This window comes from Pogona vitticeps, chromosome 3 (assembly GCF_051106095.1).
Source record: "Pogona vitticeps strain Pit_001003342236 chromosome 3, PviZW2.1, whole genome shotgun sequence".
Lineage (NCBI taxonomy): Eukaryota > Metazoa > Chordata > Lepidosauria > Squamata > Agamidae > Pogona > Pogona vitticeps.
The window spans coordinates 8,862,573-9,006,751 of NC_135785.1; the positions used below are offsets into that span (position 1 = coordinate 8,862,573).

General features: G+C 44.3%; 1 long non-coding RNA gene across 1 annotated transcript; it reads right to left on the reverse strand.

Annotated features, from left to right (window-relative positions):
• Positions 1 to 53,771: 53,771 nt before the first annotated feature.
• On the reverse strand, positions 53,772 to 117,171 carry LOC140705535 (uncharacterized). Its single transcript, XR_013543252.1, has 5 exons — positions 116,820 to 117,171; positions 90,007 to 90,218; positions 72,973 to 74,228; positions 72,610 to 72,701; positions 53,772 to 54,040 (listed from the first exon to the last, which is right to left on the reverse strand). It is a non-coding gene; the product is annotated as an uncharacterized LOC140705535 (long non-coding RNA).
• Positions 117,172 to 144,179: the final 27,008 nt, after the last annotated feature.

The window sequence follows — 144,179 nt, forward strand, 5'->3', positions numbered from 1 at the left end:
GCCCTGATGTTTGGAAAGTGTGAAGGGAAGAAGGGAACAACAGAGGACGAGATAGATGGACAGTGTCTGTGAAGCAACCAACATGAATTTGACCCAACTCCGGGAGGCGGTGGAAGACAGGAGGGCCTGGCGTGCTCTGGTCCATGGGGTTACAAAGAGTTGGACACGACTAAATGACTAAACAACTACAACACATCTTTAGCTTACTAAGCCACAGCCTCAAGATACAGGCCACACAAAAGGGGGAAAAAATCTAGGAAGGCAAACTGCTTTGGGTTTTGCTCCCAGAATTGAGCTGCAAAAAAAGGGGGACCTGGAAACAGAACAAAGGCTGTGGGTGTTGGAGAAAGAGGCAAAGGAAGGAATCAACAGTGTCCATTTTCTCACCAAGCATAATTAGCTGGAATAGTGCTGCCCATAATTGCTGGAACAACAAAGCTATTTAAAAAAAAAAAGAAAAGAAAAGAGGTCTCACAAATATTTATATGGAAAGGAAGAGAAGCAAATAATGTGCTCACTGCTTCTTGGTAAGGAAGCGGAAGAGTCACGAACCAATGGAACTACTCTTGTTTGATGTCGGCTGGATCTCTCCTTGATCCGGAAACGCTTTTGCTAAAATGGCTTTTTCCTTTTACAAGAGAAACGCAGTGTTCCTGACTTGGTAATTGGGTTGGAACACAAACATGGGAGGGAGCCGCAAAGGCAGAGAGAGTTCTTAATCCATTTTTGGATTGCCAGTTCTCATCTGCAGTCCATTTTACATCCAAACAGTTTTCCCAATTCTGCAGCTGAATCTGAGATTACAAATACACTCAGAGGGTGAGGATGGCATGGGAAGAAGCTTGTGGAAGAGAAATATTAAACGGATTGCAGAAGGGCTGGACACCGTTCCCATTCTGCCATTTTCCTCATGACAGTATTCATCCAAACAGTTATGCTAGAGGGGCCATGACATTTCCAATCAGCTGTGATGGCTGAGGTGAGGCCCAGCTAGAATTCTGACTCCCGGTTTAGTTGCCAGTGTTCTGCTGTTTTAAATGCTAAAGGTTTGGGTGGGTGGCCAGAATGTGGGTAGCAAGCAACATTTTCACTGGAATGCTCACAGAAGACAATTAAGCTCAGTCTCAAAAGCATTTTTTCCAGGTGGGAGAGGTGACAGACAACAGGTGAGAATTTCAGTCTAGGTCATGGTGCGTGTGTGTGTGTGTGTGTGTGTGTGTGTGTGTGTGTGTGTGTGTGTGTGTGTGTGTGTGTGTGTGTGTGTGTGTGTGTGTGTGTGTGTGTGTGTGTGTGTGAAACTTGCAAAAGGAATGTGAGAAAAAGCAAAATGTACAGATTGACATGATAAAGATGGACATGATAAAAGACAAAAATGGAAGGGACCTCACAGAAGCAGAAGACATCAAGAAGAGGTGGCAAGAATACACAGAGGAATTATATCAGAATGTTTTGGATATCCCGGACAACCCAGACAATATAGTTGCTGACCTAGAGCCAGACATCCTGGAGAGTGAGGTCAAGTGGGCCTTAGAAAGCCTGGCTAACAACAAGGCCAGTGGAGGTGATGGCATTCCAGTCGAACTATTTAAAATCCTAAAGGATGATGCTGTTACGGTGCTACATTCAATATGCCAACAAGTTTGGAAAATTCAACAGTGGCCAGAGGACTGGAAAAGATCAGTCTACATCCCAATACCAAAGAAGGGCAGTGCCAAAGAAGGCTCCAACTACCGGACAATTGCACTCATTTCGCACGCTAGCAAGGTTATGCTCAAAATCATACAAGGTAGGCTTCAGCAGTATGTGGACTGAGAACTCCCAGAAGTACAAGCGGGATTCCGAAGGGGCAGAGGAACTCGAGACCAAATTGCCAACATGCGCTGGATTATGGAGAAAGCCAGAGAGTTCCAGAAAAACATCTACTTCTGCTTCATTGACTATGCAAAAGCCTTTGACTGTGTGGACCACAGCAAACTATGGCAAGTCCTAAAAGAAATGGGCGTGCCTGACCACCTTACCCATCTCCTGAGAAACCTATATGTGGGACAGGAAGCAACAGTTAGAACTGGATATGGAACAACGGATTGGTTCAAAATTGGGAAAGGAGTACGACAAGGCTGTATATTGTCACCCTGCTTATTTAACTTATATGCAGAATACATCATGCGGAAGGCTGGACTGGAGAATTCCCAAGCTGGAATTAAGATTGCAGGAAGAAATATCAACAACCTCCGATATGCAGATGATACCACTCTGATGGCGGGAAGTGAGGAGGAACTAAAGAACCTTGTAATGAGGGTGAAAGATGAGAGTGCAAAAAACGGTCTGAAACTCAACATCAAAAAAACTAAGATCATGGCCACTGGTCCCATCACCTCCTGGGAAATAGAAGGGGAAGATATGGAGGCTGTGACTGATTTTACTTTCTTGGGCTCCATGATCACTGCAGATGGAGACAGCAGCCCTGAAATTAAAAGACGCCTTCTTCTTGGGAGGAAAGCAATGACAAACCTTGACAGCATCTTAAAAAGCAGAGACATCACCTTGCCAACAAAAGTCCGAATTGTCAAAGCTATGGTTTTTCCTGTCGTGATGTGAGAGCTGGACCATAAAGAAGGCTGACCACCGAAGAATTGATGCCTTTGAATTGTGGTGCTGGAGGAGACTCTTGAGAGTTCCCTGAACTGCAAAGAGAACAAACCTATCAATTTTGAAGGAAATCAACCCTGAGTGCTCACTGGAAGGACAGATCCTGAAGCTGAGGCTCCAGTACTTTGGCCATCTAATGGGAAGAGAAGACTCCTTGGAAAAGACTTTGATGTTGGGAAAGTGTGAAGGCAAGAGGAGAAGGGGACGACCGAGGATGAGATGGTTGGACAGTGTCATCGAAGCAACCAACATGAATTTGACACAACTCCGGGAGGCTGTGGAAGATAGGAGGGCCTGGCGTGCTCTGGTCCATGGGGTCACGAGGAGTCGGACACGACTAAACCACTGAACACACACACACAGATTTGCTCATCCGCTAAGAGAAAATAATTTCACATCAGTAGATCTTTGCATCAGGATTCAACAAAGTTCGTGAAATCTGAATGTGAGGGAAAAATGAAACTGGCAGGTGTGACTTGAGGGTGGATAAAACATTCACTCCAGCTCTGTTGTTGTTGTTGTTGTTGTTGTTGTTGTTGTTGTTGTTGTTGTTGTTGTTGTTGTTGTTGTTGTTGTTGTTGTTGTTGTTGTTGTTGTATTGGGCTATCAAGTGCCTTCCAATTTAAGGAAACTCTATGAATGTGTGACCTCCAGAAAATCCTGTCGTTAACAGGTTTGCTCAGGTCTTGCAGGATCAAGGCTGTGAACTCCTTTATTGAGTCAATCCATCTAATATTTGGCTTTCCTCTTTTCCTGCTGCCTTCTCTTTTTCTTCAGCTATATTTCCCAGTGGGTCTTGTCTACGCACAAAATGCCCAAAGTATGAGCCATGTCTTCCCACAAGGTGCAAAAGCATGATAGACTCAGTCTTTGTTTCTAGCAAGAGTTCGAACTTCATTAACCAAGCAACCATTTATTTCTCTTCCCCTCTTCACCTTGGATTCACACCTTAATATGTCGAGGTTTTTTTTGGTGCATCAGGAAAGCTGGGATCAATGCTGTCATGAAGTTAGACTTTGCTACAGTTTTGGACTCCTAGCAGAGTCACCCATGGTGGAAGGGTCAAGGTTGAGACACCAGACTAAGGGGCACCCACCATCTTCAGGAAGAATTGTTCCATCAGTGGGAGAGAAATTATAGTTCCAATGATGATAGAGATGGAAGAACACCTGGATGGCAGCTACTGAGCAGCGGCAGTAGCTGAAGTATTGGAGCATCTTTCATAGACAATGGCAGTGACGCTCAAACTAACTCTTGTTAGTACTGTGTAGAAGAAGGGAACAGTAAACCCCTTTTGAATATCCAATATTTTGAAAACCCTATGATGAGAAAATCAAATTCATTTATCATTAGAATTTAATTAAAATGTGCAACAATTTAAAGGTGGGAGAAAGGAAAACAGGGAAGATGCCCCCGTCCTGAAACGCCTGAATGTGTAAATTCTCCTTAGCCATCTTCCAAAATGATCAGCTGCACAGGAAGCAGGGCAAGAGCATGGTAGCAATATGGCAACAGGTCCCATGGGAATTGTTCCTGTACTCACTAGAAATTACTCACAGATTACAGCAGGAGTGTGAATGATACTCATTAATTCTCCCTTGATATAAGCGATCTCGACAGAACACATGTATGAGAAATGCAACAGCCCCAAGAGATGCTTTACTCCAACCAAGAGAGAGAATGACAAGGAGTTTTAGACTCCATTAAGATTGTCTGATTTGCCCAAAATACACTTGTGCAAAAACTAACACCCTTTCCCCCCTTAAGGATAAAGTATAGGCATACACGGCAACTACAGAACAACCGAATGATGTTTTAAAAAGATGGAAACACCTCAACCAGTGATTCAGATTCTTAATTGACCATGAAACAATTGGTTGGTTGGTTGGTTGGTTGGTTGGTTGGTTGGTTGGTTGGTTGGTTGGTTGGTTGGTTGGTTGGCTGGTTGGTTGGTTTAGACTAGGCACTACTCAGTGATTTACATCGCAGTGAAATATAATATTACAAACAAGACATTAAATCATCGAAAGGGACAAAACAAAATCAAGAAATCAGACAGGAGACAGTGCAATTATAAATAAGCTTGAGTAAACCAAACAATGGCAAAACAGTGGCAAAATTTTAAAAAAAATTAGCCAAGGACGCCACCAAACGCTTCTTAGAAAAGCCTAGTTTTTAGCAGCCTCTTAAAGGCGGGGGAGGGAGAGGGCCAGGGCTAGCTCCACCAGAAGCCCATTCCAAAGGAATGGAGCCACAGCTGAGAAGGCCCAGTTTCTTGTGGATGTCCTTTCTGGCCTCTCTTGCAGTGGAAACCGGAAGGAGCATAGCCTGTGCAGATCAGGTGGCGTGGGCTGATGTTCTTAGAAAAGATGCTCCAACAAACAGTGAGGTCCCAGACTGTGGAGGTCTTTATAGGTAAGAACCAAGACCTTGAACCTGGCCCAGAATGTCACAGGCAGCCAATGCAGGCGAGCCAGGACTGGGCAGATGTGTTCAAACTTGTTTATACCAGCCTGGCACCGATGTCCTAAGGGCCCCCTGCCCGGATATGGTTGCAAAATGCATAAACCCCTTTCAAATTTCTAAGTAAAGCAGCAGTTAATTGAATCAATGTGCACAATTCATGAATTTTGTAATTTTGTCCCCAAAAATTTGGCAGGTTAAAAAAAACAGGCAATTTGGGGAAAGGATGAACCTTTTTACAGTTGTTGAAACTCTATCAAAAGTCTTCAGGAAATACTTCATCATATGAACTTCTGGATAACTCAGTGGTGTAGGTAGCCGGCTGTGGATGTTGGGAGTTTGAGTCCCCACAGTGCCTCTAAGGGACGGGTGAGGGTTCATCTTGACCACAACAGTAGATTCTCCACCTCTCAGAGAACACCGGCTGGATTCCCTACCTGCAGACTCACCTGCAGACTGGGGCATTCGCACACAACTCCCTCGAGGCCACAGATGTGGCCATGGCAAGGCTTGGACTTGAGGAGGAGCAGGAGACAGTTTGGCTGATGCTATAGATTGGGAAGCATGCAAGGCCCAGGAAGTGCTGCTGTTGCCACCACCAAAGTTGAAGGCCGGCTGGAAGATGGTACACAGATATGGTCTTAAAACTGGCTATTGGGTGGAACTGCTAATGCCAATGGAGGAAGTCATCTGGATCCATTGGGGCCAAGCAAGGCACCACGAGGGTTGGAGACTCAAGGACCAGCGGCAGAATCTCTGCTGGCAGAATAAGCACCAGGGGCAAACGGCATTGATGGAGAAGCCAGCTTCCCTCTGAGTCCCATGAAAGGCAGCTTATCCCTGCTCACGGCCCTGCTATGCGGGAAATGCCAGCCAAGTCCATGTGGAGTTCACCCAAGAGAATGTGGAATTCAAACCCCCAACCTCCACAACTGTACAGTGGTGCCCTGCTTAATGATGACCCCGCTTGACGACGAAATCGCTTGATGACGAGTTTTTTGCAATTGCTATAGAGATTTTCCTGGAACTGATTCTGGTTCTGGTATTGCATGAGAGGGAAAAGAGCTTCCCTCTGTCCACTTGATCCATCACCTACATCATTTTATACATCCCGATCATGTCCCCCTTCAGGCGCCTTTTCTCTAGACTATTACTCTTTGTATGTCATGCAAGTGGGAGGGGGGCCAATCACAGTCTCCTTGACAGGAGCTGGACTCAGCGATTCGTAGGGTCCCTTCCAGCTCTGCAGTTCTAAGATGATGATTATGATGATGACAATCCACTCCATTAAGAGGAAAACAAATCTTTACCTTTGAGGAAAAGAAAAAGAAAGGTTTTCATTCCTAAATCAAAGTCTCTGCCAGAGGTACAAATAAAAAGCTTAACTTCAGTCTCAGATCTTGACAGGATCCTGGAGTCAACCCCCTGATCCTGCCCCGTCTGATAATAAGTCTCAGAACACTTTAAGATGTGTACACCACTTCCAAGCCTTCAAAAAACTTCACATTTACCATATTTTTCTGTTTATAAGACGATCCAAAGTATAAGACACCCCCCCCCCACTTTCTAACCCCAAATTAGAAAGAGCAGCTATCAAAGGGCTTTTGAAAAGGCACGGAGTTTAGCAAAAAGGAAAGGAGCAATGCCTCCTGTTCCTTTTTGCTAAAGCCCTGCACCTTTGCAAAAGGCAGTGGTAAAGAGCTGCCTCCCGTCTATAAAATGGCCCTCAATTTTTTCTCAGATCTATTTAAGGAAAAAGTCTCGTTTCATACACGGAAAAATACGGTATGTAGCTCTGTCTGGGCATATGTATTAAAATATTTGTACATTGCCTTTCTGACCAAAGAGGCCCTCAAGAGGATAGACAACTTTAAAAACAGAATAGTCAAATTAAGACCATATTTAAACATCCACAGAGTGGAATAAAACTTTCAAAACCCATCAGAAATCAGCCTAAATAGAGCAGTCTTTACAGCTGGCCTTAAATCAAGGTAGAAATGGGGCGAGCCCATTCTCCCTGCACAAATGTTTTCACGACTGGTTATGGGCTTGTATTAGGCTCAGATTTTTTACACCACTTTTACACCACTATTACAGTACTTGTTTTCTCTTCTGCACTGGAAGTTTTGCTAGTGGGCGAATGCTATTCCTTACACTTTTTCTCTACTTTTATAATAGATGCAGCTCATGGAAAACTAGCTTTTTCCTTCTTTTGAGAAATAGTTTTAAGAAATATGTGCCTTGTGTACTTGTAGTCATTATATATATGTTTATATAGCTAAGTCCAGAATTGAGACATCTTGCCTTTTTTTAAACTGCATCTCCAAAATTCCCTTGGCTACAGTAGGCAAATGTCTAACTTTCCTGAGCCCTGATTTAGGGATGTAAATCCTCATTTATCACATTTTCTTTTCAGGGAAGAAATTGAACATTTTCCTCATCTTCGTAGAGATCTTGCACTAACAAAAAAAAGTTGTTTTGCCCCTGAAATGCCTGGTTTTTATGCAGTTTTGAGCAATTTTACACAATTTATGCAAAATGACACAATTCTGCACAAAACTGCACACAGCTTCACAAACTGTGTGCATTGCCCAAAACTAAGACTACTGCTGTTTTCTTTAACCATTTGAAAAGCTGAATGCATTCTTTCAGTCATTCCCAACAATCAGTCAGTGCTTCTGTGTTTCTTGTACATCTAGATGTAAAGCTGTGCTTTGCTTCTCAAAGGGGAAGTTCAGAAACCCCCAAAGAACATTTATGGAGAGTGGGGAGACAGTGCTGGTCTCCCTCTTGAACTGAAGGTGAAGATTATCACTGAGCTATAAACATTCACATGGAAATGTCTCAATGAGTATTCTTTCAATCCTGCTTAAGTCTTGAAAACAGTATTTAGGGAACTCTGGTATATGTGGCATAAATTAAGGTTGTTCCCAACCTTGGGTCCACAAATGTGCTACAACTCCTATAAATCCTGACCAGCACATGTAATGATGAAGGCTTCTGGGAGTTTTAGTCCAAGAACATCCGCTGGACCGAAGGTTGGGAACCACGGGTCTAGACTATACAAAAGAAAGAGGAAATTCAATCTCGTGAAGCAACACTCCCAAAGAAGCTCAGAACGAGCGTGGCAGGTTCGCATGGGGTCCATGCAATAAAGCCCATAGAGTATCAAGAATCTTCCTGTACCTGCTATCCCAGTCTTTTTCCACATTCATCACTTTTCATTTCTCAAACCTGCCAAGATTTATCCTATAAGCTCATCCAGTGGCAAAGTCGGCAAGGCCACCAGGCAGTCATCTCCATCAAGAAAGATTGCTCACATGCCCAGTTCTCTGGACTCTGCAGCACCAGTGGGTGGAGTGGCAGGAAAGGAGAGCATGCAGTTGATGATAGCAGAAGATGATTTTGCAACAGCACCCCCTGGTGGAACAATAATACACACAGCAACATTCCTTAACTCTTTTCTCTTGCTCTTTCCAGCTTTGAATTTTTTCCACAAGCATCTAGATCAGGAGTATGTGAAATGCTGCCCTGTGAAAATATTCCCAAGGTATTTTTGGTGCCTATAGTCACCCTACTTCATTTTTTTAAAAAAAATGCAATTGCTCAGAAAGTTCCCTTGTGTTCTTTGTGGCCATGGGACCATTTTGTCATTTTAGAGGGTCCCTAATCACTCCTGCGCCCCCCCTACTCTCTTCTTATTTATTAAAAAGTATTTTGGGCCACTAAATTTTCAATTTTTTTTCTGAATCAAACTTATTTTTCAATTTAAAAAAAATCCTTTTGCAGCAATCTTTATCAAATTTATGTATAAGCAAATTAGCTTTTTCAGCCACACCGCTCACCATTTGCCCCTCCATGTTGTCTTGGACAAATCTGGAAAACAGCCTTTGGTATCTTTGAGATCACCCACTCTGCTCTCCCGTTGCTCCTTAATCTAATCCAGTAATTATATTCTAATTTCTCCTGAATAAAGTTTAATCGCCTGTGGCAACGGTGACTGAGAAATTCCCATAAGCAGAAAAATTATTAAGTAAAAGCCATTTTGCGATACACATGTGTGTGTATGAGAGAGAGAGAGAGAGAGAGAGAACCAGATGAAAGTTGAAATTCTTGAGAAAATCAGTTGTGAGTCCACAATATACATATGTTCCTTCTTTCTATTAACTTTAAATTCTGAACACGGAATCCTTACACTGATTATAAACTAGAAATCAACTCATTCCACTTCTATTTAATTATTCCATGAAAATTGCACAGTTTTTAAGGGTTTATTTTTCCCCCTTATTTCTCTGCTTGTGTATTTATATTTATCAACTCAAACATGAAACTCATTGGTCAAAGTTAAGCTAGCCATTCTCTCTATCTCTCGGGATCTTCTGGGGTAGTATGACAAGTTACTGCCTAAGGCAATGTAGATGGTGCCTCTTCAGTTCCATGCAGAGATGCTGACTGGCAGGTAGGCCTGCATCACAGGTGATGTACTAGCATCTTTTGGCATTCCTAAGGACCACAGACTAGTTGACACGGTTCCAGGGAGACTGTGTAACTTGTATTCTTCTGTCCTCGCAGGGTTTCAGGGACTGCCGTTTAGGCTTGGGTCTTGGGAGTACAGTTGGGGAGCTACCAATAGTGTTTTGGATCAGAGGTCCCCAACCCCTGGGCCGCGGACCAGTTGCGGTCTGTGGCCTTGGAAGGACCAGACCGCCAGGAGAGATGAGCGGCGAGCAGGAGGGGAGCAGAGAGCAAATCTTCGCCCCCTGCCAGCACGCTCCTATTAGGTTTGAATGCCGCTGCTGATTTGACAGGAGGCAGAGCTTCGCTCCCCGCTACCCTCCTGTGGCTGCAAGATCAGCTGGGCCTGTGGCATTAGAGTCTCATAGAAGCCGACGCTCCTATTAGGATCTAAGCTGCTGCTGATGTAACAGGAGGTGGAGCTTCCATTGCAGCTCGCCTCCTGCTCCTGCTCACCGTTTCCTTTACGAGCTCGATTCAAAGCTGTTCTCCAACAACCTACTATATGAGAAGTATGCACACACACATACACACACACAGGCAGACACACACACACACACACACACACACACACACAGAGAGAGAGAGAGAGAGAGAGAGAGAGAGAGAGAGAATATCCTTGGGAGAATGGTCTTCCACTAAACCTGTCCCTGGTGTCAAAAAAATTGGGAACCACTATTTAACATGAACCAGAACCCTACTGAGCTTCCATTGTTTATATCCTGATGAAGAGAGGACAGCGCTGATGTGACACAAGCTTTGTTGTACAGTCGTGCCCCACTTAACAATTACCCCATATAACGACGAATCTGCTTCACAACGATGTTTTTGCAATTGCAATTGCGATCGCAAAATGATGTTTTAAATGGGGTTTTTTCGGTTTGCGAAGATCGGTTCCTTGCTTCTGGAACCAATTCTTCGCATTACGACAATCAAAACAGCTGATTGTCAGGGTTTCAAAATGGCCACCGGGTGCTCAAAATGGCTCCCCGCTGTGCTTACCGATGGATTCCTTGCTGTACAGGCACCAAAAATGGCCACCCCTATGGAGGATCTTCACTGAACGGTGAGTTTTCAGCCGATTGGAATGCATTAACTGGGTTTTAATGCATTTCAATGGTCTTTTTTATTTCGCTTTACGACATTTTCGCTCTACAGCGATTTCGTTGTTAAGTGAGGCACCACTGTATAGATCAGGGGTCCCCAAACCCCACTCTGTGGCCTGGTACCGGTCCACGGGCTTGCCGGAACTGGGCCACAGAGATGGATCTCCCCCTGACCACATGCATGGTGGGCATGTTGCGCTTGTGCAGGGGTATGTCGTGCTTGCAGGGGGCATGTTGCACTCACGCAGGGGTGTGTCACGCTTGCATGTATGCGCACGAGTGCAACACACACACACACGAGTGCAAGGGTGCCCCCACCCCGCATACAGAACCCCCCTAACTGGTCCGCGGTCCCAAAAATGTTGGGGACTTTTGGTATAGTTTGTTCATAGGGAGGCAGCATGATACAATATTCACATAAGGTTGCCAGCACAAAACTGCCAAAAGTAGCTTAGCACCGTCATGACAAATATTTATTTTATTCATTTATTTAAAATATTTTTACCCCACCTTTCTCCTTGAAAAAGACCCAGGCAGCTTACAACAATAAAACACAATATATAAAGTTGAAACTCATGTGTATACAACAGTGGTTAACATAATTAAAAGACAATATTTAAAACTAGGAAAAATGAATAAAGAGGCATCTTACATCATCAAGAGGCAGTATTAAGGGAAAGATCAATTTTGTTGTTGTTTAGTCGTTAAGTCATCTCCGACTCTTCGTGACCCCCATGGACCAGAGCACGCCAGGCCCTCCTGTCTTCCACTGCCTCCCGGAATATGGTCAAATTCATGTTGGTTGCTTCAATGACACTGTCCAACCATCTCATCCTCTGTTGTCCCCTTCTCCTCTTGCCTTCACACTTTCCCAACATCAGGGTCTTTTCCAGGGAGTCTTCTCTTCTCATGAGATGGCCAAAGTGTTGGAGCCTCCGCTTTAGGATCTGTCCTTCCAGGGAGCACTCAAGGTTGATTTCCTTCAGAATGGATAGGTTTGATCTCCCTGCAGTCCAGGGGACTCTCAAGAGCCTCCTCCAGCACCACAATTCAAAAGCATCAATTCTTCGACGGTCAGCCTTCTTTATGGTCCAGCTCTCACTTCCATACATCGGTACTAGAAAAACCATAGCTTTGACTATGTGGACATTTGTCAGCATAGGTATTTTTTTGTATGCTTATTGAAATATCAATAAGCATACAAAAAAAATTAAGTGCCACTCTGAGAAATGGAAAACACAAAAATGGAAAACACGAGTACCACTGAAAATCCAGTCAAAGCACTAAGGCATAACAGTGTATCTAAAAATCACACACCGGAAGGTGAGGGAAGGCTTGCCTGAAGAGAAAGCTCTTTGACTGCTTGCGAAAGGACAGCAAAGATGGGGCCAGGCTGACCTCCATTGGGAGGGAGTTCCAAAGTCTGGGAGCAGCCACAGAAAAGGCCCTCTCCTGTGTCCCCACCAAATGCACCTCTGAAGGTGGTGGGGACTGAGAGAAAGGCCTCTCCTACTCCCGAGCCGGCTCATAATGAGAGATACGGTCTTCGAGATAGCTTAGATCCAGGCCATTTACAGCTTTATAGGTTAAAAACAGCACTTTGAATTGTGCCCAAAATCTGTCTAGCAGCTAGTGGAGCTGCTGTAATTGGGGTGTGTGTGTGATGTGTGATCCCTGTAACCAGCCCCAGTCAGTAGTCTGGCTGCTGCATTTTGGACCCATTGACACTTGCCATCAGCAGCCCCACATAGAGGGTGTTACAGTAACCCAGCCGGGAAGTAACTAGGATACTGTATATATCACAGTAGCCAGATCAGATCTCTTGAGAAACAGAGAACTCAAAGGGGGCAGGACAGGCCCTGTGGCATAGAAAGGACCAAAGGGTTCACGAAAAACAGCTGGCAACCTGCCATGGCTGGTTCCCAAAGTATGCCCTGCATTGCACAGAGCCACTCAACCAATATACCAAAAGAGCTTTGCCACTCAACCGAGCGGCGGTGCTGAGTGGCTGGAAACCCAGGTTTACATGTCCCTCTTCAACGGTAAAATGTACAAGGTGACTGTAAGCTTGCTGGCTTGCTGTAAGCAAGTCCGTCTCTCCCTATCTCTTTGTCTGGCTTCAACCAGCTTTGCAGGATTGCTATGAATATAAATGAGATGTGAATTCTAAGATGCTTTGTACACTGAGAAGTGTTGTAGACATAATAACAAATTTTATTCTCCTTATCTCAGCAATGACTCTACATTTCCTTGGGGCCCATGTAGGTGGCTAGGCTGTGCTTCTGCGTGGATATAAAATAGCAAGCTTATGCACAAGAGGTTGCTACCAGAGAAACAGCCAGATCTTCATCAAAAATGCATCTAAATGTGTCTCGTGCATAAGGGTATCGTTTTTAATTTTTGCACGTCTGCCGTCTGCATGCAGCTGAAGCCATGTAAGATGCAGGCGAGTTGCACCATTATCTGCATTATGTTCCTAATATACTTCTCCAGCAGATGGAATAACTTAGTTAACAGACTATTTAAATTCCTTGGGGGGCACCTGTAACTATTAGAAATTGATTTTATGAGCCTGTTATACAAACATTACTCTTCGAGGTCTGAAGTCCATTGAAATTCTTCCTGTTCGCTCACAAACAGATGGTGCTCTGAATTTTTTCCCCCTTTCGTACTGACTCGTATTCATAAATAATAACTTCCAATCCCTCTTGTGAGACAGAAACCATTCTAATTAGGATAGTGTGAATTGCCCATGTTCCTTCTCTCTAAATTTGAAAAAGAAAGAAAGAAAGAAAGAAAGAAAGAAAGAAAGAAAGAAAGAAAGAAAGAAAGAAAGAAAGAAAGAAAGAAAGAAAGAAAGAAAGAAAGAAAAAGAAGGAAGGAAGGAAGGAAGGAAGGAAGGAAGGAAGGAAGGAAGGAAGGAAGGAAGGAAGGAAGGAAGGAAGGAAGTGTAGGATTGAGGGTTGGGGCAAACTTTTACAAAATTAAGGAGAGTCTTTTCTGTTCTGTTCTTTCCTTTTAGTTTCTTTGCTGGCAAACTCATCCTTGAGCAAGTGTCTGTGAAATGTGCAGTACATTCGTCATAATTAGCAAAAAAGAGAAAGAGAGGCTTCAATGCAATTTACCAGAACACTGGAATCCAGACAGAATAAACACACAATATGGCAGTGACGAAAAGGACCAATGTAATTTGGGGGAAGCGAATGGGGAGTCAGCACGGATGGCGAAGCAAGAAAGCAATACTCCCTCGGCAAGACGCCATACGTCTCTCAAAAGGCCCTAACGAACCTGCACCTGCAATATTCAGTTAAATTGCGGGCATCTTGGTACCAAGAAAATGTCAACAAATTGGAGAGCATTCAAGGCTAAGAGGAGGAGGAGGAAAGAGTGGTTGGGGTGAAGAGGGGGATAAGGAAGGAGAACAGATTAAAGAGCTAGAAGGATTGATTTCTAAGATTAAAACAGCTCAATCTGTCAAGCTTGACTAGGCAACGGTTAAGTTCGAGAACTGGGAGGGAGGATATCATGATGGCCTGAAGATATACGAGTCTTCTTCTTTTTTTGAAACCTCAGAAAATAAAGAGCAATTTTCCTCAGTGCAAACACCTCAGATAAAGGGGTTATGAGGAAGAATGAGATATGCTTTCATTCAGTGGTTTTCAAACTGTGTTATCATCGGGGATTCCACCACAGCTGGAGCCAGTGATGGTGGGCCCATCTTCCATGGAAGAATCTTCCCTAAGGATCTTTTCCAAGCATTCTGGAGTGGTGCTGTGTTTCCTGAACTCTCAGCTCAAAAAGAGAGCCCGCGTGGGAGACCCCAACCGCCTTGGTTAGCGCACTGTATGGGCTGAGCGTGGAGCATGGGGAGAATGCCTTCCAGAATCCTCTGCAAAGCCAAAGCGCGGCACATTAGAGATAGGCTGATCTTCTGTGATGCCCAAAGGATCCCATGATAAAGCAAAACAAAAGCAAAACAGCTGCTTATATATCACCCCACTGTACTTAAAGTAATCTCTGGGCGGTTTACAGTTTGATTATACAGGCTAGACATTTCACACACACAGAGAGAGAGAGAGAGAGAGAGAGAGAGCAAACTGGGTGCTCAATTTACCGACCATGGAAGGATGAGAGGGTGAATGAACCTTAAGCCGGCTATTTGGGATTGAACCCAAGTCATAAGCGGAGTTTCGGCTGCAGTACTGCAGTTTAACCACTGCGTCAAAAAGCTCCCCATAATAGAAGACCTTTGAAAACTGTTGCTTTAATTCATGCAAATAAGAGAGAGAGAGAGAGAAGATATTTTATTTGGCAAGGTGTGAGTGTTGGGGTTAGGGTAATATTTGGGCCTCTTAATGTTTCGGATTCTAACTCTCATAATTGTTTACTATTGGAACAGAGGCTGGGATTTTGGGGAGGTGAAGTCAAAAACCTCTAAAGAATCAAAAGTCCATCTTTGCATAGGCCAGACTAATGGGTTTGGGTGCCGAAGGCCCAGTGTTTGATCCCCTGCTTTCAAGAAAGTTGTTCATTAATTTTTCTTTATTTAGGCTATTTTATGTGCATGGCAAGATAAGAACAGTAAGACATTTCTGGAAAAGCAGAAATGTTTTTTTTTTGTCTGCTGCTGTTATATCCCATCAAATCACTTCTGATTTATGGCAATCCTAACAAGCTTTTTGAGATATCTATGATGTTCCCAGAAACATTTTACCGTGGCCAAACCCACCCACCCACGTGCCCCATAGTTGACCAGGCAAGTTCCAACAGTCAATCCACTACACTATTGGTTCCCCATCTTGGGTCTCCGGGTGTTCTTGGACTACAACTCCCAGAAATCCTGACCAGCACAGCTAGTGGTGATGGCTTCTGGGAGTTTTAGTTCAAGAATATCTGCAGACTCAAGGTTGGGAACCACTGCACTAAACTATACTGGCTCTTTGTTTCCATTTATGGCACCTAAATTCATTTCTTTCCTTCCATACTAGCATATCTTTTAGTCACTTCCTGCTGGCTTTATATGTCTTCTTCTCTACCAGTTCTCCTTTGTTTCTGACTCCGATGTGCTCATGTTTTGTTCTTGTTAGAACATAAGCTTCAATATGATGGCATTTCCCACCTGAGCAAACTCAAGAGATGGTTTGGAACATCACAGCTCACAAAAAGTTATCACTTCACATTACCTCAAGCACAATCTTTTCTGACGGAGGCCATTTGCACATTAAACCGCAAGGCATCAAAGGACTGTATTTTGAGATGAATGAAGAGGTTCCTTCCACAAAAACATCTTAAGGATTTTGCAAGAAAATAAAGACCTCAGTCGGACTGGCAGAATTCCACAGGAGAAAGCTATGTGCCTCCATACAAAAGGACGAAAGAATGAGCTGTAGCCAGTTTTTTCTTTTGGACTACAATTCCCAGAATCTTCTGACTAGTATTGCTGTGCTAGCTGGAGAAGTATGGTAATTGTAGTCCAGGAAAATAACATTTCCAAGATCCGTAAAATATTCGTGGTGAATGTACCAGTGAACCCTAGAGTGGTCATATCGACCAGATAAGTGGGAAATAAATAAATAAATAAATAAATAAATAAATAAATAAATAAATAAATAAATAAATAAATAAATAAATAAATAAATAAATAAATAAATAAATAAATAAATCCAGAGGAGAACACTGGAGAATTGGAGCAAATCTAGTGCACAGGATCAGAACTAAGAGAGACTGAATTCTGATCTCTAGGACTTCCTGTCTTTGTTCCTTCTCTTCCATGCATTTCCTTCTGTTTCCTTTCCCTCTCCAAAAGTGTAAGCAGGATCTGACCAAAGCAAGCAGAGAAGGAACCTACACCTTGGCTTTTCCTTCTGGACAACAGTGCAAATTAAACACAGAGAAGCATACAAGTGAATGGAGTTAGAGCCATTGAGGTTGGTGACCGATTGGGGGCATTTCGCTCAAAGGGGCTCTCAAACCTCAGTCTAACAGAGACCTAGGGGAATGGTTGAAGGAAATGGGGACATTTTGTTGCAGAGTTTTAAGCTTCTGGTAAAATTCTCTTAGCTGCGCAGCTGAAGTGCAGGGATCCACGGAACAGAATAGCTTCAAGTTCCGCAGATTAATCCACCCCTTCTCTCCCTAACTGGCACTTACAGTCTCAGACATTAGTCTGAGACGTTAGTAGCAGAAAGAAAAAAATGCTTCATTGCTTACAATTGAACATATCAAATGGCAAACTAACAAACTGTTTGCTTTCAGTCACAGATTTCAACAGACTCACTGCTTCCTACAGACAAGAGAGAGAGAGAAAGAGCCCTGAGAGAGGGGTGGGCTCTCTTTGAATTCAGACTCAGGAAAGGGATGGATTGGTTAGTGCTGGAGAGACTGACAGTCACCCAAGCCCAGAAAGGTCCTCCTAGCCACATCTTCTCCAGGCAGCCTGCGTGGTTGCAAAAATTCCAGCATACTGTATTTAGCCTGGAGACGAGGAGACTGAAGGCTCATGTGAAAGTTGTCTTCTGATATTTTCATGTAGATGGTGTCATAAGCTTTAGATATGGTTGCCATTCTTGTTATTATCTATTTCATTTTGTGTTTTGCTCCAGCTGCAGAGGGCAAGACTTGAACCCACAAACTGCAAAAGATTCCGACTAAAGAGTAAGAAGAACGCCCTGCTGATGAGAACTGTTTGACCGTGGAACAGTCTGCCTGGAAAGAAAATGGGCTCTCAGATGGTGGAGGCTTTTGAGCAGATGTTGGGTTACCATTTGTAAGGAATGATGTAGCTGTGAACTAGATGCTCTTTGATCACCCTTCGATTGCTATAGTCCAATGATTCAGGTCACCACAATACAAAAAAGACACTGAAGCCCTGGAAGGGGGGGCACAGAAGAGCAACAAGGATGATAAGGGAGGTAAGGTAAAGGTTCCCCTTGACAATTTGTCCAGTTGTGTCCAACTCTAGGCGGCAGTGCTCATCCCCGTTTCCAACCCATAGAGCTAGCGTTTGTCCAAAGACAATCTTCCGCGGTCACGTGGCCAGCACAACAAGACATGGAATGCCATTACCTTCCCACCATGGTGGTACCTATTTATCGACTCACATTTTTGCATTTTGCATGCTTTCGAACCGCTAGGTTGGCAGGAACTGGGACAAGCGACAGGAACTCACCCCGTTGCATGGATTCGATCTTATGACTGCAGGTCTTCTGACCTTGCAGCACAGAGGCTTCTGCGGTTTAACCCACAGCGCCACCACGCACCACATCCTATGAAGAACGACTAAAAGAACTAGGTATGTTTAGCTTAATGAAGAGAAGACTGAGGGGACACATGATAGCCGTCTTCCTATCTCTGAAGGGTTGCTACAGGGAAGAGAGCATTGATTGATTCTCCATTGTGTCTGAGGTTAGGACAAGAACCAATGGGTGGAGACTCGTCAGAGGGAGATCCAACCTGGAAATAAGGAGGAATTTCCTGACAGTGAGAACCATTAAGAACAGCTTGCCTCCCGATGTTGTGTGTGTCCCATCGCTGGAAGTTTTCAAGAAAAGATTGGAAAGCCATCTGTCCAGGATGGTATGAGGTCTCCTGCTTTGGGCAAGAGGTTGGACTAGAAGACCTCCAAGGTCCTTTCCAAGCCTACAACGATTCTATCTCCAGTCCACAGGTGTCTCTGCCAGCATGCAGAATACAGTGGTGCCCCGCATAACGAGTGATTCGTTTAATGATGAATCTGCATAGCTATGTGTTTTTTGCGATTGCATTGCGATGTTTTAGATGGTAAAACATCGCTTTGCGATGATCAGTAAGCGAAACGCTTACCGATCATCGCAAAGCAATGTGTTACCATCTAAAACATTGCAATGCGATCGCTTTTGCACATAACGATGTTTTAAGAACAGCTGATTGGTGGTTCCAAAATGGCCACCGGGTGAAGAAAATGGCCGCCCGCTGTGTTTTCGCGCCCTTTCCTCGCTTACCGGGCAGCGAAAATGGTGACTGCATGGAGGATTTCCGCAGAACCGTGACTTTTTTGCCCATAGGAACACATTAAACGTGTTTTAATGCGTTCCTATGGGCTTTTTTGCCCCGCATAGCGACGATTTTTTCGGAACGGATTATCGTCACTATGCGGGGCACCACTGTACTGGTGGTAGCTTTTCCTATGCTTCTGCCCATGACTCCCCTTCATTTCCATCCTCCTTGCCTCTTATTCCTGGCTCTGTTCCTTCTGCCCACCTATCTCTTCTCCCTTCTCCAGATATTCCTCATCTCTGTCCCCTCCCAGGTCCTCCTTTTCTCTGCTCACATCTCGTGCCACTTCTCCTAGAGAAAGGGAGATGGGGCGGATGGCCCACCAGGTATGGCAAGAGCATTCCCCCTCATGCTTGGGAAAGCATTGATTGATTGATTGATTGATTGATTGATTGATTGATTGATTGATTGATTGATTGATTGATTGATTGCATTTATACCGCACCCATCTAGTCAACTGACTACTCTTCAAGCATTCGGAGGAATGCTTGAAGACATTCAAGGTTCCTTCCCTCTGTGCTCTGAACTTTGATTTCCACAAAATACAGTAATACTGTACTTCCTTTCTTCCTTCTCCTCCCCACACCTTCAGAAACACCCACACTTTCCGGCACACTGCACAGAGTGGCTTGAGAGTTAAGGACAGAGAAGAAGAAGAAGCAGAGAGGGAGGGGGAGCATCTCATTTATACTTGATGGCTCAGTGATTTAGTTCTCTGGCTGCTGAGCCAAAGGCTGGGGGTTCAATTCCCCCCCCCCCGGGCCTTCTTGACAGGGGCTGGACTTGATTATCCATAAGTTCCCTTGAAGCTCTGCAATTCTAAGATGACGACGATGAAGATATTATTATTAATAATTATTATAATAAATTATTCTAAGAAAGCCCCCTGAAACTGGTTCCAAAAAAAAAAAGGAAAACATCTCTTGGAGCTAAAGCTGACAGCCCAGTTATGTACGGACCAGAGAACGGTCTTTTTTTCCACACATTGAGTTAGAACGTTTGGTTTTTCCAAACCAAACCACAAGTCATCCTTATTAATTACTTGACGCACATTGCCCCATCAGTATGCACGGAATCTTAAAGAGTTTCAGAGGCAAAAATAGACCAGCTTCTGCCCCTCTGGGGTTCCCATCGAAAAAGAGGACAAAATGTGGAAATGTCAGAGTGAGGAAATGAGCGGGAGGGGTGAGATGGAACGGGAAGAAATAGTAAAACTTGGTAACAGCAGGAATGCAAATTCTGAGTTCAAGAATAAATAAAGATAGTTATAAGCTGCCTACCCAACTCCAGATTATGGCAACCCTTTCCAGGGTTTTCTTGGCGCAGAGTACTCAGAATTGGTTTATTGTTTCCTTTCTCTGGAGCGCTATGGGGCTGCACAGTTTGCTCAAGCCGAGGTAGGCTTGCTTCCATCTCTCCTTGGAGGTAAATTAGGGAATGGACTTCCAGATTTCTGGCTCTGCAGTCAGGTCACCAACTCACTGAGCGATCCAGGCTGAGTTCAAGAACCTTTTTTCTTTCCTTTTTTAAAAAGTGTGGGGCTGAAAGTATGGTCTAATTAGAGATCGGTGACAACCCCCCCCCCCTTTTCATCTTTCTGGCAGTCCAGGGTATCCGTAAAGTTCTCCTCCAGCACCACATTTCAAACTAATTGATTTTTTTCTCTCTCAGCTCTCTTAACTGTCCAGCTTTTACATGGTGATTACAGCTACCAGGCTATTAGAAATAAGATAGGGTGAGTGTGCTTCATCTTCCTCTCCACATCCTTGCACTTGACCGATCATCTTTTCCAGTTCCTTCTTTGCTGCCCTTCCAAGTCTTTAATGTTATGACACATCAAAAACTGCTCAAGCAGATGTGTCACTGGCCTGTGCTATCCTATTACCTCAGGCCAGTTACATGGACCAACATGGTACAGGCAGACATTACCCAGCAGGATGCTCTAAAATGGAGGACATGGTACACTTTTTAACAGAATACGCAGATCTGATGAATCCATATCTAAAGCCCTGAACATCTGGGATCAAGAACACTTCCCCTCTATGCCCAGTTTGTTATTATTGTTATTATTTAGTCATTAGGTCATGTCCGACTCTTCGTGCCCCCATGGACCAGAGCACGCCAGGTCCTCCTGTCTTCCACTGCCTCCCGGAGTTGGGTCAAATTCATGTTGGTCGCTTCGATGACCCTGTCCAGCCACCTCATCCCTTTCTCCTCTTGCCTTCACACTTTCCCAACATCAGGGTCTTTTCCAGGGAGTCTTCTCTTCTCATGAGATGGCCAAAGGATTGGAGCCTCAGCTTCAGGATCTCTCCTTCCTGTGAGCACTCTATCCCTGCTAGCTGGCACAAACTACAGTACTGTATATCCTATAGGACTGATGAATTTGTTAAACGATCCTTGGAAAGGTGGAACTTACTGCTTGCTTTATAAGTTCTTCGAGTTAATCTCACATCTTGATTCTTTTTTTTTCTTTTCTGAGAACGCTATTACATTTTATTACTGTCATTTTATCATTTTATGTCTTTTGTGCTTATTTGTATGTCTTTGCATGAGCTGCCGAATACTATTTTATGATTGGTTTAATCTATGTTCTTGCGTTTAGCCTGATCGGCTCCGTACAAAGCAATGAAGTATTCGTACGTCAGGCCAGTTGTAAAGATGTAGTAAAAACCAGAATGACTTGGGTTTAGCTCCAGCTAAGGCTGTATGGAACTCTACTTCCCGTGGACTGCAACTCTGCTTCCTGTTTTGTGCATCTGCAGTTCAACTGCATCTTGGCTTAAAACGCTCACTCCTATTATGCTTAGTACCTACTCCTACTGTGGTTTGAGGGACGGATACACGTTTGAACAAAGCTTGCAAGATCCCAGAACTTACCATATTTTTCGCACCGTAAGACGCATTTTTCCATAAGACACACCAATTTTTGAGGAGAAGAAAACAGGAAAATATAATCTGTTTTCTTCACTCCATAAGACGCACAGACTTTCCACCCACCCCCCGTTTTGTGGGGGGAAGTGCGTCTTATGGTGCGAAAAATACGGTACTTAAGTTATGTATCTCTGAAGCTCATGCAAGTCAAGACTTTTGCCTTAGCATTTTCTGTAGGGTTTGGAAAAGTTACCTTTTCAGATGACAGCTTCGGGAGAACCACACCCAATGTTGCCCAACACAACCTTACCTTCTCGTTCGGACTTCATTTTACCTCACAAAAAGAGAGCAGAAGGTTTCCTCAAAATTCCTTCTCCCCGTGGGACAAAATGGTAGTGCTCGTATCTGCAAAATGCAGGGGAGAAAACTTAGCTCGCTGGAAAAACACAAAGACAAGCACATATTTCTCTTTATGCATACCTAGGTTCTCTCCAAAACCTCGGGGGAACAATCAGGCGAAGGGGTGGACTCACAAGATGAAGACCACAAACTCCCCCAGGAAACTTGAGGGAGTGCAGAACGGCAACCACTGTCGTTCAATAAGCAAATGATTTGCTGGTTCTCAATCTAGGTCATGAACTCAGAATAACCCCATTTGAGTATTACTGATCAAGAAGCATCCAGAGAAAAGACCAAAGGTGTTCTTCTCTTTTCCTTAGTGGAAAGATTGATTTCCTACAGCCATGCAAGGTTTGTTAACTCTTCACAGCCAGGAGATGAAGGCAGTGGAGAATCATTTGTAGATGAGGGGCAGGGGGGGCTGGATACCCCTTTTCTAGCAGGCCTGTCGGGTTTGAAGCCATCTTCCCTGTCCCCCTCACATCCCAGGCCAAATCCTTCCCTCCCTGCTTCTCTCTTCCTCCTCCTCCTTTGGGTGGAGGAAGGGACACAAATGATCTCAGGTGCCATTTCCAGGCACCAGCTGACTTCCTGGTGAGTCCTTGCAAGCACTGGATGGGAGCAGCTACCCCTATTTCCCTGAAAATAAGACGTAACCTGAAAATAAGCCCTAGTATGATTTTTTTTAATGGATGCTCGTAATATAAGCCCTACCCCCAAAATAAGCCCCAGTTAAGTGAAACCCTACCCACCACCTTTGTGAAGCAACCAGAAGAAGATGACATGACTGTATTTGAATTAATGTAGATTGTTGAATATCGGAAAAAATAAAATAAAAATTAATATAAGACCCTATCTTATTTTCGGGGAAACACAGTACTTGTGCTGGGAGTGACTCTTTCTTCCATTTAGGAAAGAGGACAAACACAAGACAACTCTTGCTATTGTCTCTGATCACTGATCAGAGACAATAGCATCAGAGGAAGGATATTGCTGCTTTTGCCCCATAAGGTACAGGGGCTGTGGTTCGCAGTGAGGGAGGAGGTTAGGATGGGTTACACCCAAGCAGAAAGGTTGCTCTCAAGGACGCACTCTGTAAATTGTAGAGGCAAAAAAGAAAGGAATCCATCTTCTTGGCTTCTATCACTGATCCGAGGTAACTGCAAGGATTCCCCTGTCTGTGTTCCTGCTCCTTTCAGATAACGCTCACTGGGCACACTTGGACTGATATGCAAAACCTGTAATCTCCAAAACGATGACTAAGACTCTTTGAGGAAATGAAAGAATGATTTTTTAAATATGTTCTAGTGGTCAAACCGCTGTACTGCAGCCAAAACTGTGCTCACGACCTGGGGTTCAATCCCAGGTAGCCGGCTCAAGGTTGACTCAGCCTTCTATCCTTCCGAGGTCGATAAAATGAGTATCCAGCTACTTGGGGGAGAGGGCAATGTGTAGCCTGCATAATTAACTTGTAAACCGCCCAGAGAGTGCTTGAAGCATTATGGGGCGGTATATAAGCAGCATGCTTTGCTTTTGCTTTTTGCTTCCCCCTCCCTCTTAAGCAGCTATAGCAATCCTTCGTCAGAAGCAGAAGCATCTCAGCATCGCATGTTTTGGGTTCATTTAGAAAATAATTAACATTCTCACTTTAAAAAAGAACCCCCAGTGTCTTAGAATAATGAAAGTATACGACTACCAAGCCTAACAGAAAGTGTTAAAACAGATTCATGGAAAATCAGGTTGAAAACAGAATGACAATAGTTTCACACGTTGGGTCCCAGGACCAAAAAGGCCCTGTTCTCCCTTTGCAACCGACTGGACCTGTTAAGAGCCATCAAACCATCGTTCGTAACACATTATGACTTCCAGGCCCGCGACACTCTTGGCTTTTCCACGGTGTCTTGAGAAATTAAAATGGTGGATGGACCCAAGCACCCAATACTGATCCATCAGTACATTGCTCCTGATGATGGTGGTGGTGGTGGTGGTGATTGGAGAGATCCCAGTGAGGGACTTATTGAAACAGTCAGTCTAGCTGCCTGCTTTAGTTCACCGAAAGCTCCTGTTTGTACGTATTTTGTCATCTTTTTAACCCCTGACTTCTTAAAAGCAGTAGAAGAACTTCCTTTTCTGCTCTTCTCTTCCGAAAAAGTTCGGCAGCTCGTATATTTTTCCAGCCAAACCTGCCTTCGAATCCGGGTTCTCTGGGGAAGCCCGTCTATTCTTATTCCATTAAAACGCCTGTCAGGGCTGGCTGGTGTGTGGGGAGTCCCTGGCGTGCAGGAGGTGAACTCATCTTTATTGCCCTGAGCTTTTTTTTTTCCTCCTTTAAAACCGTACCTAGGGGTGGGTGCGAGGAAGAGGCAGGAGCTGCAGGCTCAAAGCCAGCCACGGATTAAGCTTGTCAGCCAGTTATTTCCTGCGACTTTTGGGAAAGGGACAAAGGGAAGAAAACCTCGTTAAAATCTCTTCATAAAAAAGAAAATGATTTCCTCTTTTTTCCCCATCTGCACATCGTCTTCCTTCACAAAGAGGGAGGGCAACTGCCTTTGTGAACTGGCTTTATGGGAGTTGGGTTTTTATAAACACCGGTGTCTTTTACAGATAATGTTTCAGGGTTTGCTGGGTTATTTAGAATATTGTATTTCATGGTATGATCTCTTTTCTGTCCTTGCAAGAGCGCTCTAAACACAAGCCAAAATCAAATGGTCGTGTCGAGGAGTTCCCCAAGATCACTTCGAACTAGGTTTACCTCAGATGCTCAAAAAATGAATGGCAGTTTTTTGCTCAGAATTTGGATGTCAGAAGAATGGTCAGCTTTTACACTATGTACATTGTGTTGCACGGTTTTGAAATTTCTGGTTAAATTCCTTTAGATATGCAGTAGAAGTACACAGATCCACTAAAAAGAAAAGCTTCAAGTTCCTCAGATAGTCCACTCCTTTTCTCACTAACTGGCACATACAGTCTCAATAACCCACTTGAAAACATTAGTAGTAGAAAGAATAAAAATGTTTCACTACTTCTATTATGGCATCTTACCTAAATAGAGAAGTAGTTGTTTATTATTATTATTATTATTATTATTATTATTATTATTATTATTATTATTATTATTATTATTATTATTATTATTATTATTATTATTATTATTATTATTATTATTATTATTATTATTATTATTATTATTATTATTATAACTCCAGGCACAGTCAAAATTATAAAAACATTGACTGGTTTTATATAACAGATACAAGTTTTAAACAAAAACATAAGTATCTGACGCAGTATGTATGCTGTTCCTGATACTGCCATTTTTTGTAGCTGTGATAATGTGATTTCTGAGATCTTCAGGTGCTTATAGTTGTTGGCATAATTTCTCTGTGTATTCTTGCCACCTCTTCTTGATATCTTCTGCTTCTCTGAGGTCCCTACCATTTTTGTCCTTTATCATGTCTTTATTTGCACAAAATGTTCCTTTAATATCTCCAGTTTTCTTGAACAGATTTCTGGTTTTTCCCTTTCTATTTTTGTTGTTTAGTCATTAAGTCGTGTCCGACTCTTTGTGACCCCATGGACCAGAGCACACCAGGCCCTCCTGTCTTCCACTGCCTCCCAGAGTTTGGTCAAATTCATGTTGGTCACTTCGATTACACTGTCCATCCATCTCGTCACTGATGCCCAGGATATCAATGTTTATTCTTGCCATTTCCTGTTTGACCACATCCAACTTAACAAGGTTCATAGATCTTACATTCCAGGTTCCTATGCAGTATTTTTCTTTGCAGCATCGGACTTTCCTTTCCCTTCCAGGCGCGTCCACAGCTGAGCGTCCTTTCGGCTTTGGCACAACCACTTCATTAGCTCTGGAGCTACTTGTATTTGTCTTCCGCTCTTCCTCAGTAGCATGTTGGATGCCTTCCGACCTGAGGGGCTCATCTTCCAGCATCATATCTTTTAGCCTTTTGTTTCTGTCCATGGAGTTTTCTTGGCAAAGATACTGGAGCGGCTTGGGAGTTCCTACTCCAGGTGGATCGCGTTTAGTCAGAATTCTCCACTATGACCTGTCCGTCTTGGGTGTCCCTGCAGGGCATAGCCCATAGCTTCTCTGAATTACTCAAGCCCCTTCACCGCGACAAGGCAGAAATCTGTGAAGGGGCTGCTTATAGTACTGTGTGAAATTCCTTGACATTGTTCCCAAAGCCCCAATGATTATGGGTACCACAGAAATGTGTTTCATCCACAAGCGAGATGTTTCAATTGCCAAGTCTCAGTATTTTTTTCCAATTCTTTATTTTCAACTCTGGCACCTCCTGGAATTGCAATGTCAATGATCTGAACATTTTTTGTTCTATTACTACTATGTCTGGTGTGTTATGTTTGAGGTGTCTGTCCATTTCGATCCGGAAATCCCACAAGATCTTGACTTCCTCATTTTCTGACACCTTCTCTACCTGATGTTCCCACAGGTTTTTGGAGGCCAGCAAGTTATATTTTTTGCATAATGACCAGTATACTAATTTTGCCATTCTATCATGTTGTTGTTGTTGTTGTTGTTGTTGTTGTTGTTGTTGTTGTTGTTGTTGTTGTTGTTGTTGTTGATGATGATGATGATGATGATGATGATGATGATGATGATGATGATGATGATACCACCAAGTTTTGCAGTTAATATCTAATTATTCTTCTGGTGCTTTTAAAGAGAAAACCAAGGGGTGTATTTATTCTTTGTTAATCAATTAATCTGGGAAAGACTGTGAAATTCACTGCCCGTGTGCAAAGCAAGAGTCCAAGGGAATAACGATGTCCTTAAAATCTCTGCCTTAAAACACAAAGACACACAAAACACACTAGGGATGAGCAAAATACTGTTTACATGTCAGAGCATTGACCCAGAGAAACCCTGCTACCTCCCTACCCTTTTGTTATTCTCAACAGGCACTCGTGAGCATTAAGCACATCTCCAGGGTAGCAAACAGAGCAGGAGGGGGTCATGTAAGGGAGAGAGACTGAAATGGAGATCCACTAGGTTTCTCTCTCTTTCTCTCTCTCTCTCTCTCTCTCTCTGTCACACACACACACACACACACAGAGAGAGAGAGAGAGAGAGAGAGGCTTCTTGGCCACTGGGCAGAGAAAGTCTGGTGTGTTGTCCACAGGGAAAAATTGTGGAAAACAACAAAGCCCTCCCAGCCCACCAGTGACTGGTGCATTGGTGCGCAACAAATTACCAGAGACAGCAGCCCTGTAACACAACATGGACAGGAGAAGGCAGGGCAGAAAGCAATGTAATTCTGCATGAACGCATAGGTGCCTTATTTATGATAGGGAACTGATAGGGAAAGAAAGAGACCTTTCCTTAGCCAGAACCCACATAACTGAGGTCAACCCTCCCTAACTCAGCGATAGAATATGGATCCTGAATGTACAGGGTCTGTGGCTCCATCCTATGTGACTCCACTGGAAGAGTCCTGAGTTGCATACAAAAAACCTCTGCCCTTTCACAACCCCCCTTTGTGGCTAGAAAGAGGTGGGGGGCTGTTTCTGACATTTCTAGAGATCTGACGGCAAAATTCATGCTCGTGCCTGTTCCTCCCATTCCAGTTTGCCACGATATTTAAACCTTGTGGAACAAGACGGAAGCATAATACCTTCTTTTTCCCCAAGAATGCCCCTTGTACCCATGTTCCACCCCCGTTCTGTTGGTTTGTTGGGACATTTTAAAGCAAACACCAGCCTGCATCCGTATAAAGAAGGAACACCAGGGAGCTCTCCACCCCACCCCCTTGAAACTGCCCCCACTCCGGAAAATGTCAAAAGAGGAGAGAGCGCCTTGGTTTGTTTTTTGCTACTGAGCCCCTGAGAATATTTTGAACTGTCCTGAGGAAAAAAAAAATCTACTCAGCCGCAATTAAAAACAGCAGTTGCTGCAGTGTGTTAACATGAACGAGGGACCTCTGGCTTCTCCCTGCCTTTCCTACAAAATAGAGAGATGCATCAACCAATTCAGCAACGTTTGAGGGTTTGAGCATCTTTCTTTGTGGGGGAGACTGGGGAGTCCCGTTTCCCTTTTATTCTCTGCAATTAGCCTTCGTTAGCATCATCAGCGTTGTAAAAGTTGCAAAAGGAAAACTCTCCAAAGACTGTGTTGGGTAGATGGAGAAGCAGGATTGTACCCGCGCTGCTGCTTGGAAGTACACGGCCACAAATGTACACACCTACCTACCTCAGTTTAGAGCAGAAGAGAAAATAGTTGGTTCCACCTCAAGCCTAGCCAATGTTTCTCAGAAGACCATTGTCTGAGAATACTCGTGGGCGGGAGGGATGTCCTCAACGCAACCAGCCTTGGCAAAATAAAGGCACTTTATCAAATATTATCTTTAACCATTTTTTGATGGCAGAATTTGTTGCCTCTGCAGCCCCATATTGATGTAAGGCATACTACTAGATGACTGCAGCCCGGGCAGAGTAAGAAAAAGGAAAGGAAATACATTCTAATGCCAGCCCACACTGGGTTTCTGTGCCTGCTAGGGATTATTCCAGGTCCACTCTTCATAGAAAGCTCATTCTTCCTTGCTTACATTTCAGGCATAGAACTATAGAACCCATAAGTATAGAATGATGGACTCACAAAATTGTTGTTACGTGTCATCAAGTTGCCTCCAACCTATGATGACCCTATCAATGAGCGATCTCCTAAATGTTCGGTCTTCAACAGCCCTCTTCAGCTCTTGAAAACTCACGCCTGTGGTTTCCTTTAGGAAATCATCTCATCTCATGTTTGGTCTTCCTCTTTCCCTGCTGCCTTCAACTTTTCCTAGCATTATTGTCTTCTCCAGAGAATCTTGCCTTCTCATGATGAACTGTCCTCAGTTTCATCATGTTTGCCTCCAGAAATAGTTCAGGTGTGTTATACTCTAGGTCACACTTTTTCATCTTTCTGGCAGTCCAGAGTATTCACAAAGCTCTTCTCTAGCACCATACAGTGGTGCCCCGTATAGCGAGGTTAATCCGTTCTGGATTAACCTTCGCTATACGAAAACATCGCTGTGCGGGTAAGCAAAGCCTATTGGAACGCATTAAACTTAGTTTAATGCGTTCCAATAAGCGTGGAAACTTACCCCTCCAGTGACGGATTATCTGGTTTTCAATGCATCTCTATGGGAAATGGTGTTTCACAGAACGATGTTTTCACAGAACGTTTTTCTTTAACCAATTAACATCGTTGTGCAAGGCACCACTGTACAGTCGTGCCCCGCTTAACGATTACCCCATATAATGACGAATCTGCTTCATGATGATGTTTTAAAAAAATTTTTCACTTTGCGAAGATCAGTTCCCTGCTTCAGGAACCGATTCTTTGCATTACGACGATCTAAAGAAGCTGATCGTCGAATTTTCAAAATGGCCACTGGGTGCTCAAAATGGCTTCCCGCTGTGTTTTTGGGCAGATTCCTCACTCTAAAGGCACCGAAGATGGAGGATCTTCGCTGGACGGTGGGTTTTCAGCCCATTGGAATGCATTAACCGGGTTTTAAAGCATTTCAATGGGTTTTTAATTTCACTTTACGACGTTTTTGCTCTACAGCGATTTCGCTGGAACGAATTAACGTTGTTAAGCGAGGCACAAAGGTGTGGATGATCTTGGTCTTCACCTCCAGTGATGCATCCTTACACTTGATTATCTTTTCTAATTCTTTCCTTGTTGCTTTTCCATGTTGCAGACTTCTGATTTTTGCTGCACTCTCCATTTGGATTGACGGTTGAATCAAGGTTTACAAAATCTCTAACTACTTCAGTTTCTTTATTGTCAATGTCAAGGTTCTTTCATAGTCATGATTTTCATCTTCATGTTCAACTGCAGTCCTGTTTTGGCTCTTTCTTCTTTCACTTTCATCAGAAGTGGTTTCAAGCCAACGCTTTCTGCCAGTAAGATAGTGTCACTGGTGCATCTTAAATTATTGATGTTCCTTCCACCAATTTTCATTCTTCCTTCATCTAAAGTCTGGCTTTATAGATTGAAGCGATAAGGAGATAAACAGAATTGTAGAGCTGAAAAAGACTCAAGGGTCCTATCCGGTCCACCCCTAACCCCTGCTAACATGGGAAACCACAGCCAAAGCACTCTTGACAGATGGAATCCAACCTCTGTGTGAAATTTTCAACGGAGAGTCCTCTGAGGTGGTCCTGTCCTGCATCAAAGGTCTCACGTCATCAGGAAGTGATGTAAATACAAGAAAACAACTCCCTTGTGTTTATTTCTCTACTTATCCTTTTTCAACAACAACAACAAGGCCTTGAAAGTTATTTACAACAATAATTTAAAAAGACAAAACACAATGAAATCACAGCAATAAAATATAATTTATAAACAGAGACCTGTGAGAAACAGAGCTACAGGAAACGGAGAAGGGAAACTAAGCCAACCACAACTGCAAGAAACTAATTAAAACTCGGACTACATGCAGGTCCCCTGATATGATAGAGAGGCCAGTTTGGGGTTTTGGAACGTATCTTGATCTGGTATGGAGCAATCTGTGCACCATTCAGTTCTATTTGTACCATGGATCCAAGTCAATCTGTAAGATTTGCATTGGAAAACCAGTGGCTATAACCCTTTTGTTGTTCTACCGATGTACATGAAATTCGGCAATATGATAGAGGAGTAAACTTACCAAATTTCAGACTGCTAGCTTGAGATGATTGCATACCATCTGCCTTTAAATGTTGCTTTTTTAAAAAAAGTTGAAGTAATTTGTGCCTCATCCAATTCAATGTAGACTTTGTCCATATAGTTATGGCATATAGAGCTCTGATGGAACTCTTTCGCATGAAAGGAAAGACCTTGTCTGTTTGTGTTTCTACTTAGAACGATCCACCTTTCCCCTTTAAGAGCTGTCCCACACCAAACTGGCATGGGGCTACTAGGACATGCAATCTTTTTGGCACGATTAACTGAGATTCAAAATAGCTGTTTGTTTCGCCTTTGTGGATGGATCCTTTCCCGAAAATGACCCAAGGGGTGGTATTAACTGAGCAGACAACTCTGTGATGTGAGTTGTGGGTTAAAAAGGGGACTAAGAAACCTTCTTGATTTTCATATTTTATTTTTATTTCCCTAACTGATACAGTGAAGTTCTAAAACCATGCCAGGTTGGTGCATTGCCGTTTCAATATGCCACTTACTTTCTTAACAAACCAAAGAAAGAAACCCCATTTCTCAGATCCCCCAATGAGGTCTGAGAGAAAAGGCAGGGAAGGGGCAATGTTGAATCCATGGACTTTACTCCTGCAAGGCAACAGAATCCTGGCTGAGGAGAAAACGGGGGGGGAGTGGGGTTACCCCTCTTGCCCCCCCCAGTCTTCACCCCAATGTTCTTCCCTCACGTGGCAGTTGTCCACAGCTGCTGTAACTGCTGTCTCTTGTGAGTAAACCAAGTAAACGTTATCTTGAGTAAATAGGGTATATACAGTATCTGCACTATGGGAAAAGAGGGCCCAGTTCTCCCTTCACAGAGGATCAGGGAAAGCACATAATTGATCAGGATACAAGTGGCCGTTCACTGTGGGAGATGGGAAGAATCTGCCAAACGGCACAGCGTTCCTCCCTCTTCACGTCAACAGACCCTTTGTCCCCTCATCCACCCGACAGGCCTTATACTTCGGGGGGGGGGGAAATGAATTTGCAAATTCAGACCAATTTAGTTCGTAATTTGCATGTTGTCCCAATCTGGTGCACAGACCTAAAACAAACCAGCCGAACACCTTGCTAAAGAGTCATGTCTTTATAGACAGAAGGACAAAGAACAAGATCTCAAACAACGAATACGGCAGTCAGGTGTGCCATATATTCACATCCATGTGTAAACAAAGGAGGCAAGAAATGAATGAATGACAAGATGACAGTTACATTGAAGTAGTCCAATACAAGCTGGATAGCCATCTTGAAACCAACAATCTTCAGTCGTAAAACCTCCTGTCTAGAGAAGGGGATATCCAGGGGGGGAGAGGCTGAGTCTCCCTGTATGTTTGTGCCCTGATGGCCACTGCCTGAAGGTGGAAAGATAAAGGCTAGGATTCTGTTGCTAAAAGGTGAATGGAAAATGAAATCGCATACATTTCTCCCCCCGCTACTTCAGCAGAGCCTCTATAGGTCACGTGGGTTGCAATACCAATCCTGCAGGTGGTCACATAAAAAGAGCAAGAGGCCTGCTTGAATCATTCCCCTTCTGCATCCCATTTAGGCAACAAGATACTAATAAAAAGACCTACAGTCAGGACACGCTGCGTTAGTTTTTAAGCCCTTCTGTATCCCATCTTTCTCTAAAGATCTCAAAGTGTTATCTATGGAACCAGGTCAATCAGCCCGAAACAATGAATTTCCGTTAGAAGGAGTGGATTTAATTTCTTCTCATTTCCAGTTTCAATCAAATAGGCAGAATAACCCACACCCTGTTCCTCTTGTTGCAGGTGCGAAAATAAAGCAGAAAACAAAAGAACGTATATCATCTTGGCCTGTCAAGGTAGATATTCAGGTAGCAATTCTCCAGAAGCTTTAATTGACTTTCAGCCATTCAGAGTAGACATGCTGGTAAATAACAGCCATTCGTCAAGGTATTGTGTATCCGTAATTAAAATTAGGAGGTGATTTCTTGCCAAAAAGTAATTTAAAAATTTTTTAAATCCCAAACTTTCCACAAATGACACAATTATTTTCTCTATCAGTGACCCAAAAAATTGATTGAAGCATTTTCTTTTCCTCCTTCCGGGACTCCTCTTCAAATCCCACTTCCCTCCACCAAATTTTGGCCTTGGGTGTCTACCCTCCCCTCCTCCACCCCCATCTAATTTATTTCCATTGTTAATTTTAACAAGGGAGGCTTTTATTACAAACATTTGTGTGTGTGTGTGCATATGTGCATGTGTGTGTGTTTTGGAAATGGTTTTCATTAGAGTGTGCGCGCCCTGAAGCGCCTCAAAACGCAGAAGGGAGGTTTGGAAAATAAAATGTTATTACTGTTGTCATTATCTTAAATCAACCCCTCTAGCTAAGTTCAACCAAGCAAATCCACTGTCAAAGCATCTAAAGATTCATCACCACCAAAAAAAATAGGCACTTTCTGAAACATTATTCTGTAGCCAAATTGTGTTGTTGTACACTGTAAAAATCTAGAGCTGGGGGCGGGGCAAGGGGGCACAGGAGAGTGCTTTTAAAGACTACATTTCCCAGAATCCCCTAGCCAGCAGTCAGTAACACAGGGTTGATAGCTGACATGACATAACAGTGTGTTTAGTCATTTAGTCGTGTCCGACTCTTCGTGACCCCATGGACCAGAGCACGCCAGGCCCTTCTGTCTTCTACTGCCTCCCGGAGTTGTGTCAGGTTCATGTTGGTTGCTTCGCAGACACTGTCCAGCCATCTCATCCTCGGTCGTCCCCTTCTCCTCTTGCCATCACATCTTCCTAACATCAAGGTTTTTTCCAAGGACTCTTTTCTTCTCATGAGATGGCCAAAGTACTGGAGCCTCAGCTTCAAGATCTGTCCTTCCAGTGAGCACTCAGGGTTGATTTCCTTTAGAACTGATAGGTTTGTTCTCCTTGCAGTCCAGGGGATTCTCAAGAGTCTCCTCCAGCACCACAATTCAAAGGCATCAATTCTTCGGCGGTCTGCTTTCTTTATGGTCCAGCTCTCACTTCCATACATCACGACAGGAAAAACCATATCTTTGACTATTCGGACTTTTGTCGGCAAGGTGATGTCTCTGCTTTTCAAGATGCTGTCAAGATTTGTCATCGCTTTCCTCCCAAGAAGAAGGCGTCTTTTAATTTCAGGGCTGCTGTCTCCATCTGCAGTGATCATGGAGCCCAGGAAGATAAAATTTGACACTGCCTCCATATCTTCCCCTTCTATTTCCCAGGAGGTGATGGGACCAGTGGCCATGATCTTAGTTTTTTTGATGTTGAGTTTCAGACCATTTTTTGCACTCTCCTCTTTCACTCTCATTACAAGGTTCTTTAATTCCTCCTCACTTTCTGCCATCAGAGTGGTATCATCTGCATATCGGAGGTTGTTGATATTTCTTCCGGCAATCTTAATTCCGGCTTGGGTTTCTTCCAGTCCAACAGTAGCTGCTCAGAAGGGTGGCACTATCTTGGTGAACTTTTCAGCAACAGTGAAAAGTTCACCAAGATAGCCCTAGTTGAGTTTTGTTAGGACTATGTTTCCAAGCAATGGTGGATCCATTGAAAAGCCCCCACGTCTTACCCACCAGCCAGCTTCCCTTACATGAGGGACGAATCAGAAACTCTTGGACAGGCCATACCTGCAAATGTAAAAGTTAGAACTTGATCCCAGGAACTGTTTAAAACGAAGAAGAGTATTACAAATTTGCAACGCTAGCTCCAATCTTTCCTTGCATGTAGAGTTTAGGGTGAACACCATCTTTAAAAAATGTTCTTCCTGTGGTGTTACTTTTCTCCGTGAAAGTCTTTGCTGGCACAAAGGCTAGGTAAGGCACGGCATTCAACCATGTGAACCAGCTATCCGAAAGGGTTAACCAGAAATGTCCGGGCAAGTTAACCTCCGTTTGTGAGTCCAGAAACAGCTGGTTTCTGACTGTGGTGGCTTTGTTTGAGCCTCAAGGAGAGTCTCTCTGTGTGGTATTCAATGGAACACATGGCCCACACCAGCATTGCGATGGAGAAGCCTTTGCTCACATTGTTGATCGTGTGGATATTCCCAATGACAGAAGCTGCCCACTGTTAGGTTGATATGGTATTTGTGGACAGCAGAGGTGTGGTACAAAGTTTCTGACTTCTGAAAAGGAGATCTCACCTGGAAGCCGGTATTAGCCAACAGAAAACTAAGGGTGTAATCAGTCAACAAGAAAGGACCATGTCCAATTACACTGGAATACTGTACGGGCATTGCTGGCAGCATTCTCAGTTAAAGTGACCCTTCCATTTCTGCAGGTATTGCTCCAGCCTAGGTCCTCCGAAAAGGTCCCACTGGGGCACAGATCAGGGTTGGGCTGGTTTGTGATTGCCTGTGCCTTTTGTGATCACTAGGAAATAGCTGTGCCGCAACAAATCTATTTATAGACAGTGCAGCCGGATAAAGAATCCTAAGCTTAGATCAAGGATTTGCAACATCTAGATGCCGAAGGACCACACATGTCCACCAAAGGTGTGGCATTCTCTTTCTTTATTTCATAGAATCATAGAAAAGTGAAGTTGGAAGGGGCCTACGAGGCCATCCAGTCCAACCCCCTGCTCAAGGCAGGGATACAATCAAAGCAGATCTGCCAGGGGATGATCTAAGTTTTTCTTATTTCTTTTTTGGGAGGTAGGGGACTACAACTCCCATAGGAATTCCCCGGGCAGAATTCTGGGAGTCCTAGCCACAGGCAGATACCTACAGGCACTCATTGACAAAGGCCTTGCTTCCTGTTCACCCCAGGGCTTCTTGAGAGGCCTCGTTCTTTGTGGGAGGTGTAGATCTTTGGGAGGCGCCTTCTATAGAGCATAATGGACAGCGGGACTAGACTACCCACATAAAAAGAAACCAGGAAGCCCCAAAATACTAATCTACTTCTAAATCTAATAAAGACAAAAGAGAAAAGCATGCCTAATCTATCCGGCTAACCGTTGCTACCCCATCTCCAATTATGCGCTGCGTGTCTTGATCTTCAGTTCTAGAACTCTTAATCGTCAGAAAAACCTGCTTCATGTTGGCATAGATGGAGGTTGGGGATCGGTCTGGGGCTGTGTTTATTTTAGGAATGAACAAATTCAGGCTCTCTAGGAATCTCAGTTCTGACTAGAGTGGGGCGGTGGAGGGCTGTGGGGTGGGTAGATAGCACAGAAAGGTATGATAAAATCTGACCGTTTTCTCCTCCTTTGGCATGAATTAAAATGATTCCCGGCAGGATTCACGTTCTCAGAGTCAATTCCATTCACATGACTGATATGATACAAGCTACAGGGTGGTGCCAAAACAAATACACTCACGGTCCAATGTAAACATTCCCCCGAGCTCGGAGGGGGCAATTTTTCATCACAAATAACTCTCAGATAGCATTTGGCTGGGCACAGAGAGAGAGATTTCAAAGGGGGGGTGGGTAGGTTGCAGGCAAGTTGATCAAGAGGAATTTGGGGCATCCCTGACGCGAAATTATTTCCTATCGGCTAATCACCCATCGAGTTGGTGCTTTATAAATCACCTCGAGCTTTGCTTTATAAAAGATCTATGTCGCTGGCAGGTTTTGCTTCACTTCTGCACCACTGCGTGCTAAACCAGAATAGAAAAGAGAAACTGAGATGGGAGGTGTAGCTTTTTTATATATACTCCCAGAATGCCTGCAAGTTCAATGTTCCTAAACTCTCAAGAGAAGCTCACAAACATTTCCCTCCAAGAACAGTACAAAGGAATTGCACAAGAGAGTCTTTCATTACAGTGTGAAGTAGAGCCGCACTAAGTGTGGGAAGGAACTGCAGTTCATCTCATATAACCCCAGACTTTTGAGGCTACCAACCACTTCAAGAAAAATCCACATATTAAGGTATTGCTTCCCAACCTTGGGCCCCCCCGATATTCTTGGACTACAACTCCCAGAAATGGTCGCCAACACAGCTAGTGGGGAAGGCGTCTGGGAGTTTTCCTTCAAGGACACCTGAGGGTTCAAGTTTGGGAACCACAGCATTAAGTGGACCCAACTTGGCTACCTCTTCGAAAATTGCAATTATTGTAGACAGATGCTGCTGTCTAGGGGGCCAATGGTAAATGACAGGCATCTGCTCATCACATGCAAGCTACATCTTCAGGGTCCCTGATTTCCCTCTTCTTGTTTTTAATCTTTAAAGCAGACTTGGTCTGGATGGGCCTTCCAGCTGAAGGGGTCACCTGCCTAAGGAGGACCATCTCCTGGCACCCTTCAAATGCAGGACTTCTTTACTAAACGTGGCCCCCCAGCCCTGCCAGTTTTCCACCTTGATCTCTTTCGGGCCAGCTAGATCTCTAATCAAACAGAGCTAGGCTGATGTTTTGCAACCCGTTTCTTGGCTCACAATATTTGTTACACTTCCTCTTGGAATCCGCTTAGTCCACTAGTAGGAACTTGTCCTTCACACAAGCCTAAGCGACGCCGCTTCTAGCTTTGATGTGAAGCCTCCCCTCCGCTCAGAGCTGAGCTTGGAGAGCTTCGTCTTTCGTCCTCCAGGCCCTGCAGCTTCTCAGCAAAACTGGCACCAATAGCAGTGTTGTGTGTGTGTGTTTTGCTTTCATCCTGACTCCCCGTTCCTGAGAGACTTCTGGCGGCAGCTACAGTGGCCTGATCGCAGCCAGACTGACATTCTATGAGTCAGCATTCATTCCCTTCAGGCTGGACAGGAGCCAGTTTCCAGCAAATGATTTCCAATACTTGGGTCTTGTGGTCGGGGCCGTGTGTCGAGAGGATTAATGACAAAGACTTTTGTTGGTGGGTTTTGGGGCGGACGGGGGGGGCGGCTGGCGGACAGGGTTTGAAGGAATCTGGATCTAATTAAAAAGAATACGAAGAAATTTTGTAACCCAGGAATGTTGTTGTACCGGACGAGACCGAAGGTGTCTATGCGGCCTCGGTCCTCATCTCTGTTGGCGGGAAGCGGTCGGGGTTTCTGGATAAAGCTGCAGGAGAGAACAAGGAAAATCTATTACCAATTGCCTGGCATAGTGAATAGGCTTGTTATTATGAAAATACTAGAGCTCAATAAACAGATAAAGTGTTCAGTTTGCACACCAAAAGGATTTATTTCATACTGTGTGTCTTCTCAGCCAATTCTTTCTTTCATTAAAAAGACTGTGCAGGTTTTTGTTTCAACAACCTGTTTCAACAACTGAAAATCTGTTTCAGTTAAAACAGCAGTGGCACAAAAGGCATTAGATCCAAAAATGTTCCCTACCATACTGTCACTGATCTCTCAGTTCAAATACAAAAACAAATGATGGGCTTTTCACCATAGAAATAATAAGCCTGAGCAAGCTTCAGGCTTTCATGCATTTTTCACTTCTTCCACTGTCCCTGTGAGACAAAGAATGGAGATGTTCACTTGCAGTTTTGGTTAACCATGGTTTAGTGTTATTTCCAAACTGTAAACTGTGGTTAATCATAAACTGTGATTTGAACTTGGCTTGTTTCAAGGAAACCATAATTACGATCAGAGATGCAAGGAGAAATAAGTTAATAGTTGCATAATTGTTAGTACTTATTCAGGGAAACACTGAGGTCAGTTCCCCACCTTTGCTGTCCTTCCGCAGGCAGGCAAAGACCTCTCTCTTCAGGCAGGCTTCGCCTTAATGACTGGTAGTCTTCTTTTATTAACTGTAATTGACCATAGGTTCAGAAGACAGAGCTGGCTGTGGGTAACCAAAGAGGAAATCCAAAACGACTGAACTTACTCCCTACAACTGTAAATGAAAGAAGGGGGTGACCTTCTATGGGTGGCGGTTAGAGGAAGTTCCATTGCAATAAATGGGTATTTTTCATGACACAAGATGTGGGCCTTTCGTGTCTGTTGTTGACTGCCAAAACAAAACTGTAATCCAAAAAAGTAACTTTTCCCATCTTTGGCATGAGTTCCGAGAGGTGTCACCCAGAAAATAACTTTCGTAAACTCTAATAAGACCAATTCATTGAAATTGTGCTAATACTTTGTGTGCTCTGCCATGCTGACCTATCTGGATGTGTAAAATGATGAAGCAGACGGCTTGACGCTACTCTTATTTTATGATCAGCATTTTAAAAAGATAACACACCTTGCTCTCTGGCTGGATTTCAGATCCTCAATAACCTGTGCAGTACAGATTCTGAACAGAAGTTCTTGGAGAAGTTATCAGAAATCACCATATCATCCTGTGCAATAAAAATATAACAATAAGGGATTACCAGGTGCCGGCATTTTTTAATATGATCATTTATTTACAATTGTTTTTATCTTTCAATAAAATTTGCCAACCTGGCCTGCACCAAGGACTTCCATAAAACAATCAGCACAAAAAGACACACAAGGATTGCAAAGTTTTAAAGCGATTGCTAAAAGTGGAATCAACTTACTCAGTTCAGAGTTCACGTACACTCTACATGTTTAGGGGGAAAGTTTGTAAGGTATTTCCTTGTTGCTGAAAAGAGAGTGTGGTATCCCTGTGAGCCTCTCATAGTATCAGTATTTTGCCAACATGGTGCCATCACCGAGAAGGTCCTTACAATTTCCACTAGAAACCACACCTGAATTATTGAAGGCCAGTGAAGTAGGACCTGCATAAGCAAATGTAACAAAAGAAAAACAAAACTGAGCTGGAACAGTGGGAGAAAATTAGCAGTGTAAATCTTGCTTTGGTCCCTTCTTAGTCAGTAAAGAAGATGACAGAGGGGGAAAAATGCTCTTCACAAGATGAGGAAAACGATCCAAAGGAGTGGAGTGGAGTCCATAACATGTGCATGAAAGAGCATGATGAAAACACAAGCCCAATAAAACAACTTGCTGTTGTGACCCTACGCATGAGCAATCTCCATAATGTCCTGTCCTCAACAACCCTGCTCATCTCTTGCAAACTCAATCCCGTGGCTTCTTTTTGGGAGTCACACCATCTCACATTGGGTCTCCCTCTTTTCCTGCTGCCTTCCACCTTTCTCAGCATGATGGTCTTTTCCAGAAAATCCTGTCTTTTCGTGATGCACCCATAGTAGGACAGGCTCAGTTTTTCCTCCAGAAATAGTTCAGGCCTGATTTGATCTAGGAACCACTTGTTTGTCTTTCTAAGGTATCCCGCAAAGCTCTCTTCAAGCACCACACTTAAAATAAATCAGCTTTCTTTACTGCCCATCTTTCACGTCCGTACACCACCATGTATGCATGTGAAAGATGCGACCTTGGGCTACAGTGACTCATCCTTAGACATCTTTAAGGTGCCATAATATGTTTTCTTGTTTTATTCTGAGACAAACTATCATAGCTGCTCCTCTAAACCTTTTAGTACCATGTTTCCTCCAAAATAAGGGTCTTATATTAATTTTTGCTCCAAAAAACGCACTAGGTCTTATTTTAATGGGATTTTTTTTTTCATGTACAACCATCTACATTTATTCAAATACAGTCGTGTCAGCTTCTTCTGGTTGCTGCACAAAAGGGGACGATGGGGTTTCACTTCACTGCGGTTTATTTTTGGGGTAGGGATTATATTACGAGCATCCTGAAAAAGCACACTAGGGCTTATTTTCAGTTTAGGTCTTATTTTCGGGGAAACAGGGTAGTCCCAAAGAAAATTTGCACATTTGGCATTTATCTAGAAATGCACCTGGTTTCTGCACATTTCTAGAGAATGCAACTACAGTTGCTTTGTTGCATTGACTAGTGAAAGTGTTAGCCCCAGATAGATGGTGTGTGTCTTTCGCATTGACCAATCTTACCTGGCTTTTTGGGGGGTTGCTGTGTGTTCTTAGCTTCCTAAAAGAAATACAACAGTCAGGAAGTTTTAGACAAGTTCTGCAAATGGCCAAAACCACAATTTAAAAACAACACCTAGCATTGCAGTCTCGTCCTGGAGACAAGATCTCTCTCGGCAGCTGACGAATCTTCACACTGCTATCTCACCTTGTTGAGGTGGCGAGCCTTTTCCCGGAATCTCGCCAACAGAAAGATTCCACAACCCAAATGCAAACCTTCACATTCACTTTTCCCAGGCCATGACAGATGTTGGTGCAGCTCCTTAAGAACTGACAAGAGACGTCCAGCTCTGCTCAGCACTGTCATGCTATGTTCTGAATTAAAACTATCGATTTGTGCACCAGCCAATGCCTTCTGAGACACCTAGGCCGCAGAAGGACACTCCAAACTTTAACACTTCAAAGGGAATGCAGTCCCCACTTGGGGTTCAATTATTAATCCCAACTAAAACAGACCCTTTGTGTGCTCTGGTCCATGGGGTCACGAAGAATCGGACATGACTTAACAATGACACAACAACCAAAACAGACCCTATGAATCTATGGGACACTGGTGAGTTGTGTAAGTCCTATGTATTCAAGGAGTCGGTTCTGGATGGGGCTAAGCATGATGTCAGAAGTATATTATTCTATCAAATGGACAGAATATTATTTTATCTAATGGACAAGCTGGCTGGATAAGTCAGTGGTTTAAGTGTCTGGCTGTGGAGTCAGAGGTTGGGAGTTCAATTCCCCACTGTGCCTCATAGGGGAAGAACCAGCCTGTGTGGCCTTGGGCAAGCTGCACAGTCTCAAGATGCCCCCAGAAAGGATTGGTAAATCACTTCTGAGCATTCTCTACCTGGAAATCCTGAAAAGAAGCACCATAGATCAGAATTGACTTGATGACACATGATGATGATCTGAAATATGATGTTGTTGTTGTTGTTGTTGTTGATGATGATGATGATGATGATGATGATCTAATGGACAGAACCCCATTGATGTTCACATAAAGTATGCATGTTGTGGGGAATTGCAGGTAATTGACAACATGCTGAGGTGCATCTCACTGGTGTGCCTGGTCACATGTTCGATTTTACAACCAAGGTGCACCCCATCAATTAGCTGCAATTACCGGCAGCTTGTTATGCAGACCTTGCACAAACACGGGATTCCAGTCAATATAATTCTATAGACCACGCTTGTCCAACCTGCGGCCCGAGGGCCGCATGCGGCCCAGGTCAGCTCGTAATGCGGCCCAGTGCAATTTTTTATTTTAAAAGAAATTCCAAAGTTTCAAGTTACACTGCCGGCGCTTGCGGCCGGAATGTGGCTGGGGCATGTCACAACAGTAGAGGGGGAGAGAGGGAAGGAAGGAAGGAGTGGGAGGAGAGGGGACGGGGGGCTGTGTGACTGCATTGTGCTGTTCCCGTCAATAGGTGGACCCTCTCCCGGCCCCATAAAGCCGCTGGAGTCGAAGTTGGCAGCCTCTGCTGTCTGAGATCGCAGCTGCCGGTAAGCGCGCTTGGAGCAGGGCTGTGGAGGATGGCTAGGGGTGCACCTCCCATGCAGCCCAAACCAAATGTATGTGCGGCCCAAACCAAATTTTCATCTTCTAATGTGGCCCAGGGAAGGTGAAAGGTTGGACACCCCTGCTATAGACTGTCATGTTAGAATGGCATTACTTTGTTGTCCTTCGAACAGTGAGGATACTAAAACTCAAGCTGTTTGTTATCGGGAAGAGGTAAGATGAGGTGAGTTGAGGGAAGATCAGGACATGTCGGCAGATCTCTGCACGGTTTTCCGGAGATCAGTAGAGATTTCTGCCTCTCAGCTGCTCGACAATCAAAAGAGCAAAATGACTCTTAGCTACGCTCTGGAATGGAGAGCCGTCAGTGTGGTCGGGAGTGATACAAGACGGTGAGTTCTTTCAGTCCAGATCCTCAAAACAAATTCTTGGATTTAGAATTCTGTAATTTCAAGTTTCAAACTAGCCGTTTAAAACATCATGGGATCATAAAATAATGAAGTGAGGAGGGGCCTATAAGGCCATCGAGTCCAACCCCCTGCTCGATGCAGGGATCCAAATCAAAGCAGACCTGACAGAGGGTTGTCCAATTTCCTCTTGAAGGCCTCCATTGTTGGAGTGCTCATCACCTCCCAAGATAATTAGTTCCATTGTCATACTGCTCTAACAGTTAGGAAAGTTTTTGGGATGATCGAGAACAGCTCCAGCCCTTCCTCTGTAGGACTACTTCTCAAAGATTTGAAAAGTGCTATTATATGTCCCCTCAGTCTTCTTTTCTCAAGGTTAAACCAGGTCTTTCAATCTTTCCTCAGAGGATTTGGTTTCCAGTCTCCTGATCCTCCTTGTTGCCCTTTTCTGAACTTGTTCCACTTTGTCAGCATCCTTCGTCAAGAGTGGTGTCCAGAACTGGACACCGTCCTCTAGATGAGGCCTAAACAGTGCCGAATAGAAGGGAACTAGTAACCCATAGGATTTGGAAACTATACTTCTATAATGCAGCCTATAATCGCCTTGGCCTTTTTTGCAGCCACATTACACCGTTGTCTCATATTTAGCTTGTGATCTACAACAACTCCAAGATCCTTCTCACTCATAGTATGATGGAGCCACGTATTCTCCATCTTCTAACAGTGCATTTTTTTTTCTAGTTGTAGAACTTTGCACATCTCTGAACCGGAGCTCCTCTAGCAAGATCGAAAATGTCCAGTTGTCCTTAACACAAGCTTGCCTCCCTCTGTAGTTTTGCAAGTTAGCCGGGTATGGTTTTAAGATTGGTCACTGAGAAAAAAAAATCAAGTTTGATGGTGGTTCAAACCTGTTTCTGGAGGAAAGCAGTTGAAAGAGCAGGAAATATGCTCATTTCTTGATGTGTAATTTGATCCTATATATCCCAACAGCCATTTAAGTCTATGGGTTCTCATTTTCTAAAATCCTGCATGCCTCAAGCCCGATCAACTTCAATGTACTTATAGCAGTTGAGCTTAGAAGAATTTCAAGTGCAGTATAAATGCTATCTGCGAGCCAGATATAGAGACATTTCTCTGAAAGACAGTTAAAAATTGGACCGGGGGGGGGGGGGGGAGACAACAAACTTCAACTCACAAAATGTTCAGTTTAAGAACAGAGTTGAGGTTTTTGCAAATTTGCACACACAAAAAGCACAGAAGCCGCATGTTAAGACTTCTAACTTCCATCGTTCCAAGAATTCACTGTGTGCTGTAACATTTTGCTGCAGATTCTCATTCCTCCCCAGGAAAGGTGGGTAATTTGTATGTGGGTTGTATTGTTTGCCTCTGTCTATACTGACCTCCTGTGAGGAGGGAAGCAGAGTTTGGGGCTCCCAGATTAACAATCCCATCACGACCTTGCACTTTCAAAGGCTAAAACTACAGGTTGCAGAGAACCGCGCCCCCCCCCCCCGTGTTTTTTGCTGCTAGTTATCTGCAAAACTCAGCAAAATTGCTCCAGTCCCATGACTCTTTTAGTGTGGTAAAAATGCAGGCGCTAGCTATCCCCATCCCAGGGGAAAACATTGCTTAGCTGGCCTGTGATGAGATATTTGGGAAGCCTTCCAGCGTTGGCTGTCCTGCAATGCTGCCGTTTTGAATTTTTAGTTAAATTCATCGAGATGCGCAGCAGAAGCACAGGGATTCACAGAGCAGAACAGTTCACCCCTTTTCTCATTAACTGGCACTTACAGTCTCAACTCCTTCTGAGACATCAGTAAGAGAGGGTGGGAAAAATAAAAGATTTCATTACTTACAGTCAAACAGACCAAACAGCAAATGGACAGACATGGCTGCCTTCACCAACAAACTTCAAAAGAATCTAGTGAGGGATGAGGAGGTCTGCAGAGAGGGAGGGCTCTCTTTGAAACCAGAGACAAGGAAGAAATGATTGGTTAGTGCTGGGTAGATTGATTCTCATTCCATCCCAGAAAGGCTCCTCCCAACCAAACCTGCTTAAGGCAGCCTGCGGGGTTGCAAAAACTGGAAGAGCTTTTGCTTGGGGAAGGGGGCAGCTTGAGAGGCTCCATTTCTGCTGTACGTGGAGCAGACAGAGACTGTCCTTTGTCCTCTGCGGGGCTTGCTTGTCCATGGGATAGCTGGATGGTGGTGACCAGGGAGCACATATTAGCAACAGCAGCCGTGGTGGGCAGGTCTCCCCGGGCATCAAGGAGACCACCCCTGCCACAGCCGCGGCCCTCTCCTTGACACTGCCACCCCATCGCCTGCAGGACGAGCAAGCACAGGCCTCTCTCCTCTGGCTGAAGCCCTACTGCACATTAAAATAGTGTCCATTGGGTGTGGTTTTTGAGCACAGTAGGTCTTAAGCATGTGAAACAAAGGGTGCCATTTCGCATTCAGAGCAGTCCGAAGCTGGCGTGGAGTTCCGCCCCAATACAGCAGCTCCAGCCAGCCCTGCTCCCGTTCTCGGTGCTCACGGTTTCCGAAGGAGCTTTTTCACCCGACGAACAGCCTTCCAGCTGGATGCAATGAAGAACATACCTGGGAATCCGAGAGATAACCCACTCCTTTCTGTACACTGTTTGCAATTAAGTGTTCTTTGCAAAGAATAAGGTAGATTTGCTCTGTATCTGTTTGAAGGAAACTTCCAGCCAGAGCTAAAGCTTTAGGGATTTATTAGCAACATTTCTTGTTTCGCTGTTTTCTTTATTAATAAAATATTTTCCTAAAGCAGCATTTAGCTGGATGGCTTGTTTTTAAAAAAAGGGGTTCTTTTCATGACCTCATTGGAGCCTCTGTGAGCTGAAAGTGGCTAGATGTTCCACAGGGCCACACCGCCCCCTACAGGTGGTTTGGCATAAGGGCTTTTAAGTGGAAATTGCAATTTGCTATGGAATCAAAATAGACATCCTGGTCTCCTTTGTCCCTTCTGTGCAGGAGGATCCTTAGAGAGCGAAGTCTGGAAGGAGGAAAATAAGCCCATGGAGCACGTCTGGGGGATTTTTTTCCATGCTGCAGTCCAAGAATCAGGAAAGCTAAACAAATTCTCCCTATTAAATTAAAAACAAAAAAAATCAACTTCGTTGCAAAACACCAAGGGCTGTTTGCATAGACGAGGCACAGCTACGCATGCTAGGAGTGGGAAACTTTTCCTTCTTTCTGTGCCAGTTACAGCCTGAGAACTGGCAAGCGAGGGCAGTGGGAAATTCTGAATTCGATCATGGAGATTATTAACAGGGCTTAAAAGGTTCAGCCTGATCCTTCAAAGGCCCTTTAGAACCTCAGGCTTTGGGGCTGAACTGCATTGAGGTGCGGGTGGAAGGTAGTGGAGCCATACTTACATTTATTAGCCCTTTAAAGCGGGACGAACAGGTTTTGGAAATGGGTACGTGGTGGAAGCCGACGTCTTCAGTTCCCTCCTTACTCACCCACTGGCCCGTCTTTAAGGAATATTTGGTATGTACACTAGCCAAGCCTAGGAAGCCAGTGCTGAGCGTTGGGGCCGTTCAGAAGGAGTAACTCGCTCCTTGGGTAACTCATAGTCATGGGAAAAGAATAATGTGCATTTATGGCATCAGGAAATTGAGTGATGGAAAAACCGCTCCATGAATATCCTTCATACCTAGAAACCATCACATTAAGTCAAATGCAACATGAAGGCACTTAAAAATAAGACTTTTTGGTCCTCTGTACCCTTGCACTTCATAAAATTAAGAAATTCCACACTTTTGATCCAGGATAGTTATGGGCAAGCCTAGAATTTCAGGAACGCATAGGTACAGTGGTGCCTCGCTTAACGATTACCTCGTTAAACGACAAAACTGCTTGACGATGAGGTTTTTGCGATCGCAAATCAATGTTGTAATAGGAAAAATTTGCTTCACAGTGATCAGTTCCCTACTTCGGGAACTGATTTTCAAACAACTGATCGGCGGCTCTAAAATGGCTGCCCATTGTGCAAAATGGCTCTCCGCTGTGCTTTAGGATGGATTCCTCGCTATACAGGCACCGGAAAATGGCCACCCTACGGAGGATCTTCACTTTACGATGAGGTATTTAGCCCATTGGAACGCATTGAAGGGTTTTCAATGTGTTTCAATGGGTTTTTAAAATTTGCTTGATGACGATTTCGCTTAACAGCGATTTCGCTGGAACGGATTAACATCATCAAGCAAGGCACCACTGTATTTACAGAGAGTGACAAGGAAAGAGACGCTTGCCTCCCCATGAAATCTTAAATGTATAAATTACAGTAGGGCACCCATTTCCATGGGGGATTGGTTCATAGTTCCCCATGTGGATGCTGAAAAATGCAGATTATAGCGAATGCTATTTCAGTAGCAAACACTATACATAGCATGGACTGTGGCTGCCGCTAGTGGCTTATTCTGGTAATGACATTGTGGAAATATATATCTCTATTGAACGCTACGCATAGCATGGTCTCTGGCTCTCTCTCTAGTGGCCAGTAATGGTAACTTCATCTTGAGAAATATATAGTTCTAGGAGTTTTGATTTAATATTTTTAGATTGCAGATAAGTTTATATTATATATAAACTTATATATATTAGCAGATACTGATCTCATGTATTTTAATGTACACAAATAGACACGATGGAGGAAATCATGCACGTGATAATAATAATCTTAGAATCTTAGATCAGCAGAGCTGGAAAGGACTCTAGTCCCTATCAGGGAGGCGCAGGGGGGAAATCGAACTCCCAACCTCTAGCTCCACAGCCAGGGGCCTGAACCACTCGGCTATACAGCAGTTCTTGTCTATGGAAATTTCTTCACTCATTGCAATTTGCCTCTGAAAGTCATGCCTTTTGTGGAACGGTACAGGAACATTTCAGCCCATGTGTTGTTGTGGCATGTGGTATGCCGGGGAATTAGGCCTAGCGTGCTGAGTGGTCGCTTTACCCCAATGAACAATTACTGCAAATTCTTGGAAACCGGTTTCAGCACCCGGGACACCTCATAGACTGCGCCAGCCCAGAAAAGGATGGCAAGAGAAATTTTAAAAACAGAAGCAAACGTGGCCAAGTGACTATGTGTGGTTCTAGCTTTGTGGGTCTGGAGACACTATGAGATTTGGTGGAGCTGCATTTTATTTAATGCAAAATCACCACTTTGAGGAGTAAAAACTGGTCTTATACAGAAAAGCAAGTTTGTTGTTGTTGTTGTTTTCAGCTGGGGGGCCCCATGAGGGGAGTAAGAAGACGTCTGGGGTTGCATAAAAAAACTTGGGCCAGTGGATAACCTAGGGGCCTCACGTTCCCTATTCCAGCTTAGTGGGAGAGTAGGGGCTGCCGCTGCAAAGGCTCTGCACCAAAAAGTCACCTTGTTGCCAAGTTCTGAATTTCTGGTACAATTCTCTTTTTCCAACCCAGCCGATGTACACAGATCCACAGAGGAGAAGAGTTACAAAGTTCCCCAGAGTCTGCCCCTTTCTCATTACTTGGCACCTCAAGTCTCAACAGCGCACTCTGATGCATTTGTTGGTGAAAAGATAACAAATATTTCTTTACTTACAGTAGCTTGAAAGGACAGGCTCGTGGATGCTGCTTTCTTTACTGCCCAGATCTTAGCAACCAACCGAACAAATCAACAACAAACAAACCACTGCCACCAGCCAACCAACAAAAGAGAGGGCAGAACACTCAGGAGAGAGGGAAGACTGACTTCAAAAGCTGGAAAGAACGATGGGGTAGTGCTGAATAACCAGACCATCCCCCTCAGCCCAGAAAAGTCCCTCAAACTACAGATGGCATGCCAGGTTGTAAATAAAACTGCAACAGTTCTCTGCTGTGGATTGAGCTTCCAAGCTGTCAGTGCCGCCCGGCGCAGCCAGAACGAGGTGGAGGAGCCAAGCTGCTGGGCAACCCACAGCTTTTGCAAGCTAATGGAGATTCATGCACAGAGATGAGCGGGGCTATCGTGCACAGAGCTATTATTATTCATGAAGCACTCGAAGCTTGCATGGCAGAACGCCAGGAGGGAACCTAAGAAAAAGCACTTTTCATCCTCACTAAAACATACCGTACCCAAAACAGTTTTATTGTGACTATAAAATGCGATTATTCCTAATGATAGTGTTCACGGCAGTTAAGGTTATGGACTTCATGCCGGCTTGCCATTTGCACCCATCCTTAACTTTCACTTTCAATTCAGTCTGTAATTACGGCAGGGAACCCCCCTCCCTTCCCCCTGCCTTTCTTTTTATTTTATTTTTTTTTTAATTTTTAAAAATAGGAACACTGCTGTGAACACGTACGCCGAAGCACAACGCTCTTTTCAGGAATTTGTAAATTGCAGCTCTTTAATTCAGTTTAATGGATGTTTATAAAGTTGCCTATATATATTCCCCCCCCCCTCTCTCACACACACACACACAGAAGTAGTATGAAAGGTATACATTCTTATGTAGAAATAAGGAATTGTTTTTCAGTTCTCAAAAAGAAAAGAATAGCTGGGTCTACGCAGCTGCTAGAAGAATTGTCAAGAGTACAAGATGATTCAGCATTTTACAGAAATTTAAGCAGGCAAAGTCAAAATGGCTCCGGATTGAAACTCTTTGGACATAATCCTCTCTTGTCCAGAGGGGCTTGGTCTTATATAAAATGCATATGTTGTTGTTTAGTCGTTTAGTCGTGTCCGACTCTTCGTGACCCCATGGACCAGAGCACGCCAGGCCCTCCTGTCTTCCAGTGCCTCCCGGAGTTTGGCCAAATTCATGTTGGTCGCTTCGATGACCCTGTCCATCCATCTCATCCTTTGTCGTCCCCTTCTCCTCTTGCCTTCACATTTTCCCAACATCAGGGTCTTTTCCAGGGAGTCTTCTCTTCTCGTGAGATGGCCAAAGTATTGGAAGCCTCAGCTTCAGGATCTGTCCTTTCAGTGAAAATGCATATAGTATTGCAAATTGCAATGGTTTAGAGAGCATGTAGCTAGCTACAATATTTACAAAAGAGAATAGGTTTCTGTCTTGGTTTGCAATCCGTATCCTCTTGTGGCTTATTCTGATGAGATATAGCTGGCCGAGTAGCTCAATGAATAGCCCTTGGATGGGAGACCACCAGGGAAATATCAGGAAACTCTGGATAGGACTAGGAATGAATCCTACTTGAAATCCCATATAGCTGCTGTTAGTCAAACTTGACAATGCACAGGACCGCAGGGGAACCGATCCAAACTCCCCCCCCCCCACTGTGGATTCTGAAAAGTTCAGAATTGCTATATGTATATGGCATCCTCTCTGGTTCCCTCTAGTGGCCAGTTCTGGTAATACACCTTGGAAAGACATATTTCTGGGGTTTTAAATTTAATTTTTTCACGCAGCAGAGAAGTGAAACTGCAGGTCGTGATCCTGCAGATACTGTGGTCCTACTGTACTGGAATAGACAGAACAATGTTCTGATTGTTGTATCTTCCTATGATTGACCAACTGAATGCCTTTAACACTTTCCTGCCCAGCAGAACTTCCACGAAGATTGACAACAAATTAAAATTATTGAAAACAAGTTTAGAACATTTAAAACCAGGATTCAAATGCTCCTTTAAGGCAGATTTAAGCATTCTCAAAAAAAATAGTTTTTCCTTTGGATGTGTTGTTATTAGATAAAACCGGAAGTCCTTCCTTCCCACATCATCTCCTGCTTGTCTCTCTCCCTAACATCTTGTAAGGGAAAAGCAAGGCATCGTGTCAGTGGTCTCCAACAAGCACAGTGAAGAGAAGAAAGAGAGAACAGGAGCCATGCATTGCTTATAATCGAAGTTTACAAAAGTTCCTCTCTCTCATTTTTTGGACTACAGCTCATAGAATCCCATAGCTAGCATGTTAAGCATCCATAGAGGCTGTACTCTACGACTGTCGGCTGAAGCTAAAAAATTGGGTGACATCAGAAGAATCATAGAATCATAGATTTGGAAGGGGCCAATAAGGCCATCAAGGCAGGAATCCAACTCACAACTCTGTCAGACGGTTGTCCAATTTTCTCTTGAATGCCTCCAGCATTGGAACGCTCACCACCGTCCAAGGTCAATGGTTCCATTCCAAGGTCAAAATGTTCCAAGGTCAATGGTTCCATTGTCTAACAGTTAAGAAGTTTTTTCCTGACATTGAGCCGAAATCTGACTTCCTGTAACTTGAGCCCATTGTTGCCTGTCCTGCACTCCGGGATCATCGAGAACAGATCTTGCCCTTCCTGTGGCTTCCTTTATTGACTCAATCCAACTCATGGTAGGTTTTCCTCTTCTCCTACTGCTTTCCCCTCCTCCTAGCATTCTTGCCTTTTCCAGTGAGTCTTCCCTTTTCGTATCATGTCCAATTACCTCTTCAACCAAGTCATTTTAACTTTATCACCACTCTATGAAAACCCCATGACGAGACAAGTCTTAACCACTGCCCGTCTCTGGTTATATTCCTGGCTGTCAGGGCCGGGCTGGGACCAAAAATCGGCCCTGGCATTTAGAGCACACAGGCCCACCGGCTGTGGGGACACCTGCCGCTTCCTGTGAATCCCTCCCGGGAACGGCCCGGGGACCATGGGGCGGCGGCGGGAAGCGGGGGGAGGCAGGCGGGGGTCGTGTGGATCGCCGGCTTGCCAGAGGCGGGGAGGGGAGGGGAGGGTCTTTGCTAAGGCCGAGAGTCTCCAGCCGCCCCCGAGAGCCGGGCAAGGGGCCGCTCGCTCAGCGGCGCGTCGGGGTCCCGCGGATGCCTCGGGCGATGCCACCAGCAGTCCCGCGGGTCAGGGCTCTGGGCAAGCGGGGCGGATGCGGCCCCCCCGGGCCGGGCCTCGGAGGGAGGGGTGGCGGCTCCTCGCGCTCTCCGGGCGGAGGGGAAAGGGAGCACGGGGGCCCGCCGCCACCTCGCCCCCTCCTCTGCCACCCCCTCCCACGGAGGAAAAGGTGCAGGGCTGCGGGGGAGGGGGGAAAGGGTGCTGGGCCCTGCCCGGTCCTCCGCCAACGCCCCTCGGTCGTCCTTGCCCGACGGCGCCAGGCAGGCAGGCAGGCAGCGGGCCCGGTGGCAGCGGCGGCAGAGACCAGCCCTGGTCTTCCTCCAGCGGGCGGCGGGAGGAGAGGGAGGGGGCTCGGGGCGGGGGTGAGGGGGGAGCGGGAGGGGGCCTCGCCCTCTTCCGGAGGGGGGGCGCTCGGAACCAGGTGGGAGGGTCTTCGCGCGGCTGCAGCTTCCCCGGGGGAGGGTCAGCCGGCCAGCCGAGCGGAGGAAGCCGGGCGCCCGGCGGCAGCGGTGGCGGCGGCAGAAGAGCAGCGGCGGGGAGGCCGCGAGGCAGGAACCGGCCGTTCTGACTATCGGCCATTCTGGCATTTGCCAGTCCGGCCCTGCTGGCTGTTTACAATATAGATTCAGCCAGCCATACCAACAATATGTAGATGGGTAATGACAGCCTCCCTCCAGTCAGACATCCCAGACATTTGCAGATAACAGTCATTAAGAGTCAGTTCTAGAATAAACAGATCAAACCATTCCACTTTATTTCCGACTTAATATAAATCAGTCCAAATGAAGCTAATTCCTTTGTGATCTATCCAAATTTGGTCCACAGCCCTGGTTGCGAGACCTCAAGTCCTTTTTCACATGCTGAAATCAATACTCTGTTTAATGCAATGCTCAATTTAAACAACTGACCTTAACTTACACATTTTTCCACTGTTACTGTGCATATTTCCCCCCAATTTATAACATTTTTAGCCAGTCTCATTTTAAAATGTGCACCTAGTTTTCTGCTGACACGATTTCTCCAAAAAGCTGTGCGAGTCTCACAAATCTGAAGAGTCTGAAATGAAGGTCCTTTTCTTTTCACAATGTCTCTCGGAGGTACAGAAATACTACGTTCATTAAAAATGTCAAATCCAGCAAGATTATTTTCCATCCCTGCTTGCCAGAGGGAATAGAAGCAGCCCCACCGTTATTTTTTACGGAATTATTTTTAAATAACCCTTTTTAGGTCTTGAATCCTTCTGGCTTGAAGTCAGAGAACAGATAAAAATCAGAGCATTAATTAAATGCATTAGAACATCTAAAGGGAATGCCCATGTGTAGAGTTATATGTATTGAAGGCTTTTGCCATTAATTTGGGACCCTGGATGTTTTAAAGGACATGCACCGATCAGATTGAAGCCTCGTTTGTCCTTCTTTCCATGCATTAGTAGAATCACAGAACTCTAAAAAGCGGAACAGACCCCCAAAGACATCAAGTCCAGCCCCCTGCCTATGCAGGAAACCCACAGCCCAAGCATCTCTAATGGATGGTCACTCAACTGCTTTTTGGGAGGAAAGCGATGACAAACCTAGACAGCATCTTAAAAAGCAGAGACATCACCTTGCCGACAAAGGTCCGCGTAGTCAATGCTATGGTTTTTCCTGTAGTGATGTATGGAAGTGAGAACTGGACTATAAAGAAGGCTGACCACTGAAGAATTGATGCTTTTGAATTGTGGTGCTGGAGGAGACTCTTGAGAGTCCCCTCGACTGCAAGGAGAACAAAACTATCCATTCTGAAGGAAATCAACCCCGAGTGCTCACTGGAAGAACAGATCCTGAAGCTGAGGCTCCAATACTTTGGCCATCTCATGAGAAGACCCTGATGTTGGGAAAGTGTGAAGGCAAGAGAAGGGGACGACAGAGGATGAGATGGTTGGAGAGTGTCATCGAAGCAACCAACATGAATTTGACCCAACTCCAGGAGGCAGTGGAAGACAGGAATTGCCTGGCGTGCTCTGGTCCATGGGGTCACCAAGAGTCAGACACGACTTAACGCTAAACAACAACAATGTCTCTCCTTATGCACATACACAATGTGATGACTATGTTTCCATAATGGAAAGCTGAAGGAGAATGAGAAAAGGAACTTCAGAGAACAGAATCATCGTAGGGTTGGCGGGGACCTTGGAGGTCTTCTAGTCCAACTCCCTGACCAAGGCAGGAGACCTCATACCATCCCGGCTATCCAATCTTTTCTTGAAAACCTCTTCATGCCAGGTGGGGTTTTATTTTTGGACCAGCCCCACGTCTGTGACTGTATTGTGTAACTTGCCTGATTGAAGTATTAAATGGCAACCTTTTCTTTGCCTCTTGCTCGCTGCTTTTCTCCTTGTACATCCTCAGAAGTCAGTCCCAAGGAAATGATTTCTCTTAGGTGCCGTGATAAGAACCAATTCAGAGACCAAAGCATACAGTAATTAATTTTAAACACCATCTCAGAGGATTCTGCTCTCTTGTCTCTTGTCATTGTCCGAGACCTATGACCGTCACAAAGTTCTTCCTCAGATTTAGTCAAAATCGTCTTGGAACTTCCATCCACTGAATCAGATCTCACCCACAGTCGCCGCTGGGGAAAAGAGCTTGTTCCATCATCTAGGAAACAAAGTGTGAAATATTTAAATCTGGCTGTCGTACTGCCTCTGAATCTTCTCTTCTGCAGATTTCCTCACAGGGCTCTGTTTCCAGGCTTTTTACCACCTCCGGCATGATCTATATTTTTGGTATGAGGTCCAACTCATGCAGAATAAATTCATTGTCCCTGGATGGAAAGGGACAAATCAAAAGAACACATTAGCAAAATGAGATTGGGGAATTGTAGGCTGCACCATGAGCTGTGGAGAAATCAGCCCACCACACCCTTGTTGCCACCACAATCACCAGCAGCATCAGCGTTTCATCTGAGCTTGCAGTTCACATGTTTTGTGGGTAAGAGGGTTGGGCCAAGATATTTTGGGGAGAAAGAGGAGGAGAAAGTGGCCCTCTCTTCCTTTTTGGCCAACCAGGCTAACCTATAAAGCCCTAAATGGCTCAAGCTGTCCCAAAGACCACATCTCCCTTTATGAGCCTGCTGGAGATGACCTTTCTCTCTGTCCCACCACCTTCAGAGATGTTTTTGGTGGTGACACAGGCGAGGGTCTCTGTAGGTGTGTCCAGACTTTGGAACTCCCTCCCACTGGAGGCCAGCCTGGCCCCATCTCTGCTTTCCTTCGGCAAGAAGACGAAGACTTTCCAAGCCACCTTTCCCTGAGTGACTGGTTTCCTGAGTGGGGGGTTTTAAATGGACGGTTGTGCCTTCCTGCTTTGAATGTGATTTTGGCGCTGCTTTCGTTTACCCTTTTTAACATAATAATTTGTTTGATCCTTTTTAGTATTTGTATACTTTCTGCTTTTAGCTTCAGATCTTTTAATGAGGTAAGCTGCCTTGGGTCCTTTTTAAAAAGAAAGGTGGGGTAAACAAATATTTTAAATAAATAGAGAACAGTGGAGATTAGCTCCAGTACTGATGCCTGGGGACTGGGGAGTTACTTCCAAATCTCTCCCTCAATATTTTGCCACTGTTGCCCCCCCCCCCCCCAGAACGAACAACCTGAGGGAGCCGTTTCACTCTCTTTAAGGGTCAGGCCAGCTCTGCTTGCACATCCCAAGGAACGCACTGGCAAATTATCCATCAGTGAGCGATCTCTCGGTTCTGCATGTATGGCTGGAAGATCAAACAAGCTGTTTCCTTAAAGCAGAGGTTGAAACCAAGGGAAGAGCATTTTCCCCCCCGAGTTGTTCTTACTTTTGCACAGGCTTCCAGCAGTCTTTACTCCTTGCCTTCCACAGATGTTCTGATCACCTCTGCTATAGAGGCTTTATAACAAAAAACCCAGAAAACCAGGCTGGCTGGCCGTGTGTGGTGATCATATCCAAATTAAAATCAGGCCTAGCAAAACACTCTGCAGTGCTGCTTTCCTGGATGCAGGCGAAGGGAATTAATTTAAAATGGGCACATTCCCAGCTTGCTTTTGACCTCTTTCATCATCGTATCTCCGTCAACATCCCCTCAGTGATATTAAGGGGTTCGCAAAGGTTATCAGGCATAAAGCACATGGGGGAAGCCTGTGCTGTTGAAAAAGAAGCTGATTCCATCATTAAAAAAAAAACCACAGAGTTTCCACCTTGGACCCCACATGTCACAGTATACACCTGTATCTGGGTATGGGTTCTACGGAAGTCAGGGAAGCTTATTTCTGAGTAGGCAGGTAATGTCGTTTTCATGTGCCGTTAAGTTGTCTCCAACTTATGGAGACCCCATGAATGAGCAAGCTCATTACTTTTAATGACTGGGTTACTTTTAAGGGCATTTTAAGGGGGTTGTTGGTGTATTTTGACCGGGAATTTTTCAGGATTTATATCACAACCGCAGAAGCCTCTGTGCTGCAAGGTCAGAAGATCAGCTGTCGTACGATCGAATCCACGCGTCGGAGTGAGCTCCCATTGCTTGTCCCAGCTCCCGCCAACCGAGCCATTCAAAAGCATGTAAAAATGTGCGTGAATAAATAATGTATTTTTCCGTGTATAAGACGCCCCCATGTATAAGACCACCACCACACTTTTCTAACCCAAAATTAAGAAATCTAAGTGGGGTTTAGCAAGTGTAGGGGAAAAGAGATCAAAGCCCTGCAGGATCACTTTGATCCCTGCTTTCCCCTCCACTTGTTTTTTCTCTCCTCAGCTTACTTCCGTGTATAAGATGACCCTCAATTTTTAGTCTAATACATGGAAAAATATGGTTGGTACCACCTCGGTGGGAAGGTCACGGTGTTCCGTGTCTATTCGCGCTGGCCACGTGACCATGGAAACTGTATTCGGACAAACGCTGGCTCTACGGCTTAGAGACGGGGATGAGCACCGTGCCCTAAAGTCGGACATGACTGGACTAAATGTCAAGGGGAACCTTTACCTTGTCAATTCTATGCAACAAGGGAAATATTCGTTGGTTTTATCTTTTGTATTCTTTTTTAAATACAAGCTTAGTGAGTTGGAGCATCCTGCTGCTGATCCGTATGTCAGGAATCACAGCCCCATGGTGCAGTGGTTCAACTGCAGTATTGCAGTCAAGCCTCTACTCAAGGCCTGAGTTTGATCCTGACTGGTTCAGGTAGCCGGCTCAAGGTTGACTCAGCCCTCCATCCTTCCGAGGTCAGTGAAATGAGTACCCAGCTTGGCGGGGGCACAAAATGTTGTTTGCATAACTATGCTGAAAACTGTCCAGGGAGGGCTCTAGTACTATGGGGTGGTGTATGAGTCAAAATAACAAAAGCAAACATATATCCAAGAAGAAGGGCCAGCTGGGTTCAGCCAAGGTGTGTGTGCCTGATGGGGATGACTTGCCAGTGTAAAGTTAGGGTGTGGCTTCAGGCCAGCTGCATGATTCCAGAGCACCAGCAGAAGGTAAAGCATTTCAGAGGGCCATAAACACTCAGATTTGATTTGACAGTGTATAATTATTAATTAAACGTTTGCAAGATGCATCATCAGACTTGGCAACCAGACAGTATATCCCTGGATTTCTCTGGCCTGCTGCTCATGACAACACATCAGTAACATGTGCAATTATCACATGTGAGCTGTCCTGAGTCGCTTACTCAGGGAGAAAGGCAGTCTACGAGTAAATAAATAAAATAAGCATGGGATGCAATGGATTACTTGATCCAAATAGTACTAATTGCAAGGTCAGTCTCTCTTCTGAGAAGTAACACAATGCAACAAGGGCCTTAGGAAAATAAAATTGTGAGCTCTACTGGATGCAAAAATTGATCCGTTTCCCTTTCTCCCACATTGATATGGTTTAAATCTTAAGTTCTTTTCATCCTAAATATGGGTGGAAAATGCAAATGCTAATTCTCATTAAGAGCCAAAATGAACAGGAGGAAAAAATCACCAATTTGCAGCAGGGAAGGCATAACACAGAGAGATATTTCCCAGCAAGGAGAGGATGATGTAGCAATTATTCTTTATTTATATATTTATTGGGCTTATAGCCTGCCTCTTTCCCAAAAATGGGTGCTGGAAGGCTGTGCAATTAATCACAGTTAGGTGGTCTCGGATATGGATTATGAATTTCATAAACGAAATGGTAAAATCTATAGACCGTTTGCTCCATTCCAGAGTAGCCCTCTTAAAGGGGGAAAAGTGCTCTGAAGTAAGTTCTCAGGTTGTAAGCCTAAACCTCAAGTAGTCATTAATCAGTAACAGGGAAGATGATTAATTGATTCCACCATTAGGGTAAATGGGGGAAGGGGCTGATTTTCATTCTTATTTGGAGAGTTCCATTTTGGTCAGGTTTGCTACATTAAGACTCGTTCCTTGAGTTTTCTGGAATAATTCCTTCAACGCAGCAGCCATTCTTCACATATCTTATTTCATGTCCCTCCTCTACTTTATAACCACATAAATCCTCATTTCTCTGTCATCTCCTGGCCCTTTCCAAGGTGAGGCAGAACTGGCCGAATCTGTTTTGCTGGCCTCAGAAGTACCCCCAACTCATAGCCTAGCCTACGTATCAACTCATCACTTGACTTGATTAACCCTCCAGCTAATTGCTATCCACACATCTAAACCACTGAGGTGTCCAGTAGTTCTTTGTTGCTGTTGTTTGTTGTTGTTTAGTCGTTTAGTCATGTCTGACTGTTCGTGACCCCATGGACGAGAGCACGCCAGGCCCTCCTGTCTTCCACGGCCTCCCAGAGTTGGGTCAAATTCATGTTGGTGGCTTCGATGACACTGTCCAACCATTTCATCCTCTGTCCTCCCCTTTTCCTCTTGCCTTCACATTTTCCCAACATCAGGGTCTTTTCCAGGGAGTCTTCTCTTCTCATGAGATGGCCAAAGGATTGGAGCCTCAGCTTCAGGATCTGTCCTTCCAGTGAGCACTCAGGGTTGATCATGCCAAATGGCACACTGGGCCTTCTAGCAACCCTATTTAGCTGCTCCAGCCCAGCCATGTAGACAAATCCTATATCTGAGATGCAGCATTTCATCCCTATACCAGGCACATGCGAAAGTGCCCAAGACAGAAAAGTTACATTTTAAAAGTACATCTCCTAGAATCCTGTGGCGAGCCTTCTGACTGGGGAATTAAGGGAACTATAATCTAAAAAGTAGATTTCCCACCATTGTTCTAAGGACCTGATCCTTCCCCATTCAGTCACAGAGCAGTTCATACCTGCTTATGCTTCGGCTTCATCGGAGTGCCACACCTGTTTGGCTCTCTCACCTATAGCAAGCACAGGAGGCCAGCCTGCTACAGGAAAATCTGCTCCCCACCTGACTCCATGGAGGCCGAACCCTTGCACAGTCTGAGTACAGAGCAGTCACCAATATCTGTCAGCCCTGCCATTGGGCACACTGCTACAACCAGCTGAAGACACTGCAGGGTGAGAAGAGGTAGCAAAGACCCTCATCAACATTTCTCCTGACCCCCCCCCCCCCAATTTCCCTCTGGTCAAATGAAAACATGTCCTAAGGAATAAGAAAAAGTCTAGTGGCTCCTTAAAGGAATTAGACACAATTAAGCACAGTTGGTGTAAGCATCCCTAAATTGCACCCCACTCCTTCAGATGCACGTGAAGAAGTGGGCTGCAGAAAGTTAAACGTTATGCTAACTAAAGCTTGCTTCTCTATAAGTTGCTACAAGACTATTCTCGAAGGCTTTCACGGCCAGGATCCATCAGTTGCTGTAGGTTTTTAGGGCTGTCTGGCCGTGTTCTTGAGGTTTTTCTTCCTAACGTTTCGCCAGTCTCGGTGGCCGGCATCTTCAGAGGACAGGAGTCAGAACTCTGTCTGTGCTCTGGTGCAGTTTGTGGGATAGTTGAGTATTACACCCACAACAAACAACACGCTGATCACCATAATCACCCAATCCCCTGAAAAGGATAAAAAGCTGATCCCACAGCTATAAATATTCAACTATCCCACAAACTGCACCGGAGCACAGACAGAGTTCTGACTCCTGTCCTCTGAAGATGCAGGCTACAGAGACTGGCGAAACATTCGGAAGAGAAACGTCAAGAACATGGCCCAACAGCCCGAAAAACCTACAACAACCACTTCGAGACTTTTCATAATTTTTGCTGCAACAGATTATTAACACAGCTGCTTGCAAAAAGCCTGTCCTGAAGTAACGTCCTGTGATATTTTGCAGCCTCAGAAAGGAAGCATGCACGGACACGCCCTTTTCTTGTGCCATGCATCATTGTGCAAGTCTGTGAAGGTCTGTGCACACCTGCACGCATGGACGAACACACTCACCCCACTGCATGCAGAGATGGGGAGCTTGACTCTTTGCTCACCCGCGGCAATGGGATGCTGATGAAAATGTCCCCCCTTTCCATGGGTTGATGCAGTTATGCTTGGAGAGGGAAATAAAACACCCCATGCATCAATGGAGACTTTTTCAGAAAGGCCAACCACATTGGGAAGAGCCGTCGTTATCAGAAATGGAGACAAAAATGCTAACCTCTTCCTTGTGTTGCCACCCCAGGAGATTGGGGTGGAGTGGGGACAGATCCCTGCAGACAGGATTCCATTAAAAAAAAACCCTTGGTCATAAGCCATACAGTTAACCTAATATGTTCTGTGAGCAGAAGGCTCTCCTTAGTTTTCGCATCCTCACCAAATAGCCAGCTTCCCATCCATTCAAACATAGTCACTTATTCCTATTAACTAAGTACTGTATGCAAAATATGTAGAATGGAGAGTTTTACTTCTTCTGGGTGGGTTTGCATGTCCTCTGAAGATCAGGTGCAATCTCTATGGATCCTTCCATGAGATGACTCACTTCCACTGCCACGTCAACCTGGAGAAGGGAAATCTGGCCACAACAATGCCTTCTTAATCTCTTCTTGCTTAGACTACCCCAGCGCCAGACTGCTTGGGGCAGGCTGGCCCTTTAAAAATATCTACAGAATGCAGACAAATAAAAATACGGCAGCCAATTCCTTTGTGCCGGTCAGCATCCTTTCTGTGGAGGCTGTGCACCAAATTGCATCTGAAAACAAATCAGCCTGATTCGGACAAGTTTGTTTGAAGTTTGGTTCAAACTGGAATGGCCAGATTCAGTTCTGGAAGACAGCAAAGTGAATTTACTAACTGATTTGTGTTTGGAGCAGGGATTGAATTGGACGGGGCACAAATCGCTTCAGCTTTCTCTTTTTAAAATAAACAACATTTAAAGATGCCTACTCTACAATGTTCTGAAGCTGTAATTCTGAAATTTAGCAGGTTCACTTCCCTCTTCGCTGTCTCTCATGCCCTGAAATGCCATAGGCACCAGCGCAAAACTGTAAAAGGTCCACTCAGCTGGATTTCCAAATAAATCGGGGGGAGAATTAACAGATCAGTTCAGACAAATTTGGAACCCATCCCAATGGCCCAGATCAGCCTCCAGATCAAAACTGTGTATAGCTCTAATTTCCGTGATTTTGCTGGTCGGCATCCACTGCATTGGCTTCCAATTTGTTTTGGGATTTTATGCAAAATGGCTAAAACTAGGAATGCGGAAAGATCTATTGCTCCCTTATGAAAATGCTTCTGGCTTACAGTTTTCATATGAAGCCCAATGTAGGTCCCACCACAACCAGGACAAGATAGATTGTTGGAAACATGTGGCAGGGCCTTTTCTGTAACAGCACCCTAATTTTGCAACTCCCACTGCTGGAAAGGTTAGATTAGCTCTTCCTTGGTTCTTTTTTCTGGTAAGAGATGTTTCTGTTCTCCTTAATAGCAAAATTCCTCTTGCACAGCTATGCAAACGGTATAACTTTTGAAAGCAAATTGTTCCAAGTTCAGAAATCACATCAGACATTATAAGTTGCATGCCGAGTCACACAATTCAGCAGGCAACACATCATGTCTACAACAAGGTCTTAACTTGAGGCCGTTCTCTACCCCAAGTTGTGCTGTTTGTGCCACACAGATGCAATGAGCCAAAAGAAGGGGCTGATAATTGGTTTTCTCGGGAGAAGGGCTAGCTTTAGTGCTTTGATCAAGTTATGAATTAAATATTTTAATATTTGTTCTGTATTTATCATGAGGGTGTCAGGGCCTAAAATAGTTTAGAAATACTTTAATAAACAATCTCAACAAAAATTCATGTAACATCTTAAAAACTACAATTTCATTTGCAAAAGCTTTTGTGGATTGTAGCCCGCTTCATCTTGGACCTGAAGAAGCGTACCACCATGTAAGAAAACTCATGCCAAATAAGACTCTAAGCCACCATGGTATTGTTGAACGCCATGGAAATAGATATGGCTAAGTTTTAAAATGTTGCAACCTGTTCAGTCATAAAAAGATATTAACACCCTCCAGAAATATTATCAAGAATAGGTCTCTAAAGACCCGTTTCAAGAGACAATACATTATACATTGTCTAGACCAGTGTTAATAACTACAGTTTTTAAAAAGGAAAGGGAAAAAGAGGAGAGGTAGAGAAGGAAAGGAGATTTCCACCATTCTGCTCTCAAATGGCTGGATAGCTCAGTGATTTAGGTATTTGGGTTGGAAGTTCGATTCCCCAGTGGGCCTCTTGTGAAGTAGAGTCAGCCTGTGTGGCTTTGGGCAAGTAAACCATTTCTGAATACTCTCTACTCGGGGAAACCCTGAAAAGGGTTGCCACAAGTTAGAATTGAATTGACTGCACATGATGATGATGATGATTAGTCTTTAGAGATATAGGACTTAAAATCCTAAAGGTTTAGGATTTGAAAGCCAAAATAGTGATACCTATTTTGGTTAATTGTGTGCTTGAAAAACACGATGGTCCTCCAATGTATATAATCAACAGTTTAAAGCATCTCTCTGAAGTCAGGACACATTGCACAAGCATGATCTAGCAAGCAAGCAAGCAGAACGAGGTGGCAATTTTGGGCAAGTTCCACTCTTCCCATGTGGAAAGAGTCCTGGGGGACTACATTCAAGCAGTGGGTGGGGCGAAAAAGGCAAGGCTGAGGGAAAATAGGTGAGGCGAAAACAAAGTGGCCACAAACAGATGTAATTCTTATGAGTTCGTAGGACTTCCAACCGAGCATGAAGAGAGCTAAATTCTGTCAATGTCTATCCAGTGTAGTGTGGTGGATAGAATGACGGACTATGACTCAAGAGGCCTGGGTTTGAATCCCTGATCAGGCTTGGAAGCTCACTGGGGATGTGGAACTGATAATTCCACTCCTTAAATATCTAACCTACATTGAAAGCCCTATTAGGTTCACTGTAAGTCAGAATTGATGCTTTTGAACTGTGGTGCTGGAGGAGACTTTTGAGAGTCCCCTGGACTGCAAGGAGAACAAACCTATCCATTTTGAAGGAAATCAACACTGAGTGCTCACTGGAAGGACAGATCCTGAAGCCATCTCATGAGAAGAGAAATCTCCCTAGAAAAGACCCTGATGTTGGGAAAGAGTGAAGGCAAGAGGAGAAGAGACTAAACAACAACAAAAGTCAGTTCCAACTGTACAACATGTAACAACATCAGCTACTTAGGACAAAAGTCTCTGCAAAAACCACACTTTCCTGCTTACAACCAACTCTACTCAATGCTATTTAAATAGCCCTCTTTAAATACCTTTAAATGCTGAGGTGGTACACAGATCCCACAATTCAGATGGGAGGCCATTCTGCCTCCGATTTAGTAACTGCTAATTACTCATACTTAGAAGTTAGGAATTCAGGCTTTGGCTAAATCTGGGTGCACAGCCCTCCTAAATACCTTCTTCCAATCGCTCATTGGAGAGAACAGCAGAAGAATGTTGTGAGCCAATGGGAACACTCACAAATTGCATCTGGCAAGTGTCCTGGATGTTCTCCATCTGTGATTCCAACCTTGGGTAACCCAGGTGTGCTTGGACTGCAACTCCCAGAAGCCTTCAGCACTTAGGCCACGATTTCTGGGAGTTGTAGTCCAGGACCATCTGGGGACCCAAGGCTGGGAAGTTCTGCTCTATGCAGTCTTACATTGTAAGAAGGCCAGACTCTGTACCCACAGCCCCAATGACCTTCTGTATACAGGTTCTAGGCATGATCAGGTCTTTCCTTGTTTTTGCTTCCTGGTATATTTAATTCACAAATTTGGGAAATTCTTTTTAAAATAATGAAATGAAATGAAAAAAAATCCCCCTCTCACTAGAGGATGGGTAATTCTGCTGGTTCCTCTTCTTCTCTCATTTGAATTTTGCAGATTATGGTAAATATTGGTGCAAAATCTGAATGAAGACTTTCATCTATTCTGAGATTAAAAACCGAAGAGAAGTGACATTTTTTCACTCATTATTAGGCCATGGACAAATCTATTCGTTTCTGGATTTTCAGTTTCTGGATTTTAAGAAAACAATATAGATGAAATCCTGACTGGTCACTAATGAATGGGTAAGTTTACCTTTGCTTCACACTCAGGTTTTGGAATTTTAGATTTAGATTAGGTATCCTTCAGTCTCGAGAGACTATGGTATCGTGCTCTGTATGGAGGACATGGAACAACATCTAGTGTGGCTGAGAAGGCCAATGCAAGAGGGACCACACTGAAACTTTGTACTAACTTATACAGAGAATGGCTGTATAGCTCAGTGGTTTAAGTCTCCGGCTGCAGAGCCAGAAGTTGGGACTTCAGTTCTCCAATGTGCTTCCTTGACAGGGACTGGACTTGATGATCCATAGGGTCCCTTCGAGCTCAGATGATGATAATGATGATGACCCATACTACTTATGGTCAGTTCTGACTTATAAGGATTTCCAGGATATTGGGCAGGAGCTATTCTAGTTATACCTGGAGATGCTGGGGCTTGAACTTGTGATCTGCTACATGTTCATCATGTGTTCTACCGCCAAGAGGCATCAGCTCCACAGCTGAAATATCACCCAGACCTAACTACCATTTCCCCCCATCCTTCTGACATAGTCTGGGATGGCCCAAACCAAAATTCTAAGCACATTGGGATGAACACATTAAGAATCCTGTTTACCGTTTGGTACAATTGGGATTCCCAAGAGCACGATGGATTCTAAACATGGAACCACCCAACACAGAGTTACTGGGGGGAAGGTCTACTCCCCATCCCTGGCTACAATCTCCGAATAAAGTTTTCCCCAGAATCCTCTTGGCTCTTACTGTGCATGCAAGAGCAATTGTGCAAGGTGTTTTTGCATTTTCTAGGCAGTTTGTTGCACATCCGGACATGCACACAACTGCTTGTTCAACCAGGTCATGATTGGCACACTCTCTAGTGCACCCAGCTTGCACGATTGCTTTTCTGCAATCCATGACTGCCGCTAGATTCCAGGCTTATCATCTTTTCCTACTCCTAGCAGTTGACTAATTGCTGGCTTTTCTTGACACTGCAAGCCTGTAGCCTGAAGCTTCCACTTCAATTTGGGGTCAGCCCTGCCAGGCACAAGATGTAGCCAGTAGAGATGGGCACGAACCTCAGAACCAAGGTGGGTGCCCATCTCTAGTATCCAGCTTAGTTGCTCACACTAACAACAGTTCAATAGGAACAAATTTGCAGCGATGGAAACTCAAATTGTGGCACTTGCTCTCAAATCGGATTTAATTTGCACCAGGGATTCAACTCCCCCCCCCCCCCAATGATTTGGACTTGACTTGTGACTTGGAACCCATCCACCTCTCCCTTTTTTCTGGAAGAAAAAGCTTGTTTTTTAATAGGAACAGGGACTTGGGAATCAGGAATTGATACCAAAGACTCAGACTTGGGACTTGAACCCCAAGACTTGCCAACATCCCGGTAAACTTGTGACAATGAGGAAATAGGAATGAGGATTTTAAAACAAACAGCAACACACACATACACATCAGTCGACTCTTCCAGTAAATGGGGACCATCAGAGTCCTTCCAGGGTATTGCTGAACCCTGGAAGGGGGAAGGGGGCTAGAACTGCTTCATCATCCTCTCCCTGCTGGAAGTGCAAGAAAAAGCGAGAACGTGGGAAGGCCATTCAAGCGGTGGACGCCCACCTCACAACGCGAGGCCGTTTGCAAAAGCTCATTAAGGCTCCTAGCCGTTCAAATGCCAGTTTCCATCCTTCCCTTGTTCTTGGCCCCCATTCTGAGGAATTCAGGTTTTTATTACTAGAAGAAACTTCGACTTTAATCAAGACGCCCGGGCTCTTTCCTGCAACTGCCTAAAGGGGGTGGAGGGGAAGAGCTTCAGCATTTTGGAAATTCTCTCTCTCTGTGTATGTGCGTGCATTGGGGGGGAGGCACTTTATAAACGCATTAGCGTGTGAGATTGAAAGGTAACACACTCTCAGAGGGCTTCAGAACAATGGAATGGAGTCTGGGTTTCATTTGTGCTGGATGTGCAGTGGGAATATATCTAATCAAATGAAAAGAAAATGAAAAAAAGCACTTCTCCTCTCCCTTTGCAAACTTTAATTTTGTTAATTACATTAACCAAAAAAAAAACATGCAAAGTTCTCTCCTTTCTCTCCCCTCCCCCATCCCCCCCTCTACATATGTATATCTATCTATCTCTCATTCTGAGAGCACATAGATAGCATTGGGGTGAGGTGCGAAAGCCTTTCCAGGAATGTAAGAAAGGAGGTGCGTCTTAGTCTGGTGTCTCAGCATTCCCTGTAGCAACTCTGATCATGGTCAAGCCCTACTTCTGCCACTCCTGAACCCTTCCCTGCACAAATTGGGGGGGGGGAGTTGAGCTACAGGACTTGCATGTCGGACTTAAGTTGGACCAGTTACTTGACTTGGTTTCTCTTCCCCCCCCCCCCAATGACTTGGACTTGACTTGTGACTCAGAACCCACCCATCCATCCCTTTTTTTGTGGCGGGGGGCAAAAGAACTTGTTTTTTTTATAGGGACTCAGCCTTGGTACCAAAAACGTGGGCTCAGTCTCAAAGACTTGCCAACTTCGCTGCTTCTCTGCCCCATCATAAGCATCTCCCATTAGTATGCCATAGACCTGGCCACTGTAATGCCAACCAACTGTAACCAGGGCTCAATTCCATGCTTGAGGAAAGGGCTTAAAAATAAAACTGTCCATATTTTTGATTCCGTATTTATACACCCCCACAACACCCCCACACACACACACACATGCACACACACACACACACACACACACAAACCTTCCCCAGTTTAGATGGCTAAAGGCATTAGACAGATTCATATTCAGGTAGTCATGAGGACTATATGCTTAGTTCTAGGGAATGGGGACAGTCTGACTTTAAATATCAGCTATTCATAAACTCTCACCCTCTGACTTTGCTCAAGGGTGTCCCAGTCTCCTCTAGTCAGTTTTGAACTCCATTTCACCAAGCTATGACTTTCTCAAACAAATCTCAAAAATGGCCTGTATAATCCAGAGTTTGGAGGCTACGCATTAAAAATTAACATCATTACTCTGACTTATTACCTTTCCGCATAATGAAGAGTGACAGCATTTCTTCTTCGTATTCTTTAGGATTACCCAAAAGAGGGTTACCTTTTTGGTGCAATGAGTAACATCATCATCACTTTGATGTCATCACTTGTTTGTAAAGTGGCGGGGGTTGTTTCTGCTCTAATTTTTGCTAGAAAACGAGGGGGGGCCCTCAATGGTTCAGAGCAGTGTAAGGCTTTGTATTTGCCTTCTTTTGGAATACAGTCTAGGAAATCAGGGGGCAGCCTCCCTTACTTCCGCAAGCATCCAATGTCTTCCTTTGTCAGTTAACGGGGTACTTAAGAGGGCATCCCCCACTTCCTGAATCATGTTAAATCCATCAGAATAAAAACAGACAGGTTTCTTTTATTTTTATTTTTTAATTTTAGGCATCCTTCAGTCTTGAGAGACTATGGTAACATGTTCTGAATAGAGGTCTTGGAATAGCGTCTAGTGTGGCTGAGAAGGCCAATCTGAGAGTGACGTCCCTTCCACCCTGAAGACAAATACAATTTGTCCCCTGTCCAGCTCCTTGATTTGGCTGCTTTCGGGATTGCCTCTTTGCCTCAGTCTGCTGGACAAGAGTCTCTTCAAAATGGGAGAGGCCGTGGTGCAACGCCTGCCTCCAGGCTGAGCGCTCAGATGTCAGGGTTCCCCATGTGTGGAGGTCCATTCCTAAGGCCTTCAGATCTCGCTTGCAGATGTCCTTGTATCGCAGTTGTGGTCTCCCTCTGGGGCGCTTTCCCTGCACTAATTCTCCATAGAGGAGATCCTTTGGAATCCGACCATCAGCCATTCTCACAACGTGCCCAAGCCAGCGTAGACGTCGCTGTTTCAGTAATGTATGCATGCTGAAAATTCCAGCTCGTTCTAGGACTACTCTATTTGGAACTCTGTCCTGCCAGGTGATACCAAAAATCCGTCGTAGGCAACGCATATGGAAGGTGTTCAGCTTCCTCTCCTGCCGTGCACAAAGGGTCCAGGACTCACTGTAGTGCAGGAGCGTACTCAGGACACAGGCTCTATAGACCTGGATCTTCGTATATGCAGCCAGCTTCTTATTAAGCCATACTCTCTTTGTGAGTCTAGAGATCATGGTAGCTGCTTTGCCAATGCGTTTATCCAGCTCGACATCCACCTCATCAGGTCTCTACTACTCTGAATAATCTGGGACTCTTAATTTGAAGCTTAAAATAGAACGGAAGATACACATTCTGTCCACCAGGGTTGGAGACTTGAGTCATGGGACCCATTGTCAAGTCAGACTTAAGTCGCGCTGGTGATTCAACTAGGACGGGACATCATGATTTATTTTTTCAATGACTTAGATTTGGCTTGCGACTCAGAACCCTCCTGCACCCTCCTTTTTGTTCCTGAGGAAAAGAGTTTGTTTTTCATAAGAACTCAGATCTGGGACTTGGGACTCAGTACCAAAGACTCAGACTTAAGACTCGGCACCAAAGACTCAGACTTGAGACTTGATACCAAAGACTCAGACTTGAGACTCGGCACCAAAGACTCAGACTTGAGACTCGGCACCAAAGACTCAGACTTAAGACTCGGCACCAAAGACTCAGACTTGAGACTCGGCACCAAAGACTCAGACTTAAGACTCGGCACCAAAGACTCAGACTTGAGACTCGGCACCAAAGACTCAGACTTGAGACTCGGCACCAAAGACTCAGACTTGAGACTCGGCACCAAAGACTCAGACTTAAGACTCGGCACCAAAGACTCAGACTTGAGACTCGGCACCAAAGACTCAGACTTGAGACTCGGCACCAAAGACTCAGACTTGAGACTCGGCACCAAAGACTCAGACTTAAGACTCGGCACCAAAGACTCAGACTTGAGACTCGGCACCAAAGACTCAGACTTGAGACTCGGCACCAAAGACTCAGACTTGAGACTCGGCACCAAAGACTCAGACTTAAGACTCGGCACCAAAGACTCAGACTTGAGACTCGGCACCAAAGACTCAGACTTAAGACTCGGCACCAAAGACTCAGACTTGAGACTCGGCACCAAAGACTCAGACTTAAGACTCGGCACCAAAGACTCAGACTTGAGACTCGGCACCAAAGACTCAGACTTGAGACTCGGCACCAAAGACTCAGACTTGAGACTCGGCACCAAAGACTCAGACTTAAGACTCGGCACCAAAGACTCAGACTTAAGACTCGGCACCAAAGACTCAGACTTGAGACTTGGTACCAAAGACTCAGCCTTGAGACTCGGTACCAAAGACTCAGACTTGAGACTTGGTACCAAAGACTCAGACTTGAGACTTGGTAGCAAAGACTTGCCAACATCCCTACTGCCCACCTAGAATCATTAATAGGAAATGATCACGAACAATGATGAAACAAGTGATTTCCGAAGCCCAGATAATAATAATGGTAAGAAGGAACCTTGGAAGATTGCTGATATAAGGGAATGATATATTCTGAGAATTAAAAACCAAGACAGGCAATGCTTTTATTATACCATCAAAATGTTAAACACGGACAAACAGGAAAGGTCCAGCAGAGCTGGAAGGAGTGAAGAGGAACAGAAAAGACCCCAAAGCAGCCTGACTGACAGCATTTGGATTGAAAAGAAGGACCCAAGATGGAGGTTGCAAACTTGAAGAATCAGCTTGAGGGATGATGTTTCACCTTAAACAGTGCAGGAAAGATCAACGCAGAAGACAATGAACAGCAGTGTTGCAAGCCATGGGGTGGCTCATGGACAGGGATGGGGGGCACAGCATCCGAAAACATGGGGAGACGGGAGCACCTCCTTGCTCTGATCGCAAGCTGCCCTCCTTCCTAGCTGGCTCTCCTTCCCAGGCTCCCTGGATTGGGAAACTAGGGTTCTCTGTTTTAAATTTGTAGAGTAGCATTCGCTCTTTGTTTCTAGATGGAGAATTAGGATTGATCCTCATAGGAACCAGAGCTGTTTGGGCATACAATACATGACCGCACCAAATACAATTTATGGGAAAAGGTTTTATGTTTGGCATTAATCAGTTAAATGTTCTCTTCTCTTGCTTCCTCAGCTGTGCACCTTTAAGGCATTATAGAGAAGGGGAAAGGAAAAGAACCAGCTCCCCACCCCCCACCCCCCCAGCAATCTTTTTTGAAGTGTTTGCCATAAAACTAATTGTTCCATCCTTTTATATTTTTTTTCGGCCACCTGATGAAAAATTGGAACAGTCAATAGGCAAGGAAACATGGCTTTATATTCTCCAGTCATGAAGCAGTTTGGCAAAGACAGGCAACCTCTTGCATTCCTAAAGAGTGGAAACAAGAAGGAGAATGTGTATTAAAGACTTAGGACAGAAGAGGTAGCCGAGTGAAAATAAGCCATTATACTTTTTGTTTTTGTGTTGCTAATAGCCACATGTTGAAAGCATCTTTCAAAGCCCATCTCTGTCTTCCATTAATATAGGAAGCTGAGTCATCCGTAATAAGGCACCAAGCTGGGAGGCTTCAGAATTGTCTGCCACAAGAGGATGTGCTTGTCTTGGGCTGCCCCGAGATGCTTTGCTCTCCATGGCAAGAATCAAAATTGTGTCCCCACCACCATTTTGTGTACCAAAGCCAACTGGATGGCACTTGTTCCAATGCTGGGAAAAATACTCTCTCTCTCTCTCTCTCTCTCTCTCTCTGTGTGTGTGTGTGTGTGTGTGTGTGTGTCTAATCTTCGTTCCCCAGATATTCCTGGACTACAACTCCCAGAAGCTCTCGCCACTAGCTGTGCCGGCCAGGACTTCTGGGAGTTGTAGTCCAAGAACATCTGGGGGCCTAAGGTTGGGAACCACTGGTTTAGTGGGTGGACGACACAACTGTGAGGTACAGAAGGAAATGAATGGAGGGGGTTCCCAGTATTTTTCACCAGGCATACTTCTGGGGACAACATCCCTGTTGAAGTGCTGAAATGCGGTAAGGAGATCATCATCACCGAACTGTATGAAATCTTTTGTCTCTGCTGGAGGGAAGGTGGAGTACCACAGGACATGAAGGATGCAAACATTGTCACGTTGTACAAGAACAAAGGTGACAGGGGTGACTGCAATAACTACCGTGGTATCTCTCTTCTTAGCGTTGTAGGGAAGCTGCTTGCCCGTGTTGTGCTGAAGAGGCTCCAGGTGCTTGCAGACAGAGTCTATCCAGAATCACAGTGTGGATTTCGAGCAAATAGATCCACCACTGACATGGTATTCTCCCTCCGACAGTTGCAGGAGAAATGCAGGGAACAACAGCAGCCACTCTTAGTGGCCTTCATAGACCTTACAAAAGCATTTGACTTGGTTAGCAGGGATGGCCTTTTCAAAATACTTCCCAAGATTGGATGTCCACCTCGTCTCCTTAACATCATCAGGTCCTTCCACGATGGAATGAAAGGCACTGTAGTTTTTGACGGCTCAACATCAGATCCCCGAAGCGGAGTGAAACAGGGCTGTGTCCTCGCACCAACACTTTTTGGGATCTTTTTTGCTGTCATGCTGAAGCATGCCTTTGGAACTGCAACAGAAGGTGTCTATCTCCGGACTAGATCAGATGGAAAGCTCTTTAATCTCTCTAGATTGACAGCGAAGACCAAAGTCCAACTGAAATGCATGCGGGACTTCCTCTTCGCAGATGATGCAGCCATTGTTGCCCACTCTGCTGAAGACCTCCAACAACTCATGAATCGTTTCAGCAAGGCCTGCCAAGACTTTGGACTAACAATCAGCCTGAAGAAAACACAAGTCATGGGCCAGGGTGTGGACTCACCTCCCTCTATTACCATCTCCACACAAGAATTGGAGGTTGTTCATGACTTTGTGTACCTTGGCTCAACCATCTCTGACACCCTCTCTCTAGATGTCGAGCTGGATAAACGCATTGGGAAAGCAGCCACCATGTTCTCTAGACTCACAAAGAGAGTATGGCTCAATAAGAAACTGACAACACATACCAAGATCCAGGTCTAGAGAGCCTGTGTCCTGAGCACACTCCTGTACTGCAGCAAGTCCTGGACCCTTTGTGCCCGGCAGGAGAGGAAGCTGAACACCTTCCATATGCGTTGCCTACGACGGATTTTTGGTATCACCTGGCAGGACAGAGTTCCAAATAGAGTAGTCCTAGAACGAGCTGGAATTTTCAGCATGCATACATTACTGAAACAGCGACGTCTACGCTGGCTTGGGCACGTTGTGAGAATGGCTGATGGTCGGATTCCAAAGGATCTCCTATATGGAGAATTAGTGCAGGGAAATCGCCCCAGAGGGAGACCACAGCTGCGATACAAGGATATCTGCAAGCGGGATCTGAAGGCCTTAGGAATAGACCTCAACAGATGGGAAACTCTGACATCTGATCGTTCAGCCTGGAGGCAGGCAGTACATCACGGCCTCTCCCAATTTGAAGAGACCCTTGTCCAGCAGGCTGAGGCAAAGAGGAAGTCACAAAGGAAGCAAAACCAGGGAGCTGGACAGGGGACAGATTGGATTTATCTCCAGTGTGGAAGGGATTGTCACTCTCGAATTGGCCTCCTCAGCCACACTAGACGCTGTTCCAAGTCCTCCATACAGAGCACGATACCATAGTCTTTCGAGACTGAAGGATGCCTACTACTTCTGGGGAATGAAGCCACTTTCTTTCTGTTCCATTGCCCTAGAAATATGGCGGTCCCAGAGCTCTCTGTGACTTGAAAAGGTGCACGGGAGAGGTAGTTCTATTGGAGGCTGCCTCTATAGAGTCTAACACAGTGATTTCCAACCCTTTGGTCCCCAGGTGTTCTTGGACTACAACTCCCAGAAATCATGGCCAGCAGAGCTAGTAGTGAAGGCTTCTGGGAGTTTTAGTCCAAGAATACCTGGGGACCAAAGGGTTGGGAACCCCTGATCTCATGGTTGTCGTGACTCACCCTTCTCATACTCTTCTTTTTCAAGTTGCAAAAAGTCTTCGGGTTCCCACAGTGTTGCAGGTTGTAGCAGAAAGTCCAAATAGAGATTACAGCTAGGAAATCAAAAGAAGACGGTGAGTCCCTGTAGTCCTAGGCCAAGGTCATGCATACTATGATATTCCCAGTTACTGTGTATGGATATAAAGGCTGAACAATGAAGAATGCTGGCAGGAACAGAAGAAAAAATTCACTTAAAATGTAGTGTTAGAGGAGCACTTTACATATACCATGAATCGCCAGAAAGATAAATAGGTGGGTGCTTCATCAAATTGAGCATCGACTTTCTCTAGAAGCAAAAAAATGACAAAACTGAGGCTGCCGTACCTTGCGCACATTGTGAGAAAACATGAGTCCATGGAGAAGACAATACTGTTAGGTAAAAATGAAGAACGCAAATGAGATGAATTATATCTATAAAGGAAGCTGTGGCTCTTAGTTTGTCTTCCAGGTCTCAGGTTTTAGACTTGAAGTCTCAAATAACAGGGTGCTTACTAATTGATCCACTAACCCATAATTTTAAAGTGCATTCTCATCGTCCTAGGAAGTGCTATTTTGACATGCTCAGAGGCACCCTTGCCATTTCCATGGCTTTGCATGCTGCATAAATGCTGCTGCTACTGCTGCTTGAATTCATAGATCGGCCTTCAAAACGCATCAGCGGGCATGTGTTGCCTGTCTTCCCATCTGGGGGCTAAAGGGTCTGCCCCCAAAGATATCACCCTAGGAGGCCTGCCACTGGACCTCGGGGTTTGACCCTGAAATCTTATGGAACGGGATGCTGCTGACGTCGCCATTCAGCCAGAACCTCAAGGTTGTCTTTCTCTGTCAGATGTCACCTGTGCAAATACCATGAGTGCATCTATGAAGACAGTTTTAGCTTTGGTTTCCTCATCATCCTCCCCTTCCTGCCCTGATGTGCATCATTTACTTAACCTGGACCTCATCTACCATTTTATTGCTCATTTTCCCAGTTTGGAAATATACTTTTTGGCCTCTTTTCACAATTCCCTTTTTTTGTTTATTTTACCACCCTGAATAATTGGATGTCATTAGCACCCTCCCTGATGGCTTTTAGGCAGCAATTAAAAACAGGCTAGTCTGCCCATGACTGTAATGAACCATGTTGATTTCTCGCTCCGCAGCTGTTAATTGCTTCGTTCTAGGGCCAAATCTCACACACTATATTAGATGCTCTATTTCTGGAGCTCCTACCATCATTCTCTCTTTTCATAAAAGGAGCCCTTTTTTGGATTCAGGCTTCAGCATGAAGGGACGGAGGAAGAGAATCATTGTCTTCCTCCCATGCAGTCCAGAACTCTTCCCTGAATGGTTACCAGCCTTAGAAAAGTAAATTCCTTTGATTTACATTTAAGATCTCAACCTTCTCTTATCTTGTTCTTTGGGGGCTCGGTAGGCTTTGTGGACAAGACATTCTGCCCAATCTTCTCTACTCCTTGATGCCAAGTTTTGAATTTCTAGTTAAATTTTTCTAGCTGTGTACAGGGCAGAACAGATTCACATTTCCCAGAGTAGGTCCACTCCCTTCTTATTAAGCTGGTACATGGCTATTCAAGAGCTCACTATGAGACGTGGGTAGGGGAAACAATAAAACACTTCATTACTTACAGTGGGACGGAACAAACAGCAAACTGACACACATTACTGCTTTCAGCAACAGACTTCAGCAAATTCACCAACTGCTTCCAGCAGAAAACGGAAAGGAGAAAAAATGCTGAACAGAGAGGTGGGGCTCTCTTTGAAATCAGAGGTTGGAGGGAAATGTCGGTTTAATGCTGGATAGATCGACAGTGACACCAACCCAGGAAGGCCCCTCCTAGCCAAACCTACTAAAGGCTGCATGCCGTGTTGCTAAAACTCCAACACGCTTGGTGGGATTTCTGAGCAACGGTCCTCTCATGATAACAAAACCATACACAAAGGCTGATCAAAAATGTATTCTCGAAGGCTTTCACAGCCGGGATCTAATGGTTGTGGGTTTTTCGGGCTCTTTGACCGTGTTCTGAAGTAAAACTTAAGAACATGGCCAAAGAGCCCAAAAAACCCACAACAACCAGCTGATCAAAAATCTTTCTACCTGCCTTCTGCTCTGCAAGGGATTTTTAGATTTAGTTTGTCACGCCTGGACTTAGATTTTCACCTCACATAGGCCAGGATGAAGCCACGGGCAGCCTTCTAGGTGATTTTTGGACAACAAATCCCATCATTGCTAGTCAACATAGCCAGTAGTCAGGAATGCTAGGAGCTGCAGTTGAGTGATAATACATAGAAAGCCATGTTTTGTCCATCTCTGTAGTGGTCTGCCAGTAGCTGTCTAAATTTATCTTGAATGTGCCCCATATTAGAGCACTCACCACCTCTCACAGTAATTGGTTCCATTCTTGTACTGCTCTAACAGTTAGGAAGTTTTTCCTGATTGGGCTGCCTATCCCGTTGTTCTCTATTACAGCCCTAAGCTAGTCGTAAGGTAGGCATGTATCCTCTTTCACACTTCTCTATTTGAAGGATTGCCACACACCCAGCTGCAAGCATACAGGTCTTCTGAACTCAAATTAGACATACTGTAATTCTGTTCAAATCATTAAAAGCCTGCCTCATTTTGCATCTGTAAATATAAATTATGAAACTCCAGGCAAATCTGTGTCCCCTTTATCTTCTTATTGGGATGGCGCTTGCCCTGTCCTCGTGGAACTATAGCGCCCGCCCTGGCTGGACCCACTACATGGCCTGTTCTGCAGGCAATAATCTAAACTTCAGATGCTGTGCATGGCACTGGGACTACATCTCCCAGAACTGCACAAGCAGTACAGTAACTGTCCATGCTGACAGAAGGCTTCTGGGAATTGTAGTCCTCATACCACAATTCCCAGACTCTGGCCATGCTGACTGAAGGATTCTGGGAATTGTAGTCTTCATACCACAATTCCCAGACTCTGACCATGCTGACTGAAGGATTCTGGGAATTGTAAACCTCAGACTAGAATTCCCAGACTCTGGCCATGCTGACTGAAGGATTATGGGAATTGTAGTCCTCAAACTAGAATTCCCAGACTCTGGCCATGCTGACTGAAGGATTCTGGGAACTGTAGTCCTCAGACAAGAATTCCCAGACTCTGGCCATGTTGACTGAAGAATTCTGGGAACTGTAGTCCTCAGACTAGAATTCCCAGACTCTGGCCATGCTGACTGAAGGATTCTGGGAATTGTAGTCCTCAGACAAGAATTCCCAGACTCTGGCCATGATGACTGAAGGTTTCTGGGAATTGTAGTTCCTAGATTCTGGCTGGCCTTATATTGTGAGCACTTCTGTAAGACTGGACACTACCAATCTGTCAGAGTTTATAAATGGAATTGGAAGGGAGGGGAGGCCCTTGTCCTTCAACCCAGGCAGCAAAATGTATTGGGATGGCCCTCTTTCCAGTCCTCAGAAGGTGTTTCAAATGGTGACTATCCTTCTTACTCCCAAGAACGCAACCCTTGGCTACGCAAGAAGGTTTTATAGGGCACTGCCAGAGCGAGTTTGGCTAGGCTTATGCTTTCCAAAGAGCTCAGTTTTGAAAAGCTTAACAAAGCCTTTTAAGTTCTGAAATCATTGGAGGGGTCAAAGCGAAATCTTCATCCGGGTGGTGCTGGACTCGGGCCAGCCCACACACCCTGCCTTATTGTATAAACAAGTCCCTTTCTTCGCGACATTTCGTTATGAACTCAAAGAAAACATTGTATAAATCTTCAGCCCGAGGCAAAAGTTCCTTCCAAGAGCCGTCCGTTCCATCCTGTGAAAATTACATCCCCTTCCCAGGACCGCCTTGGACGGCTCTTTATACGCCTTGGCTTCATTCTGCCGAAGAGCTGCTACCCTGCTCTTCTGGACAGGATTACAGGAGAGGGTTTGGCTGAAGAAACAGGCACGGTTCAAGCCGCCTGGGGAATTCTGGAAATTAGAGTTTCACAAAGTAACTGTCTCATGTTCTTCTGTGCGCTTCTCTTCCAGCAGCCTCGGTCCGATGTCTATAGGAACTGTCAGGGACCACCTGGATTTAAAGCATCCGATAAACCTGGATTGCAAGGATGAAGTTCAAGGACAGGAAAAGCCAGTTTTACTTTCTCTCATGTTTAGTTTTTTTTTGTAAGACAATAGCAAGCTCCAGCCCTTCCCAAATAAAGGAATTTACCGAAACCAAACCGAACAAAAACTGTTGCTTAGCATAAATTGCACTAGACTACAACCACTGCAAGGAGAACAAACCTATCCGTTCTGAAGGAAATCAACCCTGAGAGCTCACTGGAAGGACAGATCCTGAAGCTGAGGCTCCAGTACTTTGGCCACATCATGAGAAGAAAAGACTCCTTGGAAAAAACCTTGATGTTAGGAAAGTGTGATGGCAAGAGGAGAAGGGGACGACCGAGGATGAGATGGCTGGACCGTGTCTGCGAAGCAACCAGCATGAATTTAACACAACTCCAGGAGGCAGTGGAAGACAGGAGGGCCTGGCGTGCTCTGGTCCATGGGGTCACGAAGAGTCGGACACGACTAAACAACTAAACAACAACAACAATATGGTAATACATGGTTGAGATGAGCACAAACCGGAAAAAACAATGAATTGGGGCAGTTTTTCGGTTTGTTTTTCCGGTTGGTGCTGGAGGAGGAGATTGGCTTTTTTCACAATTGCTAATGACCTGTCTTCGAAGCTTCGAACATGAATCTGACCAAACTCTGGGTGGCCATGGAAGACAGGAGGGCGTGGTGTGCTCTGGTCCATGGGGTTACGAAGAGTTGGACATGACTTAATGACCAAAGAACAACAACCACCACCATTTGGGGGTGGGGGGACACAGATTTGTATGGGCCTGCTCTAACTGCAACATACAGTATGTCTGAGTTATAAGAGGCGACTTTGAATGAAGGGAATCTACAGAGAACCTGACTCACGAGACTCCCACCGATTCAGTTGGCCTGCTCTCCTGCAAGTTACTATTGCATAGTTTTGAATTTCTGGTATAATCTCCTTTTGCTACAGAGTGGAAGTACAGAGACTCACAGAGAAAAATAGCTACAAGTTCCCTAGAGACCACCCCCTTCTTATTAACTGGTACTTAATGTCTCGATAATGCACTCTGAGGGATTTGTAGTAGAAAGAGTAAAAAAAAAGGCTTTACTTTCAGGTGAGAATGCTCCCCATATTCTAGTAATATTGATTTCGGGGTCACTTTGATTATATTTTTGTCCTTTTTTGCTTGCTTGCTTTCCTTGTGACTCATCTCTTGTGCAGGCTGCAAATAAAATGAAAATAATCAGTGTACCAAAAAACGTCAGTGTCCCTCCGGATGGCCTCTCCCACCCCTCCTTAGCACAGCTCCGTCCGTCACTGGGGCTAACAAAGACTAATCCGTTTTCGGGAAGAGAGAACTTGACTGCTCTTCATCTCCCTCCATCGTCACTTGCTGTCTGCCCCAGTCAAACTCTCCGATCATCAGTGCCAATTGAGAAACAAATTAACATTGTTCCACTTATAGTGGCATAATGAGTGTAAATAATCTTCTCGTCCAGCTATGACATGAGCATCCTTCACAAACGCATACTTATCCAAACTCCCAAGTCTGATAAGTGGGGCCTGGGATAAATATGAGAAAACCAAAGACAAGATGTAGTTAACTTGCAGCTGCATCTATTTTTACTTCTCCCCCCTCTCCCCCCCCCCCGCAACAGCACTGATCCTGTCCAGCACTGATCCTGAATGTGCCACTACCGTCACCGGCTAGGGAACTGATTCCCATTAGACTGCACAGACTAATTTGTATATACAAGTAGGACATTAGAAATAATCTTTATAATAATAATATTCCTTGAACTGCAGAGCTGGAAGGGACTCTATGCATTGTGAAGGACAGTCCCCATCAAGGAGGCACACGGGGGGAATCGAACTCCCAACCTCTGGCTAAACCACTGAGCTATCCAGCGGTCATGATTCCCCACCCCCTTAAATTAAACAGAATTACAAAGCATTTCCCCTGGACAGAGATGTCAGAGGTCACTGTGTCACCATCACAAGGGCTGTATTAGGAGTTGGTGTTTGTCTCGATCTGGCCTGACCTGATTCATGTCTCTTGGTCCAAAGTGTAAGTGGGAACTTAATCTATGTGGCAGGACTCAGTGTCAAGCTGAATTTGACTCTGGATTTTTTTTTTCCCCAATGATTCCGGACTTGACTAATTAACTCAGAACCCACTCGCCTCTCCCTTTTTTTTCCTGGGGGGGAAAAGGCTTGTTTTAATAGGGATTCAGACTTGGGACTTGGGACTTGATACCAATGACTCAAATTCAGACTTGGGACTCAGAGCTAAAGATTTGCCAACATCCTTGCTACGTGGTAGATTTTACATCTCCTGTTCCAACGCAGATCTTAGCACAGCTGGCACAGTGCTGGCGGTCAAAATCCATTTAGAAGGCTACCTGATAGGATCTGAATATGTTTAGAAATGCGTGTTTGGAGGAAAAGAATATTTTAGAAATGCTTTTCTGCCTATTTTGGGCTGTGCCGTATGCTCGCATAGGCTTGTTTTGAATTGCAGGTTAATTGAGAAATAGAACAGAGGGGGCTCCCGAAGGAGCATGAATGAAGGTGTCATCGTCCATAACAATTATGGGATTTGCTTGCTGATTTACGGGGGGGTTGTGATTGGGAGATTGAAGCCTTTGGAATCATTCAGCAAGTGAAGGAATTCAGGAAGGTTTTTTTTGTGCAGGAATAGCACTCGCAGAATCCCCTGACATTATAGCCACTGGCCACACACATCCCTCAAAAGCAGCAGGACGTCCGTCAAGGTATAGGAAGCCAGATTTCGGCTGAATGTAAGGAAAAAAAACTCCTTAACTGTTAGAGCAGTACAACAGTGGAACCCATAACCTCGGGAGGTGGTGAAGCGCTCAAAGGCTGGAGGCATTCAAGAGAAAATTGGAAAACCATCTATCAAATCTGCTTTGAGTTGGATTCTTGCCTTGAGCAGGGGGTTGGACTTGATGGCCTTATAGGCCCCTTCCAACTCCATGATTCTATGACTCTACTGATTTCTCCCAATTTTTGAGCTTCAGCAAACAGTCGCAGAATACAGAGTGGGCCACTGGCAGTGCGGTGAGTTGCTGCAGGAATGTGGCCAAAGATGTCTTTGTTCCTTCCCATCCGAAAACTCCCAACACCTGAATCCCAGGAGCTGTGGATCTATTACACCACTGCAACCGCTCCGAGATGCCTCTGTCCAATCTGCACCGTTTATGTAACAATACCTCTTATCTCTTCACTTTCTCAGCCAAAACACACACATATACGTGTGCACGGGAGAGGGGGGAAGACTAGGCAGATCAATATAATCTTCAGGATCCAATATAAGATTTGCTGATCGACTGAGATGCTGTTTATTTGACCGGGGTGTATATTTTAAAAAGTCTCGGTTACAACCAGCCCTCCAGCAAAACCTTAACAAGCTGCAGCTGTCGCAGCTCTCGTTAGCTTTCATGACATCTTCCTCCCCTCTTTTTCTTTTTTCTTTGGGGTAAGACCTTGTCCTTCCAGGGCTGAAACCCAGAGACACCTCCTCCCGGCAAGGGCAGGTGACTCAGAGCGGGAGAGCCATGATAAATGGGCCTCTTGTCCGAGAGAGACAAACTCGTTGCCTAGAAGAGTCCGTTCTTATTTTCAGCAAAACAAGGATAATTTGCACGGGCGAAAAGCTTCAGTCTGGAACCCATCTGCATTTTTGAAAAAAAAAATATTTTAAAAGGTCTCCGGCTGAATTTTTTTTCCTCCTCCCCCATGTTTAGTGGGATATTAGCCATAAACTAGAGATGGGCATGGATTTTTTTAAAAAGGACAACCACCCACGCACTGGGCTGATTCGTGGTTCGGTCTGTGGCTTGGTCTGTGCAAGCCATTTTGCAGAAATAAAACAACATGCTGGACTTTTCTTTCCAGAAGGGAAGCCAGACTTCTGAGGGTGGCGACAAAGGGCCGTGGGAAGGGGGCGGGTGGTCCGAAGAGGGGCTGGAGGCATGAGGTTGCCCTCCTCCCCCAGCACCAACCGGAAAAACAAACCGAAAAACTGCCCCGATTCATCATTTTTTCCGGTTCTTGCCCATCTCTACCATATATTACCATATAGCAATCCCTTATTAATATTTCACAATGAAATATTAATATACGGCGACCTTTTGTCACACCCTGCCAAGAGCTTGGGTGAGTTAGTGTTTCTAATGACAACTCTTAAAGCCGCCAAATGTCTTCTTTTAGGGAAGACGATTCTCCTTTTTTCAGGGTGTCCTCCCTTTGAAACGCAGTCTAGCACAAGTTTAGTTCATATATAAAGAATTCTAAGGCGTCTGTTTCCAGTCCCACTTCAATTGGTTGGTTGGTTGGTTGGTTGGTTGGTTGGTTGGTTGGTTGGTTGGTTGGTTGGTTGGTTGGTTGGATGGATGGATGGATGGATGGATGGATGGATGGATGGATGGATGGATGGATGGATGGATGGATGGATGGATGGATGGATGGATGGTTGGTTGGTTGGTTGGTTGGTTGGTTGGTTGGTTGGTTGGTTGGTTGGTTGGTTGGTTGGTTGGATGGATGGATGGATGGATGGATGGATGGATGGATGGATGGATGGATGGATGGATGGATGGATGGATGGATGGTTGGTTGGTTGGTTGGTTGGTTGGTTGGTTGGTTGGTTGGTTGGTTGGTTGGTTGGATGGATGGATGGATGGATGGATGGATGGATGGATGGATGGATGGATGGATTCAAACTTGTTTTACCCTGATTTTCTCCTTTAAAAGGACCCAAGGCAGCTTACGCCATTCAAAAGACACTATCTAAAGGCCTTTCTCTTCAGGCAGGCTTTTTTCCTTAATGACCGGTGGTCTGAGAGGGGTTTTAAATGGACTGTTGTACTCTGTTGTTTTCAATGTGTTTTAATATTGATCTTAGTTGCCATTTTAATATAATATTTGTTTCATTCTTTTTTAAAATATTTGTATACTTATGGTTTTTTTGCTTTTAAATACTATTTTAATGATGTAAGCCGCCTTGGGTCCTTTCAGGGAGAAAGGCAGGATAGAAATCATTTTAAATAAATAAATAATAAATTAAAAGCTAAAAACAAGAAGAACAAAAACATTTGAAGAGAATTAAATATCATATTAATAAAAGTAAATAAAATCAATACTGAAAACATATTGAAAAGCAACATGGCACAACAATCCATTTAAAAAGTCCTCTCTCAGATAGACAGTTAACCATTTGTTTGTGAAAGGACAACAAAGATGGGCCCAGTCTGGTCTCCAGTGGGAGGGAGTTCCAGAGTCTGGGAGCAGCGACAGAGAAGGCTCTCTCCTATGTCCCCACCAGATGGACCTGTTCTGGTTACTACCTATGAAGCCCTATACAGCGTGGGTCCATGTTCTTTGAGGGATCATATCACCTCATATGAGTCTTCTTAGCTTTTAAGATTGCCCAGAAAGGCCCTTTTCTCAGTTCTACCACCTTCCCAAGCTTATTTGGGAAGGACATAAGAAAGGGCCTTCTTAGTAGCTATTCCCAGGCTTTGGGACACTTGTCCAAGAAGACAGGTTAGTCCCCTCACGCTTGTCCTTCTGTCATCTGGCAAAAACTGTCCTTCTCAAACAGACTTATAAGCAATAAGGGGCGTGTTTTAGAGAATGCTATGTGTATGAAATTTAGATACTTTAAATTATTTTTAAATGGTTTTATACAATTGTTTTAAATCTTAGTTTTAATCTAGATTAATATTTAATGGACATTGGTGGGGAAAACCATCACTAATTTAAGATAGCCAGATGACAGAAAGCAGCAATGACTTGAATAGGGATAGTGAAAGGAAAAAAGGGCCAAAGCAAGACTACAGTTGAATGTTAATTGGACCAAAAAAAAGCCAGTTACAGAAGAACTAGACCACTTTAGTGTTGACAATGAATAAATGAATAAATTAAAATAGTTAGAGATTTTGTATACCTTCATTCAGCTATCAATCCAAATGGAGAGAACAGCTAAGAAACCTAACAACATTTAATTGTGTGTTTTTTTTAATGTAATATTTTGAACCTGTTACCACTGTACAGTTTTAATGGTTGTGAGCTACCTTTGATCCTCTTCAGGGCATAGAAAAGTGGCATATAAATAATCAATAAATCAGAGGGGACATCCGAAATGTTGATGCAGATCTTGAAAACATTGCTTTTCTTCTTCTTCTTCTTCTTCTTCTTCTTCTTCTTCTTCTTCTTCTTCTTCTTCTTCTTCTTCTTCTTCTTCTTCTTCTTCTTCTTTTCAGATTTTCCGAGATGGGCCTTGGAGTTGCCCACCCACAAGGAATGCCTGAACAGCAGACGAAGCAGTGGGCACACAGATCACCCATCACAGACTCCCCGTTTAAGTGAGACACATTATGATTCTGTTCAGATTACAACAAATGGCTTCTAATTTTGCCCTCTGTACCTATAAATTAGGACATCCAGCTCCATGCAAGTCAGGATCTCCTCTTTTGTCCTATTCTTGGTGAACGCAGGTCCTCCCTTTTTTTCGTGATGTTGTATAAGGAATCACCCAACACGGTGTCCACAATGCTCCAGCCACCTTAACCTTTGCAAGCTCTGACCCTCTTTTACAAAATGTAGCCCTTCGTTTTATAGAGTCTCATAGAATCTCGTGCCTGTGCAGAAAGACTCTGGATAGCATCAGTAGGCATACGGGTCGCTTGGGTTACAGCCATCCTTCTAGGGTGAGATGCCCAGTATTTCTAGGTCAACTGTTTCTAAATTTGCATATAGGCAGTTTATATTAGTGCAAGTTTATTTCATGCAAATTGCTATCCTCTTTAGGTAAATGTATGAAACTGGCAATTATAACCGGTTTCTCTGATTTGCTTTATGAACTGGTTGAGTAGAGCAGCTTCTTACTCGGCCTGCTGGAGGTCACATCCAAGCTGCTGGAAAGGATCAGGATCATGTTGGAGTTTATTTGCAACTTGACATGCTGTCTGTACGGAGGAAGGGACTTATCGGGGCTAGACTGATTGTCTGTCTATGCAGCACCAGCCTTTGCATTCAAAGAGAGCCCCTGTCTCTCTATTAAGTACGCTTTCTCTCTTTTTTAGTTGGTTGGTGACCATGGTTTGTTTGCTGTTGAACAGTTCAGTTGGTTGCCAATAGATGTTCATTAAAGAAAGCAGCATGCACAGGTCTTTCATTTCAAGTAACTGCAAATGAGAAACATTTTTTATTCTTTCTCCTACAAATGTCTCAGAGTGAGTTATTGAGACTTTAAGGGCCAGTTGATGAGAAAGTGGGGGGGGGGGTGCTATCCAGGGAACTTATAGCTATTCTCCTCTGTGAATCTCTGTACTCTACTGCACAGCAAAAAGGAATTTTACCAGAAATTCAAAACTGTGCAACAGATCGAACTGAAGAAGCCCTGAAAGTGGTTGCTCCATCCTTTAAACTCTGTATTTCTCCCTCTTTCTTACTCTAGAGTTGGACCAGGGTACCAATCCGGTTCAGGAGCTGGTGTGGGAGACATTATCAGGGCTTTCCCCATCCACAAGGCTGCTGGAGATGAAAAATGGTGAAAACAAGGGAAAGGAATAGAACTGATGTTCTGCTTATAAATTTATTTTATTTAATTTATTTATTTATTTGATTTATATCCCGCCCATCTGGTAGATTCTAAAGTTCTTGGGATCAGCTATCTAGTCATTATTATTACAAGACATGAGAATTAATTCACTTTCTGAACACATGCCAGCTACCAGATTCCAGGAACTGCAGTAATTTCACCGAACGTTGGCTGAAATACTGTTGTCTTGTTATAGAGGTGGAAGGCAAAAAACATAACAAACGGTCTCTTCCATCGGGAGCTTTGGGTAGTGTGGGTGGCATATAAATTAAATTAAATAAATAAATAAATTAAATTAATTAATTAACAAGTCAGTACTGGAAAACCAGCAAAAAGGCAAGCATTACAGACTCACGCTTCCTCTCCGACTTCCAGGATCTTATCAGGGTGTTGAAGAATACAACAGGAACGAAACACCCCATAAAAGATGTTTATGTTACAAAGTACCTGTGCAGGCTGGTGCTTAGGTTTAACTTTTCCCCCCATTCAAAGTTTTTAAATTTCAAGTTCTTTCTGTCCTGGATGGACGAATTTCAAATTCTGGCAAATTCTCCCCAAACGACCTGAAATTTCGGTTCATCAGTCATCGTGGCTAGTTAAGATTCCACCCTTCATTCTGCCCTTCTGGCCTTTCACTTTGTCGACCCAAATGAGAGCCATCTTATTCCTGGATTCATCGGAAATACATTGGCTGCTACTAGGTGTGTGCATTGTCATTGGGCAACTGTGCAAAACCAGATCAAACTGGAGGTATTTGTACAATTAAAGAGTGACTACAAAGTGCAGTAAGGAGCCAGCTGATTCTGGAAATGAAGACCAGGCTGTCGAGTTCCCTGTGTTGCTGCAAACTATATGATGAACCTCTGAGCTCTGTTGAAGTTTTTACAACCTCGCATGCTGTGTTTAGCAAGTTTGGCCAAGAGGGACCTTTCTGGGCTTGGGCGAGTGTCCATTTATTGACACTCTGAATTCAAAGAAAGTCCCACCTCTTTGTTCAGTGCTTTTTCTTTGTTGAAATCTGTTGTTGAAAGCAGTCATGTCTGTCAGTTTGCTGTTGACACGTTTTCATTCTTTCTCCTACCGATATCTCAGAGTGAGGTATTGGGACTGTAAGTTCCAGTTAATGAGAAAGGGGTGGTCTCCTCTGGGGAGCTTGATTCTATTCTGTTGTGTAAATCCCTGAATTTCTTCTGCACAGTTAGACAAATTTAGCCAGAGATGGAAAAGAAGAGTTTTATTCTTCTTTTCCCCACTGCTCACTTTTTGCTTTGCCAACCACAAGACCTGGCCCAGCCAGCACTGCTGCCAGCTGGAATGGGTGGAGATGGGTTGCCAGACTTCGTGAGTACGTCACAGAGCAAAAAACAACCTTTCTCTTCCTCCAGGGCTACTCATCCTGAAATCTTTCATTCCCACCTGCCCATACAGAGAAGATATCCATTCCCTGAAATCTGAGACAGCACCTTGAGACTTGGCAATTCTGATTTCCAGGCAAGGCATGTGCTTCACTGGCTCTTCAAAGGAGGACTACTTTATCTTCTTGATTTTATCGGGCTGTGTTTTGAAGTCTCCTCTGTGCCCACGCAACAGCTGCAGAAAAGAGAGCGACTAATCTCTACTCACAGGGCAATAACAGACCTACATTTTAGGGAGGGGGGGACAGAAAGTGTGAACGGGGTGCCCGACAAAGAAGCCTTGAATACTTTAGCTCCAGCACAGGAAACGCCTAATAGAACAAAGCCGTAGAAGAGGGGGCGCCGGGGGTTGGACAACACAAACCTCCATTGCTCTTGAGTCTCTCTGGAGTACGGCAGACTCTATCTCCTCCTTCCATCTCCCCATCTGAGAATTCAAGGGCCAGTCATTAATCATACAAGCCACCCTCTCCATGAGAATACAATGACCTTCCTTATCCAACCCTTCAACATATCCGACATGTGCAATAACAATCAGGCTTGACATATCTCTATTACCCTCCAGAGAGTGTGAGGGTGGGTGGGGGGTGAGAGAGAGAGAGAGAGAGAGAGAGAGAGAGAGAGAGAGAGAGAGAATGAGTGTTCTTAAAGGAAACCTTCACATCATTGTCAGTCAACTGCATTTTAAAATAATACAATGGGGCTCCTTTTACCCCGGTTATAGAAAGTTCCAGATTAATTGGTTCCCATTTTCGGTCTTCCCATGGTTTCACTCTCCATTTCCCCAAAGCCTGGGCCACAACATGGCCGAGGACCAGGGATTCTAGAAGTGAAGTCCAAGCTGTCGGCAAGACACAACGTTAAGAACCACAGAAGTAGATGCTCATCTCTTGCCAACATCCTGACTGTGTGATCCTAGAGGCCCCAATTCTCCCTTTGGTTAAAGAAGGCAGATCTGAAATGCCAACCCTATGTGTAAAGACCTAGAACGTGCATCATGTTTATCATAGAATCATGAAATAATGCAGTTGGAAGGGGCCTATAAGGTCATCGACTCCAACCCCTGGCTCAAAGCAGGGATCCAAATCAAAGCAGATCGGGCAGAGGGTTGCCCACTTTTCTTTTGAATGTCTCCACTGTTGGTGATTCACCACCTTCTGAGGTCATGAGTTCCATTGTCGTACTGCTCTAACAGTTCAGAAGTTTTTCCTGATATTCCGCCAAAAATCTGGCTTCCTGTAGCCTGAGCCCACCATGATATGTCCTGCACTCTCAAACCATGAGAATCACCTAGAAAATCGTTAAGCCCTGCTTAAATCGTGGGTATCATCATCCTCTCCCAGTAAAGAAGCAGCAGAACCAGAATTATGTGCCGGAGCTGATTAGCTGCAGGGTGGCCACTTTCAATTGGGACGTGGTGCTGCTGTGGGTTAAACCGCAGAAGCCTCTGTGTTGCAAGGTCAGAAGACCAGCCGTCGTAAGATCGAATCCCCAAGGCGGAGTGAGCTCCCTTTTAAAAGGACATATGGCTACCCTGTGTAGAGATGGGGCTTGAGCCATGGCACTCACTGTCAAGTGGGATGCAAGTCGCACTGGTGACTCAACTCACATTTGACTCAGGTTACCGTATTTTTTGCTCCATAAGATGCACCTTTCCATAAGACGCACCAATTTTTTAGGAGAAGAAAACAGGAAAATATAATCTGTTTTCTTCGCTCCATAAGACGCACAGACTTTCCACCCACCTGTTTTGTGGGGGAAAAGTGCGTCTTATGGTGCGAAAAATACGGTATTTTTTTCAATGACCCGGATGCGACTCATGACTCAGAACCCCATCCCTACCCCTCCTTTTTGTTGGGGGGGGAAGCTTGTTTTTAGTAGGGCATCAGACTTGGGCCTTGGAATTCTGGACTCAATAACAAAGACTCAGACTTGGGACTTGGTACCAAAGAGTCGGACTCGGACTTGGCGCTCGGACCCAAAGACTCGTCAACGTCCCTGACCCCATGTACCACTAAATGATGCCCCTTTCCCAAAAGTCAGTTGGCAGCCTGCATTCCCTCTTGGCCAAAGCGTCAATGTAATTCTAAGTTGTAGCCCTTTAGGCTAAGACTTAGGAAGCATATCAGGTTTAAATACTGAGGGACACCATCTTCTACCTCAGGGGTCTCCAAACTTTTCACAATGAGGGCCACGCTGGATAGTTTAAAGTTTTTGAGGGCCGAAGGAACGTGTGTGTGTGTGCATGCTGAGATGTGTAAGTGCAGCTGCACACACACATGCCTGCCCACACACATGCACGCACCCCCCGCACACAGGCACAGATGCATGCACACACCCGGCCTGCATGGAAGTCCACACTCACCCCTGCCCGCACCCCTGTATGGCCTGAAGGGAACGGGCTGGACAAAAGAGCAATGTTGGCCAGATGTGGCCCACGGGCCATAGTTTGATGACCCCTGTCCTACCTGGTAGCAGCAGAACCAGAATACTGTTGAGGGATCTTCTCCATGAAACCATCACATAGCCCAGCCTGGCATTGTACCAAGCTGAGTATATGTTGCCAAAGCTTAAGTCTCTTGTGATGCCTTCCAACAGGCATGAAAGCATATGTTCACCTACACATCATCATCATAACAAGAAGTACTGCTAGTAATACTGGTAGAGCCTCATCCGTGGTGGCCCCTCACTGAATTAGCAACACCTTCAGTCATGTTTGCTCTAAGTATATTGAACTCCTGGTGTCATTTTCTGGATTGTCTAAATTATTATTGTTCTTTATAGAGTGTGATTAGGAGCTCTTGTACTATAAAGTTAAGAGAGGGATTCTGCACAGAGGAAAATTTGAAGCTCTAATGCTCCCCACCCCTGGAGCAGTCCACCGAGAGGGCATTTAATCCTTGTATTTCTCCAGCAGGAATCTTGGAAAGGCAGATTACACAGATGCCAGAAGGCAAACTGGCCAAGTATTAAGCTTGATATGTCTCATTTACACCTCTGAATCATTATTGCCCGCCTGGTTGTTATCTTTTGTTGTGGGGGTCTACAGCATCAAAACACTCGTACAAAGTACTTCTTTGCTCAGGCTTTTGAAAGGGAGATACAGGGGGAAGTGACAGAAGAGAGATAAAACTTGCAAGACCTGAACTGCTAGAGCACTAAATAACAACTGTGACATTTGCCAGAACTTCACGGCAAAAGATCGTCATGCCCTCCAGATGAAAGAGAAAACATGTGAAGATGCAAGGCAAGGGAGATTAGGATTGGAAGAGGTATGTCCATCATCTTGCTTTATGTGTCCTTGCGTATTTATTGTTCAAGAGACTTATGCCATGCCCTCCCACCTTCAACAAATGTGCAAGGTAACTGGGAAGCCATCAAAATGCAAAGACATAAACTATAAAATACAATCCACATTAAAACTGTAACAAATCTCATGCCATGTTTATAACAACAACAAGATACACACACACACACACACACACACACACACACACACACACACACACACACACACACATCTCCTTAAAGGCTCTATGGACTGGACTTTTTTCATCATTTCCTGAAAGTGAAAGGTAGATTGTCTGAATGGACTCTTATGGAAGAAGCCCTATTGCCTTGGGATGGGCAAAGGGTGGCCTCGGGCCATGAGCAACCCCCTCCCTCCTCCTTTCCCAACACTGGGCCCCTTGCACCATCCACTCCTGACCAGTCTTACTCCCAGAAAACCTGAAGGGATATAATTGTCTATCTGGGCACCTAAAAGAGACAATGGTGTGAAAATGCTCCAAAATGGCCAGTTACATCTCTGAAGTTCCAAGAGGGTGGGGCAGCCCTCCACCCTTGAAGTATTGCAGATCTTAAAATTTTAGCTACATTCCTCTAGCTGCACAGCAGAAGAAATGCAGGAATTCACAGAGCAAAATAGCCTCAAGTTCCCCTGATTAGTTCACTCCTATTCTCATTAACTGGCAGTTACGGTTTGAATAACTCACTTGGAGACATCATTCATTCATTCATTCATTCATTCATTCATTCATTCATTCATTCATTCATTCATTCATATGCTACCCCATTAGTGCCAGTGCACTAATCTGGATGGTTTATAAATAGCTAAAGTAGACTTACAATAAACCAAACACTAAATATATCAAACCAATAATAAGACATGATCTAAAAACTGGAAAACCAGGAGAAAGCAGAAAGGTTTTCATTAGCACAAGAATGAATAAAGATTTTGATTACTTACAGCTGAACAGATCAAACAGCAAACTGCTAAACGTGACGGCTCTCAACAGCAGGCGTCAATGGACTTTTTGAGAGGGAAAAAGACACCAAGCAGAGAGGCGGGGCTCCCTTTGGCTTCAGAGGCAGGAGGGAACTGTTGCTCAGTACTGGATAGACTGACAATCATCCAGAAATGTCTCTTCCAGCCATGGCTTCTACAGGCAGCATGCAAGGCTGGGGGGGTGGGGGGATCCAGAAGAAGCTACATAGCCATTCCCAGTGGGGGGACTCCCAAGTGCCATTGAAAAAACCAAATCCTGGACCATGCCTTTATCTGGAGCTAAAGATAAAAACTAGGCCTCAGCCTATGGCTTAAGCTATCAGAAATTTTCCTATGACACTCTTCAAAGTATATCTTAATTAATCTAAATGGAATCATTGATATAGCTATTACTGGTGGATTTGAACACTGAAGAGACAGTGTCAGACTCCTGGAATTGTAGGGCCGGCCAATCCACAATGAGTGGCTTACACTCACAGCTTGGACCTAAACACTTGACTTAACATTGTGTTTGCATTTCCATCATTCTTCCTTTAAAAATGAAACACGCCAAAGCGTGAACATTCACGGAGTGTTGTTCGCCTTCATAGTACAGTATGCCCAGATTGCTCACATTGCTGATATAAAAGGAATACACACCAATCAAGTACACATTTTTATTATCAATCAATACTATCCCATTACATGATAAGCAACCAGATTTCAAGTGCATTGACTGTGCCTTAAGAAAACTTTTTATATATGATCTAGTTTATGTATTTAATATTTCCCAGAGGGACTATGGCCAGTGTCTCTGTTCCCTCCCTCCCTTCCCACTCAGGTCTTCCTGGAAGTCGCTCGTGAGACCAGAGGGGGCCTCAGTAGCCAGCACTAAAGACAACAGGTGGGGATCTGGGATCCAGAAAGTTTGCTGCTGAAGCTTACCTGGGGGCCTTCTTTGGAAAAGACAAAGATAAGAGGAGATGCCGTCGGATCCTGATACGCATTTGCTGAAAAGGCACAGCAGTGGCCCAGATCCATGAAAATATTCTGCAGATGAAAGAACTGGAGCACTCAATCTTTCTTTCTGGTTCATGTCAGAGGCACCGCAGGGCAATTAACAAATATATCAGATATTTTCTGCCCAATAACAGTCAACATCAAGAGCGTTTGGGACAGCTGATATCAAACCTTCAATAGTATATGTTGAGGGGCATAGCGGCACTTACATCAGTGTGAAAGTTGGCTGTTCGTCTACACACTTGCAAAGGTCATCAGGAGATGGCCTTTCTCTCAGTGCCACCACCTTCACAGGTGTGTTTGGTGGGGACACAGGAGAGGGCCTTCTCTGTCGCTGCTCCCAGACTTTGGAACTTCCTCCCACTGGAGGCCAGGCTGGCCCCATCTTTGCTGTCCATCCACAAGCAGGCAAAGACCTTTCTCTTCAGGCGAGCTTTCCCTGGGTGACTGGTTTCCTGAGCGGGGGTTTAAAATGGATGGTTGTTCCTTCCTGCTTTGAATGCGTTTTAGTGATGCTTATCCTTTTGGTACGGTATTTGTGTGATCCTTTTTGCTATTTGTATACTGACTGTGGTTAGCTTTGATATTTAATGCTGTATGCTGCCTTTTTAAGGAGAAAGACTGAGTAAAATATTTTAACTAAATAAATAAACAACTTTGCTCATGCAAAAAACCACACATTTTCTTAGGTTCACTTTGGTTCTGTTGACTCCAGTCTGTTGTCTATTCATGTCCAAATAGCCCTTTTCTCCATGTGGCCAGGGGCTAGACTTTACTGGGGTTCGATTCATTTTAAGAGGTGGGTAATTAGTGCTTATAGTCTTAGCTTTCTCTTCAAGAATCACGGATGTTCTGAAAAAAATCTTCCTTAATTTTAATCTGGGAGAGGTGGGACAGTAGCCAAAGAGTGGCTGCACATTTGATGTAAATGCTTTCAGTATTTCACTGTTGCCGGTTACCTCTCTCCTTATATCACTGGGTGCAATGCCTGCTCAGTAATTTTTATCAATGGGAGTTGGCTTCAGGGATCTAGTAATGATTCTACAACTTTCCCTGAGTGCTACATCTATATGTTTTGCATATTGGCTGAGCTATACCACACCAGGCTGGCATAGTCACCTGCAAAGTAGCGTAGCGCTAAGGCTGTAGTTCTTAGTCCTTGTAACAAGTAGGTATTTAGGGGCAAAACAATGAGCTAGTTGGATGTTCTTCCAAGTAAATTGATGTTTCTGAGTTGCCTGCTTCTTTCTCAGATGGAAGACTTCTATGAACACCATCTGAGCACTCCATGAAACACAATGCAACATTTCACAAGAAACTGTTGCTCACAGAACTTTTTGTGGATTGTTGTGTTTGTGGAACAGCGTAGAACAAACTCTTATTTCCAAGCCGTGCTCTTTCTGACTCCTGTTCCCACCACTTTTGTTTCTGAAAACATCCTCGAACTGATTAGTTTCCCAGCCCATCATTTTAGGAGGAGGAATAGTTCATTATTTAGATCTAGTAATACCATTCTAGATCACTCAGGGCATCAAATATCTGCTCGGATTCTGGGAAGTGTAGTGGCAACTCTCCTGTGTATTCCTGTGGTATTTCCCTAGGGAAATGACCCAACGACGGAAGATCCAGGAAGGCTACCTTGGTATTTATCTTAATTATATTTTTGTAATAACATTTCCTGTTTAATTGCTCCCATTCAGTCTCTGACGCGGCATCCCAAATAATTGGTCTCCTGTGCTTGGGCTGTTCTGCTCTTTTGATGCCATTTGTCATCCTCTCACTAAAGCGCATGTATTCTGCTCGCTAAGTCTTTCCTTATAAATCTGTCCCTTCAGACCCTTAATTATCCCTGGCTGCTCTTCTCTGTAACTCTCGTGGATTTGTTTTATAGCGCTCTGGCACTTGGAAATGGATAAATCGTGCATTCCAGCTCTTTTGCCGGGAAAGGGGGGTGTTGCCCTTGCTCCCACTCTGCGGATGCCTCATGTTCCTGCAGATGTACTGGCAGGAGCCACTACCCTGTGTGTGTGTTTAGTCGTTTAGTCGTGTCCGACTCTTCGTGACCCCATGGACCAGAGCACGCCAGGCCCTCCTGTCTTCTACTGCCTCCCGGAGTTGTGTCAGGTTCATGTTGGTTGCTTCGCAGACACTGTCCAGCCATCTCATCCTCGGTCGTCCCCTTCTCCTCTTGCCATCACACTTTCCCAACATCAGGGTCTTTTCCAGGGAGTCTTTTCTTCTCATTAGATGGCCAAAGTACTGGAGCCTCAGCTTCAGGATCTGTCCTTCCAGTGAGCACTCAGGGTTGATTTCCTTTAGAACTGATAAGTTTGTTCTCCTTGCAGTCCAGGGGATTCTCAAGAGCCTCCTCCAGCACCACAATTCAAAGGCATCAATTCTTTGGCGGTCTGCTTTCTTTATGGTCCAGCTCTCACTTCCATACATCACGACAGGAAAAACCATAGCTTTGACTATTCGGACTTTTGTTGGCAAGGTGATGTCTCTGCTTTTCAAGATGCTGTCCAGATTTGTCATCGCTTTCCTCCCAAGAAGAAGGCGCCTTTTAATTTCAGGGCTGCTGTCTCCATCTGCAGTGATCATGGAGCCCAGGAAGACAAAATTTGACACTGCCTCCATATCTTCCCCTTCTATTTCCCAGGAGGTGATGGGACCAGTGGCCATGATCTTAGTTTTTTTGATGTTGAGTTTCAGACCGTTTTTTGCACTCTCCTCTTTCACTCTCATTACAAGGTTCTTTAATTCCTCCTCACTTTCTGCCATCAGAGTGGTATCATCTGCATATCGGAGGTTGTTGATATTTCTTCCGGCAATCTTAATTCCGGCTTGGGTTTCTTCCAGTCCAGCCTTCCGCATGATGTATTCTGCATATAAGTTAAATAAGCTGGGGGACAATATACAGCCTTGCCGTACTCCTTTCCCAATTTTGAACCACTCAGTTGTTCCATGACCCGTTCTAACTGTTGCTTCCTGTCCCTACCACATCATAAAATCATATTTAATTTTCTTTCTACTCAAGGGAGGAGAAAAATGACCCCAGTCCCTAGACAGACAACGTGAGTGCCTAAATTACTTAAAGACACTTGTGTATAAGATGGTTTCGTCGCAATAAAGCTAACAATCTGAGCTGTGTCTCACGTTGTGGTAGTAGTGATGATGCTGATTATGTACAGAAAGAGGAGCATATATGTACTTGTCATTTTTAGAAAGAACAGGTAAGGGGCAAAATATATATTATAGATAGTTCACTCGTCATTATAAGTTGAAATCTGTGAGTATTCTTTTATTATTATTATGAAAATTTCAAAACAAAAACAAATACAAAAATACAAAATACTTACTATACAATCTAAACTACCGTGCACCCCCATACCCATGGGACCCATTGGAACAATACTTTTAATACAAGCTTCCTTTCCAAAATTGTATTTGTTGTTTAGAGGCTTTCCCCTTTCCTTTCACTAATACAAATTCAACAAATCTACCCCAAATAGCATAAAAAATATTTGAACTTATTTCCCTTTTTTTTAATCTTAAGTTCAGCAGTCAATTTATCATTTAACGCAATGTCTCATACTTCATTATACCAATCTTCTAATTTAACATCATTTTTATCTTTCAGGAATCTAGCTAGTAATATTCTAGCACTTGTCATAAAATTGGAAATCAGTTCCTTTGAACAATAATCTGTGAGTAATCTAGAGATGTAGTTCTGGCAGACCTTCATGTTTACACAATCATACTTTGGGGGGGGAAGCCTTCTGAGCACCAATCACAAAAAAGCAAGCTGATCTGCAAGCAACAGGAAGTGTGAGGATCTCACATTCAAATGCTTTCAGCTCTTAAGGAATTTCCTCATCTCATCATCATCAAAGGCATCCTTCACTCTCAAGAGACCATGGTAACATGCTCTGAATTGAGGAATGTCCTCTCCAGGGCATGAAGCCTGGGTAAAGTAATAAGGAGGATAGGCTGTTACCCAAGCAGCAAATCCCCCCTCTCCACATTGCTGAAATGGTCCAATGGAAAGGAAAGAGCCAATACAATTGGTTCCAGCAACGTCGCAGGAGTTGGCAGAACGAAACGAACTGCCTTCGGGACTCCAGCTCCGGATTTTGCCTCTAGGTTAACTCCTGAAGCCTTTTCCACGAGTGGATATAGCCACAAGGCAGTGGAGGTTTGAAATCAGAGTTTTCCTTCTCTTAGATGGGCTGCGTTCCATGGCTGACGAGCCCCACCTATTTGCAGCATCTTGTTTATTACTGAAACGGACGCCTAACTCAGAGCTTACGGTCTGAAATGGACAAACAGAGGGGAGAATTAGCTCATTTACAGCAAAAACTAGAAGGATAGTTTAAGAGCTTCCTGGGAAAGGTGAGGGGTTTTTTTGCAGGGGGGAGGAGAGAAATATAAAGGAAATGAAGGACAGGTGTTCTGTGTAAGGCAGTTCCGCATCTAATGGGTACTAAGGAAAAACTGGCAGGTGTCTGGACATCTGAAGGTGACACAACTGAGCAAGTAATGGTTTCAGGAAATGATTGTTGAAGTATAAACTCAGAGGTACCACAAAGGACCAGGCTGTGAAGTGCTTTGCAAGTGTGGACAGGTAACTTGTGAAGGATCCTTCCTGAAGCATGGAAGAAGCACATGAAGACATTTTGCAGGGAATGTGCTGTCAAAGTGACGAGAACAACAGATAACTGTAGTACTTGCAAGTTGGCGGGCCTTGGGTGGATGAAGGGGAAACAACAGAAGGCAAGAGAAAAGAAGATTATGACTAGCCAAAGAGACATAGGGCGAAACCGCTCATAGAACTCATTGTCCAGTTTCTCTCCAACACACCAGTCTCTTCTTCACCAATATCACATGGAAAGCCCCCATGCACAACCTCTCCATGCGAACAAGATTCTAGGAAAAATCAGAGTTCTTTCCCATGAGGAGAGCCTGCTCCCATGTAGGAAGCTGTCTGCTGGAGAAACGTCTGTTTCCACATGGAGAAAGCAACAAAGAAAGGAGAAGGACTTAGGTGTCCCCAGTGTTGGAGATAACTGAATGAGCCTCAATGATATTGGGCCAGATGTTCCAGTGGTTTGACCTGGTATAAAACAGCTTCCTAAGTTCTTACATTCTCTTTTGAAAACAGGCATTTACATGAATGGATCTTTCAGTGCCTTTGCAGTTGGAGGGCAACACTTTCTACTTTAGCTCAAGGCCTAATTCAGTTGCAATATGCACATTTGTGACAACCTCATATGGTGTGGAAGCCCCATCTCTGGCGACGGCTGGTCTGTGACAGCTCACTCCTCGCATCCCTACAAAGTCACCACTGGATGTCAGAGTCATCGGTGAGGAGCAAACCAGCCCTGAAACTCAACTTTCTATCCCACTGTTTTTCTGAAAATACAAGACACTAGCCATGATAGCTAGGGAGTTCTGGGAAGCGTAGTCCCCAAAGTAAATTTACCATGCTCTTGGAAGGCCCTGATTCTGGCACTAAAGTAAGGGTACACATTAGGGACCATGGCTGTGTGGTGCTGATGGCAAAGGATGAACACAAGTTGTGGCTGAATTCATGCAATGTGGAATAAAATATAGAAGGCAATTTGTGTTGGAAATGACAGTTCAGGTTACGCTAGTGATTCCCAAACTTTTTCATAGAATCATAGAAAAGTGAAGTTGGAAGGGGGCCTACAAGGCCATCAAGTCCAACCCAATTCCTGCTCATGGCAGGAATACAATCCAAGCAGATCTGCCAGGTGATTATCTAAGTTTTTCTGTGTTGGAGCACTCACCAACTCCCAAGGTAAAAGGTTCCACTATCGTACTGCTGCCTTTTGATTTGTGGCTCCCTTGATTTACTGGCCACCACTAGCCACAGCTCTCCCAATATGATACTTTGGGTGAAGGGGAGTAAGCAGGACCTGAGTAGTAGGATTCTGCAGTGCCCCGGCTGGATTTGGTGGTGCCCTAGGGTGCCACGACTCATGGTTTGGCAACCACTGTCTTATGCTCAAGAACATGCTTCTTTTTCCATGGGGAAGAGGAGAGAGAAAGGACCTCCTCAGGTTTCCAAGACTATCCTTTACCTGCTCTGATCTGTGCTGACCTTCTTTCAATCTCAGATTGCTGTTCTCAGGATTACTAGTGTCACTTCTTTCCTACTCACACTTTTCTCTTGTCCTGCCAAAGAAAAGATGTGTTTGTTCTCTAGAGAAGAAGAAAAGAGCAGCCTGACATCTCCAGCTTAGTTGGAAAGAATTAGGACTGCAAATACAGCAGGTAGTAGAGGAGGAAAAAAGAAGCCTAAATGATTGTATTAGTACAATTACTTAAGGCCATGAAAATGGGAAATATTTTGAAAACAACAGAAACAAAGATTCAATATAAGAAACAACAATCTGAAAATAAATTGAACAGCTGAAAAAATAAACCATGGACAACACCTGAGAAATATTGATGGAAGGCATGACAATAATTCGACATGGGTATGGCTAAAACTGGAGACCATTAAGAAAGAAACTGAAGGTTTGCCAGCCTCCAAAAACCCATGGGAACATTAGGTAGAGAAGGTGTCCGAAAATGATGAAGTCAAGATGCTGTGGGATTTCTGGATCCAAACGGATAGACACATTGAACATAACACACCAGACATAGTAGTAATGGAATGAAGAAACATCTGGATCATTGACACTGCAATTCCAGGGGATGGCATAGTTGAAAATAAAGAATTGGGAAAACTATCAAAATACAGAGACGTGGCCATTGAAACATCTTGCCTCTAGAAGAAACACACTTCAGTGGTCCCCGTAGTCATTGGGGTTTTGGGAACAATACCAAGAATCTTTGTACAGTACTATAAGCAGTTGCAGATCTCAGAAATCACACCATCAGAGCTACAAAAAAAACCCTGCAATATTAGGAACAGTCTACATACTGTGCCGATATTTAACAGATACTTAGTTTTTTGGTTAAAACTTGTATCTGTTATATAATGCCAGCCAATGTTTTAATAATTTTGACTATGCCTAGTGTTTTTGGAGGAGGAGGAGAAGAAGACGACCAAGCTTCGCAGCTAATATCTGATTTTTCATCTAGTACCTATTAAGATAAAATCAGAAAACAGCAACAACAATAATAATTTCTCAGTTTTCATTGAGAGTCCAAGTTTTTCATTTACGTTGTTCCAGTAGCTTTGCAGCAGCCTGTCCTGGTTCCTCAACAGGGTTTGCCTAGCCCTGTAGCCCATTTGTCACCAGATGCCCAGCAGTTATAACACCTGATGCGGTCCTTGTTAACCTGGGCAATGACCACTCCGGTATGGATTTCTGTCTATTTCCTCTCATTATAATTGACAGTTGGTGGACACAGTTGGTCTGGCTTCTCAGCCAAGACCTGTCTGGCTTGGGAGACCCTTCAGCCTAGCTCTCAACCTCACTGAAGCAGCCAAGCTCCTCCGCCTCATCGAGGCCTGTGTCCATCACATATAATTATCCCCACACAAGCTGGGAATGTTCCACAGATGGTTATTTAATAGATTTTTTAAAAAATGTTTCTAATCCTGCCTTTCCTCAAGAAAGCTTCGAGGGAGTTAGCAGTCAATTAAAACAATGCAATAAATAGAGTTCCACAATTAAAAATGACAAAAGCTAAAACCAGCGGAGGTTAAACCAAGAGTCAAAAGGAATCTAATAAAACAATTTAAGCGGCTCCCAAAAGAATTACAGTGTTTAGCAAAAGGTAGAGCCAGCTGAAAGCATGAAGCCGCCCGACAGGAAGGACAAGGGGAATCTCCCTCCCGCCACACTGGCAGCTGAATTTTACTTCAGCACTGCCAAGAGGATGGAGTCTGTTGTTACACCTATTACCCTCTTACACCAGGCTAGGTAATGGTGTACCGTCGGTGTCATTCACACACTGTCACTCATCCTACAACCACTGCTCCCAGCTTCCCTCCCATACATCTGCCCAATGAGGTGGATGATGCTGCCCACTGCCAACAGGTTCCCCTTGACATTTAGTCCACTTGTGTCCGACTCATCCCCGTCTCCAAGCCATAGAGCCAGCGTTTTTTGTCCGAAGACAATCTTCCGTGGTCACGTGGCCAGTGCGACTAGACACGGAACGCCATTACCTTCCCACCAAGGTGGTACCTATTTATCTACCCGCATTTATACATGCTTTCGAACGGCTAGGTTGGCAGGAGCTGGGACAAGCGACAGGAGCTCACTCCATTGTGTGGATTCGATCTTATGACTGCTAGTCTTTGATCTTGCAGTACAGCGGCTTCTGCGGTTTAACCTGCAGCGCCACCATGTCCCTGCCAACTGAAGGATGCCCAGAAGCCTCCTCACAAAAGGAGAATTGTTACGACATGGCAAAGGCTGTCCAACAGCTAACAAAGCCCAAGTGCAAGAGGGATATGAATATTGCAAGATACAGTCAAGAAACTAAGAAAATGATTCAGTTTTTCTCCTCACAGTGAGATCTCTCTGAGCAAGGGGTCCCCTCCACTCCTGAAATCCTAGGGGGAGGGGGGGGAAATCCAACAGGATTTCTAAGGTGGTCTGTGGTCAGCAATTTGTGTCGAATTATTACAGTTTCTCGACAAATAGCACCTTTCTTGCACAAGACACTCAGGAAAGGGCGTTGAGCTGTGCAAAATGTTACAACCATGATCACAAAATGGAGTGAGGGGTAGACCATGTGCAAACAGAAATCTAAGCCAGAGGTCTCAGCGCCGTGAGTACTCTCCACATCTCTAGTAATCATAACCTGAAGAAATGGCCTCAACTATACATCAGAGGAGGGTCTGGCATGCTCTGGTCCATGGGGTCATGAAGAGTCGGAGATGACTAAACGACTAAACAACTACAAGACATCAGTAACACCTTTGATGTCTTTTCACTGACACACGAAATACTTCTTATTTAGACAGGCCTCTAGCATCATATTCTAGGATCAGAGGTTTTAAAGGACATGCTACACTGTTCTGTGTTGATTGCAATTTTTTAAGCTGGGTTCTCATAGTGTTTGACTGCATTCTAATAAGAGAAGTGAGTTGATGATGTTTTAATATTTATAATGCATTTTTGCTTATACTTCTTGAAATTATAGTACAGTGGTGCCTCGCATTACGACGTTAATTTGTTCCAGCAAAATCGCTGTAGAACGGAAATGTCGTAAAGCGAAATTAAAAAGCCCATAGAAATACATTAAAACCCGTTTAATGTGTTCCAATGGGCTGGAAACTCGCCATCCAGTGAAGATCCTCCATAGGTCGGCCATTTTCACTGCCTGTGCAGCAAGGAATCCGTCCCAGAAAACAGTGGGGGGCCATTTTGTTTACCCGGTGGCCATTTTGAAACCGCCGATCAGCTGGAGGAAAATCATCGTTTTGCAAAGACTCGGTTCCCGAAGCAGGGAACCGATCATCGCAAAGCGAAATTCCCCCATAGTAAACATCGTAAAGCGATTGCAAACGCGATCACAAAAAGTTGATCGTAATGTGATTTTGTTGTTAAACGGAGTGATCGTAAAGCGAGGCACCACTGTATAAGCTGCCTTGTGTCACAGCTTTAGGGAGAAAGACAGTCTAGAACTCAACTCAACTCAACCAAATCAAATTAAATGAAATGATACGGCATCCATGGACGATCTCTTCTTCCACGCTGCGCACCAGAATAAAAAAAATAAAAGACTGGGAGAAAACAGGCAGGCACCTCTTACTTATGAGGAGGAGGAAGGTTGTGGGGGGGGGGGAATTTGCAAGCTTTTACCAACAACTGAAAATAAAACGAGATCATGTTTCAAATGCCAAAAACCACAAACATGCCATTTTGATAAACTGGAATGAACCTTCATATACCAATATATACTTTGAAGATCATCCTCAGGGGAGGAAAAAGTCTACACATACCCCGGAACAGTTTGCTTCAAACAAATGGCCCTTTCCCCACTTCATTTACAAATGTAAAGGCAAAGAACAGCCATCTGTCATGCAAAAATCATTCTCGACTGCTCAAAAAAAGAACCAGAATAAAGAAATGGCTTAGAAACGGGTGTCAGAGCCAAATTATTTAGCCAACACAAGGAAATCTGTGTACATACCTTTATCCTGTGTACAGAAAATAATGTTGACTTCCATGCCAATAATTTATCCAGCACTAACCTATCGTCTCTTCCAGCTTTTGGAATTCAAAGAGAGCTCCACCTATCCTTCTCTTTTGTTGGTTGGTGGCAGGCAGTTGTTTGTTGCTGTTGATCTGTTCAGTTGGTTGTTAGTATGTGTGCAGTAAAGAAAGAAGAACAATTGTAAGTAATGAAACTTACTTTTTAATTATTTCTCCTACCAGTGTCTCAGAGTGAGTTATTGAGACTGTAAGGACCAGTTAATGAGAAAGGGTGGACTCTGGGGAATTTCTAAGTATTCTCTTCTGTCCATATATGTACTTCTACTGTTTAGAAAAAAAGAGAATTTTATGAGAGATTCAAAACTCTGCAACAGGAAACTTTTTTAACTGTCTAGTATAGACATCCTTGCTTTCTGGAAGAAAAGCAAATGTAGATGAACGGTGCCTGGCATCTCACAGTGGCATAAATCCAGTGTCATAAGTCATAGCTGACAGGGTATGAACCTCCATTCACATTTATTCTATTTTCTTTGCTTTCGGGGGGGGGGGAGAATGAATTTTCTAAGATTTTCATCTATGCATATTTGGTGCAAGTTGTGTGAGTCACATCAAAGGCTAATGTTTCCATGGAAATAGCTCTTTTCTGCATGATTTTTCAGAAATGTATTTATTTTGCAGCAAGAAGATCAATTTATTTTACATCGTTGTGGGGAGATCACTAAGAAAGTAGCGCAGCAAGTATAAACAGACATAAGCAACTCTTTAAGTTGCAAAAACTTTCCCATAAGTCTTCCTCATGCTTTGCCTTCACATCTTCTGGACATTTTTTCCCTTTCAAGAACTGGAGAGGTGGAAAATAAACGGTCTGCTCAAAATCAGTGGGTATGTGTGAAGAAAGAGTGCAATGTATTGTTTACTATTATTGGGCAAGTAGGGATTAACGGAAGCAGGCGCCTCCATGAGAAATGGCTTGGCTTTTCACTCTTCCACACTGCTCTTCTGAAATAGCTTGAAGAGAAAATGTTGGGTCAGGAGTAGAGATGGGGACGAATATAAAAATGGATCTTTTTTTAAATGAATATAGCTGATTCATCAAATATTCATTGATCTGTATTCGTTAAAATACAGTGGTGCCTCGCTTAACGAGTGCCTCGCTCAACGATGAATTCGCATAACGATGGCCTTTGCTGAAAATTTTGCCGCCTCACCTAACGATGTTTCCTATGGGGGATTTTCGCATAACGATGTTTGGGACCTTGCTTCACTTAATGATGACAGTTTTAGGTCCCCTGTTTCGCTTAACTTTTTTTTTTGACAGCTCTGTTTTTGCTATTTTAAAAATATTCTAAAATGTTTAAAAAATGTTTAAAATGCTTGGAATCATTAGTGCACCTAATAAAACCTTCGTTAAAGTAAATTTGGCTTCGTTCTGAGTCTTTTTGAATTTTTGGTGATTTTTTTTTCACCATTGAAATGTATTGAATAGGGTCCTATTGGAACGGATTAACCGGTTTTCAATGCATTCCTATGGGAAATGGTGTTTCGCTTAACGATGTTTTCACATAATGATGTTTTTAATGGAACCAATTAACATCGTTATGTGAGGCACCACTGTATAAGTCTCGACGAATATGGCTCAACAAAATATCTCCCCCGGTTTTATTTATCGATCTGTCGATCCGTTAATATTCGTCTATATTTGTTACTTTTGGGGGGGGGCTCTATGAGCTTGCTGGTGCCAATTAGAAGCTCTGGCGAATCAGGACAGAGATTGTGGACTGGCATGTCCGGCAGCCCATAGCACTGCCAAGAGGCTTCATATAAGCTTTTCCACTCCAGCCTTTCCCCACTTCTGTCCATTCTCTCCGGAGTGAGAACAGTTGCGGGCTTGCTGGTGCTCTAGTGGTTTCACTTTTGCGGCAGCAAAGCAAACGCTTATAATTTTCTTTTTTATTTATATCTTTCATCACCATCAACAACAACTTTCCTAGGAATTTCAGGAGGCATCAAAGCTGTAACCGAGTGGGCAACAGGGGCGTTGACCTGGGTGCCAAAATTTAGAGGGTGCAATCATTCTCACCGGGGAAACCTATTTCTTGCTGTTGGTCCACCTTCATTTACCAGCTTTGTGTCTCCACTCCTTTCCTGAGAATCATGGGACTGGGCGTCCATGGCCTATGTCTCTGTCTTGCTCACACCTCTAGATCCCACCTCCCACATCTTCCTGCTGTCCCTTCCTGTTTCCATTCTGGTGGGCCTGGCTTTGGCCAGACTGCCGGGGCAGTCTCACAACGTCACAGGAATGGAAAACGTTGGAGGCCATGGGGCAGCAGCCGGACATGGAAGACTGCTTAGCCCCACTCTGTTTCTACAGATACAGCAGGGAATGGAGCAGGAAGGGGAGCAAGGTCCTCGCTGGCTGGCCCACTCTGCCTGCTTCCTGTGTGAACGTTTGGGGGACACCTGGAGAACGGGGGCAAGGCCCTACGGGGACCAGGAGGGAGTGTCTCCAGGGCATGCTTCCTGTAATGTAGAAATCGTTGTAAATAGAATAATGGTTGCATTGTGGGAGGAGACATACGTGAATTCTGTGCTTCACTGTTAAAGTAATATGCATAGCCTATAAAGAAATGTTTGTGCTACAAATGGGATTTTTTTAAAACCACAATTCCCATAGTTCTGCATTCTGGAGTTCTATCTGATAGACATCTTGCGGACACCTGAATGTGGCTGAACTGGGAGAAAAGCCGAAACTGGAAGGTTTTGAGATCTAGCTAGGCTTAGTTTCCTGTTCAAGAATAAATCTCCCAGCTAGCACTGGGGCAGGAACAGAAAGCTGGGCCAGAGCTTGGGCTCAAAGCCTTCCTCTTTAGGCCTTTCCCAGGTCTAAACTGAAGCTCAGGCGAGCCACATTTCGGTGTCTGTGAGATGTCTGTCTAGAAGATAGAATTCCCAGAATGGGGAATAGTAGGATTTATAGTCCAAAAATAGCCAGTTCTGATTTGTGTGAAACAGAGAGAGAGACAGAGAGAGAGAGAGAGGCTCAGGTATTTAGTCAATACAGTGGTGCCTCGCTTAATGACAATAATCCTTTCCAGGAAAATCGCCGTAAAGCAAAAACATTGTAAAGCGAAATTAAAAACCCAATTGAAACGCATTGAAACCCGTTCAATGTGTTCCAATGGGGTAAAAACTCACCGTCCAGCGAAGATCCTCCATACGGCGGCCATTTTCACTGCCTGTATAGCGAGGAATCCATCCCTAAGCACAGCAGGGAGCCATTTTAAGCTCCTGCCAGCCATTTTGAAAACCCGACGATCAGCTGTTTTTGATCATCTTTTTTTTATTATTTCATTTATATCCCGCCTATCTGGTCGGGTCAGGACCACTCTAGGCGGCTAACAATCATAAAAATGCAATGAAAATATATAAACATGGAGAGACTCTTAAAGCAAAAATCGGTTCCCGAAGCAGGGAACCGATCATCGCTAAGCGAAATTCCCCCATTTAGACCATCGCTTTGTGATTGCAATTGTGATCACAAAAAGATCGTCATGAAGCGGATTTGTCATAATGCGGGGCAATCATTAAGCGAGGCATCACTGTACATCGGTTTAGTCAACACATGAAAAGGGGAACCCCAGCACTGACCCCCTCCGGCATTACATTTCTCAGTGGAAAGCAACGTGTTCGAAAAAGAGAGGTTATGGTTTGCACGGAAGATCTCTGCTTGAGCAAGAACTCTGTGTTTTTGCTTACATGGAGAGACTCCATGACAACAGGCCGTCTCCTCCTTGCATGTTGAGTAGAATTGGGTGGGTAAAGCCAACTGGTGGGTCATGTGAACAGGGTCACTGAAAAACCAGACTCTAAGATGCTAATTGCAAGTGTAGAGTTACTGAAAAAAAATGATAAAGGGCAAGTCAACAGGTGTGTGATTCCCGTAGATTCAGTGATGCTTCTCCATTTAGGACTAAATCTTGGATTTAGGCCTAAATTTCCTTGCTAAATTTCTGCAGAGCCTTGTTTTGTGAGTGACCCCTGGATGCTGTTTGATCCTGAAAGACTATCAGAAGCTTGTTTGGGTGACATGGCTGAGAAGGAATTCAGAAATTCCCCCCTTTCATGCTGATGTTCTTGCCATTTCCACACCTCGCCGATTGATTGAACGCCATATTCTCCTCTTTCATTTTAAAAAAAAATTGTCTGGCATTCTGTGGAGAAATTCATGAAGCGGGGGTTGGAGGGGGAAAGGAAATGGCCCCCTTCCCTTTTTTTTCACACAAGGAACTAAAGAGAAAGGCTAGTCCAAATCCCAGAAACTCTTTCTGGAACTGCTACACAAAACCTCTACACTTCACTGGTAAAAGTTCAGGGGAAACAATTCGTGCTATATGATGTCTTCTGGGTGGTATCAACCCTTTTGGCAGCTCCAGTAAGCAAGCTAAATAAAATTTAATAATATTATAAATCTAAGGAATTAGTACAGCATGCTGGTTAAAAGGAGATTGGATTGAAAAATTCCATAATCAAAATCTCCCAGCTGAGCTATGAACCCAACAGTTGGCCTTAGAGAAGCGTTTCACGCGGACCATTGTGTACATTCAATAGGCAGCTAACACTGATCACCACTCCCTACACATATTATATGTTTGACATGTATTGTTTTTACATTCAAACACATGCTATGGTGTTCAATAAGGACATCTTCAGATGTATACCCCTTTTTTTAAAAAAAGAGTACAAAGTGTAAAAGGAGTATAATGACTCCTGCCAAATAGAAGGGGAGGATATGGAGGCAGTGACAGATTCTATTTTCTTGGGCTCCATGATCACTGCAGATGGTGACAGCAGCCACGAAATCAAAATACAGTACGCCTGCTTCTTGGGAGGAAAGCGATGACAAATCTAAACAGCATCTTAAAAAGCAGAGACATCACCTTGCCAACAAAGGTCCACATAGTCAAAGCTATGGTTTTTCCAGTAGCGATGTGTGGAAGTGAGAGCTGGACCATAAAGAAGGCTGACCGTCGAAGAATTAATGCCTTTGAATTGTGGTGCTGGAGCAGACTCTTGAGATTCCCCTGGACTGCATGAAGAACAAACCTATCCATTTTGAAGGAAATCAACCCTGAGTGCTCACCGGAATGACAAATCCTGAAACTGAGGCTGCAATACTTTGGCCATCTCATGAGAAGAGAAGACTCCCTGGAAAAGACCCTGATGTTTGAAAAGTGTGAGGGCAAGAGGAGAAGGGGACGACAGAGGACAAGATGGTTGGACAGTGTCATCGAAGCTACCAACATGACTTTGACCCAACTCCGGGAGGCAGTGGAAGACAGGAGGGCCTGGCATACTCTGGTCCATGGAGTCACGAAGAGTCGGACACGACTTAATGACTAAACAATAACACAATGTGTAAACCAGCTCAGAATGAATTTTTCCCATGCGTCTCTAGCAAGGAGGGCCAGCCCTTCCAACAGGCAAACTGTGTCAGCTACCTTAGGTAGCAACTGCTGAAGGAATTCTTTTGGCAGCCTATCAGCTGTTCCTCCTTTACCTCTTGCCCATTTCCATTCTTGAAGGACAGAGGTGTGTTTTCCACACAGACTGTGCTATACTGTCCTTAAGGATGGCAAAGAACAATATTTCATGGGTGGCATAAAGAAAGAGTGCTCTTTCAACCTAAACTTCTATTGTGGAATAGAGGGGGGTCACCATCTTGTCCTATGAACCACCACTTCCACTTGTGCATCTTTTATGTGGACAGGACAATGGATAAGAAGAACAAATACTATAATCTGATCCTGGGACAGTGAGGGACAAAATTGCTGGTAGGATTTACAGCACGAAAGTATATGAGAATAAATGCCTGGTTCTCAGGCACACACACTCCATGGTGCCATAGGGTGGCTGGTTACCCATATGAATCGTGAATGGGCTCATGGTACACATGACACTTTTGGTTATGCTCTGGCTTCAGCCACAGCCCAAATTACTAACTGAATCAGCCTGATTTGAATTCATTTGTATGAGATGCAGATCAAAGTGGAATGTCCCAGTTCTGTTCTGGAGTGAACGGAACTGAATTTACAGAACAGCTAAGATCTGGGACATGAATCACTTCAGTACAGCAGGATGGGATGGGTGGGTGGTTCTTTTAACAGGAAGATTCAAAGTGCCTTGTATACAACATTCAAGAGCATATCTGTCGGAAATTTCACTTCCATTCGTGCCAAACCAAAGAAGTTGTCGCCATTTTGGTTTTCAAGTGCAAATCAATAGGAGGATGGTCTTCTGGATGTACACATTGATTAGGATCTGGGGTGTAAATTGAACTGAACGGGGCACTGATCATTCCACGCTGAATCAGGACATCTTCCAAAGCTCCAGACTGGCCTCCGAACCCAACGGGTGGCCCACGAACCACCCCAGAGACAGGTGTAATTGCAGGTTTGTATCAGGTCTTCAAAACAATGTGGACAGTTCTGCTTTTTGCTTTTTACTGCCTTTGGCCTGTGGGCAACCAGTATGAGGTGAGAACCAGCACAAGAAGGTTCTTGCCTGTGACCAGGCTGGCTGAAGGATGGAATTGATGCTTTTGAATTGTGGTGCTAGAGGAGGCTCTTGAGAGTCCCCTGGACTGCAAGGAGATCGAACCTATCCGTTCTGAAGGAAATCAACCCTGAGTGCTCAATGGAAGGACAGATCCTGAAGCTGAGGCTCCAATACTTTGGCCATCTCATGAGAAGAGAAGACTCCATGGAAAAGACCTTGATGCTGGGAAAGTGTGAAGGCAAGAGGAGAAGGGGACGACAGAGGACGAGATGGTTGGACAGCGTCACCGAAGCGACCAACATGAATTTGGCTAGACTCTGGGAGGCAGTGGAAGACAGGAGGGCCTGGCGTGCTCTGGTTCATGAGGTCACGAAGAGTCGGACAAGACTAAACAACTAAACAACAACAGAAACATGTTAGCTGAAATCCTGCTCCTAGAATATGCCAAAGTGTAAGTTTTCATCTGTTCCCCTCTGGGAAACAGAACGCTGCTGATGCTGCAATTCTGGGGAGCATGCACCTACACTGGCTCGGTACCTACGTGCAAAGTTATGCTTCAGCTTATTCTGTGAATGGGATTGCAGCCAATGTTTCCAAACAGTATTGCAGGCCCTTCTCTGAAGGGTGACCCGCTCGCACATGCAACTCATCATTCTGTGTGATGAAAGGAAAATGGATGTGTGAACCAGCCATTTCACAGGACAACACTGCGGCAGGGAGCCCAAAACAGGATCACGAAGCATGGTGAAATCAAGGCAGCTCCTCGTTTTGGTATGTCTTAATGGAAGAGAATCTGAAAGAAACAGCTGGTGCAGCTTCAGTCATAAATTGGACAGGAAATAGCACTTCTTAGCTTGCTTGCCAGAGAATCCAAATATCTCTCTAAGGTGGGTGGGTCTTTATCTTTAGTCTACACGAGTTATTGACCCCAGACCTTTGTTTTGTACAGACTTGTCTCTTCCCCAGCCTGCATAAATCTTACACTTTGTATGTCTTCCAGATATGCCCTTCTTGCTCCCCATTTCAGAGTTATTTTTTTTCTCTTGCATGTACTTCTCTAGAAGAAAGAGCACTAAAGCTTTTTAATGTGCCTTTCTTCATGGAGAGAGAGAGAGAGAAAAGGAGAAGCAGCCACATACACACCCATTCCAGTAAAGGTCTGGGAAATATCAGGGAGACAGTTTGGTCTGTGTGTAGAGCAAGAAAAGGGATCAAGAAAATGTGGAGATGCCTTTCTGACTCTGGCAAAAATCTTTCCAGCATTTCTTTCTCAGGATTATGCTTGGAGAAAAGACCATTCGAATGAGTTCCCCAGGGTGGTTGACCTGACAGGGCTGTTGGCAAGCCTTTGGGTCCGAGTTCCAAGTCAGAGTCGGAGTCTTTGGTACCAAGTGCCTATTAAGAGGGACGTGGTAGCGTTGCGGGTTAAACCGCAGAAGCCTCTGTGCTGCAAGGTCAGAAGACCAAGCAGTCGTAAGATCGAATCCACGCAATGGAGTGAGCTCCCGTCACTCGTCCCAGCGCCCGCCAACCTAGCGGTTCGAAAGCATGTAAAAATGCGAGTCGATAGAGACCACCACACTGGGAAGGTCATAGCGTTTCATGTCTAGTCACGCTGGCCACGTGACCACGGAAACTTTCTATGGACAAACGCTGGTTCTACGGCTTGGAGACGGGGATGAGCACCTGGCGTGCTCTGGTCCATGGGGTCAAGAAGAGTCGGACACGACTAAACGACTAAGCAACAAAAATAAATATATATATTTAAAAATCATATAAAAAGCAAGCTTCTGTGGGTAAATCACATGATAAGAGGGATTGTTGACATCATCTTCAGGACAGCCAATCCTGGGGGTGCTGCTGCCTTGGGAACCCAACCCCATTCTCCTGTCACCTCACAGGGGCCGAACCCCTCTGTTGTCAGATAAAAGGGGCTTGCTGGGCAGGGCAGGAGACCAGAGGGGAGGCCAGTGGCCAGAGGGCAGCCCAGCAGAGAGAGCGGCAGTGGCAGCTGCAGGGGACCCAGCCTTTCTGCCCAAGGCAATTTCTGAACTTGCTAAATGGGCTTGCGAGTTAACAGCTCAAGGCTGGTGGAGATCTGTGGCTTGAAGCTGGCTGATGTCAGTGATGGACTGGGGGGAAGTCAGTGGACATTGGCAGGCAGAAGCTGGTAGAATCTGCCTGCGGAAGCTGGCTGATGCCGCAAAGCGGAGGCTGGCAGAGGTTGGTGGATTAAGCTGGTGGAAGTTAGCCTCCTTAAACCAGCTGGCAGAAGCTTCATAGATATCAATGGATGCAAGCCTGGGTGTGTGTGTAAATGGCTGGTGGAGTGAAGGTGTGTGTGTGTCGGGGGGGCTGGCTGGTGTGTGTGTGTGTGTGTGTGTGTGTGTGTGTGTGTGTGTGTGTGTGTGTGTGTGTGTGAATTTGTGTGTGAATGGGCTGGCTGGTGTTCCATGGGTATGTCGGCTGGGGTGTGTGTGTGACCCAAGCATTTGGAAGCTGACAGAGGCTGGCTTCAGAAGCGGAGTGGAAGAGATGAACGGGTGGATATTCCTGGTGGAAGCCAGTGGGTGTTGGCAAGCAGAACTTCAGGATGAAGTTGCCAGAACATTGGTCGGTGGATATGCCTGGGTTGAAGCTGGTTGATGGCAGTGGACAAGCTCACCCCTTAGTTGTTGTTTTTTTCTCTCTCTCTCTTGCAGGGCCAGAAGCTTCCTCTTCTCCAGGGTGATGCGAGGGACCAAAAGGCAGGCGTCCTGCTGGAGCTGAGCCAAGCTGTCTCCACTGAGGACCAGGATACCCATTTAGCCTCTTTTCAAAAACCAATCAAAGGACTTTTCTGGAATGGTTTCGAAGTGTTGTCTTGTTTGTCAGGGGTTTCATGGGAGCATCTTCCCCATCCCCTCATTATATCTGGGGCCCAATGGGTCTTGGGTCTCTGTGGGGATGGGTCTCTGTGAGGTCATGGTGTGGGGCCTTGTGAGCCTCTTCAGCAGTGGGAGCGTAATGTGTCTGCAGGCGTGAAGGAGTGGGAGAGGCACCGTTGGTCCCCTATACGACTTCCTAAATATATTATGTGTCCAACACATGCAGGAAGCCAGTGAGCCCTGGTGCCATTCAGAGAGGGTTGGAGTTGTGTACCCAAACACTATGACCACCCCGTAACAACAAACGAGACTCATTCCTTCCCTTCCACCACTGCTCCTGACATTTGTCTGCCTGGCCTGGAGATTCAGGGAACCGCAGCCACTTCCTGGCACTGCAGCTCATTCTCTGAGACCTGGCAAGCCTCATCTTCATCATCAACACCGTGAGCACTCCATGGACAGCTCCCTGCTGAGTACAAATGGGGAGAAAATATGCCACTTCAAATAAATTTACAGTCCAAACTCTCACGCCAGTGCCACAACTGAGGAAGTGGAGATGGGCAATAATTTGGAGATAACCGTACATTAAGATGTGGATCCATGCCTTGGATAGACTTCAAAAATACACTGGTGCTGCAAAATCTGCTGCCTGAGGGAAGTGGCTGCCTCTGAGCACCTAGTGGTTCAGGTGTCTATGAATGCAAGAAATCTAATGTAACTATCATTGTGGCATAGTGAATTCTGCTGGTAAAGAATCTGCAAAGCAGAAGGGTTAAATATTGGAGGTCCACCCATGGACCCATCCAGTCACCCAGCCTTCCTCTCCACTCAGCTGTCATGATTCTTTTCTTCCCCTCTTCTAGAATGCCCAACAATTCCCCTTTCTCTTCTGTTTCTTTTCTCTCCCACCCCATTTTTTCCCTTGCAGGTCTATTCTGGGGCTAATTCAGACTTTCACTCTGCTCACTCTTCTCCCACAACGCAAGGCGTTTTCTCTCTTTCAACATTTTGAAGAGTTCTGTTGTAGTCATGTCCAAGATGATGGTTTCTACTACTCCCCTGAGGATGATCAGGAGACTGGAAGCAAAGCCCTATGAGAAAATACTGAAAAAGCTGAACATGTTTAGCCTTGAGAAAGGGGGATAGAGGGGAGATGTGATAGAACTTTTCAAATACTTGAAAACCAGCCATGCAGAGGAGAGGCATGATATGTTCTTGATCGTCCCAGAGTGCAGGACACGTAACCATAGGCTCAAACTACAGGAAGACGGATTTAGGCTGAATATAAAGAAAAATCTCTTAACTGTTAGAGCAGTACAACAATGGAACCAATTACCTTGGCAGGTGGTGAGTGCTCCCGTATTGGAGCCATTCAAGAGAAAATTAGACAACCATGTGTCAGATCTGCTTTGATTTGGATTACATCATTGAGCAGGGGGGTGGACCCCATGGCCTTATACACTCCTTCCAACTCAATAATTTTATGATTCTATGAATTCCACGATCACGTGCATCATCTTTTGAGGTGACAGGAAGTACATTATTAATGTTTTACTCCAGAGGTGTTAACTCTGAATATGCCTATGTTATTATTATATTGGGAGGCTTTGGGAATTTCAGCTCCTTATAGTGTATTCTCCTACGTGTGAGTAGGTGTGCGAGTTCAGCTGGCTGTGACTTGAATCAGCATTTTGGTAAGGAAGCAATTTGTATGGGTATGCATACATAACACACTATAGAAGTAAAGTTTCTGATTCAGAAAGCACAGTAGCCCCCCCCCCCCCCGTATCTGCAGGGGAATGGTTACAAGCCCCCTTGCAGATGCTGAAAACTCTGGATAATCATGAACGCTATACCTAGCATGGTCAAAAAATAAAATAAAATCCAAGAATATGTATTTTCATCTGCATCATCAGAACTGGTCAACCGAGGGACCCAGAGACCATGCCATGTACTTTTCAACAACGATGGTCGTGAATGGCTTCCATCAAGGTCCAGTCCGACGGTCAAGAGACCTCCAGAAGATTTCACGAAACAGTCCCCAAACAATAGCATCAAAAAACAACAATTCCTTCCTGTACTGATTTTGCACAGGAGCCAAACCTATTTGGATCATAAAACCAATCCCCTATGGTAGGGGTGCCCAACCTTTTTTCACCCCACGGACTGGCTGGGGAAGGTGGGACACCCCCCCCCAAGCTCGTGGGCATGTGCGAACGCGTGAGTGCGAATGAGTGTGCGTGCATGCACAAATGGTGGCATGGCACTTATTCATGCTCGCTCACTCATGCGCATGCACAAACAACAGTGCGGCGCTCATGTGCGATGTGTGTGTGCCCGTGCACATGCGTGAACAGCTACATGGCACTCACACCGGGGCACGCAGCAGGCACAAATCAGCTGTGCGGGGGTGATGTCTGTCTCCACGGCCCGGTTTGGCTCAGGCCACGGACCAGCACTGGACCACGGACCAGGGGTTGGGGACCTCTGCCCTAAGGGATCTGAGAGCCAAACAATGGTATTAAAATTGCTTTGAGGAGGCAAACGGATGAACAGACAGGAGTCCCGAGATGCTACTTTTTTTGGATGGCAACATCTGGTGGATTCTGGGAGTTGTAGTTCAAAAAAAGTTACAAGCCCCCTTGTACTTTTTTGAACTCATCTAAACAGAGTAGATGAGGGACCAACTAACAAATGCACTTATGTGTAGAGAGACCTAGGGGCTGCACCGCATCTCCCTTTATGAGCCTCCTCAGGTATTAAGATCATCAGGAGAGGCCTTTCTCTCAGTCTGTGAAGGTGTGTTAGGTGGGGACACAGGTGAGAGCCTTCTCTGCTGCTACTCCCAGACTTTGGAACTCCCTCCCACAAGAGGCCAGACTGGCCCCATCTTTGCTCTCCTTCCACAAGCAGGCAAAGACCTTTCTCTTCAGGCAAGCTTTTCCTTAGGGACCAGCTGCCTTAGTAGGATTTGTGAACTTCAGAGGGTTATACCTTAGTGCTTTAAATGTGGTTTTGGTGCTGCTCATGTTTTTCATATGGTAGTTGTTTGATTCCTTGGTATCTGTATACTCATTTATTTTCTAGATTTAAATATTGTCCTTCAATGATATAAGCTGTCTTGGGTCCTTTTTAAAGGAGAAAAATAACTTAAATAAATTTTTAAAAAATCAATTAAACAGGGTGACCAGTTTTGCAGCACCAAATCCCCATTTCATGATAACGATTTGCAACTAAGAACGAACGGTACGCAGTCCAGGAAGGAGTGCTTTTCCGGAGAGTTTTGAAATCCTAGATGTTTGTTTAGACTTTATCTTTTGCAGTGTATGAAGTATGGAGCTGGATTTTGCAATTCTCTTTATTGCATTCCTGAGTCTTGTTCCTCTGATGAGCCCAGACAACATGTGCTAGCCAGAAACAGAGTGCACTCCCCCCCCTCCTACTACTCCTGCCACCTTCTGAGATAGCTCATCTCATGCAAATGTCCCAGATTGTGAATGGATGGGCAGAACAGCAGACGTTGCTGTATTTATGAGCTACTGAGCCTGGACAGGAGATGAGTGCTATAAACACTTTGGGCCTCTAAACATGCCAAAGGTAATGGGAGCACAACTTCCAGCAGGAAGAAGACCCGCATTGCAGCAGCTAAGGATATCAAAATGATCTGGAAGAGCCATTATTTCTGGACCACATGCACTCAGAGATGTTAGCCATAAGAGAGCGGATAGAACACCATGGAAAAACCAGTTCACTGAATAATCAAGTTAGAAACCCAAAGATCACCTGAAAAGTTACTTTTTAGACTACAGCCCCCCCAAGGCTAATTGGGGGATTCTTAGAACTGCATTTGAAAATAAGCTTCCATTTGTGAGCTCTGCAAAATAGCCTTTCTGATATTTCTCCCCTTTTGCACAACTGACTGTTCTGTTCTTAACATTTAGCAAGGCATCCTTACTGTTGTTGTTGTTATAGTCTGTCAAGTTGCCTCCAGCTTAAAGCAAGCTTTTGAATTAGTGAACTCCAAAAGCTCCTACCATTAAGAGCCCTGATCAGGTCTTGCACACTCTTTGTTGAATCAACCCATCCCTACAGTTGTTGTTTAGTCATTAAGTTGTGTCTGACTCTTCGTAACCCCATAGACCAGAGCACACCAGGCCCTCCTGTCCTCCACTGCCTCCCAGAGTCTAGCCAAATTCATGTTGGTCGCTTCGGTGACCCTGTCCAACCATCTCGCCCTCTGTCATCCCCTTCTCCTCTTGCCTTCACACTTTCCCAACATCAGGGTCTTTTCCAGGGAGTCTTCTCTTCTCATGAGATGGCCAAAGTATAGGAGCCTCAGCTTCTTCAGGATCTGTCCTTCCAGTGAGCATTTAGAGTTGATTTCCTTCAAAATGGATAGATTTGTTCTCTTTACAGTCCAGGAGACTCTCAAAAGTCTCCTCCAGCACCACAATTCGAGTGAATTCACCCATTCCCGTCCATTTTAGTTCACTGACGCCCAGGATGTCAATGTGTATTCTTGCCATCTCCTGTTTGACCACCTCCAGCTTACCAAGGTTCAGAGATCTTACATTCCAGGTTCCTATGCAGTATTTTTCTTTGCAGCATTAGACTTTCCTTTCACTTCTAGGCACGTCCGCAGCTGAGTGTCTTTTCGGCTTTGGCCCAACCACTTCATTAGCTGTGCAGCTACTTGTACTTGTCCTCCACTCTTCCTCAGTAGCATGTTGGACGCCTTCCGACCTGAGGGGCTCATCTTCCAGCATCATATCTTTTAGCCTTTTATTTATGTCCATGGAGTTTTCTTGGCAAAGATACTGGAGTGGCTTGCCAGTTCCTGCTCCAGGTGTATTGCATTTAGTCAGAACTCTCCACTATGACCTGTCCGTCTTGGATGTCCTTGCATGGCATAACCCATAGCCGTTCTGAATTATTTAATCCAAGTTTATGCACCAACCACCAGTGCTGAGGAGACTGAAATTGAACAATTTTATGAAGATTTACAACACCTTCTAGAACTGACACCAAAGAAAGATGTTCTTCTCATTCTAGGGGACTGGAATGCTAAAGTAGGGAGCCAAGAGATAAAAGGAACAACAGGGAAGTTTGGCCTTGGAGTTCAGAACGAAGCAGGACAAAGACTAATAGAGTTTTACCAAGAGAACAAGCTGGTCATCACAAATACACTTTTCCAACAACACAAGAGGCGACTCTACACATAGAAATCACCAGATGGGCAATATCGAAATCAGATTGATTATATTCTCTGCAGCCAAAGATGGAGAAGCTCTGTACAATCAGCAAAAACAAGACCTGGAGCTGACTGCGGCTCTGATCATCAGCTTCTCATAGCAAAATTCAAGCTTAAACTGAAGAAAGTAGGAAAAACCACTGGGCCACTCAGGTATAATCTAAACCAAATCCCTTATGAATACACAGTGGAAGTAAAGAACAATTTTAAGGAACTCGATTTGTGAGATTCTAGTGGACTAAGAAAGGTATTGGCTCATCCTCGTTTGGGAATTCTCTGTTTTAATAACTTGAAACCGGTCCTGTGTGTTTTTAAAGCAGAATAAAAATCAACAAGGATCGGAGGTTGGGAGTTTGATTCCCTATTATGCCTCCTTGTCAGGGGGTTGGACTTGATGATTCATAGGGTCCCCTTCCAGGTCTGCCGTTCTAAGATCATTATCATCACTGAGTGTTATGGGCAAGGATTCGGGCTGGTCGCTCATTGAAAATTAACTTCCCAAAAGACAGAGGCTTTTGGGAGCCAGAATAAGGTTTAAGATGATGGCCAAGTTTGAAATATTTGGGAAGCAGCAAGAAACAAGAGAAAGAGACCTTAAGCGAGCGTTGATAACAACCAGAGCACGTGCCTTGGCACCGAGAATGGTTTTCTTTAAAAAAAAAAAAAAAAAGCCCACAAGCAAAGTGCCCAAAATCTTCCACCTCAAAAAAACAAAATAGCTGCCATTAGAACACAATTTACTTTATTACGGTCAAAACCCAGCACCAAATAAATCACACGTACAATATAGAACAGAAATGTGCGACCTACACTATGCCAAGCGCTGCATCCACAGAGTGTATAAAATTTATATCACAAGTATCCAACAAAAGGCAGCCAATATATATATATATAAGAATAAGCCCAAGGAAAAGAAAGATTCTCCCCCTGGTAAAAAGGAATGATTGGTACCTCTGTATGTGTGGCTTTTCCCCGCTGGTGGTAATTATGCACATGTTTTCACTTCCACAGGTCTGCCGTGAACTCAAAGAGGGATTTGGCCTCTCTGAATGGGGTGTAGCTCATCCATACATGGTCCCTAATTGCCTTCTCCTTGTGACCGTAAAGGGAGCAGGAGGGAGCCGAGAAGCGGCTCTCAAAAGTTGGGCGACCGCATTGTTTTCTTTGCGCTTTGCTCGCTCTGCTGTGAAAGCTGCCTCCAAATCGTTGAAGAGCTTGAAAGACACACACACACACACACACACACACACACACACACACACACACACACACACACACACACACACACACACACACACACACACCACCCCATGCTAATTGGCTTCATACCACTGCCAAAACCAACAGTATCTTTGGGTAATTATCTGCTTACCCGATTTTCTTATGAGCCTGGTGTTTGAATACATCATTGTGCGCCTTGTAAAGCACAGATTACTCAACACCCCACAGAGGGATGGCTCTGACTTATATAAACTTTATGGTGGTGAAGCGGCGGGGATGTGGTGGTGGGGAGGCACCCTCTGAACTGCCCTTCTTTATGGGCTACAAAGTCATTCAGAAACACCCACAAAATTGGTCAGGATGCATTTATCTGAAACTTCTTTCCTTTGAACAGACACCGTGCTTTCCCCATCTGCTTTAATGTTTCGATCATAGTGGAGAACCAGAGTGGGATAAGCAAGAGTATGGCCTGCATAAGAGAAACAGTGAGGTCTTAGGGAACAGGAACAGGAAAACTCAGGAGCCGAGGTATAGTGGATCCAGGGCTCCAAGGGTCAAATCACCAAGACTTCCTGAGCACCAGGGACCAAGCCATCCTCCCCTATCCTAGTCAGGCTTCCCTGTTTCCTATGAATTTAGCTGTCATCCTCCCAACTGCCTGGGGTGGGGATCAGTTTTCCCAGGAACGGTGTATGGTTGCAAGCTCCCTCTGTTGCATTGCAAATCCTTTTCCTTGAATGAGCATTAAGAGCCATTAACTGTATAAAAGACCTGCTAAGGGGAGTAATGGTGAGGAGCACAATTGCAGTTACAGTTGCACGTGGCTCAAGAGACCTGAGTCCAAATCCTGAGTCAGCCATGAAGCTCGCCTGGGACCAACCACTGACCCCACCTCAAAGGGCTGTTGTGAACATAAAGTACACAGGAGAAGAGCCGTGAGTAAACTGAAATACAGCTGAGATAGACGGATCCTATTGGTGGGGCAGAATATTCTTTCTGTGCAACTCCCATTGAATCCACGTTTGCTGTTACCCAAGGGCAAATGAAAGGAACAAGGCTTCCACTTGCATAAAGAGATCTGGATTGGTGATGAAAGAATTCAACTTATTGTCATCCTGCTGGATAGCTCAGCGGTTTCGGTCTCTGGCTGTGGAGCCAGACATTGGGAGTTCGATTCCCCACTAGGCCTCCTTAACGGACTGCACTCAATGATCCATAAGACCCCTTTCCAGCTCTGCAGTTCTAAAATTAGTCTCACTTCTTAACGCTTCAGGAATGGAGGACCTCCTTACGATAAGTTCTATTATCCTGTGAAATAGTGGTAGGAACATCCCTGTGGCCAATTCTGGCCCTCTGACGGCTGCTAGGATCACAGTCCCTCCCTCTTCCTTCATAATGTTGTTGGGCAGCTTCCTAGTTTTGCCCATTATAAAACCTATTCTTAAAGGCTGGAATGTCTCTCCTAAGGCTGAATGCACTGCAGGACTGGAGCCTTTGAGAACTTCTCTAAAAATTTGTCTGTAGGGCTGAAATAGGTCCATCCCTCACTCTGATAACTCTCTCTGCAGACTCTTGGGCTGGCCTTACTCTTGAATGATCCCCACATTTGGTCTGCTACAGAGGCAGGCAGTCACTCTCAAAATGGACCCATCATTGATCCAGAGGACAGGGCATATAGCTGGTCTTGGGCCTTCACAGGTAGGGAACATGAGGTCCCACCGGCCTCTCTATGTCTCTGAGACCTGTTGCTCTCTTGAGTCTGATTAGATGAAAGATCAGCCTGACGAAGACAAGAAGAAAGCTGTCGCTCTGCGCGGGAGACCAGAGTGGCTACTTTCTTCCATCTCCCTACTCACTTATCTCAATGAGAATCCGTCTTCTTTCCTGGCCCTTCCTTCATGCCGGGCTATTCTGCATGCGCTCCGTGCCCCACGGTTCATCTTTATTAGCTCTAATTGCTTTCCCATTCTAATGAGATCCATCTATTCACCTACAATCGAGAGGAAACGTATTCATTAAAATAATTCTCCTCTTAACTGCTGCTTAAGATTGATACTGTCGGTGGATGGAGCCGTTCCAAGAACATTTCTAAAACTTTATGCTTGTCGCCCGGGGTCTTTCCAGAGAAATCTCTCTTTGTTCTGCAAAGGTTTACTCCTGGCTATTAGCCCTGTACTAGCCACGTGTCACATAAGGGTAAGAATTCCTTCTTTTTTTTGGATCTGAGGAAAAACATTTGGGATGGAGTAAGGTTGGCGTGCTGTTATTTGTTTGCTTGCATGAGTCAGTGGTGTGTTTATTCACTGGAAAGGGTGTATGCGCAACCACAGAATTGGGGAAATGTGTGTTTATTTTTTTTATTTTTTAACTACAACTCCCAGAATACACTGCATCATCATTGGCTATGCTCATTGGGGAACATCGAGGGCTGTCTTCCAAAAGAGTCATTTTTCCCATTTCTTGTGCCCCGCCGTCTATCCCACCCAAAAAGAAGTGGGAGGGGAATCTAACAGAAGACTATTTAAAATGAAGCAGATGAGTCGACAAACTCGACAAACTCGGTGCTTAGAGCATGTCACACTTTATGGCTGTATTTTTCACTGCAGATATGAAAGGCTTCCAGCGCACACACCGCAAGGTGGTGAACTTCACAAAAAGCCTTCTGAGCTTTGCAAATCAAGCTGTTGTGGAAGACAGGAGAGCAGATTGGGTCATTTTTTTTTCCTAGTCAGTTGGCTGCCTTAGTAACTAGTACTAGTGATAATAAGTAACAAACGAGTAGTGTGAGAAATAAGAATGAGTACTTGTAAGTAATAGGGACACTCAATATCTGGCAGATCATCTTCTCCCACCCAGATCTACCCGAATCACCCGACATAGCCAGTAGGGAGGGGTCTGACGCCGAGGGAGGCCTGGAAGGAAAAAATGAGAAACTGGGCCTTCTCGGCGGTGGCCCCTTGGCTGTGGAACATCTTCCCTACTGAAATTCAGCTGGCACCCTCGCTGGGCGTCTTCAAAAGCCAACTGAAAACTTGACTATTCAAGCAGGCCTTCCCTCCAGTCAATTAAGTAATGCTTATTTCTTATTTCTTTCCTTTTAACTCATGCCATCTTGGGACTGTTTGCTTTAAATTAATTGTAAATTTACGATATTATTTTTATATCGTTTTTTTAATGTAAAATCGTGTATATTTTAAATTGTTTTTATCTTGCATGTTGTGAGCTGCCCAGAGTAGACTATGTCTAGATGGGTGGCATATAAATAAATAAATAAATAAATAAATAAATAAATAAATAAATAAATAAATAAATAAATAAATAAATAAATAAATAAATAAATAAACCTTCCACATAGCAAATCAATGTGTTTTCCTCTACCCCCAGAGGTTTAGGTATCTGGTTTAGGTCTCTGGCTATAGAACCAGAGGTTGAGAATTTTGATTTCCCACAGGACCTCCTTGACAGGAGCTAAACTCAAGAATGTATTGGGTCCATTCCAGCTCAGCAGTTCCATTGTGTTGGTGGTGTTGTTGTTGTCTTTTCAAATTGTCTCACTGATCAGAGCATAGCATGTTGGCAGATCTTTAGTCTGTCCGTGTCTTTAACAATTTTGTGGGGGGAAAAGTTCAACGTGTGAAGATTCTCGCCAACATGCGCTGCACCCATCCTGGATTCAGCATCTCCGGGTCAGCTGCGAGAGATCCAGTAGCTCTTCTGAGGGGAACTATTTATAAAAAACATGAGGAGGGAATTCCCAAGGTCTAGTTCCAAAACCATCACATTAAAAAAAAATTAGAGAGGTTACCTGTAGAGTTTGGGAAGACAAAATGTAAAAATAACTTCTTCCAAACTAGGAAGCCCGAGATGTTTCCTTTTAAAAACTCTTCTCTTCTGTTTTGCTTCCTGTCTCTTAGATCCATCTCCTTTCCCCAAGTTTTATTCTGTCCCACTACTGTTAATTACACTAAGTAATCACTCTCTTCTTGATGTTAAACATTCCATTTTAATCTGTGTGGCTACTTCTGACATTCTGCGAGCGCCTATCAGTGTAGTGGGTCTCAGCAAACATTCCCTCGGGAAGCTGATGAATTCTAAAATCAAAAACATCACTTGAGCTTGGCATACATAAAATCTGTGACATCAGCAGTCTAAGGCACTGGTTCTTAACCTTGGGTTACTCAGGAGTTTTGGACTACAACTCCCAGAAGCCTTCACCACCAACTGTGCTGGCTGGGGTTTCTGGGAGTTGCAGTTCAAAAACATCTGAGTAACAAAGGTTAAGAACCACTGGTCTAAGGGATACCCCAAGGTTAATTGTTTAAAATAATAATAATGATGATTACCTTTCACCTCCAGTTGTAGGAGAGGTAACTTCCAGTAGCGACGAGTCGCCTAGATAGGCGGGGTATAAATTAAATAAATAAATAAATAAATAAATAAATAAATAAATAAATAAATAAATAAATAAATAAATAAATAACAATAACAATAACAATAACAATAACAATAACAATAACAATAACAATAACAACAACAACAACAACAACAACAACAACAACAACAACAACAACAATAATAATAATAATAATAATAATAATAATAATAATAATAATAATAATAATAATAATAATAATAATAATAATAATAATAATAATAATAATAATAATAATAATAGCCAAGGGGCTGCAGATACACACTGTAGAGGGTTACGTCCAGTCTGATGCACCAACCACCAGAAAATGTTTCTTTTAAAAAATTTACTGGGGGAAAAATTCCCCTTTTGCCCTCTAGTGGCCAAAAATATTTTTAATTAAAATAGTGCACAAGGCCCAAGAAGTAGCACAACTGCTCCTATTCCCCTTAAATGGTACAAATGAACGTTTTTTAAAAAATTTAAAAACTGGGGAAGGGGAAAGGGTTAGGGTTTGTGGGCGTTAAAGGGCCAGCTGGTGCTAGGGTCCACATTTCAACCCCTGGGAGCTAGCTGTAGCTTGCAGATCACAGTTTGCCTAGCCCTGGACCAGCCTGTATATTGCTGTGACAAATCTGGGTTTGTCATTTCTTGCCGATTGCCCCAGGCAACATAAAATCACAAGTTATGACCCCTTTGTGACCATATCAGCATAATACATGTAGAGATGAGGGAAACTGAATCTTTTCATTCCTCATTTCAGCTTCTCGTTTTTAGTTTTGCATTTTGCTTTTGCTGAATTCTGAAAATTTGTCCAGTCTTACATTCAGTTCACCTTGAATACTTCATATAGTTTTTCCAATTACTTTATCCTGAATTTGGATTGGAAAAAAAACCATATGCATTTTTGCACCCATTTCACAGATGTATATTTTTCTATAAAATTAATCTATTTTATAAAAAAAAAAAAGCTGTCCCAATATAATGAACTTGTGGGATTCTTTCATTATTTTCATTACTATATGCATTTTTGTTATTTGACCACAAATATTTACTGCAAAAGGGAGAGAAGTGATAACTTAACTGTACATAATAGAACTGCATTCCAGCTGATGTACTGAATCAACTCATGCACCAAAATGGAAGTTTTCCATCATCCTTTTGTTGTTGTTTAGTCGTTGTGTCCGACTCTTCATGATCCGATGGACCAGAGGACACCAGGCCCTCCTGTCTTCCACTGCCTCCCGGAGTTGGGTCAAAGTCATGTCGGCAGCTTCAATGACATTGTCCAACCATCTTATCCTCTGTTGTCCCCTTCTCCTCTTGCCTTCACACTTTCCCAACATCAGGGTCTTTTCCAGGGAGTCTTTTCTTCTCATGAGATAGCCAAAGGATTGGAGTCTCAGCTTCAGGATCTGTCCTTCCAGTGAGCACTCAGGGTTGATTTCCTTTAGAAATGACAGATTTGATCTCCTTGCAGTCTAGGGGACTCTCAAGAGTCTCTTCCAGCACCACAAATCAAAAGCATATGGTCCAGCTCTCACTTCCACACATCGGTACTAGAAAAACCATAGCTTTGACTATGCGGACTTTTGTCGGCAACGTGATGTCTCTGCTTTTTAAGATGTTGTCTTGGTTTGCCATGGCTTTCCTCCCAAGAATCAGGGGTCTTTTAATTTCATGGCTGCTGTCACCATCTGAAGTGATCATGGAGCCCAGGAAAGTGAAATCTCTCACCACCTCCATATCTTCCTCTTCTATTTGTCAGGAGGTGATGGGACCAGTGGCCATTGCCTTAAATTTTTTGATAATGAGCTTCAGACCGTTTTTTGCACTCTCCTCTTTCACCCTCATCAAGAGGTTCTTTAATTCCTCCTCACTTTCTGCCATCAGAGTGGTATCATCTGCATATCTGAGATTGTTGATATTTCTTCTGGCAATCTTAATTCCTGCTTGGGATTCATCCAATCCAGCCTTTTGCATGATGCATTCTGCATATAAGTTAAATGCAGTATTTTTCCATTTATAAGATGACCCCAATGTATAAGATGACCCCCCTTTTTCTGACCCCAAAATAGAAAAAGCAGGGATCATTCCTTTTAATCCTTAGTCACATGTAGTTGCAAAAATATGCCTCTTTAGGGTCAGACTTCGTTTTTTTCCAAAGCATTCTTAAGCTCATTTTGGGGTGCACTTAACAGAAGGGAAAATAATGATCGAATTCAATTATAGCCTCAGCTAGAATATTAATAGTATGTGTTTTCAAGTCACTTCTGACTTCTAGCAACCCCTTCCAGGTTTTCCTTGCTATATACTGTAGTACTCAGATGTGGTTTATCATCTCCATCTTCTGGCAGAGATCTTGCCCAAGGCCACACAGGCTGAGTTTTCTCTTGAAAGACACAGTACAGTGGACCCTTGACTTACAGACGGCTTGACTTACAGACTTTTTGAGTTACAGACTTCTCTGGCCGCAAAATTTAGGTTTGACTTGCAGACTGAGATTTGACTTACAGACCAGAAAAAAACCAAAATGGAACAAAAACGGCCTGTTACGGGATTAATCAGTTTTCAATGCACTGTAGGTCAATGGAGACTTGACTTACAGACTTTTTGACTTGAGAACCGCCTTCCAATACGGATTAAGTTCTCAAGTCAAGACCCCACTGTAGTGAATCAAACTCTCAACCTCCTAACATCTAGCTCACTGAGCTAACCAGTCAGCTACCAACGAAAAGAGAACTACTGGAATCAATGGGATTGACATTATCATTATCTAACCCATTCTATTCATTGCAATGGGTCTACTTTAACGTGGACTAAAAGCGGGATGTAGCCCAATGTGTTAATCAATACTCAGGCTGTTCAACCACTCTGTGGCTAAAATCCAGTCGTATGTAGGAAATTGAATAAATAGAAATTTCATAGTGTTGACTCATCAAATCCCCACTGATCCAATAGGCTTACTCTAGTTGTAACTTACTGCTAGATTTCAATCCAGTGATTAGAGGATGCAGAGTTTAAAGTTCTTGTGCAGGTCTTTATATTTACTAAACCTGTACAGAGACACAGGCTGCAGGAAGGAGACAAAAGCTGTGTTGGTGTGACTGTAAAAACACAGGGGCTATTGTGTATAATAACGGCAACTGCACCTCAGAAAGAAAATTTGCACGAGAGCTGGAAAGGTGCAGAAAAGGGCAATGCAGGAGATCAAGGGATTGGAACAAGACACCAGTTACAAAGAAAGGTTACAAAGTCTGGCATTTTTAGCATAGATGAAGGGATCAGAGGGTTAATAAAATGACTCATGCTGTGGGAATGTTTTGCTTCTTTGGTACCCTTGCCTGGTCAAAAGAAATTTAGGTTGGAACCAAAACACTAAATTACAGAGTCTGATCTAGCAAGGCTCAAATAATTGGGCATGTTTAGCCTCGAGAAAGGAAGACTTGAGGGGTGATATGATAGCACTTTTCAAAGATTTGAAAGGCTTTCCTACAGAGGAGGGGCAAGATCTGTTCTCCATCATCCCAGAGTGCAGGACACACAACAATGGGCTCAAGTTAAATGAAGCCAAATTTCGGTTGAATCTCAGGAAAAACTTCCTAACTGTTAGAGCAGTACGACAGGGGAACCTTTGACCTTGGGAGCTGGTAAGTGCTCCAACACTGGAGGCATTCAAGAAAAACTTAGATAATCCCCTGGCAGATATGCTTTGATGGTTTTCCTGCCTTGAGCAGGGGGTTGGACTGGATGGCCTTGTTAGGCCCCTTCCAACTTCACTTTTCTATGATTCTATGATTCAGATACAACAATCTGACTTTTTTTCACTTTGCTGAAGAACAGCATATAGAATAATTCGCCTGAACATTTGTTCATTGTGTAAATTCACACACACACAAACAAGATTTGAAAAGTTGAAAGACTGTGCATGAGAAAAGCGGGTTTCCTCCTGATGACATAGGCATCAGCCAGTCATTCCTATGCACATCTGGATTCTGCTGCAGAAAGACAAAATTGAGTTCTCTTTATGGACAGCGGATTGTTAAAATATATATAGTTCCTATGACTACATCTGCAAAATCTTCCCACCTTTTAAATTGTATGGCCAGTATCCTATTATTTTTCCTCAATTGTGAAGGAGTAGTTGTGCAAGCACTCTGCCAACTGCCAGTCACATGACCAGTTAGCCTCTAGTTGCGCAATCAATAGTGTGGTCAAGTACACAACCAAGCATGTAACTAACAGGTGGCAAAATTCAAAAACAACTTGTATGATTTGTTTCAAGCATGGTGCACTTTGCAATAGAATTTTAGCCTATGCATTTGTGGGTGCCCTTTAAACAGCCTATGGAGATTTAGTGCAGGGAAATCGCCCCAGAGGGAGACCACAGCTGCGATACAAGTATATCTGCAAGCAGGATCTGAAGGCCTTAGGAATAGACCTCAACAGATGGGAAACCTTGGCCTCTGAGCGTTCAGCCTGGAGGCAGGCGTTGCATCACGGCCTCTCCCAATTTGAAGAGACCCTTGTCCAGCAGGCCGAGGCAAAGAGGAAGTCACAAAAGCAGCAAAACCAGGGAGTTGGACAGGGGACAGATTGGATTTGTCTTCAGTGTGAGATTGTCACTCTCAAATTGGCCTCCTCAGCCACACTAGACGCTGTTCCAAGTCCTCCATACAGAGCACATTACCATAGTCTTTCGAGACTGAAGGATGCCTAACTAACAAAGCAAAAGAGGAGTTCTTGGGTGCAGAACATGGAGAAGAGAAGGGGCACCTAAACACAACCAGCTCATTTAATCTGTTCTGAATGGCTAATCCTCATAAACTGCTGGCACGGAGCAATAGCCATAACGTATTTCTTCAACTGTAATTTGCCAGTCCAGAGATTTGAGAATTGCACCTTTGTACGAGAGAAGATAACAACAAGCACAAACTGTCTGTTTTTATGTTTTTGCGGCAACACCATTTTAAAAACCTAGCCAGCCCAGGAGGGCTTTGTGTCTGCATTTTAAGCTCCCCGTTTTGTACGGCATTAAATAGAATTTGTGACTATTCATGGCAGACTGTGGAGATGCTGACAAAAGTGCCTTGTTTTATTGCTACACTCCTCTGTTGCAACAGAAAATGATCATAGCCCGGACCTGCATCCTATTTACAATATTTGTTTTAATTCCACTGTGAAATGGCAGCAGGAGGCCATCAGACGCACACCAGTATGTGGTGGAATTACTTCTAAAATATCTGGACTCTTCAAATATATATCCTTCAGGAACGATGTGCACAGAGAAAATTGCATGGCTGTCCAAGGTGATCTGCTCCCGCTTCTATGTGTCAAACTGGAGACATATGTCAGGGTTTTCAGAGAGCAGGGCTTCAGCACTTCCACGAGGAGGAAAGGTTACGACATGAGACTTTATTTTAGATGGGAGACGGAGGTGATTAAGAGGAGAAAGGATAGAGGCATGGGGCAGAGCACATAGATACCCGAGCTGGGAAATAATGGTACAATGAAGAGATAAAATAATGAATTAGCTTTTTAGCTTGTTGCTTAAAATTAGTTCCTTTTCGTAACAATATTGTTAGCTTTTGTTGATGGAAGGAAGAACATTCCTCAACATTGCTTTCTTCCTTCCATATCCTAACTGGGTTTCCTGTCTTATTCACATCAAAAATGGTTTTGATGTTTTTAAAGTTTTAATATTGTTGTATGCCGCTCACAGACCATTGGTAATGGTGCGGCAAAAAAAATGTCTTGTAAATAAATAAATACTGGTTGGTTGGTTGGTTGGTTGGTTGGTTGGTTGGTTGGTTGGTTGGTTGGTTGGTTGGTTGGTTGGTTGGTTGGTTGGTTGGTTGGTTGGTTGGTTGGTTGGTTGGTTGGTTGGTTGGTTGGTTGGTTGGTTGGTTGGTTGGTTGGTTGGTTGGTTGGTCAGTCGGTCGGTCGGTCAGTTGGTCGGGTCCGGTCAGTCCGTCCTGTCCTTGTAAACTTACTTGAAGCTCCCTCCCACTGGAGGCCAGGCTGGCCCCGTCCAACTCCAGTGGAGCCTTTGCCCCTCAGGTGGAAAGGAAAAGAAAGGAAAAGGAAAGGATTTAGCCTTTGTGAATGTGTGTCTACATCGAAACAAGTGCAAGAGTCCTAAAAATAATGACAGCAATGAAGAGCCACACTTGAAAAGTGCTGCAATAATGTTTTACAAGCCACTGTCCTGCTAGGAAGGCATAAAAACTGAACTTCATGGGTGATCCTGGTGGCAGTACCAGCTCAACACCCGCCTTTCCTGGGTGGCTTGACCATCATATTGATTCATTGCGCTTTCTAGCAAACAAAAAGATTCCCGGTTTTGCTGTGGTTTGATTTACCAAACACCTGACACTGAAAAGCCTGTGAAAAGAACATCATCATTTCCCTCTTCTTGGGGAGGTGAACTACGCCTCATGGGAGGGGGGTGGCAGAACAGTTTCTGCTCAAGATGGAAGTAAACTACAAGCCATTGGAACCACCCATCTGGGGTTGATTTTCAGAGTCAGTTGTAAGGCTATAACAAAGATTTGCAAGATTTCATGTTCTTCCTAAACCCAACTGAAAAATGTGGAGATGCTATGAGTCTTCACTCCTACACAATAACATTAAAACACCAGTTTTTTTAAAAAGAAATCGGTGGCGGTATTTGCAAAAACAAAACAAACTCTGTGGGGGTTTTTTATGTAGGAAAACCTTGTCTTTTGGATCAACCGTTGCCTTTTGCAAATTTAAAGATACAGGAAAAACACAATGTTTTTCTGTGAAAAATAGGTAGGTTACTGCACAAAGGGCAACACAAAAGCACTTCCACAAATGTTTTTCATGAAAGTATTAGCAAAAGTGTACAAGAGGCACAAGAAATTCTCACAATCTCACTCAGTACAGAAAAAAATTAGAATGTGTTTTTTTTCCGCTCCCTCAACTGTGAGCAAAAAAGAAGTAAAGATTTACAACTTTGCAGTGGAATAAAGCTTGCTTCCTTCACAGTTCTAGCCTGAGTGGAGTGGGATCCATTCCAGATGAAATGTGGGAGGTGGATGGTCCATGAACTTCTCCAAAAAATGTCTGCAACCAGCTGAACAGGATATACATACTCTTTTTGTGCACTCATGTTGTTAGCAAAAAAAAAAAAAAAAAGTTAGATTCGGATACTGAACAATACAGTACAGTACTGCATTATTGAAGTCATGAAGGATGAGGAAAGTGCCAGATTATTGAAGGAGGGCTAACATTGTTCCTCTCTTCAAAAAGGGCAAAAAGGAGGAACCAAGGAACTACAGACTGGTCAGCTTGACATCAATCCCAGGAAAAATTCTGGAGCAGATTATAAAGGAGTCTCTCTGCAAGGACCTAGAAAATAAAGCAGCAATAACTAGAAGCAAAGTACAAGTCTGTACAAATCCTGCCAGGCTAAACCTATCCCATGTTTTGATCGGGTAATCTCCATGGTAGACAGTGGGAATGCAGTAGATGTAATATATCTTCACTTCAGCAAAACAAAGTGCCACATGATATTCTGATTAGCAAACTAAGTAGATGTGGGCTGGATAGAACAATTGTCAGGTGTATACACAGTTGGTTATAGAATTTTACTCAGAGAGCGCTTTTCAGTGGCTGCTTCTCAAACTGGGAGGAGGTAAAAAGTGTGGTACCCCAGTTGATTTTCAACATTTTTATTAATGATGTGGATGAGGGGGTACAGGAAATGCTTATCAAATTTGCAGATGACAGAAAATTGAGTAAAGAAGAGGTAATAACCCAGAAGACATTTTAAAAAGTCAAAAAAAATCTGGATAGACTCAAGCATTAGACTGAAATCAACAGAATGAAATTTAACAGGGATAGCTGAAGTAGAATCATAGAATCATAGAAAAGTGAAGTTGGAAGGGGCCTACAAGGCCATCCAGTCCAACCCCCTACTCAAGGCAGGAATACAATCAAAGCAGATCTGCCAGGGGATTATCTAAGTTTTTCTTGAATGGCTCCAGTGTCGGAGCACTCACCAACTCCCAAGGTAATTGGTTCCACTGGCGTACTGCTCTAACAGTTAGGAGGTTTTTCCTGATATTCAACCAAAATTTGGCTTCCTCTAACTTGAACCCATGATTGCATGTCCTGCACTCTGGGAAGATCGAGAACAGATCCTGCCCCTCCTCTGTATGACAGCCTTTCAAATATTTGAAAACTCCCTTCAGCCTTCTTTTCTCAAGGCTAAACATGCCCAGTTCTTTCAGCCTTTCCTCATAAGGCTTGGTTTCCAGTCCCCTAATCATCCTTGTCGCCCCCCCCCTCTGAAGTTGTTCCAGTTTGTTAGCATCCTTCCTGAAATGTGGTGTCTAGAACTCGACACAAGACTCAAGGTGAGGCCTAGGTAAAGGTAAAGTAAAGGTTCCCCTTGACAATTTTTGTCCAGTCATGTTCGACTCTAGGGGGCGGTGCTCATCCCCGTTTCCAAGCCATAGAGCCAGCGTTTGTCCAAGGACCATTTCTGTGGTCATGTGGCCAGCGCGACTAGACATGGAACACCATGACCTTCCCACCGTGGTGGTACCTATTTATCAACTCACATTTTTACACGCTTTCGAACCGCTAGGTTGGCGGGAGCTGGGACAAGCGACGGGAGCTCAGTCCGTCGTGTGGATTCGATCTTACGACTGCTCGGTCTTCTGACCCTGCAGCACAGAGGCTTCTGCGGTTTAGCCTGCAGCGTCACCACATCCCTTTAAGGTGAGGCCTAACCAGTGCTGAATAGAGGGGGACTAGTACCTCATGGGATTTGGAAACTATACTTATATTAATGCAGCCTTAAATAGCATTTGTCTTTTTTGTAGCCACAGTACACTGTTGTGTCATATTTAGCTTGTGATCTACAACAATTCCAAGAGCCTTCTCCCTAGCTGTTTTGCTGAGCCAGGTATCCCCCATCTTGTAACTGTGCAATTAGTTTCTTTTTCCGAGGTGCAGAATTTTGCACTTGTCCCTGTTGAATTTCATCCTGTTGCTTTTGGCCCAATGCTCCATCCTATCAAGGTAATTTAGAATTTTGTTTCTGTCTTCTAGGGTATTAGCTATTCCGCCCAATTTTGTATCATCTGCAAATTTGACAAGCATTCCCTGCACTCCCTCATCCAAGTCATTAATACAAATAATGAAGAGCACCGGGCCCAGAATTGAGCCTTGGGGTACCCACTTGTTACCTCCTCCCAGTTAGAGAAGGAGCCATTAATCATTACCCTCTGAGTACAATTCTGTAGCCAATAGTGTATCCACCTGATACTTGATCTATCCAACACACACCTAGTTAACTTGCTAATCAGGATATCATGGGGCACTTTATCAAAAGCTTTGCTGAAGTCAAGATATACTGCGTCTACAGCATTCCCTCTGTCTAGCAGGGAGCTGACCTGATCAAAACACAAGTCTGTACAAAAGTCAATTAAGGTATGGAACACTGTGACAAAATCTGTTAAAGAAAAAAACCAAGCCCTGTGAGAAAATACTGAAAGAACTGGGCATGTCTTCTTGAGGGTAGATATGATACTGAAGGTAGATATAATAACATTTTTTTCAAATACTTGGAAGGTAGGCATACAGAAGATGGGCAGAATCTGTTCTTGATCATTCCAGAGTGCACAACATGTAATAATGGGCTAAAGTTACAGGAAGCCAGATTTTGGTCTGAATATCAGGAAAAACTTCCTAACTGATAGAGCAGTATGACAATAGAACCAATTATCTCAGGGGATGGTAAGCGCTCCAATGCTGGAGGTATTCAAGAAAAAATTATGCAACTATCTGTCAAATCTACTGTGATTTTGATTCCTGCATTGACGAGTTAGACTCAATGGCCTTATAGGCACCTTCCAACTCCATTATTCTATGATTCTATGAGATTCTTTCTTTCTGCAGTGTCCCTGGTCCTAAATGTCCCATTTACTAGTTTCATTCTCTTACCTCGCAACTCTGCCTAGACATTGTTCCTGTATACGTCTGCGTGCAGGCATGTGCCTGTGTATGTATAAATGAAAGTGTTTCCAATGCTAAATTGCTTTTCCACTGGGTTTAGACTATCTGGAGCCCCTGCCACAATTCCCTTGCAGATCACTTCATCCTCCTGGCCGTTTATGAATATTCCATGACATCATATAGCACCTCAACTAACTGATCATAGGTTGTGGATGTCTTCTTCATTACAAGGGATAACTAAGAAAAAGGAATTCTGAGAATAAAGCACTCCATGAGCTTGTTAAAAGTCTTTTAGCATAAGGGTCTTCAAAAGGTTTTCATGGCTGAGATGCAGCGACGGGAAGATGCTTGTAGAATGAGAGGCACACCTAAATGCAAAAAAGCAATAGTTCTGTGTAGAAGTCTGATGAATCATCTTAAAATTAGCATGAGACCCAGGCAATCAGCCAAGGGGCAGGGAAGCCAAGAGGTTACACTCACTTAGTTTAACAAGAGAGCAGAATCCGCTGAGATGGTGTTTAAAATTAATTATGCTTTGGTCTCTGAATCGGTTCTTATCACGGCACCTAAGAGAAATCATTTCCTTGGGACTGACTTCTGAGGATGTACAAGGAGAAAAGCAGCGAGCAAGAGGCAAAGAAAAGGTTGCCATTCAATCAGGCAAGTTACACAATACAGCCACAGACATGGGGCTGGTCCAAAAATAAAACCCCACCTGGCGTCAAGAGGTTTTCAAGGAAAGATTGGACAGCCAGGATGGTATGAGGTCTCCTGCCTTGGTCAGGGGGTTGGACTAGAAGACCTCCAAGGTCCCCGCCAACCCTACAATGATTCTGTTCTCTGAAGTTCCTTTTCTCATTCTCCTTCAGCTTTCCATTATAGAAACATAGTCATCACATTGTGTATGTGCATAAGGAGAGATGTTGTTGTTGTTGTTTAGCGTTAAGTCGTGTCCGACTCTTTGTGACCCCATGGACCAGAGCACGCCAGGCAATTCCTGTCTTCCACTGCCTCCCGGAGTTGGGTCAAAGTCATGTTGGTCACTTCGATGACACTGTCCAACCATCTCATCCTCGGTCGTCCTCTTCTCCTCTTGCCCTCACACTTTCCCAACATCAGCGTCTTTTCCAGGGAGTCTTCTCTTCCCATGAGATGGCCAAAGTATTGGAGCCTCAGCTTCAGCATCTGTCCTTCCAGTGAGCACTCAGGGTTGATTTCCTTCAGAATGGATAGGTTTGTTCTCTTGCCAGTCCAGGGGACTCTCAAGAGTCTCCTCCAGCACCACAAGGGGAGACATAGTGGACACATGACAAGAAGAAGAAGAAGAAGAAGAAGAAGAAGAAGAAGAAGAAGAAGAAGAAGAAGAAGAAGAAGAAGAAGAAGAAGAAGACACTGATTCCCACAGGATTTTTGGACAACTGCTAGTTTTCTAGTGGTATTATGAGAGAGAGAGAATGGAAAGAGGCCAGACCTCTTACCCACTTCTCCCCTTCATGCATAATTATCTACACCCTTACCCTGTCTTCTATCTAAATTCCATAAATTCTAACCCATAAAGCCTTAAACGGCTTGGGTCCAAGGTATCTCAAGGACTGCATCTCTCTTAGTCCCACCACCTTTGCAAGTGCATCTGAAGGCCCTCTACTGTGGAGGCACGGTGGAGGGCCTTCTCTGTTGCTGCTCTGGAACTCCCTGCCACTGGATGCCAAGCTGGTCCCATCTTTGCTGTCCTTCTGCAAGCAGGCAAAGACCTTTCTCTTCAGGCAAATGGCTGCCTGAGCAGGGTGCTTTTAAATGGATTGTTGCACCTTACTGCTTTGAATGTGTTTTGATGTTGCTTATGTTTCTTGTATTTATCTGGTTGTTTTTAGTATTTGTATACTCACTGTTGTTGGCTTTTCTATTGCCTTTTTAGGACATAAGCCACCGAATCCGTTGGAGGAGAAAAGTTGGGTAAAAATGTTTTAAATAAATAAATCATTTAAAATATCAAAACAGGCCCAGTGTTTCATCTTCCTTCTTGACCTTCCCATCCTTGATGTGGCCCATCTGGCTTCAAGCTGGAGTACTGCGAAGGGCTGCTGCTTTCGTATTTATTGATTTTGTGTGTCGTTGTTTATTTTGAAACAAACTGTGAGCTTCACTTTGGCGTGAGATGGGGAGTTGATAAATAAATAAGGAAATGTGGGGAAGAGGTGGCACAAAGAGGTTGTTTTTTTTTTTAAGTGTTAAGTGTGTTTAATTTGGGTGCTCCTTGAGAGTGGAATGGCTTTCTGCCATCTGTCTTAGAGGCTCAGCAGACTTTTCCCTGCAAATTGCTTTATGGAGCAAAAAAATAAAAAATGGTGTAGTGGTGGAGGAGGGGTGGGAAAATCCCCTCTGATGTTCTTTTTCACCATATGAATGACTGGTTAATTATGAATGATTTCAACATGTCCCACAGTCATAGCACACACACACAAGCAGCGTGATTATGACATTGTGTCTCTCCAAGTACTCAACGAAAAGACAATTGCAGGAAGACAATTTGGCAAAAGAGCTCATCATTATCACTGGAATGGCATCTTCGGGAAACAGTTCCCATCGCCAGCAGAGTCCTTATTTTACTAAGTTCCACCCCAAGATTTATGGCCGATGGCATCCTTCCTGCCCTATATGGCTTCCTCTGCCTTTCCGCAGTCAATGTAAACAGCTATGCGGTGGCTTGATGGAAGCATCTCTGTCTGTCTCTGCTGTGAACTCATCCGCACCCCAAAAATGCACATCTACGTTATGAACATAATGTGTAGCAACTGCCTCGTAAAATCCGACAGTACTTCCGTATTCAGCACCATGACGGAGCAGCAGTTTCTCTTTGGATCAGTTAATAGAAACTTGAGCTCTGTAGCGGTATTGAATGTGGATTAGAGATGCCGAACGAGTGTTATCCATCAACGTGCAGCACTGCAGGGCTGAAAAGGTAGATTAGAGACTCCAAGTGCTATCCATCACGATGAGCAATTGCCAGGCAGGTGAAATGGATGGGAGAATCCCAGTATTATCCATCAACACCTTCATAATAATAATAATAATAATAATCTTAGAACTGCAGAGCTGGAAGGGACCCCTCTGAGTCATCAAGTCCAGCCTCTGTCAAGGAGGCACAGGGGGGGGCGGAATCGAACTCCCAACTTCTGTCTCTGCAGTCAGTAACCTACACCACTATCATACAGTGGTGCCTCATTTAACAGGCGCCCCGCTTTATGACAAAACCGCATAGCGATGAAGATTTTGCAATTGCTTTTGCGATCGCATTGCGATGTTCCCTATGGGGAAAAATCGCTTTGCAATAATCGGTACCCTGTTTCGCTTACCGATCATCACAAAGCGATGATTTTTGAACAGCTGATCGGCGGTTCCAAAATGGCCACTGGGTAAACAAAATGGCAACCCGCTGTGTTTTTGCGCCAATTCCTCGCTTACAGGGCAGCGAAAATGGTGGCTGTATGGAGGATTTTATTTTTAAGGTGAATTTTAAGCCCATAGGAACGCATTGAAGGGTTTTCAATGCATTCCTGTGGGCTTTTTAAAATCGCATAGCGACGAAATCGCTTTGCAGCGATTTTTGCTGCACCGATTATCGTCGCTATGCGAGGCACCACTGTATGCTGTCACAAGGCAGGCAAAGAAGTGGAAAAGTCCCACACTTTTAGCGCCCTGATTGTGAATTCAAGACAAGTGAAAGGCTTTGAGAGACGTAAGAGCCTAAGAAGTCCTGATGGATCAAACCAATGGACCATTCTCATCTTCACACAGCAGCCAACCAAGCCTCCCATATGTGAATAATATACAAACAGCTTTATCATGGGATAGCGGCACCCATGATAAACCCAAAGCTTCTTCTCCAGCGCCTTGCACCTTCAGATTTGTCTCTCCAGCTGGAGACTCGGAAAGGATAACCAGTCCTCAAGATTTCAGCCTGCACAGTGGGGACCGGCAACTCTACAGCTACTAGCTGTTGGTAGCTTCGGTGTGATCCAGCGAGTCATACAGGAAGAGGCAGGAATGAGGAACATCTGGTCCTCCAGATGTGGTCAATTTCAACGCCTATCAACCTCAGGGATGATGGCAGTTGCAGTCCAACAACACCTGGATGGCCACACCTTCCCATTCTCCACTGGGGTACATCTCCAGCAATCATCCTTTTGATCTGAAGCTGAGAGGCATGGCTTTACCTTGTTACCTTGGCCATACCAGATAAGGGATTCTGGGAGGTGCTATGCATAAAAGTAGTGTGTTCAAGTTCCGGTCTGAAGGGAAACCAAGGAGGCAAGGCTATGGCACAATAAAAGTAATGCTGTGATGAACCCAGGGCTCATTGTAATAAAGGTCCAGGTCTTTCGATGGAACAGAGCCGTGGCATCATCAGCCACCCTTCCTTGTTTCCCTGTTCCCTCTGAGCTTAGCTTAGCTAAAATCTTCATGGAGGGTAAGGGGAGGAGTGGATTTTCCGAGGAAAAATATACTGTATTACAAACTATTTCTGTTGTAATGCAAAATATTGGAATTTGACTTGAGTGGACAACTAGCAGCTATTAACTTTTTAAAAACACCTGCCTCCCCTTTGTCAATAAGGAGGACCAATCTACCTGCCTGACTTTTTAGACTCATGTAGAGTAACAGCAAGTGCCTGCGCTTCCAAATTCACCCCTCCACTTCTGCATAAAACCCTTGTCTGGAATTACAGGTACCTATAAGGTGAGAGTCAGACTTCACTTCCAAAACTGGGAGCTTCAATATTGCCCATAAAATATCTTTTTTTTCCCCCACAACCAGTCTATTTAGGGCAATCAAGCTGTGCAGGATGGTGAAGATGTTTTTGCTTCTTCAAGCAAAAATGGAGAGATTTGGGGCCATCTGCTTCAAGAGGCCATTTTATGTTTCCTATTATAGCACATAAATAAATAACCATAGGATTCGCATCTGTTCCCAATAACTTTTTATTTTATAGGATGGCCCGGCAGACAACGGCTCTGTGCTCAAGTTACAAGAATCCCTTTGCTTCAGAACGAAAGGACATATGAAAAGTCCTAATCTATCAGGCCAAGGGGACATCTTTACCAGCCTTCCCACCCCGGTTTACTCTTAAGTGAGAAGGCAGTGAAGCCTCGCATATTTTCGCATCCCTGACAGAATAGGGTGGCTCAACTCATAGAAATGGCCCCGTGAAAAAGACGTTCCACAATTGTGAGATTTTAGTACTCCTACAAGATGGTGGAAAAGCCAGACCCACAGTCACATTAGCAAAACAAAGCCCCCAAAAATCTTCTATTTTGCACAAAAATCCTGTACAAGTTTTTCTATATATATATATAAAATTTCTTTTGAACATCTTTGTGCAAATATAACTTCTGTCCTTTTTTCCCACAATATCATCCTGAATGATGACAAAGGAACCAAAGAAATTCTGCAATCTGGACCAGCAAATGAATTATTTGGGTAGGGGGGGAGAGGAGGAAATCTATTCTTAGATGCAAGAAAATTGAAATCCTTCCTCCAGATGTCCAGGTCTAAACCTCCATAAAACTCTCCCCGCATAGCTGACTAAAATATTATGGGAATTGTAAACCAACACATCAAGAGAACAACAGGTTGGAAAAGGCTGATTTAGCCCGGTATCTTTACTTGATTTAGTCCAATTTTCTGCTTCATGAGACCCTCAAGCACAGAACATCATCTCTCTTCTGTCACTCTCTTCCATCACTCCAGCATCTGTGATTCTAAGGTACATATCAGCCTCTGGGTGGGAAGGTTTTATTTAGCTGTCAAGCTTTTAGTGCTGTTTGCTATTATTCATCACCGACTGCTTTAGTGTGAGGAGAGGACTTCATGCTGGTGCAGCCTGAATGGGGTCGTTTTTTTGAGTAATTAGCTGATATGCTGGACATTGGGCAATTGCTAGGGGCACTAATGTCTTACTTAATTTTGATGGGGGTCATTTAGATCTATATTACAGCCTTTTCCCCTTGAGATATGGCTCTTGAGTCCTTTGAGGCTATATCTGCCACTGTTTAACCTAAACTTGTTGACCTCCTGTTAAATCTGCCTTTGCTGTGCACATACATGTCTCTGCAGGGGCGTTTTGCAAACTTGGCCAGTTTGGCAACCCAGCCCCATACATGCATTCAGTATACACAGATATCTGCCATTACAAGCAGAAGGGTGCAATGGCCAAACCATTGGCAAGCAAGCAAGCACTGGAGATCCGGGAACCAATTTTATATAGGGGTTCAATATCTCCTACAGTACTTCGTGCTCAGTCTACAAGACCTGTTTTGCTTCGGAATGAATGGGCAAAGCCTCAGCCAATCAGGGCTAAGACGCCGCTTCTATCCATTTCCAGTTTTGTTTAAAACAACAACATGACAACAAATAAGACAGGCCTCTTTTAAAGCCACAACGACCAAAGTGACCAGGGGATTTGAGGGCCCACAGTTCAAAAATGTACTTTTCTGACCCCATGGGCAATGGTTCCCAAACTTGGATAATCCAGGTCTTTTTGGGCTGCAACTCCCAGATGTTTGGGACTACAGCTTCCACAGTCCTTTATCATGGATGATAGAGAGTCAGGATACTGGGATTCAGCTCCCCTGTAGCATGACCAGCCTGCCCCACAATGCCTTTCTCTGAGCATCATTTCTAGCAAGTCATTTGGGTCCCAGCTGACTCAGGAGAGCAATGTGCTGACTGTTCTTGCACCACAGAATTGTGTGAATAGGAAATAACTTGGTGCATCTCTCCAGAGCCCACCAATGATGTGCTCTGTGTCTGCAGCACTGTGCTGGCCATTTCCTAGCTGAAGCATTTGCACAGTCACCAAATAGCCAGTGAGGCTCTCTAGAGCGACATCAGGAGCATCTCACAACATCCCCCCACACCATCTCCTATCTAATAGAGTGGCTCTCAACCTTGGGCCTCCAGATGTTCTTGGACTACAACTCCCAGACATCCTGGCCAGCAAGCTAGTGGTGAAGGCTTCTGGGAAATGCAGTCCAAGAACACTCGAGTTCTCCACGCTTGGAAACCACTCACCAAGGCCACTCCATGCTTTGGGCTTCTCCTCAAGACCAAACTGTTTTCATTCTGTTTCCAGTGTCAGCCGTCGGTCCCCCTGCGTCCCTCTACCCTGTTTCCCTGAAAATAAGACCTACCCTGAAAATAAGCTGTAGTATGATTTTGCAGGATGCTCGTAATATAAGCCTTACCCCAAAAATAAGTCCTAGTTAAGGGAAACCCCAACCTCCACCCTTGGGCAGCAACCAGAAGAAGATGACATGACTGTAAAATAAAACATCCCCTGAAAATAAGCCCTAATGCGTTGTGGGTTTTTTGGAACAAAAATTTATATAAGATCCTGTCTTATTTTCAGGGAACCATGGTACATTAGTCTTTCGTGTGTGTTTCGGTGCTATTCAGCAAAATGCAGTGATGCTCCGCCCTCAGGAAGATGCTGCGCTGGAGATCGGCCGCCGTTGCACAGAACTGGGCTTAGCATATCCGTTGTTTCTTTCCTCTCAGGGAGGAGAGCATAATCTTGTCATGACAACCTGAATCCAGGCTCCTCATTAGCAACATTTGATGTTCGATGCTGAAGGAAACAAAGGGTCCTTTTCTCATGGCGTCGAATGGAAAGCATTCAAATGGCGCTTTCCAAGGGCTCTTCAGACAACACCTTCCGTTCACCTACAACCCGCCGTACCACCAAAAGAAAAAGGAAATTATTCCGCGGTGCGATCCATAAGAACCTGGTGAAAAGAGCAAGATATTATTTATGCATTAGCAGTTTGCAGGCCTTTCCCTCCCCCTATTTCTTTCCGTATTTTCCCCCCCCTCACATTTTCCCTGGGCTCCAATTATATCCTCCAGCGCTGTAGGTATCCGTTGCCTTCAACACCCTCATTTCGTTCTGAGAAGCTCTCATTGCCTCTAATGTAAGTTCCCCCAGAAGCCCACAAGCCTTTGAGGCTAGAAAACTAAATTCGGTATTAGCAACATTACTCAGAGAAGATTATGTAACGTTATAGGCTGAAGCCATACACCTCGGTAACACAGAGACACGTGTATCTTTGCCAAAAGAACAGAAATAACTCGGTGTGTTGTACTAAGAAGGCAGCCTGGGCTCTCACAGCATTTCCTGTGTCATATTCTGTTTGGTAGGGAAGTTGTGAAATGAGACCTCCGCTCTCTGCAAAAAGGCGCAGGCTAGACTTCCTCCCCAGACGCTTTTGATGTCTGCCTATGTTGACGCTGTGTTATAATGAGATTCTTTTAACGATGCTATTACCACTTAAGCACAACCCTTTGCTTTCCTGTTTACTTTGAGGTATCGTTTCTTCACAAGGCATCCTGTACATTTGAAATCTTAAATTTGACTCATGCTTTAGTTTGCCAACTTTTTATTATTATTATTATTATTCCTGGCCCCAGTCCTCTGCCTGTAACACCCAACAGACGTCTCATCTAACCACTGGACGTGGCTGCCAGTTTTGACTTTAACTGGACATCGAATCTAAAGAGACGTCAAAATTTAATCTCTTGTTTTGCTGACATCCAATCTGGCGCTTGTGTCATGGGGCAGCAAAGGAGAACGTTCTGCAGCAAAAGACTGGGGTGGGGAGGAACAGGACTGAAAACCAAGCCCCATGAAGAAAGACTGTAAGAACTAGGCATGTTTAGCCTTGAGAAAAGAAGACTGAGGGGAAATAGGATAGCATTTTTCGAATACTTGAAAGTAAGTCATACAGAGGAGGGCCAGGATCTTGATCATCCCAGAGTGCAGGACATATAATAATGGGCTCAAGCTACAGAAAACCAAATTTAGGCTGTATATCAGAGGGGAAAAACTTCTTAACAGTTAGAGCAGTATGACAATGGAACCAATTACCTCAGGAGGTGGTGAGCGCTCCAACGAAAGAGAAAATTGGGCAACCATCTGTCCGATCTGCTTTGATTTGGATTCTTACATTAAGCAGGGGACTGGACTCAATGACCTTACGGGTTCCTTCTAACTCAATTATTCTATGACTCTATGAAAAGTTATGGATAGATTGAAAGGGAACCTGGATCAGGTTTTTTGTCTGTAGGGAAGGGACGACTGTAACAGAACACTTGGACATATTCGTTCCAGCCAAATTTGTAAACCCTCGCTTGCCTTGCCAGCTCTCTGCATTCAGGAACAGGGGCCGTAACTTCTGACACATTTTTTTGGTGGAGGGGACTGTTTGCTTCCTTTCTTACCCCAGAGTTTCAAACCATCTTTGTTCAATGAAGTGTTCTGTTAGAACCCAGCAGTTCGCTACGTTTATAACTTTATAGTAATCCGATGAAGGCATTTCCCTAGCAACAGCTAGGAATCTGGAAGGGGATGCTCTTTCGCACCACTTAATCTTAGAACTCGGACATTGAAAAATACACATCAGTGCCGTAACTAACAATTTGGGTGCTTGGGCTTTGGAACCGCACCTTGGTTAAGTGCACCTCACAGGAGACAGGCATTATGCAGGGACAAAACAAATGAAGAAAAAGAAATGCCTCAGTGGGAGCCCATGACAGCCATATTGTTTTAGCACTGAGTTTTAGTTGTGTGTTTTTCTGCCCAGAAAGGAAAGGTTGGATGTAGTACATGCTCTCCGAGCGAACAGGTTCACGCCTCTCCATCTGCAAACTTTTGCACCCTCTAAATTTCAACATCCTTGGCGAAAGCCCATCGTAGTTCCAGCTCTGATTAAAATTGGCTCTCGGGCATGCTGGACAGCCAAGTGGTTTAGGAATCCAACTGCTGGGGGTTCAATTCCTCCCTGTGCCTCCTTGACAGGAGCTGGATTTGAAGATCCGTAGGGTCCGTTCCACTCTGCAGTTCTATGATTATTATATGTTCCCCTGCTCACACTGGTTGCAAGATCCATCATAAAGTTGCTCATGTAATGGAAAACCTGCTATGGATATAGTTTATAGGATTTCCCTTCCACTCTGCATGCAAGCTATAAGATACTGGGCACTTTCATTTTACACAAAACCTTATATTTTATGCAAAAAAGGAGAGAACACTCTGTGTTCAAAAGGTAAGGGTTTCATACAAAATACAAAAGAAATAATAACAATAACAATAATTCTTAAAAAGCTAGTCTTTTTGTTCTTGTGCAGGAGTGAAAAATCTCTCTGCAGTTGATTTTTTTTTTCAACAACAAATCTTAATATGTCCTTTTTCCATCAAAGAGTCATTAGCTTTTGTTATATCCTTCCTCTGGGACATGTGTTCGTCGTCGTTTAGTCCTTAAGTTGTGTCCAACTCTTCGTGACCCCATGGACCAGAGCACGCCAGGCCCTCCTGTCTTCCACTGCCTCCCAGAGTTGTGTCAAAAGGACATGTGTTATGTGCCATCAAATCAGAACTGACTAATAATGACCCTAATGGGGCTTTCGATTACACACAGCTATAAATACCCGACTATCCAACAAACAGCAACAGAGCATGGACAGAGTTCCTACTCCAGTCCTCTGAAGATGCCGACCACAGAGACTGGCGAAACGTCAGGAAGAACAACCTTCAGAACACGTCCAAAGAGCCCAAAAAACCCACAACAACCATGAACCTAGATTGTATCCCCTGTGCCACTCCAGGTACACATACTCTGGGATATACCCTTCATTTTTCATTCTGACGGACACTAGCCAGCACCGGTGATTGACCTGAATGGATTAGAATTCCTGTTTGTTCGCTGTTTGTAAAGATCTTTGTCAAATTCATTAATTCGGCAGAAAGAAGTTGATGTTGAGGTGGAAGGAGAGATAATGTGAAAGGAAGCAAAACTGACAGATTCTCCCATCCAGGGTAACGGCACCAGGAACTTGCTGTTTAAAAGTCTGGCTTTGAACCGTTTTTGCATTCAGCCACATCCATGGTGCTGAATTAGGTCACCCCTTTCCTCCTGACAGGCTTCTCATCTTTAATGCTACATAGCAAAGCCCTGGGTCTCGCTCTGTAAGGTTCAGTTTCTCCCCCATGTGAATTTAAAAAAAAAAACCTTCCAGTGGTGAATGTTTAAAAATCCCTTCCTTCTGGAATACGAAGAAATTCTGAGGAGAATTTTTCTCATTAGAAAAAACAAATAAACAAACTGAAATGGAGATCTTTGCTTTTCTAAGCTTGAATGGATTAATCAGACATGTTGGTGAATCAATTTCTATGTCTGGTAGGTGCTGAAGACAATGAGTGATGTAGAGATTATATAAAACAACAATAATATTCTCTAACACACATCAGCAGCCCTTAGTCTGAGCAGGAGGCAGTGCAACACCACGGTGAGGCAAGCCCTCTTCCCTACGGCCATTGAGCAGAACACACTAAAAAAAAGAAATCAACTAAAAACAGGAGCAGGCAGCTTTTTTAATTTAATAAAACAGTGACTGAGCATTAAAATCCATTAAAGGCTCAGTAAGATGTTGTCTTGCTTGTGTATAGCTTAAGGACATCTGATTGGCAACTACATGGCCAGTGTTAGAAATGGGCAAGATACTGCCATTTTGGTGGTTCATCCCAGTTCGTTTACTGCTGCAACAGGTGTTTATCGCCCCGCCCCCACCAGTGGGCATCCACTCAGAGCCAGTGCCTGGAGGAGGCGGGGCAGGGAATCCAGGACGCTGCCTCTGAATGGGCACCTGCCAGAGGGGGGCGGGGCACTGAACCAGTGGTTCATGCCCATTTCTAGTTATCATTCTAGATGAAACAAACGTTGGGTCTGATCTAGGAGATGAGTATTCCCTGGATTCTGGGACCCTTTACCCAAATTTGCCCACACTCATTTCCCCAATCAGCCAGCCTAGAAAGAGTTTCGGGCACTTATCCACCTCTGTGACATCACGATGGCCCACCCCCTGGTAACAGATTTTGACCTTAAATTTCAAACAAGGGGCTGATGATGATCCCGGTGCTCTGATCAAGCTGATACAGAAGAGGTGGTGTTTCAGAGATCATCGTCGTCATTTAGTCGTTTAGTCATGTCCGACTCTTTGTGACCTCATGGACCAGAGCACGCCAGGCCCTCCTGTCTTCCTCTGCCTCCCAGAGTTGTGTCAAATTCATGTTGGTAGCTTTGATGACACTGTCCAACCATCTCATCCTCTGTCGTCCCCTTCTCCTCTTGCCTTCACACTTTCCCAACATCAAGGTCTTTTCCAAGGTGTCTTCTCTAAGGAGTCTTCTCTTCTCATGAGATCGTAGTCCCGAACTATTTAGGGCTTCATAGATACAAGTCAAGATTTTAAAAAAAACTTGATTTGGGGGATAGTAGAAGCCATTTATATCGATTCCCGAGTGAGATTATAGGACTGATAAAAAGAAAAGGGAACAAAATCTGGTCTGACTGCTATATTCACACCAGTTGGAGTTTCTGGGCATTTTCCAACACCTGCTTCACTGCAGTACTTCAGTAGTCTAAGCAAGAGTTGATTAAGGTATAGGGAACATTATGGCAAAATGTGTTGAAGCAAGAAACCAAGCCCTGTGAAAAAAAATTGGAAGAACTGGGCATGTTTAGCCTTGAGGAAAAAAGGACAGATGAGAGATAGGATAGCACTTTTCAAACACTCGAAATGCTGTCATTCAGAGGAGGGGCAGGATCTGCTCTCAATCATCCCAGAGGGCAGGACAC